Below are 144,179 nucleotides of genomic sequence, written 5' to 3'. Positions count from 1 at the left end.
CCCAGTACGAACTCGTCGATGCGAGAATTTTTGTATGTTGATAATCATGGAATGGCCAGTACTGAGACAATGCTCGGCCACTGCAGACTTTTCTGGTTGCTCCAGGCGAATGTAGCGTCGGTGTTCAGTGCATCTATCTTCTACAGTGCGACAAGTTTGTCCGATGTCCGACATGCCGCAGCTACAAGGAATCTCGTAAACACCGGGTGTTCTTAGGCCAAGGCTGTCCTTAGATGAGCCCAAGAGAGCTCTGAGTTTTGCCGGCGGACGAAAGACACATTTATTTTTATGCCTCTTCAAATAATCTTCCTATTTTTGAAGAGACACCGCCGATGTATGACAAGATGACCATTCCCCTTTGTTCTTCGCCTTCTTCCACTTCCTCACGTTGGGTAATCCGCTTCGGTTGTAAGGCACGGCGAATCTCCCGGTCGGAGTATCCATTTTGTTGGAAAGTGGTACGCAGATAGAGTAGCTCATTGGACAAGCTGTCTGAGCCTGATATGGCTCGTGCTCTGTGGACCAAAGTCCTCAGTACCCCACTTCGTTGCGAAGGATGGTGACAGCTGGTGGCCTGTAAGTGTAAGTCCGTGTGCGTTGGTTTACGGTACACTGCGTGACCTAATGTGCCATCTTGTTTTCTCCGTACCAACACGTCCAGGAATGGAAGTTCGCCGTTTTTCTCCATCTCCATCGTGAACTTGATGTTGGCATGAAGCGAGTTAAGATGCTCAAGAAAAACATTCAGTGATGCAATGCCGTGAGGTCAGATAACAAAGGTGTCGTCCACATATCGCCAAAAACACGTAGGTTTCAAATCCTACGTCTGGAGTGCTCTCTCCTCGAAGTCTTCCATGAAAAGATTAGCCACAATGGGTGACAGGGGACTACCCATTGCGACGCCGTCGGTCTGTTCAAAGTATTGTCCATTAAATAAAAAGTATGTCGAGGTGAGCACATGTTGGAATAAGTCTAAAAGTTCCCCATCCAGCTTCTCGCTAATGAGCAACAACGATTCCTGCAATGGTACTCGAGTAAAAAGTAAGACTACGTCAAAACACACGAGTATATCTGATGGTGCGAGTCGTAAGTTCTTGAGCCGACGAATACAGTCTTGTGAGTTACGGATATGATGCTCACACTTTCCTACTAAAGGGCTCAGGTACGCTGTTAGATGTTTCGCTAGATTACACGCTGGTGCCCCGATCTTACTGACAATAGGCCGCAGTGGTACATTATCCTTGTGAATTTTGGGCAATCCGTATAGCCTGGGAGGTATGGGCGCCTGTGTACGTAGTCTCATCAGCAACCACATCGGAGATAGTGCTGTTTTTGAGAAGCTCCAAAGTTTTTCGCGGAATTTTTGCTGTGGGGTTCTTATTTACTGTGCGATATGCAGAGTCGTCCAGAAGCTGCTGCATCTTGCTCACATAAATTGACGTGGAGAGGCCAACAGTCGCATTTCCCTTATCCGCCGGTAAAATCACAATATCAGGATCTTTCCAACAAAATGGATACTCCGACCGGGAGATTCTCCGTGCCTTACAACCGAAGCGGGTTACCCAACGTGAGGAAGTGGAAGAAGGCGAAGAACAAAGGGGAATGGTCATCTTGTCATACATCGGCGGTGTCTCTTCCAACATAGGAAGATTACTGAAGAGGCATAAAGTTAAATGTGTCTTTAGTCCGCCGGCAAAACTCAGAGCTCTCTTGGGCTCATCTAAGGACAGCCTTGGCCTAAGAACACCCGGTGTTTACGAGATTCCTTGTAGCTGCGGCATGTTGTACATCGGACAAACTTGTCGCACTGTAGAAGAGAGATGCACTGAACACCGACGCTACACTCGTTTGGAGCAACCAGAAAAGTCTGCATTGGCCGAGCATTGTCTCAGTACTGGCCATTCTATGATTATCAACATACAAAAATTATCGCATCGACGAGTTCGTACTGGGGCAGTGTTATTAAGGAAGCAGTGGAAATACGTAGCTCGACGAATCTTGTAAACAGAGACACGGGCTTTCAGCTTAGTACAGCTTGGGATCCACCACTGGCCATATTGAGGTCGCTTCGAGCAGAGAGGAGTACTATTGGTCATAAGACGGACGACGATTCGCCACCAACATAAATATTCTGTTGACAACGGGAGGATAATCAAGGCGCCTATGTGGACGCGCATTTTTGTTTGCGGCTTCCGACAGAGGTCGCTGGGGCGGCCGATGACAGCGCAGAGCAGCGGCGGCAGCCTCCGCCCGTGCGCCGATGTCTTTGGTTCTTCATCCTGTAGGTGGCGTTACTGTCCTTCCAACTATCGGTTGATATCGTCGCTATTGGCCATCGAATTTGGCGTCTCCACACATGCGCACTTCCTGCCTAAAACAGGTCCTGCCGTAGCAGTGTGTTCGTCGCACCTGAAAATGTCGGCCAGTTGCGCTGACGAAATATTGTGGCTGGTTGGTTGGTTTGGGGAAGTAGACCAGACAGCGATGTCATCGGTCTCGTCGGATTAGGGAAGGAATGGGGAAGGAAGACTGCCGTGCCCTTTGAATGGAACCATCCCGGCATTTGCCTGGAGCGATTTAGGGAAATCACGGAAAACCTAAATCAGGATGGCCGTACGCGGGATTGAACCGTCGTCCTCCCGAATGCGAGTCCAGTGTCTAACCAAATATTGTGTTTTCACTATAACATCCGACGTCTCGCCCGAGAACCATATATACAGCACCGATATATTGTGCCCAAAATATGCGGCAGTCAGTCGATACACGTTATATACAGCTTGTCGCACGCCCACAGTGCGATCACGTTCAAATGGATGAAGCTCTTCGGCAGAAGTGTGTACTCGTCCGTGGGACATGGTTTATACTAGAACGCAAACACTGTCCACTTCGAAACTCAGCACAGTCACTGCCTGCAGAGTCAAAACAGATGGAACTCAGACAGGCCTCATTCGCGCCGTCTGATTGCCAATCACCGTGACAAATGAATAACTAACAATACAGCCACTGACTATGCATATATTGTACCCCGGTGACACTGAACGCAGTCCTTCTCTAGTGTCGCATTTTTTCCCGACAATGATGTTGAGAACGTGTTCTTTCGATACGAATTTTCGTCATGCAACCAATGTGAGGTACAGTTTCATTAATTTCGCCACATGGGTGATTCATCAGCGAACTGTATGAACGGAGTTAACTGGTGATTAGCAATTACCCACTGACAACATTCCAGTCGAGCTTCATCCTCTTCGTGAATATGCCACACCAGCCGATGAAAACTACATGTGCCATGATGGCGTAATCATCAGCATTCTTTTGCTTTTGGAATACTTACAAGCGTTAGAATTTTTCGTGAACTTCTCATAAGACTGCATTCTTCCTCCACGAGAATGGATTTTACTCAGCTCAATGTTCTGCTGGAAATTCGTTAGAATAGTATATACTGGAACCTGTGTTTCTTTTAAGTGCGAATAAACATTCTTAAATACTGTCAAAACGTATAAAACAATTTTTACCACAAATTTACTGAATTAAAGAACGAATTACCGATATGACGAGCGGTATCGTGTTAAATGAGTTCAGTGAAAAACAGATTACACTTTAAGACAGAAAAAACGACGCACCACGAATATTTGAATGGGACGGAAATCGGTACATGTGATGTACATGTACAGACAGATGACAGCAATTTCAGAAAATTTGGATAAAGTATTCAAGAGAAATAGCTTCATAAACTGAGCCAGTCAGTAACGCGTTGGTCCGCTTCTGACCTTTATGCAAGCTATACTTCGGATTAGCAATGATTGACGGAGTCGTCGTATGTCCTCCTGCGGGATATTGTGCCAAATTCCGCCCAACTGGCGCGACAGATTGTCAGAATCCTGAGGTGGTTGGAAGGACCTGCTCATAACGTTCCAAACGCTCTCAACTGGGTGACCTTTCTGGCTAAGGTCGCGTTTGGCAAGCACGAAGACGAGCAGTAGAAACTGAGGACATTACTTTGCCGAAATGTAGGGCCAGGAAGGTTTGCCATGAAGAACAACAAGATGGGGCGTAAAATAAAAAAAAAAGGTTCAGTTGGCTCTAAGCACTATGGGACTTAACATCTGAGGTCATCAGTCCCCTACACTTAGAACTACTTAAACCTAACTAACCTAAGGACATCAAACACATCCGTGCCCGAGGCAGGATTCGAACCTGCGACCATAGCAACAGCGCGGTTCCGGACTGAAGCGCCTAGAACCGCTCGGCCAACGCGGCAGGCGGGGCGTAGAAAATCTTCGACGCAGCGCTGTGCAGTAAAGGTGTAGTAGCTGAAAATGGTATGGGTCTTACTACGAAAAGAAATGCACCCCAGACCGTCACTTCTGATTGTTGGGCCGTACGGGTGGCGACAATCAGGTTGGTTTCCACCGCGGCACGGAGCTTTTTCAGACACGTGTTCTCTGACCATCGCGACTCATTTCGACGTGGGACTCATCACCAAAGACAAATCTACTCCAGTTTATTAGATTCCAGGTCGAAGACGTGACTGGAGATGTTACGGAGAGCGGTGAGATATCAACCTGACTGCCACCTGTCATACGGCCTGACAACCGGAAGTGGTTGTCTGTGTGCCATTTCATTTAATTGACTGACCACTTTGGTTGTCATCTGCGGCACCTACACCAGGATTTGTGTACAACTGAGAACGTTTAGAGCACTGTGGGCAGGGCCCTCCAACCAGCTCGGTATTTAGACATTCTGACGCGCCAGTTGGACAGAATTTGACACTATATACCTCAGGGAGACAGCTAACAACTGTGTTAATCAGTGCCGAGACGAATAACTGCTAGCATAAGGGCCGGGCCATGGGACTCATAGTCTTCCAGGCTGTGGTTGTATCAGGTCTTAGCAAAGTCCCTTCTTCCAGGAGTTCTAGTCCCGCATGTTATGCAGGAGAACTTCTGTGAAGTTTGGAAGGTAGGAAACGAGGTACTGGCGGAAGTAAAATTGTGAGTAGGAGTCGCTACTCGTGCTTGGGTCACTCACTTGGTAGGGCACTTCCCCACAGAAGCGATAGGTCTTGGGTTTGAGTCCCAGTCCGGCACACAGTTTTAATCTGTCTGGAAGCTTCAAATTAGCGCGCACTCCGCTGCAGAGTGAAAAATCACTGCCGATGGATGACGTTGTCTGATTTGTTGATGTCAAACATGATGTTTCACTTTGTGAAGTTTTAAACTGCCATCTTACCTGATTAGACTGTTAGATTCGCGGGGCGTATCTTTTTACGTACGAGCATCGGAACAGTACCCGCCGTTAGCATACATACATTAACTAACCAATTTATAATTTAGAGGCACATATCTCATAGCGAAGAGCACTGTTTTTCGCCTCGACGACGGCACCAACGCGGCAGGGAATGTACTTCAGTTAACACCGAAACGTTTAGGAACAAACCTGATCCACAATCGCTCAACCGACACCATCAATTCTGCGAATTGGTCGGGGCAGCATCTCCATCGACGGAATGTCAGTTTTTTTATGTCATCAGTCTTCTGACTAGTTTGAAGCGGCCCGCCACGAATACGACTTCTGTGTCAAACTCTTCACCTCATACTATCATTTCCACCCAACTTCTTCAGTTGTTTGTTAGTATTCCTGCCTCTATCTTGTCACACTAGTTACGCTCTGCAGCTCCCTCTATTATCACGGATGACATTTGGACACATGTTATGTCATTCTCTATCTTCTTTCAGTCATTGTTTCCACGCATTCCTTTCCTCGCCGATTTCGCGGACAACCTCCGCATTTATTGCCGTATCAGTCCTCCTTACAGTATCAGTCCACCTAACATTCAAACTAACTCTCAAAAGCTGCGATTAACTTCTTATCCGGTTGTGCCGCAGTCCACGATGGTCTTCCGTACAATGCTGTACTCCATACGAACATTCTGGGACTTTTTCTACTCAAATTGTAATCTATGTTTGATACTAGTAAATATCTTTTTGCGAGGAATGCCCACTTAGACAGTAACTATCTGTTTCTTCCGTCATCCGTAATTTTGCTTCCAGGATATCAGAATTCTTTCACTTTTTATACTTCGTGGTCCCCAATGTTGTTGTTAAATTTATTACTAGTCTCATTCCTGCTCCTTAATTAATCAAGTCTTTCTTTTGTTTAGTCTTATCTTCATTCTGTATTCCATTCAACTGACCTTGTAATTCTTTTTCTCTTTTACTGAGGATAGCAAATCAGTCAGTGAATATTTTCATTGATATCAGTTTTTATCCCACTCCTTTACCTTCCTTTTACTTCAATCATTGTTTGTCGGATATAATGGTCCAGCAGTAGGGGAGGAAGACTGCATCCCTGTGCTAGACTCTTCTTTAAACGGAGGACTTTTCTCTTGGTCTTACATTGTTATAACTGACTCTCTGGAGGCCGGCGAAGTGGCCGAGCGGTTCTAGGCGCTCCAGTCTGGAACCGGGCGACCGCCACAGTCGCAGGTTCGAATCCTGCCTCGGGCATGGATGTGTGTTAGGTTCGTTAGGTTTAAGTAGTCCTAAGTTCTAGGGGACTGATGACCTCCGCTGTTAAGTCCCATAGTGCTCAGAGCCATTTGAACCATTTGACTCTCTGGTGCATTTACCTTTCCTAAAGCCAAACTAATCGTTATCTAAAAATCCCCAGTTTTCTTTTCTACTATTCTACTATTCTGTATATTTTTCTTGTCAGCAGTTCGAATGCATGAGCCGTTACGCTGATCGTACGAGATAGTTCTCGCATCCATCCACTCTTACTACCTGCGTGGTTTTGAGGCTGATATTGACCGCAAATCGCATGGTCGCATGGTTTGTCTTCTGTGTCATAGATTCTACACACCAACATCTCAGACACAACTCTCAATTCCAGAGGGTATTTCTCAAATCACTTTGAAAGCGATGAGATTGTGGATCGCTTTGCTGCAAGTACAGTTTGATTGTCGTTTGCCATAAGTTGCAAAAAATTGTCGCATATAATAAATGAAAAGCACCAGTTTGCTTTTGTTCCGTAGCATTACTTTCATTGTGTTAACCGGTTTTCGGCCTACAAGGCCATCTTTAGACTTTTACTGAGTATTGTCACCAAATAAGTTACAATGTTAGCAAATAACTTTGGAGGAGAAGTAACACGTCTAGACTGAAGCATAAACATACAGTAAGTAACATCTTTGACAGTGTGGTGGTAATTCAATGAGAAAGTAAAAAAAATTAAACAGTAAATAAATAAAAATGGATAGACAGGAAAAACGTTAACTCAAAATAGGAACAGCTTTAACTCAAAATAGGAGCAGCATGGCTACATACCATTTCTATTAATAAACATAACTAATTAAACAAAATAAACTCACGAGTTTGAGGGAACGTACAGTAAATGCAATCTTTGAGAGTGTGGGGGTACTGCATTTTAACATTAACATTATATTCAAAACTGCGGCTATGTAACAGTTTGCATTAAATAAATGAAACAAGTAAAATATATCTGATGAGACAAAAGGTGTTAAACATGGACAGTAATACAAATACCAGTTAAAAGAAAGCCTTAACTATTAAAACAACGGTCCATATGGAATATATAGACAACTTCAATAAAACAAAAGACCTTAATGAATACAGGAAAATGGGAATATGTAGGAAGAGACAGCGTGGAAAGTTAAGAACAACACAGATGATTATATGAAGTTTAGGAGAGCGAAAGTGTTGAGCTGTGCCTGGTCATTTAGGATGAGATCTGAACTGTGAGTTAGATGTTTGTTAATTTCCAGACTTCCAGCAGGTTGAGTTTATGGTCTTTCTTCGCTAAGTGAAGTACACAAGAAGAGCCCCTAATGTCGATTTCTTTTGCACCAGTTGTAAGGTATCAGGCAAATCCAACACCTTCCATGAAAACCCTGACATGATAAGCAAATCCAGTAGTATGTCACATAGCTCCGAATAAATCGTGACGTTAAATTAATCAAAGTAATACAAGTAACAAGTGAGCAAATGGAATACCACAGACGAACACAAGAATGCCTAAATGCATGTCCTACCTTCCCAAGAATGCCTAAATGCATGTCCTACCTTCCCACTGTGATACCGACGCAGTTCCGAGGGGAGAAACGAGAACAGAAGCCGAGAGCAGAACCGTGTTAAGCTAGAGGGCCCTACGATAAGGGACAGACTGGACACCCACGTCGCCAGCTAACCACTTGGGCCACACAACCCGCACGTTTTAGCGAGAGACTTTTTTGCGTCTCTGTTACATCAAGGACCACCCCCCAGCCCATGTTAAAAGCTAGAGCCCTCCAGAAAACAGTGTAGACCTTACGATAACACAAAAAGGGCCACTACCACCCGCAAGTTTTAGCGTGAGACTTTTTCGCGTCTCTGTTACGTCAAGGACCACCCCCCAGCCCCTGTTAAAAGCTAGAGCCCTCCAGAAGAACAGTATAGATCTTACGATAACGATAAAAGGACCACACCAGCTGCAGGTTTTAGCGTGAGACATTTTCGGGTCTCTGTTACGTTCCAAACTTTAAAAACATCGCCATAGTACGAAAAGTATAACGTTTCTCATTGGATAGACAGAATTTTTGTAGGCGGAGCTTAAGGTTAACATCGAGACCCTGATTGGTCAGATGAAAACACAGCCAGATAGTTTTTTTTTTTAAACCAACTTCGGTAAATTGTAGTAAGGAGAAGTGGGAGCTACTGCCGAGGTGGCGAGGTGAGCGGAGCTGTGCTGCCCGCTGTCGCCCTGACGCTGCCTAAACATCGACAAGGTAATAAACGCACGCGATGCCACATTTTTGAGCGCATAAGGCTTCACTCAGAACTGCAGAAGACTCATCTGTTACACCTCCTTTTTTGCGTAATACTAGTGTCGATCGTAAATTAAAGCTAATGGTGTTCACATTTGCCACTTAAGTAAAAATCTGAAACGCGATGATTTCTCTGTTATATAATTATTGAGAAGCCACATCAGCCACTGTAATTTTACAACAAGTTAGATAAGTAATTAAAGATAATTGAGGGTCACTGTAGACCATTTTGATAGTTTTCTCTTTTGTGAAACTTAAATTAAACCTAGATTATAGATGTGATATGGCATAGGTCATCCTTCGATCCATTGTAGAACTTGTAAACCCATTCAGAGAATATTCGTTCACATTTTTGTTGAACGCAGTTGGTTTTTACCATCCTGTATTAAAACACTTCCTTTTATCAATAGCGCAATTTATAAACAATGTTTTGTGAGTAGAATAAAATTTACAATGGTAAACTTAACTGCTTTTTCGACGTTATTTTACCAACTAACTAAAAATAGGAAAGCCTTGAACCCCTTCCACTAAATTTAGATTTAAGATTCTTTTAGAATTCTTTAGAAATTAAGATTCTTTTACAGGGAGTGCAGTGGAGCTGACGCTGAGATCATTTAGTATTTGGTTATATCATCGCTAGTCTCACTAAACTCTTCTGAATTCTACATGTCATGTCTGGTCTGGGGTCTCCTTACCAGCAACAGGTCCCAGGTTCAAACTGGTCAATTCCCTAAAAAACACTCTCAGAGCGTCGTTGCGCGAAAGTGGTAGGGAGATACGATATAGAACAGACAGACACCACCATGAATGTTTAGACAGTAACTAGCTGCACAATGTACCAACTTGAAATGGGCGAAAGTTATAAGTGAATGTTAATCGAAACAGGGAGTAGTCGTTAATGTTGAAGACGTATGAAAACACGTGAAAAATAAAAATTATTTCCCGACAGTAGTTAGGTGAGTGCATGTTAGATTTTGAAATTGCACGATGTAAATTTTTGTGCCGGCCCAGAATTCGAACCCAGACACACTTCTTCTTTGTGGAGCTTTAGACGTGTTTGAATCTTGATAAATAAGGAAAGACGGGACTGTATCATCCCCAAAGAGCGCGATCCCTCGAAAGGGGAGGTCCGATGTCAGATTCCAATACAGAACCAAATTATAAACACCTCAAGTTCAAATAAAATAAGAAATGTGTTCCCTGTGACTTCACATGACAATTGATTTACTGAATAAATAAAAAGCTGTGGTGTAAGATACATTACTAACGAGAGAGTTTCTTCTTGACATGACTTCTGCAGCTGCCATGGCCCTACCTAAACGTACTCTGTTCCAGTCGTAGTGCGTGTAAATAATGAGCCGAGGTATCGAGCCCACTCAGTCCTCCAGTCATTTTTAAACCGCATTTCGTGTCTCTGCCTAAATTATCAGTCTAATATAAGCTTTGAGATAATTTACTTTCTTTTCTAACCAATCAGTAATACAAAATCTTAAAATTTACGTATTTCCATGAAAGAGTTTGATCCTGTCGGTCTTGATCAGAAAATGTATTCACGACACGAGTGCACGTATGTAAGATGTTGTTCTCGTAGGATTTAATATAGGAATGAAGGGAGGGGAGGTAGCTCGTAACTTTTGTGTCGTGTATGGGGTGAACGCCGCCGAAGAAATCACATCAGAAACCACTCAGTTCAGTTACATGAATGTTCCACGGCAACGGTGCACTTGTAACGTGGAAGCGGAGCGGTTATCTGACGTCCAAACGGGCTTGATCATTGACTTTCGGACCAAGAGTGGAAGCACATCCGAAACGACTACGTTTGCGTGCCGCCGTGGTTAAAGTATGCCGCAAATCGCAAAATGGCGCTATCCACGCCTGGCGCCGAGACAATTGTGTCGCACCACGGGCCATGCATGATAGGGGTGCAAGACGGCTGCGGAGATGTCCACGGACGAACATACTTGCAACTGTTGAGCAACTGACCGTTCAGATGAACCAACAGGCTACGAACAGTGTCTGCTCAACGATCATTCCGCGAACGTTGCTGCGTATGGATCTCCGAAGCAGGTGCCTGATCGATGCCGCCATTTTGACTGCGGTTCATCGGCGTTGGAGGCTGGAATTTCCACCCGAATACCGCTTCTGGACGTACACTGAGCGGCGACAGGTGGCCTTTTCAGATGGATCATATTTGATGCTCCATCAGACACAAAGCCGTTGGCGTGTACGGCGTAAAATGACGGAAAGCAAACATCCTGCAACAATTGTCGGAACTTCATGTTCTGGCGAATGTTTTTGTGGGCATTTCGTGGGTGATCTCGTCGTTCTGGACGACACAATGTATCAACACAATAGCGCATTTATCGTTGGGGATCACATCCACTCCCATATGTACGCTGATAACGTGCACTTCTGTTTAAGTCCGTGGTCGTGCGGTAGCGTTCTCGCTTCCCACGCCCGGGTTTCCGGGCTCGATTCCCGGCGGGGTCAGGGATTTTCTCTGCCTCGTGATGGCTGGGTGTTGTGTGATGTCCTTAGGTTTGTTAGGTTTAAGTAGTTCTAAGTTCTAGGGGACTGATGACCATACATGTTAAGTCCCATAGTGCTCAGAGCCATTTGAACCATTTTTTTGTGTGTAAGTCCAAAAGCAATAATCGTGACGCCAGCTGTCAAGAATCTCAGTACCGAGCTATATGCACTACCAAAATAGGCGCAGGATATAGGTTTAAATCTGAACCCATCGAAAACCCAAGCTGTACTAGTTGATTATTCTAGACTCATTAGCTCGAATTATCGGGAATCCCTACCACCTCTAATCCTAAATGGGGCAAATGTGACGTTTTCTCCTTCAGCAAAGAGTCTAGGAGTAATACTAGATCAAAATCTAAATTGGATTGTGCACATAACTGCAATGTGCAGGAAGACATCAACATCTCTCCGTACCCTACAAAAATATAAAAAGCTTCCCTCACGACCTGAAAAATAAACTTGTACAAATACTTATACTTCAGATTAGTGATTACATCGATGTTATCCTGCAAGGCCTTTTTCAGCAAAGCTCACGGGGCCTGGAACTGTTTATGAATACCTATTTGCGTTATATCTGTGATGTTCGACTCTCTGATCATATTTCACCCTCATATGCACAGCTGTCCTCACTGCAGACAGGCGCAGAGACTTCTATACCCTCTTTTCTACTGCCTTATCAGCGTATACGGTCCGCCATAGCTCTCCTTGACCTTACAGCTCTTGTCTGAATTAATGGTAAAAGCACCTGTTCCCATCATACTAAATTATTTCTGTCACACTTCGTTCTAAAAAGTCCTTCTCGTTGCAAGAATACGATCCTGGAATAATCTCCCGCATTATATTACAGAAGTGAATGGCATCTTCACCTTCAGAAGACAGTTAATGATTTAACTACTAAAGCAACAAGGATTACCGTTGTTGCTGTGTGCAAATGTTACCCTTGTAGGACTTTCTCTCCAACCAAATATCGTAGTATTCCTAACTGATGCATACTCCATAAATTAGCTTTCCCCAGAACTCGTAATATCATAAAACATCTACAGTACATTCTGGCACACACACTGGCCTTTGCATGAGACGTTTCTTTTGTTACGGTTCAACCATTATTTTCTTTTTATGGAATTGACTCTTAGTGGTTCAAACGTCCGTCTGGCAATCTTGGTTAAGGTTTTCCTTCATTTTCTCAAATCGCTTAAAGCAATCGGAGGTATCTTTCGTACGAAAGGGTCCAGCCGATTTCCTGCCCCATCCATCCCAGTCCGAGATTCTGATTCGTCCCTAGTGACATTGTCGCCCACAGGACGTTCATCTCCATCTATACCTACATCATACTCCACAAGCCACCTAACGGTGCGTGGCAGAGGGTACTTTTGATCCCCCTCCCCCCCTCCCTGTTCCACTCGCGAATGGTTCGTGGTCATTTCGTGAGATGAGTATGGGAGGGGGGCAGTAATATTGTCAGTGCAGTCTTCAAATTTCAGTGGTAAACCTCTCCATGATGCACAACGCCTCTCTCGTAGCGTCTACCCCTGGAGTTTGTTGAACATCTCTGTAACGCTCTCGCGCAGACTAAACGAACCCGTGACGAAACTTGCCGTTCTTCGTTTTATCTTCTCTTGTTTCAGTCGTACCTGATAAGGGCCCGAGACTGTTGAACAGTAAGAGAATCGGTCCAAAAAGCGCCTTGTAAACCACAAGCCGCCTCTATTTCATTCCTTTTGGGGAATTCTGCCTATTGAAGGCAAGTGTCGCGGTCCATCATATGTGCCAAGCATCGGGTATACTGACGTGGACGATACTGACGAACTGTGAAAATGTTCTTCATCGAAGCTCGTTGTTTATCTTGAATGTGGAGAATAATTCACATAAAAACGATTCTCGTTGACGTGATAACTATTTTGTGGAGTGTTTCCGATGCCATTCATACCCGATACACGTCAAAAAGTTACGGGTTGTTACCACTGCCTTCAACTTTAGATCAAATCCGAAGGGAACAAAGTGCCCCAAATATTGTACATCTTTCCGTTTTAAGCTCCATTTCTAACATATAAAGAACACTCCTCGAAACCTTCAAGATATGGAACATTCAATCAGTCACCTCAAGAATAATACCACAGCTTCGAATAGAAAATCACAATTGATAAATATAGTTACAATCGAGTCGCCACAGACTTATCCAGCAACCTACTAGGTGATTTTTGTCGAAGTGGTACTTTACGTACTTCAGTATAAATATAGTTACAATCGAGTCGCCACAGACTTATCCAGCAACCTACTAGGTAATTTTTGTCGAAGTGGTACTTTACGTACTTCAATATACCTTACGTCGTACTCTACAGAAGCGATGGTCACAACGCTGAAATTACCGCATGGTGTTCATTTGGTCTATCGAAGATATTTCGCTCTGGAAACCAAACGGCAGTACTAAATAATATAAGATATAAAATAATTTAAGTGTTCTGATTTTGACAGACAGGAACAAGCTCTTTCACTGAAATGATATGTAAGATTTCGTATCACTGGTGTAATAGAAAATGAAGCAAATCAACTCTAAGCTTACATTTTGCTTATACTTAAGAGCACAAATGAAATGCGAGTACCTCGGCTGGTCGCTTTTACCACTAGAACACGAAAACATACGGCACCAGAAATGCTCAAGTAGAAGCTAGTACTTCCTGTAGAAACTTCCGCATCCTTCTATGTGCTAATTAGTGCAGAAGACCGCCAAGTAATATTATGTCAGTTATTACAAAACCACGTCAACAGTGTGCAACGGTTAGCGGAGAAAGTGAATGGCGATACGACCGAAGAATGAAGTCAATGCACTGAAGAAGCTGTAGTCCACTTACACGATGGCTGCACGAGTAAAAAATGTCATCCAGTATGGTACAACTTTTGCTATGATATAAACATGATCCAACAAAATACGAAGTTCGGTACTCCATTGTATTGATACACACGAAGTCTGGGTGCAATTCCCCACTTCATTTTACCATTTTAAGAGGCAAGAACAGACCTTCTGCCATCTTCACCTTTGATAACGCCAAGTGAAGAATATAGATTTGCATCCTCCCTCAACATGCACAGTAAACATGACGTCCCTTTGCCACGTAATGGAGCACAGTCATTTTAGGTTGGGCCATTACAGATAAAGAAATTATGTTAAGTGGAAACTCTATTACCAGTAAACTTTCTTACACTAGAAATAGTAGTTCATTGAATGAAAGAATCGTCATGTAAAGTCACAGAGCACTTACGTCTTATTTTACTCGTAACTGAGATGACGAAAATGTTGGGTATCGACTGTGATTCGAATGCGGACCTTCCCTTTCGCGGAATATCGCCCTTTGACTATGATACAGTTGCATCAATTCATAGTTTCCCAAGATCCCAAACGCATCAAGGTCTCTACATAAGGCGTATGTCTTGGTTATAATCCTGGCAGGGCACAATAACTTTCATAATGTCATTTCAATCTCTAGGACCGTAAACCTAGCTACTGGTGGAAAATAATGTTGATTTTTAACGTGTGTAGCCAATACTAACGATAGATAACGGGTTTGACTTACATTACATCAGTTCAAGTTCAAATATGCTGTCCCTAACCACTGGGGTAAAAGTTTTTTCGTTATGTTAGTTTCAGTTCAAACACGGACATATCTCGATACTGGTAAAGTAAACCGATATTTAACGTCTATTCGTAATTGGAAACCGACAGCGAAAGGTTCGATGTTCGAAACCTAGTAACACAAAAATTTTTCTTCACGTCATTACAGGTTCAGGTATCTCACTTCTCGTGGAAAATGCAATATTTAACATTTGATTATGATCAGTTAAAAATGCGATTAAGTGCTGGACTAGAATCCCTGACCAGGAGAGAATCTTATGTCACCTTATTTCAAGTCTGAACATGCACTTCGTTACTCGTTAATGAAATCATATTCAATATCTTTCGAGATTAATTAACATGGATAATAGTTGATGGGAGGTGTCAAAGTTCACTGCTTCGAACTTCACATACAGTACAACGTATGACTATTAGTATAGTGAATTTGATAGTGACACGCTGCTGATTTTGATATTTCCAAACAGCCCTCGACGCTGTCAACTGCGCTGTTAATTTTTAGCTGATTAGTTCATTAAGCATCTTATGAAAAACTATTCACCAAACGAACAATGGTTAATAGATGGTTGGAAAACGTTTTAGTGGACAATAACACTTTGAATTGTCGTAGAACTTTAAGTGTCCAGATATTCTTGGATAATCTTTTATTCACTAATGTGTGTGAAACACAGTTTAAGAACATGTATTAGAAGCCAGTTTGATGGCCTATTTATGGATTCACTTCTTCTTAATAAGCAATCTGAAATTTTCATGGACAATTTCGAACAAATTTTCTTACAGAAAGAACTACTGAATTACAAAATTAAGCAGTGGTTCAGATATGTGCTGCGTTTATGGACCGGTACCACTGGACAACCAGACCCATAACAGCAACAACATTTCAATTGGCAAGACAAGAAAATTTACAGTGGATCTGGGAAGCTCTTATATAGATATGAGAGCATGGCGAAACTTATTGAACATTTACAGAAAAATTATAGCTACAGATACGATAAATTCTGTAAGCTCCCAACATGCACACATTCTCAAACGTGCAGAGTTCCATTCGATGGTGCTTCACTTCATATTTGTTCAATTATCTGAATTAGCTATTCAGATAAACACATGTCGTCAGACGTATCGCTTCCAGCGATGCTACAGCTGTGGCTTGATTGATAATATACTGCGAAAAAGGAAAATGAGTAAATTTACACCACATCTACACGGTGGCCAGCAGCAGTCAGTCAGTATTTACAAAGCCAGGAGCAGAATCCCATGTATTGACAGCATTTCAGACAACCTTACAAAGATGTGGACTACAGACCAGCATATCATAATGCCAATAGTGCATCGAAATTTATATTCGATAGTAAGGACAAACTGTAACCCTCGGCCCAATGCATTGCGCATTAAACCACATGCAAGCTGAGTGAAACAGTACACATTGGTCAGTCATGCTGAGCTGTGGCAACTAGACTATCTGAACATGAGAGAAGCTGAAGACAGAGGAATAACCAGGCGATCTTTGCCGATAATCTTAACAGAAAACAGTTCATATGATATTGCATATGAAGTTCTACATAGTGTTAGGAAGGCAGAAAGATGTTCAAATGTGTGTGAATTCCTAACGGACCAAACTGCTGAGGTCATCGGTCCCTAGACTTACACACTACTTAAACTAACCTATGCTAAGAACGACACACACACACACATACACACACACACACACACACACACACACACACACACACACACACACACACACACACACACACACACACACATCAAACCGCGCGGCCACTCGGCGCTGCAGAAAGTCAGAAAGATGACCCTAATGGAAATATTGGAAATCAACAAACATATAACAGTGTGCCAGCTTAGTATTGAATGACTCAATTTCCTTTTTCCCCTTCGTTAAATTAAGTACTCGTTGCAAAGGCTAGATCCAAATTGCAAATACAGTGTTGCCCATGGGTTGTTAAATGTATATCTACGTGAAAAACCTTGTTCCCTCTTTTTCAGTTGATGTATTTATTCTCATCATCATCATCATCATCATCATCATCATCATCATCATCATCACTTAAGACTGATTATGCCTTTCAGCGTTCAGTCTGGAGCATGGCCCCCCTTATAAAATTCCTCCATGATCCCCTATTCAGTGCTTACATTGGTGCCTCTTCTGATGTTAAACCTAATACTTCAAAATCTTTCTTAACCGAGTCCAGGTATCTTCTCCTTGGTCTGCCCCGACTCCTCCTACCCTCTACTGCTGAATCCATGAGTCTCTTGGGTAACCTTGCTTCTCCCATGCGTGTAACATGACCCCACCATCTATGCCTGTTCGCCCTAACTGCTGCATCTGTAGAGTTCATTCCCAGTTTTTCTTTGATTTCCCCATTGTGGACACCCTCCTGCCATTGTTCCCATCTACTAGTACCTGCAATCATCCTAGCTACTTTCATATCCGTAACCTCAACCTTGTTGATAAGGTATCCTGAATACACCCAGCTTTCGCTCCCATACAACAAAGTTGGTCGAAAGATTGAACGGTGCACAGATAGTTTAGTCATGGTACTGACTTCCTTCTTGCAGAAGAGAGTAGATCGTAGCTGAGCGTTCACTGGATTAGCTTTGCTACACCTCGCTTCTCGTTCTTTCACTATATTGTCATCCTGTGAGAATAGGCATCCCAAGTACTTGAAACCGTCCACTGTTCTAACTTTGTTCCCCCTATTTGGCTCTCAATCCGTTTATATTTCTTTCCCACTGACATTGCTTTCGTTTTGGAGATGCTAATCTTCATACCATAGTCCTTACATTTCTGATCTAGCTCTGAAATATTACTCTGGAAACTTTCAATCGAGTCTGCTATCACAACTAAGTCATCCGCATATGCAAGACTGCTTATTTTGTGTTCACATATCTTAATCTCACCCAGCCAGTCATTGTTTTCAACATATGATCCATAAATAATATGAACGACAGTGGAGACAGGTTGCAGCCTTGTCTTACCCCTGAAACTACTCTGAACCATGAACTCAACTATTTATTCTAAGTGACAAAAATGTAATGTTTTCCTACCTTCTGTACAAATAACATTTGTGTATGAAACTTCCTGGCAGATTAAAACTGTGTGGCGGACCGAGACTCGAACTCGGGACCTTTGCCTTTCGCGGGCAAGTGATCTAACTGAGCTACCCAAGCACGACTCACGTCCCGTCCTCACACCTTTAACTCCGCCAGTACCTCGTCTCGTACCTTCCAAACTTTACAGAAGCTCTCCTGGTACAGCACTTTCTCGCGAAAGGCAAAGGTCCGAAGTTCGGGTCTCGGTCCAGCACACAGTTTTAATCTGCCAGGAAGTTACATATCAGCGCACACTCCACTGTAGAGCGAATATTTCATCCTAGAAACATCTGTGTAAGTCGCAGATCATTTGATCTGTGTCTGCGGCATTGTGTCGTCACCTGAAGATGACATTAGAAGCCGAAAATCGGTTCGTGATGAAATAAATACGACTTTTGCAAAACATTAGGAAGTGTTTCTTATTTAACATTATTCAAAATTTTAATGTACAAACGTTAAGAAATGTCTAATCTCTAGCAAAGTGCCGTGGTATTAAATTACACGTGGACTGGCTGCCATTCCGAGCAGTGTTCTCCAGTGGTCTCTTGTGACAATTATATATAATCAAACGTCTGTGTCGATTAGAGGACCTAAAAAAAGTTATCTTATGTAGGCTGCTTGCAAATCAGGCATAAGACGATGCAGGTCACACGGATACTTTTGGAAATGATAGTACATCAGGGTAGTAGATAGTTGCTCTGTAAATACCGTTTACGATAAAATGTAACGGTGGTAAGTAAATTCGTCATTGCTATGGTGGCCTAGTGCGTTTTCCAGGAAAAATGATAGTATGTGTGCATGGAAACATGTTAACAATAGCATTTTTTCTTTTGCGGTGACATATTAAAACAATACCAGAATCAGAAAGCTCCAGCAAAAGAGCAAATACCGTTGCTCTGTGGTTCAGACAAAGTAAGGACTATTGTGCAAGACTCCTTCCCCAGGTTTCAAAGTGAATTACATAGGAGCTATAGGCTTATGTGAGAGCACCAGTGGCGTGCCAGACCAGTTTACCCGAAAAGTCGGCAACAATTATACACTGTGTATCAGCAAGAATGGCAACACTGTTATGACAATAATTATGAGAACTTAGCGGAAATAGTGGAAACCCTCTACCGAATTTTAAACACTGAAAAAAGACACTCGGGACGAAAACTTAATCGCCCCCGGAAGAAATCACTGTAATACAGTGTGCCACGGCCTGTAACCCTCATAGTGGCTTCAGTTCGATGAAAAAAGGAGTTCTTCGCATATGACATATGACTGGAGTTACCCATTGATAAACATGCCGTGGATATACCAGAATTTCGAGGATGTTGACTGCTGCGTTTCACACGCTGTTCCAAACATTTCCAATCGTTTTCAAGGCACGGTCATTTAGAAGACCAGTCGGGTGCGATGAGGTGCTTGAGTGTTAGCCAACCTGTGAACGTTTACTCGCATCCCTGTGAACACCATTTTGGAGGCGGAGTTTGCTACAGAAATTTCATCATAAAAGTATCTAAGAAAGGGGTACACGTAATCATCAAAAATGTCGAAATAAATAGGGAATACACCAAAGTCCGATTATACCCGCCAGCTTCCATACAAGACGTCATATTTCGACTAAAGATGATAGTTTACAAGAGTTACTAAGACAAACACATATAACATGCAGTAACATTTCGATAGCATTCTTCAAGATGGCGATCACAAGACAGACCATTACACACCATTACACATGCGAAGTATTTCAGTCAACTAAGAAAATGAAATACATGGGACAACGGCGGGTATGGGGTAATGCGGAGGAATGGGTATCCCCATAGACGATGAGATCTTGTTCACTTTATTTTTTGCTGACGACCAAGTGTTAGTAGCTGAAGATGAGGAAGATGCAAATCACATGTTCTACAAATTAAAACAGAATATCTGAAAGTGAAAGAAAATGTTGTTAACTACTTACAACTCGGTGCTGATAATGTTAAAGGGTGTCATAATTTTAAGTACCTGGGAGTGACACTGTCGTCCAATGGTAGAAGTATGCATGATACAAACAATAAAACTGGCCAGGGCAAGCGAGCCATAAAACAACTAAACGGTATTCTCTGGAACATAAACATAACGCGCAGAACAAAACATACCATCTATCACACAATTAGTGAAAGTACCGCAGCATATGGTGCAGAGTTGTGGGAACTATGTCAGAGGCAGAAAGATCGCCTACTGGCTGCCGAGATGGATTTCTGGAGACGGAGTTGTGGATATTCCAGGCTTGATCATATTATAAATGACAGAATCAGAGAGGTTATGAATGTCGAAAGCACTATCCTAGACTAAGTAGACAGGAAGCGCGTACTCTGCTATGGTCACTTACAGCGTACGCCAGACACAAGAAGGCCACATCAAAGAAGTAAGAGCTGTAGACCTGCGAGATGCTAGAAAGACGACGTCAGCGAAGCAATGGCGGCGAGAGGTCTTAATGAATGAGAGTGCAATGACCGTCGACGATGGAGATTGGATTGCGAGAGGCGGCGGCAGCCGTAGAAGCCTCGCATATACATATTGTTGTTGTGGTCTTCAGTCCTGAGACTAGTTTGATGCAGCTCTCCATGCTACTCTATCTTGTACAAGCTTCTTCATCTACCAGTACCTACTGCAGCCTACATCCCTCTAAATCTACTTAGTGTATTCATTTCTTGGTCTACCTCTACGATTTTTACCCTTCACGCTGCCGTCCAGTACTAAATTGGTGATCCCTTGATGCCTCAGAACATGTCCTACCAACCAATCCCTTCTTCTGGTCAAGTTGTGCCACAAACTCCTCTTCTCCCCAATTCTATTCAATACCTCCTCATTAGATATGTGATTTACCCATCTAATCTTCAGCATTCTTCTGTAGCACCACATTTCGAAAGCTTCTATTTTCTTCTTGTCTAAACTATTTGTCGTCCACGTTTCACTTCCATACATGGCTACACTCCAAACAAATACTTTCCAAAAACGACTTCTTGACACTTAAATCTATACTCGATGTTAACAAATTTCTCTTCTTCAAAAACATTTTCCTTGCCATTGCCAGTCTACATTTTATATCCTCTCTACTTCGAACATCATCAGTTATTTTGCTCCCCAAATAGCAAAACTCCTTTACTACTTTAAGTGTCTCATTTCCTAATCTAATTCCCTCAGCATCACCCGACTTAATTCGACTACATTCCATTATCCTTGTTTTACTTTTGTTGATGTGCATCTTATCAAGACACTGCCCATTCCGTTCAACTGCTCTTCCAAGTCCTTTCCTGTCTCTGACAGAATTACAGATTGAATAGCATTGGGGAGAGGCTACAACGCTGTCTCACTCCTTTCCCAACCACTCCTTCCGTCTCATGTCCCTTAACTCTTATAACTGCCATCTGGTTTCTGTACAAATTGTAAACAGCCTTTCGTTGCCTGTATTTTACCCCTGCCACCTTTAGAATTTGAAAGAGAGTATTCCAATAAACATTGTCAAAAGCTTCTCTAAGTCTACAAATGCTAGAAACGTAGGTTTGCCTTTCCTTAATCTTTCTTCTAAGATAAGTCGTAAGGTCAGTATTGCCTCACGTGTTCCAACATTTCTATGCAATCCAAAATTATCTTCCCCGAGGGCGGCTTCTACTACTTTTTCCTTTCGTCTGTAAAGAATTCGCGTTAGTATTTTCCAGCTGTGACTTGCTAAACTGATAGTTCGGTAATTTTCACATCTGTCAACACCTGCTTTCTTTGACATTGGAATTATGATATTCTTCTTGCAGAGTGAGGGAATTTCGCCGAGTGAGGGAATTTCGCCTGCCTCGTACATCTTGCTCACCAGATGGTAGATTTTTGTCAGGACTGGCTCTCCCAAGGCCGTCAGTAGTTCTAATGGAATGTTGTCTACTCCTGGGGCCTTGTTTCGACTTACGTCTTTCAATGTTCTGTCAAAATATTCACGCAGTATCATGTCTCCCATTTCATCTTCATCTACCTCCTCTTCCATTTCCATAACATTGTCCTCAAGAACATCGCCCTTTTATAGACACTCTATATACTCCTTCCTCTTTTGTGCTTGCCCTTCTTTGCTTAGATCTGGGTTTCCATTTGAGCTCTTGATATTCATGCAAGTGGTTCTCTTTTCTCCGAAGGTGTCTCTAATTTTCCTGTAGGCAGTATCTATCTTACCCCTCGTGAGATAAGCCTCTAATCCTTACATTTGTCGTCTATCCATCCCTGCTTAGCCATTTTGCGCTTCCTGTCGATCTCATTTTTGAGACGTTTGTATTCCTTTTTACCTGCTTCACCCACTACATCTTTGTACTTTCTCCTTTATCAATTAAATTCAGTATCTCTTCTGTTACCTAAAGATTTCTACTAGCCCTCGTCTTTTTACCTATTTGAAACCTTGCTGCCTTCACTATTTCATCCCTCAGAGCTACCCGTTCTTCTTCTACTGTATTTCTTTCCCCCATTCCTGTCAATTGTTGCCTTATGCTCTCCCTGAAACTCTGTACAACCTGTGGTTCTTTCGGTTTATCTACGTTCCATCTCCTTAAATTGCCACCATTTTGCAGTTTCTTTAGTTTTAATCTACAGTTCATAACCAATAGATTGTGGTCAGAGTCCACATCTGCCCGTGGAGATGTCTTACAATTTAAAACTTGGTTCCTAAATCTCTGTCTTACCATTATATACTCTATCTGAAACCTGTCAGTATCTCCAGGCTTCTTCCATGTATACTACCTTCTTTTATGATTCTTGAACCAAGTGTTAGCTATGATTGAGTTGTGCTCTGTGCAAAATTCTATCAGGCGGCTTCCTCTTTCATTTCTTAGCGCCAATCCATATTCACCTACTGCGTTTCCTTCTCTCCCCTTTCCTATTACCGAATTCCAGTCACCCATGACTATTAAATTTTCGTATCCCTTCACTATCCGAATAATTTCTTTTATTTCATCATACATTTCTTCAATTTCTTCATCATCTGCAGAGCCAGTTGGCGTATAAACTTGTACTACTGTAGTGGGCGTGGGCTTACTTTCTATCTTGGCCACACTAATGGTTTCACTATGCTGTTTGTAGTAGCTTACCCGCACACCTATTTTTTATTCATTATTAAACCGACTCCTGCATTACTCCTATTTGATTTTGTATTTATAGCCCCGTATCCGCCTGACCAAAAGTCTTGTTCCTCCTACCACCGAACTTCACTATATCCTACTATATCTAACTTTACCCTATCCATTTCCATTTTTAAATTTTCTGACCTACCTGCTCGATTAAGGGATCTGACATTCCACGCTCCGATCTGTAGAACGCCAGGTTTCTTTCTCCTGATAACGACGTCCTCCTGAGTAGTTCCCGCCCGGAGATCCGAATGGGGGACTATTTTACCTCCGTAATATTTTACCCAAGAGGACGCCATTATCATACAGTAAAGCTGCATGTCCTCGGGAAAAATTACGGCTGTAGTTTCCCCTTGCTTTCATTCGTTCGCAGTACCAGCACAGCAAGGCCGTTTAGGTTAGTGTTACAAGACCAGGTCAGTCAATCATCCAGACTGCTGCTCCTGCAACTACTGAAAAGGTTGCTGCCCATCTTCAGGAACCACACATTTGTCTGGCCTCTCAACAGATACCCCTCCGTTGTGGTTGCATCTACGGTATGGCTGTCTGTATCATTGAGGCACGCAAGCCTCGCCACCAACGGCAAGGTCCATGGTTCATGGGATATATATATATATATTTTCTTGTTACTGATGACTCACTCGTATGGTGGGTGTTTTTGTGATTTGGTTGTCAGTAATGGTTTAATTTAATGATACTGAGTCTTTGGTATTTATTGATTACTTTTTTGTTATATATGCATAGGCCCGAATCATTGTACCAAAAGCTCCCCAGAGACATCACAGGAATACGTCCGGCGTCAACTGCACCCTAAACACATTGCGGATTAAATATTTTAGTGGATCGTCGGTGGTGTCGACGGAATGCTTCGTTTGACACAAGTCAAAATCGCGACACGCTGTACCACACTGCACGCCTTCAGTCAGCTGCTGTCCAGTTTCTTTGTTGCTTGGTCCACTGACGGCGAGCAGCTTTGTAGGCTGCTGTGAGCAATGAATCTTTTGGGTGGTACCCGTTCGAATTGTCCGACCAGAAACTTATTGTATGCATTGACAGCGGCTATTGCTTATGGGTTTGAGATATACTGTTATTGGCGATGAGCGACACGTTCCTGAAGTTCCTGTTCGTCAGAACCTTTTTCGAGCAGTGTTCTTCAGCGTGTTACGTGGCTGCGAGTGGTACACTGTTTCTAGCAAAAAAGTGTTGGACAGTCCGCGGTGATACACCAGCATCATAGGGAGCCTCACTTATGGTGATATCTCCTGACAGCGTTTCTGGCATGCCTGCAAGTCGTCCCGTCGTAACACGTTCATTTTTTGCACCCGATAGTGCCCACACACCACTGTTTCACAGTCATGGCACACACCACACGTGGAGGACCATGAGACCTGGTTCCGGTTCTACAGCCATGTGCTCTTATCCTGATGACTCGTGTTTTGCCGGGTGAACTTACACGTGGTTGTTTCCAGGAAATACATTTAATACAATGAAAAGCCAAAGAAACTGGTACACCTGCCCAATACCGTGTAGGGCCCCCACGAGTACCCAAAAGTGCCGCAACACGACGTGGCATGGAATCGACTAATGTCTGGAGTAGTGCTGGAGGGAACTGACAGCATGAATCTTGAAGGACTGTTCATAAATCCGTAAGACTACGAATGGCGAGACATCTTCTGAACAGCACGTTGCAAGGCATCCCAGAAATGCTCAATAATGTTCATGTCTGGGGAATGTTTAAACTCAGAAGAGTGTTCCTGGAGCTACGCTGTAGCAATCCTTCACGTGTGGCGTATCGCACTGTTCTGCTGGAATTACCCAAGTCCTTCGGAATGCACAATAGACATGAATGGATGCAGGTGATCAAACAGGATGCCTACGTACGTGTCACCTGTCAAGAGTCGTATCTAGTCGTATCAGGGGTCTCATATCACTCCAACTGCACACGCCCCGCACCATAATAGAGCCTCCACCAGCTTGAACAGTTCCCTGCTGACATGCAGGGTCCATGAATTCATGAGGTTGTCTCCGTACACGTAGATGACCATCCGCTGGTTACAAATTGAAGAAACGATACTCGTCCGACCAGGCAACTTGTTTCCAGTCGTCAACAGTCCAATGTCGATGTTGACGGGCCCAGGCGAGGCGTAAAGCTTCCGGTCGTGCAGTCATCAAGGGTACGCGAGTGGCCCTCCGGCTCCGAAGGCCCATATCGATAACGTGTAGTTGAATGGTTTGCACGCTGACACTTTTTTGATGGCAAAGCATTTAAACCTGCAGCAATTTGCGGAAGGGTTGCGCTACCCTTCATTCTTTTCAGTCGTCGTTGGTCCCGTTCTTGCAGGATCTTCTTCCGACCGCAAGATTTGATGTTTTCCAGATTCCTGATATTCACGGTACACTGGTGAAATCGTCGTAAGGGAAAATCCTCATTTCATCGCTATCTCGGAGATGCTGTTACCCATCGCTCGTGCGCCGACTGTAGCATCACGTTGAAACTGACTTAAATCTTGATAACCTGTCATTGTAGCAGCAGTAACCGGTCTAGAAACGGTGTCAGACACTTGACTTGAATAGGCCTTTCCCACCTCAGGGCCGTATTTTGGCGGTTTACATATCTCAGTATTTTAAGACACATTCCTACACCAGTTCCGTTTGCGCTTCAGTTTAGAACGATCAGCAATAGGTGTGCGAAAACCTTTGACAATATAGAACGGGTATTTAAGATCTAAACGTACAGAGATGTTGTCATGACAAACAATGAGATGACAAAAGTGGTTAGATACCTCCTACTATCGGATCGAACCTCATTTTCCCAGGCGTAGTACACCAAATAGATGTGGCATGGACTCGACATGTCGTCTGAAGTCCTCTGAAGAAATGTAGAGCCATCTTGCCTCTATAGCCGTCCTTAATTGCGAAAATGTTGCCGATGCAGTATTTTGTGCGCGAACTGAACTCCCATAAACATTGGATAGAGTTCTTGTCGGTCAGTCTGGATGGGCAAATCATTCACTCAAACTGTCCAGAATGCTCTTCAAACCAGTCACGAACAATAGTGACCCGGTGACATGGCACATTGTCATCTATAAAAATGCCATCACTCAACTGCTGCAAATGGTCTCCAGGCAGCCGATCATAACTGTTTCCAGTCGATGACCGGTCCAGTTCGACGAGGGGACTCAGTACGTTCCATGTAAATATAGCCCACACCATTATGGAGCCACCACCAGCTTGCACAGTGCCTTGCTGACAACCTGGGTCCATGGCTTCGTGGGGTCTGCACAACACTCGAAATCTTCCACCAACGTTACCAACTGAAATCGGGACTCATCTAACAAGCCCAGTCGTCTAGAATAGAACTGACATGGTAACGAGCCAGGAGAGGCGCTGTAGCTATGTCGCGCTGTTACCAAAGGCGCGTCGGTCATCTGCTGCCAAAGCCCATTAACGCCACATTCCGCTGCACTGTCAACAACGGATACTTTCACCGTGCTTCTGCGGCTATTTTGCGCAGTGTCGCTTGTCTGTTAGCACTGGCAGCTCTACGCCATCGCGCTGCCTTAGCTCGAAAAGTGAGCTCCGTCGACCACTACCTTGTCCGTGGTGAGAAGTAATGTCTGAAATTTGGTATCTTCGGTACACTCATGACATTGTGGAGCTCGAAATATTGAATTTACTAAAGATTTCTGAAAAGAAATATCCTATGCGCCTAACTCCAACTACCATACCTCGTTCAAAGTCTGTTAATACCCGGCATGCGGTCATAATCACGTCGGAATCGTTTTTACATGAATAACCTGAGTACAAGCTACGGCTCCGACAATTCACTGCCGTTTTATACCTTTTGTAGGCGACATTGTCGCCATCTGTATATGTGCATATCGCTATCCCATGACTTCAGTCTCCTAAGTGTAATGTACTTGAACGCGTCCTCAAAGTACCAGGTGATCAAAAAGTCAGTATAAATTTGAAAACTGAATAAATCACGGAATAATGTAGATAGAGAGGTACAAATTAACACACATACTTGGAATGACAAGGGGTTTTATTAGAACCAAAAAAATACAAAAGTTCAAAAAATGTCCGACAGATCTGATCAGAATAGCAATAATTAGCATAAAAAAGGAAGACAAAGCAAAGATGATGTTCTTTACAGAAAATGCTCAATATGCCCATCATCATTCCTCAACAATAGCTGTAGTCGAGGAATAATGTTATGAACAGCACTGTAAAACGTCCGGATTTATGGTGAGGCATTGGCGTCGGATGTTGTCTTTCAACATCCCTAGAGATGTCGGTCGATCACGATACACTTGCGACTTCAGGTAACCCCAAAGCCAATATTCGCACGGACTGCGGTCTGATGACTTGGGAGGCCACGCATGACAGAAGTGACGGCTGAGCACACGATCATCCCCAAACGACGCGGGCAAGAGTTCTTTAACGCGTCTAGCAATATGGGGTGGTTCTAATAAAACCCCATGTCATTCCAAGCATGTGTGTCAATTTTCACCTCTCTATCTACATTATTCCTTGGTTTATTAACTTTTCAAATTTATACTGACTTTTTGATCACCCAGTTTATAGCCTACTAAGTTACGCTAATCTTCTCTGTTTACATTGGACCTGACTACTCCAATTGCGCTCATACTCGTATTATTCCGACGACTGACGTAGTTTCCTACATGTTTCACCACGAGTACTGGTGTTAACCATGTCGTGAGAAACAGACACAAGAGAACGAGCATTCACGGAAGAGTTCGGCAGAATTCACTAACGTTTAAAAATTGAAACTGGGCACTTGTCACTGAACTGTACTTCCATTCTTCGTTAACTTTATTTCTACATCGATGGATGGTTTTCGCTGGTTGCTCCGTTCATTTTAGGGGAACACTGCAAAGCAGGACACTTACGTACGCACGAACAATATCGGCTGAATCTACTCTCGGATGCCTATAGAAGGAGGCAATGATACTAGCCTTTTAAGTTATTTTTTAGCATTTGACCCACTCTCTACCTTCTGACTCACTTACTCCGTCCCGTTTGTTCGAGAATTAAATACAAATTAGATAACGCAACGAAAACGTCATACGATTTTTGGTCGAAAAAGCGCAAGAAAAAACATGTGCTTATTGATGAGAAAATTGCTATAGGCTACCATTTTAAATGAAGTAACTGTTAATGGGGCCATCACTGTTTATGCTGCCCTCATTACTGCAGACACTGAATGAAGTTCGCACAGACTAGAAAATTTTAGTTAGCGGCAGTAATTATAAGCGCTAATTTTAAACCTTTTCCTCTCCAGGAGCTTCATAACATCTACAAAACATTTGAAAAATTAATTTACTTTTGTGGGTGTGATTCCTTTTTTTAGAATAAAACGACGAAAATGTTTTACAGATTTGAATTCAAAGAGGTGCATTTCTGATTATAAAATCGCATTTCCACAACCCCAGCAGCTTAAAATTATTGTGCATCAGAAATGAATCATCTACCTACTTGAGAATCTTTGAATTTCACGCGCATCCTTCGCGACACTTTCAGAAACAAGGTAAAATCACTTCGAACTTTTTAAAAAAACTAATGCCATTTTATACTCTTAATTCTTTTTGAAGTGGAAATATTACCACAAGTTACATTTTCAGTCATTCATTGAGGTAAGTTTGTTTAACTATCTTGTGTGTGTTGTGGGCTTCAGTTCAGAGACTGGTTTGATGCAGCTCTCCATGCTACTGTATCCTGTGCAAGCTACTTCATCTCCCAGTACCTACCGCAACCTACATCCTTCTGAATCTGCTTAGTGTATTCATGTCTTGGTCTCCCTCTACGATTTTTACCATCCACGCTGCCCTTCAATACTAAATTGGTGATCCCTTGATGTCTCAGAACATGTCCTACCAACTGATCCCTTCTTCTAGTCAAGTTGTGCCACAAATTTCTCTTCTCCCCAATTCTGTTCAATACCTCCTCATTACGTACGTGATCTACCCATCTAATCTTCAGCGTTCTTCTGCAGCACCACATTTCGAAAGCTTCGTCCATGTTTCACTTCCATACATGGCTACACTCCATACAAATACTTCCAGAAAAGGCTTCCTGACACTTGAATCTGTACTCTCGTTCAGAAACGCTTTCCTTGCCTTAACCAGTCTACATTTTACATCCTCTCTACTTCGACTATCATCAGTTGTTTTGCTCCCCAAATACCAAAACATCATCAGTTGTTTTGCTCCCCAAATACCAAAACTCATGTACTACTTTAAGTGTCTCACTTCCTAATCTAATTCCCTCAGCATCAGCTGATTTAATTAGACTACATTCCATTAACCTCATTTTGAATTTGTTGATGTTCATCTTATATCCTCATTTCAAGAGACTGTCCATTCCGTTCAACTGCCTTTCCAGGTCCTTTGATGTCTCCTACAGAATTACAGTGGCATCGGTAAACATCAAAGTTTTTATTTCTTCTCCATGGATTTTAATTCCTACTCCAAATTTTTCTTTTGTTTCGTTTACTGTTTGCTCAATATAGAGATTGAATAACATCAGGGATAGAATACAAAACTGTCTCACTCCCTTCCCAACCACTGCTTCCCTTTCATGCCCCTCATCTCTTACAAACTACCTTAATGCAGCGTAAATGATCCACAAAATCTCACATGACAGCAGTGGTGCGTGGTAATGCATTTTTACAAGTTTTAAGCAGTTCTAATACTAATGTTTCACTTGAGGACCCCTGTGAATACTGCTTCTAGACAGTTCGAAAGCATTCCACAGAAGACAAGAGGAGTCGCAGATCGTAGTACAAAACCAATTACTGTATAATTATGTAGAATTAATAAGTGGAAGAGGATGCGCCTGAATGAGATATTTCTGCATCTGTTTGGGTTGAAGAAGAATGGATTGAATATATCAATCGGAATCAATTAAGTCATTGGATATACAAGTAATTTTGCCTACATTTAAATTGCACCGTTTTGGTGCCTCTTCACAAGAGTGTCTTTTGATATACCAGTTTAACATGTTCATAGCAGTACTACCTAAGTTTTATTTGTCGCAATAGTATAGTAAAACAAACTGGACACGTACCTTTTGTAGTTGGTGGAAATTTAGGCTCTAACATGTGGCGTAGGGTGGCTACGTCTACGCGCCTGAGATTTTCGTTCCTCACATGTTTTTCATTCATCTTACATTAACCCACTGGGTGACGTGTTTTGGACACCGGGTGAAAGCAACATTTCCTCTTGGTATATTTTTTTTGCTCTTTTGTTCGGACATTTAACAAACTGTAAAACCAGAATGCATGTAAAAATCTCGTATACATTAAATCGTTAGCGAAAAATGAGCTACTATTTTCATATTAAATCAACTTACTCTATATATATTAATTTACAGCACTTCATATTCCTCCCTTTTTTCACAGGTGAACGTTACGAAAATGGAAATTGATTGTAAAATTCCATTGTGTTACATTCTGGCCAGAGGAAACAAATGGGTAATGTAAAATTAGACCACGGATAGACGGTGTTTTGCTAAGCAACGTACGAAGCGAGACGAGCACATTGTTGTCAAAAAGCAGTCTTGTACAGGATCCGACAGAGTAATAAATATAGACTTAGCAGGAATGTAGCCATGATTGCTGGCAGCGGTGTTGAAAAGAATGTACGGTCGCAAGAAGACCGTTCTCCGGGCTGCAAGATGGCGCTAGCGAGACAGAAGACCATCGTGCGATTGCAGCAGCAATTGGAGCAGCATTTTGCACTCACTGACACAATGAAGTGTTACAAATCGGTTACTCCAAAGAAACTCGGAGCTACACACCCTGTATCGTGCATTCCATTGATCACAAACCACTGCAATTTGCGAATTTAGTATTGTCAAGTGAGAAGTCATTGGAGGGCAGGGCGGAGGTCTGTTGCGTTTTGTGATGAAATCTGGTTCTGCGTCGGCGCCAGTGATGGGCATGTGTTGGTTAGGAGGAGGCGAGTTGAGGCTTAGAACCAACCCGTGTGCGTTCTAGCCGCACTGGACCTGACGTTATAATCTGGGTATGATTTCATACGACAGCAGGAGCAGCCGGCCGCTGTGGCCGAGCGGTTCTAGGCGCTACAGTGTGGGACCGCGCGACCGCTAAGGTCGCTTCGAATCATGCCTCGGGCTTGGATGTGTGTGATGTCCTTAGGTTAGTTAGGTTTAAGTAGTTCTAAGTTCTAGGGGACTGATGACCTCAGCCAAGTCCCATAGTGCTCAGAGCCATTCGAACCTTTTTTTTGGGGGGGGGGGGGGGGGGCACTCTCGTGATTATCCCACGCACCCTGACTGTCCGTCAGTCTGCTGATACGACCTGTTGTGCTGCCGCCGTTCATGAACAGCATTCCATGGGTGTTTTCCAACAGGGAACGCTCGCACACATACCGCTGTTGTAACCCAACATGCTCTATAGAACGTCGACTGTTGTCTTGGCCTATTCAGTCACCAGATCCGCCTCCAGTCGAGCACATACTGGACGTCATCGGACGACAACACCAGCGTCATACAGCCATCCACAAACAGCATTAATCGTCCCTGTATTAACCGATCAATTGCAACAGGCATCGAACTCCATCCCACAATCCGACATACGGCTCCTGTACAACACAATGCACGCAGGTTTGCATGCTTGCATTTAACATTCTGGCGGTTGCACCATTTACTAATATAGCAGATTTTTCACATTTGCAATGGCTTATCTCCCGCGTTCCTTAACCTATGATCTTGCGATGTTAATCACTTACAAATGCTACCTAGACAAATGTGTTCCCGCAATTTCATTATTCTGTTAATTATTTTTTGATGTTGTGATTTTGTTTCCGTTATTGTAGTAATATTTGAGTCACCTAGTTCGGCGTGCTGTTGCGCCTGCGCGATATAAAAATGCGCATTAAGGAATGACGGCCATTTATAATTATGCCCTTGTGGAGTTCAGAGCGTCGAGCATTGGCCGTCAAGGCTTTCTGCGCCATTTCGAGTTGAAACGACATTGTAAATTCCCGGATCATTGGACGATTGTATGCTGGGTGAAATGATTTCAGACTACCGCATCTTTTGCGAAGAAAAGAAGTCAACAGTGACGAAGGGCGCAGCGGACGGCGAAGCAAGTAGAGGAAGCGCCTCCAGCGCTCATCCCACGTCCTCACCGTTCTGCCGCCAGAGGTGAGCCTTGCCGCTGTGTCAGGTAGTGCCGCACAGCGCATCATCCGTGATAAGCCGTACTTATAACCATTCAAACTGCATGTCGCACAGAAACTAAACGAAGAAGATAAAATGTCCCGACGAATCGTTGCCTTGCGATTCCTGGAACTTGTAGCAACCGAACGGCAGATGCGAAACAGCATGCCGATGTCGGATGAGGATAATTTTCATCTACATGGTGCTTTAAATAAACAGATTTACACATAGTGGGCGCCACGTGAAATAGATAGTTCTCATCGGTCGACTGAGAAACGCTGCAGTGTGAACGTGTGACTATCGTGCGGCGTGCCTTAATTTTGCGTCATGGGCTTACATTTGTTTGAAGAGCTTTATGACCGTGTAGCGACGGTTACTAGCGGTCGCTATGTCCAAATATTAAATGACCTCCTCCTTGCAAGGCTGAACAACGGCATGTTGTTCCTACAGGATGCGGCAACAAACAGCTCATAAGGCCCGCCAGTCAGTGACTGTCTTAAAAAGTCATTACCCTGGTCGGGTGGTTTCCAGATCTGGAAACTTCCATTAGCCAGCACGGTCGCCCGATCTGGCTGCCCTTGACTTCTTGTTATGAGGATACTTAAGGAGTTAAGTGTACGCTGAACGTTCTCATAGTGTGGCTGAAACTGAGGAAAGAATACGTGCAGCTGTGTAGGACATCTCATTGGACATGATTCGTCGGATTATGGAAGCTTTCGTTTATCATATAGAGGAATGCATGGACAGTGATGGCAACCATGTGTATGGTGTTACTTACAAAACCAAGGAAAGGGGGGTATGTAATACGAAATGGCATACATTTTTCTTTGTTTTCAATGCGTGTAAATGTCAATTGGTTTCAAAGTTCTGGCATTTCTACATCCTGCAATTCATTCTTCTTGGCACTGTATTTTTAGCCATAGGGTCTTATAACACAGCAGAGAACCCTAGATTTAAATAATTCGCTTTCTTTTATAGGAAATCGTGGTGCCTGTTCCATCGGACATGTCCAAATAACGAACGCTACACGTTCATGTAACTCATTACCCTCGCTGGGCAATGAATCCACCACCAGTGGGGGACAATTCCGTCGGACGTCCTGTGATAATCTCTAAGTATCGAACATGAAGGACATTGACGGGGACTCGGCGCTGTCTCGGAGTATGAGTCAGTAGTGGCACAAGGGGGCCATCGCCCAAAGTGGGCCGCCCCTTACAAGGACGTCGCCCCAAATCTAAGATGGCAGCCGTGACGCAAGTACATGACGTCACGTGACGTCAGCTGATGATGCGATTGACGTCAGCTGATGATGCGAGTACCGTTATTCAAAAATGGTGGGAAGATAGGTCAACTGGACTACCTCCATTAACCTAAGAAACCCCATCCTACGAACTCGCGAGAATTTTGAATTTTGGCGGGGAGATAGGTTAGTATAGGTAGCTCAATTGACCTAAGAAAATGGTTGGAAAGATAGGGCAGTTGGACTACCCCCACTAACGTAAATCACATCGTCCTAGGAACTGATCGGAAGTTTGAATTTTGGTGGGGGGATAGGTCAACTGGGCTACCCCTACTAACCTAAGAAAATGGCGGCAAAGAAACGGTACTCAGGCTACTTCCACTAACCACAGCGACCTCTTCCTAGGAATTGCTTTTAGCCACTGATACTACAGAATACGACGAAGAGGAATATGAGCTGAACACATATAATTCATTAATTTATTTTGATAGATGCGCCGCCACTGACTGCTGCTCAACCAGAAGTAAATGCTTAACACAAATTAATCTTTGGCAATCTGTTGTAAAGTTCTTAATCTGCGTGATCGTCAAGTAGTACTGAGAGACTATTAAACAAACACATATATTCAATGTCACCATGGTGTTTAGATACCTTTGTACCTTTCTGAGAATGAAAAGTAGTAGTAAAGCCACTTTCGATCGAACGCGGTAGTATGTTTCCGATTATCCAATCAGTTGCACCCTTTTCTCGATGGCTGTAAGAACAAGAGCGATCCTATCTGCTCGTTCCAAGCGAGGCATTTTGCAGCTTCTGCGACCAAGAGTCATTGCAATTAATCTGTAATTTTCTTTATGACGACAGCAGGAACTTGAGAGAAAGGATACAGCCAATTGAATGTCAAGTTTTTTTTCCGTTGCCTCATATGCTGAGGCTTTTTCTTGTGTATTTTATGGGTGACTGATCCGGTGTTTCAAGAATGTTTCGCCAACCCGGCAGCCTTCAGACTATGTCCTTTACTGTTAGCATATAAAATTTCCTCTGTGGTTATGTCTGAATTAAAACTCAGGTTAACAAAGATATGACTCGGAGTAAAGACCGAGAGAGTTTTGTACTTCGAATACACGTCTCTTTGCTATTTGTTTTCCAGTTATTGAAATTAGTTAATCTACTGAATTTATAGTTACATCATTCGAATGTCAGCTTGTGGCTTCCTTATCCAGTGTCGTGGTGGTGGGTAGCCCTGGTCAGCGACGAGAAGTACCCGCTGTACATGAAAAGCTTGACGTAGTTTGGTGAGACGCTACTAACTGTTTGACTCTTCGACTCCATCCTTTAAGTTCATGTATGCAATATTACATTTTTCTTCTCTAAATCCCCACGAATCACCGTTTACGACGAACATGTCATCTGCAAATGATACCAATCGGCTTACGTTGCCGCTGCCGTGTTACTTACATTATGTGGCCGTCATTGTTACATCTCAAAGCTGTGGACCACACATTGATTCTGCAGACAGCCTTTCGATATAGAGTCTTCATTCAATTTCCTAGGCATATTAAACATGCCTGGCTTCCGTGGCGATAGTCACTCAGGCAGTCGCACTGCCCCCTTGACACACCAACTTCCTAAGGCGACCAAGGAAAGAAGGCAGCTACAGTTAATCGAAAGCGCCAGTAATACTGATCATAGCCCGCCCGGCAAGCAGTGCGTTAGACCGCAGATGAAGGCCTGCCGGTCCCCGGCACGAATCCGCCCGGCGGATTAGTGTCGAGGTCTGGTGTGCAGTCCAGCCTGTGGATGGCTTTTAAGGCGGTTTTCCTTCTCCCTCGGTGAGTGCGGGCTGGTTCCCTTTATTCCGCCTCAGTTACACTGTGTAGGCGATTGCTGCGCACTCACTGTCTCCACATACGAGTACATCATAATTACTCTACCACGCAAACATCGGGGTTACACTCGTCTAGAATGAGGCCGTTTCCGGGGGAGGGGGGGTCCAATGGGGCCGAGCCGCAGAATAACCCTGGGTTAGGTGTAGAGCGGCGGTGGGGTGAATGGACTGTTGTGAGTTTGTGTACCACTCTCCGTCGTTTCTAGGTCCCCAGTTCAACACATACATACAATACTGATCATCATTACTGTAGCGTTCGTAGAATGTGTCTATCGCTTGCGGGGTCGCCTCAAATATGTATTGGTGAGGGCTCATTCCGTGTATTCCTCTATGATGTAATCTTTTGCGTAATATTTTTTGAAATATCTTAACGAGATCGATGGTGAGTGTTCATCGGTGGTGAGGGTTTCTTCTGGAGTGCCCCAGCGAAGTGTGGTAGGTCCGCTGTTGTTTTCTATCTACATAAATGATCTTTTGGATAGGGTGGATAGCATCGTGCGGCTGTTTGCTGATGCTGTGGTGTATGGGAAGCGGTCGTCGTTGAGTGACTGTAGGAGGATACAAGATGACTTGGACAGGATTTGTGATTGGTGTACAGAATGGCAGCTAACTCTAAATATAGATAAATATTAATTAATAGAGATGAATAGGAAAAAGAATCCCGTAATGTTTGAATACTCCATTAGTAGTGTAGCGCTTGACACAGTCACTTCGATTAAATATTTGGTCGTAATATTGCAGAGACATATGAAGTGGGACAAGCATGTAATGGCAGTTGTGGGGAAGGCGGATAGTCGTCTTCGGTTCATTGGTAGAATTTTGGGAAAATGTGGTTGATCTGTAAAGGAGACCGCTTATAAAATACTAATACGACCTATTCTTAAGTACTGCTCAAGCGTTTAGGATTCCTATCAGGCCGGATTGAGGGAGGACATAGCAGCAATTCAGAGCCGGGCTGCTAGATTTGTAACTGGTAGGTTTGATCATCACGCGAGTGTTACGGAAATGCTTCAGGAACTTGGGTGGGAGTCTCTGGAGGAAAGGAGGCGTTCTTTTCGTGAATCGCTACTGAGGAAAGTTAGAGAACCAGCATTTGAGGCTAACTGCAGTACAGTTTTACAGCCGCCAACTTATATTTCGCGGAAAGACCACAAAGATAAGAGATTAGGGCTCGTACAGAGGCATATAGGCAGTCATTTTTCCCTAGTTCTGTTTGGGAGTGGAACAGGGAGATAATATGCTAGTTGTGGTACGAGGTACCCTCCGCCACTCACCGTATGGTGGATTGCGGAGTATTTATGTAGATCTTTCAGAAGACGAAGTGGTCTGTAGGATTTGCTTATAATTAGATTGTCCTCTCCTTTACTAGTGATCACCACTCAGTATTCTTCCATGGTTAGGGGACCGTTCCCTGCATGTGACGATCGTTGTACAATTCACACACGTAGATATCAAATTGGACATAAGGCTTGTCATTACTTCAGTGGGGACTCCATCCATTGCTGTAGATTTTTTTCTATCTTAAAATTATTTGCCTCATTTCTTCTTGTGCGAAGGGATACACACGGTTATTATGTCTGTACTCTTCCCATAAATAGGTCGGTGTGCGCAAGGAGATACGCTGCTAGCATGTCGTCCTCGGACCAACAAATACGGCAAGCAGAATATTGAAAGAGAGGGATCAATCAGGCGGACGATGCAATCATGGTTCCCTTTAATTTGGCACGATGTCAACACTATTATTAGCGTCTCGCCCTATAAAAAAAGAGAACAAATGCATGAGCAAATATTGACTGCATTTGATCAGCTGTGACAAATGATATGTATGTCAAAGTCAGGCACTCGTTAATAAGCTAGTGCAATATACGCAATTAGACACGGTGTAACTATCTGCTCCATAACTAGATTAATAAATTCAAATCTTGTTGGCCTTTACGGTGCGGCAATCCTAAACAATCAAAGAGAAGACGTGGTCAGTGCATTCTAAAACTTACATCTTCTCAGACTCACGTGCTGAGCTACGTATACTCTATCTGTATATTCATACATTTATATTACGTTGGTATTCTTGTCCAGGTGCGACACGTAACTGTTGTGTCCTCGTGAAGACACGTTATTTAGCTGGTAATAACAGATATTCGAGAAAGCCCAAAAGCGCGTGAAACCAGGTTGTAGTCGTATGCTGTTTTTGCTTTAACACGGTAAACAGAGACAGTTTTGTTTTTATTTTTATTTTCATGATAGCTAAGCAGAATTTGTCTGTTTACCATTTAGTAAATTCTTCCGAAAGACAGTGTATCTTAATTTACCTGGTTAAATGAAATTGTGCAAGTAATTTGTCGCGTTTAGGTGTGAGTTTTGTAAACTGTTCTGTCCTTTTCTCGGTAAACTGTTTCACGTATTCTTACTAGACAGTTATTTAGCACGAATGAGAAATACCTGACTTGCCGTAGATTTGTTACACCCGGGTGCTGTAACATTGTCACACCTGGGTTATGCTGTGACGTAAGCGGTAGTTATTTTGTGACATTAATAGCGTCAGAATTTGGAAAGTACTTGAGACTTTTCAGAGTTCTGATACTTTTACAACAGAGATACGACGACAGATAAGGGGAAGGGGGCTGCTAAGAAAGACACGTTCAGGCTAAGGAGGGAGAAAGGTACAAAGAGGTGGGAACTGCCAACAACAGAGAGTTGGAACAGACGTAATAGGATTTAGTCCAACAGTTTTGTAGTAAACGTAGAAAATAAGTTTCACCTGCTGCTTCAGTTAGAAAAGGATAAGCCTCTGATAGATGAAGCTTTAGACATTGTTTAACAAACTTAAAGGATATAGGGGAGGACAATAAATAATGCTGTCATCGTGGATGTGCTACTGTAGAATTCGTGTCTATTCTGAGCCAGTATGAGTGACGTCGTCTGAACATTTCTGTCATGAGAGCCAATTTGGAGTTGGATCGACAGATACGGCTCAAATGGCTCTGAGCTCTATGGGACTTAACATCTTAGGTAATCAGTCCCCTAGAAATTAGAACTACTTGAACGTAACTAACCTAAAGACATCACACACAGCCATGCCCCGAGGCAGGATTCGAACCTGCAACCGTAGCGATCGCGCGGCTCCAGACTGAAGCGGCTAGAACCGCTCGGCCACAGCGGCCGGCATAGACAGATATCTCAGGTTACAGAGCTAAACGTTGATGTTGTTGATTATACTACGTGTAGACTGCACCTCAGCTGGAAAGAGAAGAGAAAACTAGCATAACGCCTAATGGAGGAGGAGAAATTGTTCCGAGTGGTAAAATAGCTGTGGTAAAATGCCTGTCTTCCGGACAAGGAGGGCAGAAAGGAACAAGGTTTTAACAGAGGTAAGGGTTACAATAAATATTCAGTTTGAGGAAGCATCTAAATACCACAACCCTAGAATATATAAAATTTGTGCAGACAAGTGTTTATTGAGCATTTTCGGCAACAACGAAAATTATTTGTCCACACAATTACACTTCTGTCTGTGTGAGATGTCAGTTATCGTTACTGGAGCAGTACATGATTTTCATCAAAGTGGGCGCTCCCAGTCCACGGTAGTTTGGCGCTCCATTATCCAGTCGCATTATTAAGGAGTGACGCTAACCACTGCTTCCCCGACTAGTACCTGTAAGCAGTCATCGACATCCCCGGCGTTCCTTGGCGGAAGGGCTGTGCTGCCGCTCATCTCCACACCGCGCAGAGCTACTGAGAGATTACCCGATGTCCATGAGAATGCTCCGGCAACACGCAGTCACTGTATGGACTACGCCGACCGCCAGCGAGATCTGCCCCCTGCCCGACCCAGTGTTTACGTGAACGGATGCCACTGGGCTGACATCCTCCAAAGACTGCTGAGACAGCGTGAGAACACTCCGAGGCAGTGCGCTGTGATACCCCTGGCCTGGACGCCGTCAAACACGAGTCGTAAATTCTTGTTCCGCTGATGTACCATTATCGGCCAAGGTGCCGACCTGCCTGCTCCCCTACACTGCACGCTCCGTCATTCCGACAACAGTAGGTAACTCAGCCTTGGCCCCACCAGAAGAAAGTACTCCAGACATCTAGGCAAATGCATTACACGATGAAGATTACCATTTAACACAATAGAAAAAGGAGTGGGGTTGTAGAAGCAGAGACGAGCTTCATTAAAGGGATTTATTCTAATGTCTTTTAGTATGCTCAATCCTAATACGGTAACAGAAAAGTTAGAGGGCCCACCATTTTTTTTTCAGCTAACACTAATGTAAGAATGTATTTTTATCGAGTTTCATTAAATACAGATTATTTGAAAGTCTTTGCGACAAATTAAGAGGAATGATAGATCATGTCATGTGGAACAACTTACGTTATACAAGGCCCGCTGAAACCTGCCACTTCCAGACCACTTCGCAAACGCCATAAAGTTGGCAGTATAGCTGACAAACAAACAAGGCCCTGCGTCTTCTGAACCAATTACGACACAGCAACATAAGTCGGTTCGGATGTCGCCGCTACCACGTTGACGAGTTCTAGGGTAACATTGTGTCTGCTACAGTATGCTTCTGTTGTGTTACCGCATCGACTACAGATTTGGTTTATTAAAAATGCCACAAAAGCGACGTCGTGAGCCAAGTGATAACCCGTCGCGTCGTGTGTGTCGTTAAATAGTCAGGCTTTATAACTGCAACGAAGGACGAGCAAGAAAAAGACTTTATTTCTGGTCATGGGCCCCATCCCTAAGCCCTCCGGTTGTACATACACATTCCCGTTTAAGATGAAGTAATTATTCTGGAGAATAACCTGTAATAAACTTATTAGTTCGGCAATTTCAGATAATTTATAGTTGATCGCATCATCAACAAGAAAACCTATAAAAATATTCCCCGTTACTGAGAAGTACAAACAGCGCCAACAACGCGGAAAATAATAAACGAAATTCCATTCCTTTCCTAGGAAACCTATCCTGCAGGATAAAACATTTTTTAGAGAATAAATACAAATGTAATGTAAACTTCTTCATTGAAATAGCTTAAAGAAAAAATTTTGTGAATACAATTAACAATGTCAGTAATTCGTTTTCTAATTCAGGTGTATACAAAATTATTTGTAATAATTACCCCTGTTACTATGTTGGTCAAGCTGCCTGCGCGATCGATGTAAGACAAAGTACATTTACCAAGAAACAGGGGTGGAAATGTGCACCAGTCCATATTGCAAGAACATTTAATCATTGCTAAATATTCCCGTAAATATCTGGCTGACCGTAATTTTGTGTAAGGGGGTTAAAGGGCGGAAAATGGACTTACGTGAAGAGCTGTAAATTTCAAGCACACACTCTGTAGGGATTGTAATCTGTTGAATGAACAGCTGCAACTTGCGAGTCGACTGTTTCTTGAAGGTTTTAAGCCAGCATATGATGGTTAATGTAGTTATAATTCGTTTGTGGCCTCCACTTGTCATTCATTCTCATCAGATTTCCATTTTTCTTGTAAAATATTTTATCTCTTTCTGTTTATCCTCCTTTTTAGTGCTGTAATTCATTTTTAAGGTTTCCCCACCTCCACCCTACCTCCCGTCTTCCGTCATTTTACTACCTAAAATTTTTCTCATTCCCTTTTCGATATAGTGTGACGATTGATAGCTTACACTTTATTTGGTTGCTATGTGTATATATTTTCGCGCAAGTACACCACCTACCGATGTTTCCTATTTAGTCTACTGCACAACTTGGTCAGTAGCCGCACGGCAACAGCCACATACGAGCCGTTTCATTGCGTTTCAGTTCCATTTAAAATCTAGCGTGAGGGCTTTTACGTTTAGCCCAGGTCCAATGCGTATATTTTTTGATGGATTTTATCTGGTTTTACTAATGGTCACACGTACCCTGTTACTTGAAGTGAGTTACTTGGCTCTGACATTTGTCGTCGCCAACATGTGATTTTACGTGTAAGTAATTATTGTTTATTATATTTTTATTCATTGGTGTTGTAGATCCTTTAAACCTTGACGGTCCGTTTTAAATATGATGTAAAAATGGCCTAAATAGGTCCATTAACTTCAGAAGAAGACAATTTTACAATTGTGGAAACCATGGTCAAGGGTTGTTAATAAACTTTTGTACTTGCAAGTGGTTTCTCAAATCATTCACCCTGTTTATTTCGTATACTGTTTCGGGTATACGTACGTGTAATATACGGGATAGTAAAGCAACGGATCTGTAGGTCAAGAATGCATTGGCAGGCAAGAAAATCTTTGTAGCCTGAAGAGGAGGCTGGATCAGAACAAAATTATATTCTTACTTCTACATCTTGACTGGGTCAAATAAAATAATTTGTGGATGCCTTACCCAGCGTTTGTGTGTGTTTCATGTATGTCGAAAAGACGGAAAGAAGGGGTGTTTGTTGGACTTGACAATCGAAAAATGATGTTTTGATTCCATCTGTGAATGAGAAAAGACTGTGAAAAGAAGGTCTTCGGCAAAAAGAAAGCCTCCCCATTACATCTCTATAGTAGCCATTATGCTGGTCAAGATCAAGGTCCTAAACCGTTTGAAGGCCCTCACGAATAGTCTCTTTCTGAAGAATCATCTAGAAATCACCCTTAAAATTTGAGTGATTGTTGTGAGGAACAATATCATGAAGACGTCAAATGGAAAGACAGTATCACGGTCGTTGGAGCACTAGTATGATGAGAAACTGCCTCTAATCACTTCACTGAGACTTTCAAAAGGCAATTTTTGGGAAAAAATCCTGTGTTAAATGCGTTAAGGAAAAGACAGACCCATACCAGAAAGTTACGGAGGCGCTGAAAAAGCTGAACTGTCAAATTCTTGAGACACAGGAGCAAACTATCCCGTGAAAGACTAGTTACAGTGTGTCGAGAAACGATAGAAAGTGATGAACCTAGGTTTATACCACAATCTCCTGCGTCTACCTCTCTTACGGATCACGAACACAAGTCAGACTAATTACAACATACACAGAGGCATCTAAGCAGTCGTTCTTCCCATGCTCCATACGTGAAAGTAATTGAAAAAAACCTAATAAATGGCACTTTTCCATTGTGAATTGCATTAGCGTACATTTCTCTACATTTATAGTGATCTGACGCTCATCGCAACAAGTATTTCTATTTCTACCCTCTGGATAAGTCATTCTGTATCTGCTTAAAGTCTCTCAACGACGAGACTTCCCATACACGAAAGCGTCATTAGCAAACAACTGCAGATTTATGGTCACTCTATCCTCAGATCATTTATGTACCCAAAGAACAGAAGTGGTATATCACACTTCCCTGGAGCATGCTTGACGATACCCTTGTCACTGATGAACTTAAAGCCCAGGGCAAATTCTTCGTGGCGTCGAAATATACTTATTAAGTATGCTTAGACTTTCATAAAACAGTCTGCAGTGGCTCACTGTGTCAAACGCTTTCTGGAATTTAGGAATACGGAATCTGCTTGATCCCCTTCAGCTATTGCTCGCAAGACATCGTGTGTGAGATGGAAAGCTGACATTCGTACAAGCGATGCTTTCTAAATCCGTGCTCATTTGTGGACAGAAGTTTTTCTGCCTCAAGGAAACTTATTATACTAGAGCTTAGAATACGTTCAAGAATTCAGCATCTTACGATTTCACCTTCACTCGCGCTCACAAGAGCACTCGAGTAAGTCAGCACTATACTTAGGTTGTAGTAGTATAGAAACCCTTGAATCACTTACATGGTGTTTATTCAGACCATTCTGACAACAGGGACAACTTAATATACTTTCGTAAGCGAGACATGTATCTCGGAACCAGAACGGGCTGCGAGCGGCTGAGGTGCACGACACTGCAGCGACTCGGCTGGGTGCCCTTTCACTGGTAGAAGGCGTGGCGGAGGAAGATGTGCTCGTAGAACTGCATGATGTTCTTGTAGTCACGGAAGATGATCCAGTCGCGCAGCTGCTGGTCGAAGCCGTGGAGGTCGCGAAGCGAATCAGGCATCACGCTCCTCGGCACGTCTCGCTTCGGAATGTTCATGTGGTATAGCCCGCACTCTGCGTCGCACAGCACCTGTGACAAGAAGAGTGGCACACGAGACACGCTGGCTTATACACTAGTGGTAAGGCTTCGCGGTTACCGCATTAATCTAAATCAGCTCCAAGTATTCCTGTTTCATCTTAACTATCTATTTACACTAGTCATGTTGATTTTTCGTTTCCGAAATGATCTACTCCGCTCTTGTCCGCGCATTATTTTTATGTAAAGTAACAAAATTTTGTAATTTCCTGTGTTGGCTTAGTTCCATTTTAACGGAATTGTGTTAGCAAACATGTCTGTAAAGTATTTGTGCTATACACTGAGGTGTGTCATGAGATGCACACATACAAATGGCGGTAGTATCAGTACATAAGGTCAGTTATGCGCAGGTTATTCATCCGAAAACAACTCCGACGTGATTATGTCCGCACGACGGGAATTAACAGACTTTGAATGGGGAATGATAGTTAGGGCTAGGTGGATGGGATATTCCATGTCGGATTCCACAGTATCAAGAGTATGCCGAGAATTCAATAGTTGAGGCATTACCTCTCACCAAAGGCCCTCTGTTAGCTACAGAGAGCAGTGGGATTTGCGTAGAGTCGTCAGTGCTAACAGACAAGCAACGAAATTTGGCGTTAATGGATTATGGAAACAGACGTCCGACGCGAGTGCCTTTGCTGAAAGCGCGAGACCGCCTGCAGCGCCTCTCCTGGGCTCAGGGCCACATGGGTTGGACCCTAGACCACTGGAAACAGCGGCCCAGTCAGGTGAGTCCCGATTTCAGTCTGAAGAGCTGATGGTAGAGTTCGTGTACGGCGTAGACCCCACGAAGCCATTAATCCACGTTGTCAATAAGGGCTGTGCAAGCTTATGGTGGCTCCATAATAGTGTCGGCTGTGTTTACATGGAATGGACTGGGTCCTCTAGTCCAACTGAACCGGTCCCTGACTGGAAATGCGCCATGCAATCGATCAACAGTTGTTCGCAATTGGTTTGGGGAACATTCTGGACAACTAGAGCCAATGATTTGGCCATCCATCGAACATTTATGGGCGTAATTGAGAGGTCAGTTCGTGCACAAAGTCCTGCACTGCCAACACATTCGCAATTGTGGACAGCTATAGAGGCAGCATCGTTAAATATTTCTGCAGGGGGCTTCCAACAACCTGTCGAGTTCATGCCACGCCGCCGGGGAAGAGGAGGTTCGACAGGACATTAGGAGATATCCCATTACTTTTGTCACCTCAGTGTACTTCGTTCATTATAAGAATAAACCCTTATGCAGACAAACACAAACGAGAAGATTGGTCAGCAGTCGTAGCACACGTACACTGGTGTTATGCTCTTGCCGGCCGTTGTGGCCGAGCGGTTCTAGGCGCTTCATTCCGGAACCGCGCTACTGCTGCGGTCGCAGGTTCGAATCCTGCCTCTGGCATGGATGTGTGTGGTGTCCTTACGTTACTTAGATTTAAGTAGTTCTAAGTCTAGGGTACTGATGACCTCAGATGTTAAGTCCCATAATGCTTAGAGCCATTTGAACCATTTTTGTTATGCTGTTGGTATTAGGTTCTACTTAAGTATTAGGATCTTATTACTGTAAATTCAACTTAAAGATATTGTAATGTGTTAACAGCCACCCATGTTTTTCTTGATCATACTTTAGATGTGTAGCTTTTATTTCAAAAATCATGTACCGTCGCAGTCTTTGTAAACGGTAACTATGGTCTCATTGTCCCATGTGTAATACGTGCGGTGAAAATGGCTGACGCTGCTTCCTGCTGAAACACGCGCGTGGAACACCGTTAAAAAGTGCCAAGAAACACGATGTTCTTTATATTTCTCACAAGTTTCCAGAGAAAACTGGCTTCAATTTTCCGAGGAACTCTATTTACAACGTTAAGATGTGTTTGTGATTATGATGTGCGGAACTGAGTCGGCAGCAATGGCGAATGGTAATTGTGTAATCTATGGATTGCTGGTCTAAATCTCGCTGTAGTCTTTTTCCACGTTCGATTCGAATACTTACATCAATTAAAAATAAAATTCATCAAATATTTCAATTTCCAGCGTAATGGCAGTGCGTAAGAAGTAGATAAGAATAGACTGCCGTTCAGCTCCTCATAAGCCACCCATTTCTGTAGTCAGTTAAGCCACTGGATAATGAGTGACTGGAAACGAGTAAAGACCCAAAAGAGTGATTTGGAATGATGAAAAAGCTGTAACTTGTTGCAGTCTGATGGAAATGTGTACGTTTGGGAAATTCCTTTATAATGTTACCTGCCATTAAGTTTAGTGCCAATAGTGAACTGCATAGGACGTTGTGTTACAGTATGGGGGTTATGGGGGTGTTTGTTATGGTTAGAGTGTGGTCCGTGTATTGCGCTTAACGGAGTGTACAAAAGGTGATCTGTGTAAAAAAAGTGTCGATATTTATTTTCTTATGGAAAATTATTGGTGAATCTTTTTCTGTAATTTTTTGTATGTTCCGTTGATTTTGGGAGATTATAAATGTTTGCAATTTATTTTTAAATAATGTAAGGCATAAGTAATTTTACAGGTTCCATGAGCACTTGTTCAGTTTCGGGAAGATATCTCGGGAACTGTTTGCTGTAGACGGTGGTGATTTGTGTTGTTTTATTGTACCGCATTACATCTTTCGTTGTGTATACTTGGGCTTGTTGCTATCTGAGTTGTATTTCTCTCTCTAATATGGCTCTACCAAAGAGAATACTGTAACGACATAAATTTTTGGCACTTTCACTAAAAACATCATATATTGATTGCAAACAAAGTTAAATACTTCATAGTAGATCAGTGAATGTATGAATATAAGCCCTGGAAATGTTTGTCTTATTACTTTGGTTAGTTCCAAAGAAAACGGGATATAAATACAAATTTAACATTAATAATCCCCTTAAGGAAACGCTAAATGTAGAAAAATATGAACACATTTTATGTCATTGTCTACTGTGTACAGCAGAGGATCAATTTGGGGGCAGTGGCTGGTGGTGTCAGAATGATATTGTACGCATGCAAGGCAGCATCTGTGAGACAACTGTCTGTGGTCAATAGCATCCAGACCTGAAACCTGTGAGATGCATTAGAATGTCGATTTCGCTCCGCACTCCAGCGTCAAACATTACTGTCGGTACCTCCTCTAGTTTCGGCTATTGAGGAAGAATGGGCTGACATTCCTTCAGAGACAGACACCTCATTGAACTGTTCCGAACAGAGCTCGAGCCGTCATAAAGGCGAAGGGTGGACATACCCAATGTGTCCAGGTGATTTTATCTGGTATCATATTTTGATACTGACACTTTCCTCCCCTCTTGCTAACAGAATCGCAGTATCAGAAAATATTCAGACTTTTCGTTCATTCAGCTTGTTCCTAGAAGTAAAAATTTCTTATGTGCTTTGATCCTACGCACTTTATGGGGTTCACTTATTATGGCCCAGTAGAAGAAATCGTATTCTCCAAGATGTGACATATACGCAACGCTTCGATCCCCTCCTTTTGACACTGTACGAGTCCCTCAGTTCTTTAAGTACTGCTCTCAGCCTGTATCTGAAATTAAAAGTGATATCAATAAACAATCTTCCTGTCGAGTACAGCGACCACGTTCTCTTAGCAGTTCAAAATAACGAAACAAATTTTTCGATAAGATTTGGTACCTAGGACATCTACAGCTAAGAGGCATGATTATTAATTTAGAGAGCTCCGCGTCAGCTGTACTAATATTTAATCAAATCACGACCTGTTTTGAGATTTTAAAATCCCATCTTCAGGTGTATGGAAACTGTCCGATAGGAATGCCAACCACTACTGTCAGAGGTTGGTATTCCTATCGTGCGGCTGCCAGGCGGCGGACAGTTACCATACAACTGAAGATAAGATTTTAATATTTCGAAACAGATCGTGGTTTGGACAAATATTAGTACAGTTGAAACGGATCTCTCTAAATTTTTCGAAACGAGGGTGCAAGAAAGAATCAGAAACAAAAATATTTATTGTCGTTATTGCCGTAATAGATCCAAGCTGATACTTGGTGGTGAGTTCCTTCTCCTAAATAAGAAATGTGTTTCAAATTTTCGACTAAATCAAAGGAAAGCTTTTTGTAAAAGTGTTACCAAAATACATTTTACATTTCAGCTTCCGTTTGAACCGTTTTTAAACCAACCTGTGGTGATACTTGGGAACTTTCACTCATAATTAAATCCTCTACCTTGATATTCAAACGAGGTAACTTGAATAACACAATGAGTGAAACAAATTCATCAGTTTTTTGTAAATTTAGAACGTCATTGTTCATAAACTACAGACAAGTGTTAAAATGAACTTAGGCATTCTAATTTCAAATGGTTCGTAGAGAGAATAAGAGAAACTTTAGGTAAATATGATAAAATTGCCTTGGGCACTTTGTTCATCGGACATTAAAATGACGCAATTTCCTAGCAAAATTAAACAGCTGCGTAGTAGCTTGAAATTATTCCAGCTGGAAATACCCTGGCTTATTCCGGAACTTCGGTAGAATGTCCTCCTACTTCGTCACAGCACTGTGTCAAAAAGCACTCAGTTATTAACGAGTCTTATAAGGAAAATCTACCGCTAAATCAAGACGAATTTCGTGAAATAGGAAGAGGATTATCATCTAACCAGGAACGAAAACCAACTATTTCACAGTTTTAAAGAAAAAAAGCGTCCCACAGCACAAATGACCACCAAGAAAGTCTTGCCAAAAGCGCATCAAGAACAGTCGCATACGGGCGAGACTGAAGTCTGAGATGAATACCTCTAATCTGTATAGTGACAGCCATATCGAATGTTTAGTCTGTTGTTTGCAGTGAGAAAGGTTGCAGGTGGTTTTGTAGTAAAGACCTCCTCCTTTTGTATGAAAATGAATCAGAGAATTTGCATTAACAGTTTGTTATAAGAACGGAAGAAAATGCAGCAACGTTTTAGAAATATTAAATAACGCTATTGGTGAGTGTGCTATAAATAAAGCAAGAGCTAACGAAGTTTGTGACTCGATTGAAGTTTTCTTTATAAGGAGGACACAGCGTGTAGTCTTGGATGGAATGTCATCGACAGATGAAAAATTAATTTCTGCTGTACCCCATGGAAGTGTGTTGGGTCCCCTGCTGTTCATGATGTACAGTAATGACCTCGCGGACAGTATTAATACTAACCTAAGACTTTTCCGGAAATGATGTGGTTATCTACAATGAAGTACAGTCTAAACCATTCTGCACAAATAGCCATCAGACTCTGATAAAATTTCAAAATTGTGCAAAGACTGGCAACTTGCTTTAAATGTTCGGAAATGTAAAACTGTGCCTTCTGAAACGAAAAAACGTTGTATCCCGTGAATAAAATATCAGCTAGTCACAGTTGAAATTGGCTGGAATCGGAACACCTGAGTGTAGCAATTTTTAGGGATGTGAAATGAATGTGTACATAGTAAAACTGTGCACTTAAAGAAACGAAAAAACATTGTATCCTACGGATACAATATTAGTGAGTCACGGTTGGAATCGGTTAACTCACTTAAATATCTGCAAGTAACACTTTGTAGGGATACGAAATGGAATGAGTATATAGGCTCAGTCGTGGAAAAAGCATATGGTAGACTTCGATTTATTGTTAGAATACTAGACAAAGGCAATCAGTCTACTAAGAAGACTGCTTACAAGTCACTCGTGCGATCCATCCTGTGATATTGCTATAGTGTGTGGGAGGCGTACCAAAGAGAACTAGCAGGGGATATTGAATTTATACAGAGAAGGGTAGCACGACTGATCACCGGTATGTTTGATCCGTGGAGAGTGTCACTGATATAAAGAAAGAACTGAACTGGCAGACTCTTGAAGATGTATGGAAACTATCCCGAGAAAGTCTACTCGCAGAATTCCCAGAACCAGCTTTAAATGACGACCCTAGGAGTACACTACACCTTCCTACATGTTAATCCCATAGGAATCTTGAAGACAAGATCGGATTAATTACAACATCCACAGGGGCACTTAAACAACCGTTCTTCCCGCGCTCCATACGTGAATGGAATTGGAAAAAGCCCTATTAACTGGTACAGCGCGACGTGCCCTCTCCTATGCTCTTCACAGTTTTTTGCGGAGTATAGATGTAGATGCAGATGTAAGTGACAAACGTTCCGAAGAAGCCGTGCAGACGTTGAAGACGACGAGAACGTTTGATGTCCCAGCACTCTGTAGCCAATGAAAACGTGGAAAAAAATTATGAACGATAGCCGAATCACAATAGGCAAAGTTGTTGTTGATGTTGGTACATCTACTGTCTTATGCCATTTATTCGTTTCGGATGGTTTGCGTACTAAATGTCTAATAGCTGAATTTAATCCAAAATCTTGTATTTTTAAATGGAAAACAAGTGACGAACGCAATTTCTTAGGAATCTCCAGGTGAAGTCAACAACGGTGCTGACCTAACGAAACGTGTCAACACAGATGATGAAACATGGATTTAAGAATATGACGTCAAAAGTAAGACTCAATCGTCCCAGTAGAAGCACTCTAGATCGCCACCAAATGTTTACCGAGTCTTCGATTTGAACGGCATGGTGCACCAGGAGTCGCTGCCACAAATTTGAACGGTCAATAAGTAATACTACTTACTAGTTAAATGTGGTTCAATGTCGTCTGCGTGAAACAATCAGAAAAACAAACGCTCTGATTTATGGCGGAACTATTATGGCTATTGCACCATGCACCTAGTCACACTTCGTTGCTTGTTCATGAGCTATTGGCCATAAACTGTACTGTAATGATGTCTCATGAGTCATATTCGCCAGATAAGGCCCCGTGTCTCCTGTTATCAAAAATACAAAACCTTAAAGAGCCGTCGTTTTAGGAGCATAGATGAGATTAGAAAGGCGTTGTTGGGAGAGCAAAACGCTTTCCTCAAAGATAAAATTCCAGAAGTATTTCGAGGATTGGAAAAATTACTGAATTGTGTAATATATGGTGGGAACTGTTTTGTCAGGAGGTACCACTCACGTAGACGAATAACTATGATTCTTCCAAAGAGAAAACGAAAATTCTGGTTATTATATGACCACACCTCGTACTCAAAAGTACCGGTCCACTTGTTGCCATGAATTAGAAGAGTAGAGGTACGTGCTATCCGGCGCACTTTAGTCGCAAAGTTTTAATTTATTTAAATCACGTGACCCAGGCGAGGCAGCCCGAGGCGCATACGTCACGAAGGCAGGCCTGAGCTCGCCTCGCTCGCTCAACTCAGCAGACGAAATGCGTTTCTACACCTGTTAACTCGCAACTGGGTGTCTACGTACTAACGAGAAGTGCATCTTCTACTGGAATCTGCTATTATGAAGTCTACTGATTACTAGTCGTACAACTAAATTTAAGACCACTAGACATAAATGGTAGAACGGCTTCTTTATAGCATTTAGTCTCTTCTGTTAAACAGTCCTTGTGCCATACAAAATGTGGTGCCTTGTGCAACAGATAATTTTGGCAATTTTTTAAATTTTATTTTACCCCAGTACAGCCGTAAGAAATTATTAGTAGGCATTGCGGAGATAATAACGGTAAGAGTGCATACATAGTGGCTTCCAGTACAGGGTGCAATTCTCGTTTGCACATAGACATCGAATTACGAGTTAACAGGTGTAGAAACGCCGTTCCTCTGCTGTGTTAAGCGAGCTTGGCCTACCTTCGTGACGTTCGCGGCGCGGCCTGGTGGCAGCCACTCCCCCTCTTATCTGTCATGTGGCAAGCCACTACTCCTCTTACCTATTATGTAACAAGCTACGCCCGTTTCCACTTACCCTATCTTCAGTCAGTCGCAGTGTAGTATTAAAATTAAAAAGCGAATCAGTATCCAAGAAAGCACAAGTAACCAAGTAACATTTAATAGCGTATCATGTACAAAAACCGAAATAAATCTGTCTAGAACTTGTCGAGACTTCGGATAACAACCTTGAACTATGACTTCATATAGAAGCATAGATTTTATACATTTATTTATATACCGTATATATGAAAAATATGTATCCTATGTGTGCCTGAACGTTTATTAGAGTCTTGTGTAAAAATTTGAGGCAAACGCAGTGTGCAGTCTTCGCAAATACTTCCGACTGTGCTGTCTGTATGTGTGTGGAAGCTTACGTCGTTAGCAGTAGCGCTTTCCAGCACGGTTATCTCACGTTTAGGTTATACTTTCCTCGACCACGTGTGTACGTCTTGAGCCAGACAAGAGAAATAAAATGCCCTTCGTGGATGAAGTAAATCAGTCAAGAATTGAAATACTATCTGAAAACCATTCCCCTTTACATATACTAAAAATGTGTAGGCTAATTCTTTCCGAACGTTTATTAGAGTACCCTGCAAAAACTGGGAGTAAATCGGTCAAGAATTTCCCGAGGTCTTTGGTGACAAACTTAAACTATGACTTGTCTTTAGAAGAGATTAACGAATTGGTAATAGATAAATGTCAAACATGAGTTTCATCTACAAAGCTTAGCAAACGCGAAATAAGATCAACTGTTGATTTATACCCCTATTGCCTATATTCACCAAGAGATGGCTGTACTACAATTATTTTAATCACAAACACACACTCACTCTCACACACACACACACACACACACACACACACACACACACACACACACACACACACACACACAAATTGGTGCCAAAAACATAACTGAAAACTCCGAAGTATGCTGTTTTCATACCAAACACACGTGGTTTAAGAAACATAACAGCCACTTGATACTTAAAGTAACACATAAAAGAACGAATCGAACCTGACCATGCTAAAGTACTAGGAAAACACGTAGACAAATAGGGATTCTGAATGTAATTGTCTAGGCTTACTCATGGTGTAAGTAATATAACGATATCGCCGGCCGGGGTGGCCGAGCGGTTCTAGGCGCTACAGTATGGAACACCGCGACCGCTACGGTCGCAGGTTCGAATCCTGCCTCGAGCATGGATGTGTGTGATGTCCTTAGGTTAGTTAGGTTTAAGTAGTTCTAAGTTCTAGGGGACTCATGACCTTAGAAGTTAAGTCCCATAGTGCTCAGAGCCGTTTCAACCAATACAACGATATCTGAATATAGTACTTCAGGACTGTGCAATCCAATGCCGTATGCTGTCATAGCCTAACGTTTCTCAGTGTCAGTTTATGAGCAGTGAAGATAATGTACCACTATAGAAATATAATCTATAATACTGATCGGTAGTTACTACAAATGATTAGGCACTGTCAAGGTTAAGTACAAATCGAACTTCTGCAATCGGAACTATGATACCAAGGCTGTTTATAACGTTTGCCAGTCAAAACTAAATCTGTCTAAAAAGGACTGTATGGCCTACAATCAACTACTAAATAACACCAACATGGAATAAAGGCGTGTGATGAAAAAATCGCACTCACACAATATTGTCAAACAGAATTTTAGGCAGGGAGGAAAAACGTTTTTTAATCATTTAAACTGCAACACGATTTCAGGAAGGAAGTAGGTGTCTTATTACGTTATATCACTAAAAGTGAAAGACGACTGCTTGGTACGCGCACACACACACACACACACACACACACACACACACACAAAAACCAAAGATGATGACAGTTGTAACATCTCAAAAGAAGATAACAAGTTGGCATCTCGAAAGTAAATTCTATGATAAAATTATTCATTTTTTTCCGAGTAAATATCACACGCGCGTGTAGCCTGAGTGCCATAACAAGCAAGTATATTTATTTATCTGTTCAAAAATTTGACCACACACAGTTGTACATTCCTCAAAATACGTAAGATTTCGCAAACGTTGCGAAAACAATGGACTTACAAATTAAATAGTTCCATATCTAAATGTCTGTATTACGCCTGTATTACGTATTAAAATACCCCCAGCTTACTAACTGACATTACTTAAATAAATTATACGTTACTTCAGTCTTAGGCAGCATGAATTAAACACACAAAAACTGGCTACAAAACACACACATGACCACTACTGCAAATATAATTTACAGCTAAAAATGCAGTGAGAATTAGCAAAATACACTATGTTAATCTCATCTAAAAAACTAATCTGATTTTATAAATACCTCATGCTAGATTATTATTTTCATCTTACAATTTAAAATGTTCATCAACTTACGCTTTTAGACAGTTCAAACGTCATGACATATGAATCGAATAACGTGCTGAACAGGAGTAAAACACGTTCGTATACTCCCTCTGTTTACTTTTTGGGTGGGGAAATGTTGGTCAGTTGACAAGTTGACTACCATACCATCTCTGGATAATTTTGGGTGTCGCAATGTCGGTAAATTGACAAGGCGACCGTTATTATCCCACACATGCATTTGTCTGTACTGGGCAATATATGAGATGATTGGAGATTTCTTGACTGCACATGACGTTGACTGAGAAAGTTGAGACTGGTTCCAGCTATTTGCGACAAACAAAAGTGAGTTGAAACTTATCAAGTCAGGATTTGTTCCCACAGTGTAGTGGGAGTCAGCTACTAATGCGACCTTTCCTTTATGTTGTGTGACCACAGATGAAAGATGACATTTAATGAAAGGGCAGAGATGGAAAGATTGTGGTGTATAAATCAGAGGCGACATTTAATGACGACGCAGAGAGAGAAGAAAAATATGTTAATTTAAGTGACGACACAGAACAGTACTTACCTTCCACATATAGGTACAGGGTGTATGTCATTGCCACAACCAATAGACTGCAGATTAACGGTGGCAACTGTGTTAACTGATAATCTTAGTCGACTGACCACCATTCGCCACTAACCATCATGGTTATCATTCTACATTCTACATTGACCACCACTGTACATCGACCATCATTCTGTCCTCTCTCCACTGACCATTAAACTCAACCATGCGAACTGACCTATCATTCAATTTTTTTATACATTGTATTTAAAGTAATACCTAAGCCATACTTGCATATTTGCAATGACGTCTTTTTCTAATAACAACTCATGTTCTTTCAAAGTGAACATCTTAATTTATACCACTGTTCACGTGGATAAACCATAAATGGTAAATGGGAAAAACTGATAAACAGTAAATGCGAAATGGTAAACAGGAATCAGTCAACATTAAATGGTAAATTATGAACGGCACAGAATTTTCATAATGGAGTGGTGGGAATGGGCCCTCTTATATGTGACATAAGAGATGGATAACATTCAAAACTAGTCGAAAGCACAGCAACGGTTATTTCTTACCAATATTAAACATATGAAATTAGTGGTACATTTCATAATTCGTACTGATAAATAAATGACAACGATTTTACTGTTTGACCATTACTGTTCACCGTTCACCAATTACCATTTATCAGGAGCCAATTGTCATTCACCACTTACCGTTCACCATTTACTGTTCACTGTTTACCGTTCGTTGTTTACTGGTCGATATTGACCATACACCTTTCACAGTTCACTGTTGGCCATTTGCTATTTGCTGTGATACCCATTTTAACTGTTTTACCCATTTACCTTTCACCCATGTGAACAGGGGTGCAAATTGAGATATGCACTTTGGATGAATATAAACTGCTGTTGGGAAAAAGAAGAAATCATTGCAGATGTGCAAGCAGCGCTTACACAATGTGTGGAATAAAGCTGACTATTGGTCCGTTTACATGGTTTGAAACTCATAGTCAATGGAGAGAGGAGGGAATGACGGCCGAGGTAGAATGATGTTCAGTGGAGAATGGTGGTCAGTGGATACTAATGGTCAGTTTGCAGAGTTAGCACCATTACCCAGCATACTATTGGGTGGTGCCCTAACACACACACTGCTTATACCTACACATGATAAATATTATACTGTCCACTCATTTAAATTAAACTATTTTTCATATTTCCCTGCCTTGTCATTAAATTCCATCTCTCTATACGCCACAACAAATTTCATATCTTTCCACCTCTGCCCCTTCATTAAATATAATGTATTATCTGTGGTCACACACTAAAAATTAAAATCCCTCCAGTAGCTGACACTTACTACACCATTTGAGCAAATCTTGACTTAATAAGTCTCAGCTCACTTTTGTATACTGCACCTTGTCAGAACAAGTCTCAACTTGGTTAGTCATTATATGTGGTGATGTATGCGCATGTGCAGTCAATAAATCTGCAAGCATGTCATATTTTGCCGAGTAGAGATAAATTCATGTGTGGGATAATGATTATCATCTTAAAATTTTCCAAAAATGACTATTTTCTCAATTGTCCAACATTGCCTCACCAAAAAGTATCCAGACAGGGTATGGGAGTCGTCTTTTTAGTTCATCAACATTGCTCCTCACGCAGCACTATCGGGTGGGCTAATGATAGTCACCCACAATTTTGTTGTAACATGACGAAGTGACTTGTTAGAAGCAGTGAAAACCTCACCAAACTATTTGGAACTCGCTGAGTGATGTTTTCGTATCCTTATCTGTTGTAATTGTAGTTACTGTGTAGAATACTCTTTTAGTTTGAAAAACCTATATTTTGTGTAAACTGTATCACAGCCTTCCTGCTTACATTATCACCATAACATCACAAACGTTTTGTACTGCAAGGTAAAATTAATAACCTAGCATGCAATTACTATAATAATTGGGTGACTGAAAGTATAGTAAGACTCGTTTCTTACTCAATGTAATTAAATGTGTATTACCTCTACTCAGCATGCCATTCGATCGATTTGTCATGTCGTTTCAATTGTGTGACAGAACAAGTTGATAAAATTTTAAATTGCAAGATGAAGTTAATTATGTAGGATGAGGTTCCAATAATGTTTGACCGACTTCATATCAGATGAGTTTTTTTGGATGAAGCAGCATAATTTATTTTGACAACTTAGGGTCCACTTTATTCTGTTAGAGGTGCAGTAGTGCTCATGTTTTGCAACCAATTTTTCTACGTTTAATGGATGGTACTTACAACAGGTGTAAAGGCCGTCTACTAACCTATTACTTATAGTCGGTGTTAGTAAGTTGTATATATTTTAGTAAGTAGTACAGACACATTAGATCTGGAATTGTTTAACTTGAAGTTCCATCTTGTTCACAGTGTTTGGAAAAGCTTACATATTTTGGTATAATTTTCCTAGACGTCAACAATTATACTTGCATAATACAATACGCCATATATATATATATATATATATATATATATATATATATATGTATGTATGTGTGTGTGTGTGTGTGTGTGTGTGTGTGTGTGTGTGTGTGTGTGTGTGTGTAGACAAAGCAGTCGTTCTCCCGTTTCAATGATAAATCATAATAAAACACTTTCTTCCTTCCTTCCATCCAAAAAGTTGAGTTACTTCTTTCTTCATTTCTAAAACTGTATTTGGCCACGCTGCGTGAGTGTGGTCTTTTTCATTATACATCTTTGTTACATGTTGGTGTTACTTAGTAGTTGACTGTAGGAAACAAAGTTGGTAAACATTTTTGGGAGTCTTAGTTCCAATTTGTATACCTTTTAAAGAGCCTTGGCTCCATAGTTCCGATTGCAGTAGTTCGTTTCGGGGTAAATCTCGACTAGTCACAATCATTTGTGATAATTACCAATAGTATCGTCGATTATATTTTTCTAGTGATACATTATCTTCACCGCTCATAAATTGACAATAAAAAACGTTAGGTGACGACAGTACACAGCATGAGATTAAAGGCTTTTTACGTTATGTATTTAGATACAGTTGTGACACTGAAATATTTAATTTGAGGGTTTTATTCCAAGAGGATACCTAAAGATTGTGTGTTTTCCTCCTGTTTCAGCCTGATCAGGTTAGTTTCGTTCTTTTAAGCGTCACTAAATATCAACTGGTTGTTGTATTTCTTAAGTTACATGTGTTTGGTATGAAAATAGCATACTTTAGAGTTTGCAATCCAGTTTTGGACGCCCATTTGACAAAAGTGTGTGTGTGTGTGTGTGTGTGTGTGTGTGTGTGTGTGTGTGTGTGTGTGTGTGTGTGTGTGTGTGTGTGTGTGTGTGTGTGTGTACTCGACGTAAACATTGCACTTTTTTCGCTACGAATGCATTTTTCTAGACTTTTAGACTTGGAAAAAATATTGTGACACTTGACTAGCATCACAGATATACAAAATGAATTTGAGCCTCTGTTGTGTCTTACATTATGATACATCAAACAGGCTTTGGATGTTTTCTAGTGCATCTACCTGTTGAAGAACGTAGACAACAGGGGCATAAGTCAACAGAGAGACAGAGGCAGAGAATTGTCATTAGTAATTAGGATAATGGGCAAGGGCACTATATTACTAGTGTGGGTAAGTTAAGGTGGAACTGAGTAGTCCATGCAGTTGAAATGATCACTGTGTCTGGATGGCTTAGCAGTCAGAGAATCTGCCTAGTAAGCAGGAGACCTGGGTTCGAATCTCGGTCTGGCACAAATTTTCAACTTGTAATTCCATTGTGTCTTGATTCATAATGTGCTGAATCAAAATGCTGTCTTTTCTTTCGGGTAGAGCTCCTAGAAACTCTAATACGGCCGCAACTTCAAAATTACCTGCGCATTAGCTATAGTGAAATCCTATCCCGGTACATATAACTGCTTCTGGTAACACTGTTCAAATTACCGACTTCAGTGAGTGTCTCTACCACTCCTCATTATTGGTACTCATTCACTGGAGAATGAAAGTCTTTGGCCTGTTCTTCCGTTGTCTAACTATGGACCTTGTTTTTTCTGATGACTTGAGTTTCTTTATTTTTGACAGTAGACTACTGTTTCTAATTTACTTAAAACACTACAACTCTTTTAAAAGGCGAACACGTACTGATATCTACACTTTCTAATCAATACCTGTCAGTAGAATGATTAGTTACAGCATTGCGGATTCTCTTGACCACCCACATTATAATTTAAACACATATTTCTGAATTTAAAGAAATCTATTATGATAATTTGCACGTGTGAAGTATGAGACTCGTTTCCAAGCACTACAATCTATATCCTTATTTACAATAGTGTCGATGTTTTATAGGAGCTATACTAATGTAACGCAAGATATGGCGGAAAAAGACAAGTTTGCTTAACGGATATGCTTACCTGACGCAGATGAGTTTTCACCGAGAACCATATCGGTAGAAAGTCACCGTTGCTCCTCTGTTGATCGCGGATAATCTGATCAACTGGAACGCTAACGATTTGTAAATTATTATGACATCCGATCATCTCCCTGTCGAACTGAAACAAACAGGCATCACAGGTAATAAGCATATGATTGGGAAACAGCAAATACCCGAGCGAGGACGGGTAAACTTCTGTAATCCTGTAAAACGAAGAGTGTATTTAGAAGTCAGAGATAATTTTAAAACAATAGACTGCACAAGGCACATTGTTTCCTTCTTCGTTCGATCCATTCTCAAGCGAAACACGATATAAACACTTTAAAAACTGGAACATTCTATACTGTGGGTTTATTTTTGACACAACAAATAAACTCTTAATTTTGTCGGGACAAAATCCCCCTAACGACAATACCTTAGACTAGTACTGTCAAATAAATGATTGAAAAGTTTGTATTAACAGAGCCTGAAGAACACAACCACTAATGAGTAATGGAGCTAATGTGTCCAAGTGCGGCAGCCAGACAGACTGAAACGACTGCAGATATCAGCATGCAAACCTTCTGGGATAGCCAAGACCGTATAAAAAATCAGCTACAACAGAGTTGTGTTTATATTGAAAGATACTTTTGACGCAAGTTTTAAAAATCAAATTAATATTTCCCATGAGAATTTAAATGTGTTGGTGTTGTCGTTGTTACGGTCTTCAGTCAAAAACATTTGATGCAGTTCTTTGCCCTAATCTATCCTGAACGAAACATCTGTTTGAACATGCTTACTGTATTCAAGCCCATGTATCCTACCACTTTTACCTCATGCACTCCCCTCCATCATCAAACTGACGAATCCTTGATGCCTCAGGATGTTTCGTATCAAGCAACACCCTCTTCTGCCAGCTTGTGCTATACATTTCCTTTCTCCCCATTTCGATTTATAGTACCACCTCATTAGTTACTCAATCTGACTAACCTTCAGCACTCTTCTCCGGTACCACATTTCAAAAGCTTATGTTTCCTACTGGTCTTTATCTGCCAAGATTTGTTACCGTACAAATAAATGCTCCGTACAAATAACTACAGAGAAGACTTCCTAAAATTTAAATTTATATAAGATTTTAAAGAAATCTTTATTATACATTATTTTCTTGCTAATGCCAGTCTGCGTTTTTATATCATATCTACTTCGGCTGTCATCTGTTATTTTGCTGCCCAAATAGCAAAACTGGTCTGCTCCTTTAAGCCTCATCTCCTTTTGTTGACGTTCATCGTATAACGACCTTACAAGATTCTATCCATTCTATTCATAATCTCTTTCAAGTCGTTTGCCGTCTCTCACAGAATTGCTATGTCATCAGCAAACCTCAAACGTTTGGATTTCTTCTCCCTGAACTTTGAAATCCTTAACCAACTTTGATTCCATAAGGAACTGTTGTGCGCAGAGAACGTAGACTACAAGGAAGGAGAGGCACACAGCAGTCAGTTGCAATCCCGTAAGTTTTATTAACTTGCATATCTACATTTCGGCAATAAATAGCCATCTTCAGTGCATTTGAGTTACAATCCAAAAAACTCGTGGCAGTACATGTTACCATACGATCTTACTGGTGTACAAGCAAAAGGAAACAGGGTTTCCTTCTGCCTATTTAATTTAACTAAGTGTCTTTCTACCACGTTGTTCTTCCATTGTAACTCAAATGCCCTAAAGGTGGCTACTTATAGACGAAATCTAGAGATGCGAGAGTAATAAAAACTAATGTGATTGCGACTGGTTGCTGTGTGCCTCTCCTTTCTTTGAAATCCTTTCCAAATTTCTTCTTTCTTTCCTTCACATTGTGCCCTTTATACAGATTACTGGGATAGGCTTCTACCTTGTCTCACCCTGTTCGCAACTACTGCTTCTCTATCGCTTCATGTGGCTTGTAACAGCAGTACGGCTTCTGTACAAGTTGTGAGGAACCTTATGCGCCCCGTTTTTTACCCTGGTAGCTTCACTATCGACAGATTACTCTAAATCTACGTATGCTATAAACTGGGTTGACCTTTCCTTGCTCTGTCTTCTAAGATAAGACTTAGGATCAGTACTGCCTCGCAATATCTCACATTTCTCCAGAACTCAAACGCGAGGTCAACCTCCATTCTTTTTTAAATAATTCGTATCAGTATTTTGCAATTAAGATATATTAAGCTTTTCAGAAATCAAAAGCGTCTTATCATATGTTTTCCCTTTATTTTTATGACCAGTATTGAGCTATGTGACTGTCATCAGATACGTCTATCTTCTTAAACTAATAAACAAGGAAAGAGCTGGTAGAGAAGATATGTACCTACAAGAGACGTAAAAACTAATAAACTATGAAAAACACTCATGTAGGGTCACACACGTATCTGACGATCATTTAGATGCAAACTGTTCATAAAATATAGACAAAAATTATGCGATAAAAGACTGTTTTTAATTTTTAGTTCGATAATAGTCATACCTGTCACATCGTGCCTTTTTTGGAATTGGATTTATTACATTCAACTTGAAGTCAAACGATATTTTGCTTGTCTCATATACTTTGCATACCAAGTGGAACAGTTTTATCATAGCTGTCTTTACCAAAGATCTCGGTAATTCTGAGGTAATCTCGTCTGCTCCTGGGACCTTAATTTGAGTTAGGTCTTTAGTGCACAGTCAAGCTGTTATCGAAGTATCAAAGCTACCGTTTTATCTTATTTCCTCTTCCCATTCTATTGTCTGCCAATTCATTTCCTCTTGTACAGCACGTGGGTATGTTCATTCCATCTTTCATACTGGACTTCTTTGCTTAGTACTGGCTTGCCATCTGTTCTCTTGATATTTACACAACTGCTTCTATTTCCACTCAGTTTCCCTATAAACGGCATATATTGTTCCTCTCATCTACATGTCTAGTCATTCCTACTTAAACATTTTCCACTTACTATCGGTATCATTTTTAAGCTGTCTGTATTCCTTTTTGTCTCCCTCAGTTACTGCATTTTTTAACTTTCTGCTTTGTTCAGTTAAATTCAATATCTATCTCATTAGCCAAGGATATCTTTTCTTCACTGTTAACACGTAATTCATAACTCAAAAATTATGTTCGCTATTCACAACTACCCTAGGAAATTGCTTGTAGTTTAAAATCTGGTACCTAAAGCTCTACCTTTCCATTATATCGTCTATTTGAAACCTTCCGCAATGACTAAATTATGCTGCGTGCAGAATTCTACCACGCTGATTCATCGATCATTTATCTGCCGTAGGCAATGTTCTATTTTTTTTCCTTGTCTTCCTTCTCCCACTGTCGGATTTCAGTCTCCCACGTCAGTAAAATTTACGTCAGTAAAATTTACGTCTGACTTTCCTTTGGAACAATTTCTTTCAGTCTCATTATTATCTGCGCAGCTAATAAGAATGTAAACTTGTAGTATTGTTTTATGTTATGGCTTCGTGTCCATTTTCATAACGATACTGCTTTCACTATACTGTTCATATCATCTTACTCGCACACCTCTTTTTTCATTCATTATTATATCTACTCCTGCAACACAAATACTTTTATTTTACCTTAATAATTCTCTATTCACCTACGCAGACGAACTTTTCTTCCCGCCACCGCACTTCACTAATTCTCAAATTTCTAAATTCAACCAATCCATTTTTTTCGAAATTTTGTAATTTATCCTCTAGATTAAGGTCTAACATCGCATGGTCCGACGTGTAGAAGGCCATTTTTTTCGTTGAAGACAACAGTCTGCTAAGTACGTAGGGCGACGGAAAAGTAATACCTCCGAATTTTTACGCTGAAACTCTGAAAACTTTCCAAATGAAACAAACGTTTATTATTTTATTCATAGCTACTACCTTTTTAACATCTGTAGTAAATATTTCAGAATTAAATCTAGTCAGATCCACACATATTTTTATCTCACTTTACCGGTTTCAACAAATTAATTTGCCATCTTTAGAAGGCTATGAAAATAGGGATATTATAAATCAGTAGAGCTCGGCCATAAATTATGTAAAGTATAAGAAGTCTATTACAGAAACGTACTTAGTACTGTCTTAGCGGATGTCGACATCATCTTTATAGAAGCAAATGCGATGACTTGTCCGAAACTATACATACTGTATGTGATTGTTGGAAACACAAACAGCCAGATTGATAATTTACGATAAATCAGTCATATCTATGAACATTTAAGCTGTTGTGTCAGCACTGAAAGTTCACACTATTCTGATTGTAGAGCACATCTTATGAAATATGAAAATTAACTATTTTTACATATTGTAAATATCAGCCATGTTCTTCGAATCTGTTGTGCACAACTTCCTTGTAAATCTTAGTTACATTTTTGTATGCTTTTATATACGTTCGTTGCTGCTGGCACAACAGCTTGACATGTACATAGATGTGATTCATTTAACGTAAATTATCAATACGTCAATCAGTGTTTACAATAATCACATACAATATGTACAATTTAGGGTATATCACAGTATTATGATTCTGTGAAGAACATACTCACATCTGCTAAACTAATACTAAGTACATTTCTGTAATACGCTTCTCGTACTTCACATAAATGTAAGGCCAAGGTCTAATGATTTATTATATCCCTAATTTTGTACGCTTCTGATGACAAATTAATTTGTTGGAACAGGTAAAGCGAACTATAAATATCTGTGCAACTGACGACTAAACTTTATTCCGAAAATCCAACGTTATTAACATTTTATACATTTATTATTCATGTGTGCGTATTGTAGGCCTCTGCCGCTGGTGGGCTCCGAATTTTAGAGTGTAACATGGCAGTGAACAACGTAACTATGTTGGTGAGTGAGAAGCAGCGTGCTGAATCGAGTTACAAATTAGAAGAGTACGTCCAGACGCAGAGCATCCTCTCCTTTAGCATGACAATGCCAAACCACAAACGAGCGCTGCGTCATCTGCAACAATCCGACGCCTTGGGTTCACTGTTGTCGATCATCCTCCAGATAGTCCCGTCTTGGCCCCATCCGATTTTCATCTGTTTCCAAAACTTAGAAAACACTTTCAAAGATTACACTTTGATAGTGATGAAGCGGTGGCCCCTTCAATAACGTTGAAGTACATGCCCTCGGAAAAAACAGCGGCTGTAATTTCCTCTTGCTATCAGCTGTTCGCAGTACCAACATAGCATGACCGCGTTGGCTAATGTTATAAGGCCAGATCAGTCAATCATCCAGAATGTTGCCCCTGTAACCATTGAAAAGGCTGTTGTCTTCTTCATAAGTCACAGCTTTGTTTGGCCTCTCCACATACAGTCTGTCGTTGAGGTAGCAACTACTGTACGGCTGTCTGTGTCGTTGAGGAACGCAAGCCACACCCCCAAGGCATAGTCCGTGGTTGAAACATCAAAACGAAATAAAAGCTGACGTGTTCTCCATATTTTGAAGCATCTTGACACTGACTGGCGTGGTAATAGTTGACATCCTTCTTTCTGTCTGTGAACGCGAATGTACCCAGCTTAGATCGAGATGGCGAATGAAAACTAGGCACTGCGTGGGGTTTAGCACAGCGAGGTACTAGCGTACGCACTGTAATGAACTGTGTCATAGTGCATATCGTGGGAAATGCCTTGTTCATTGTGTGCATGTGCAGAATACTATGCTTGAAGTAAAAACGGTCGCTGTGCGAGGTGGCTTTCTTTGAGTCGCTTAAACCAAATGTCTAGAAGGTCCTTTGAAAGGGAGACACGATAAGTTTGTGGTCGTTCTCTAATGTTCTCGTCGTTGGCGAGATGATAAGTCCTCCAGACGTTAACAAGTGCCTACGAAAGCCTCAACAATTTTTATATCGTATGCAGTTTAGGTGTTGACTGCTGATTATCGCGGGACGTTGTGCCAGGTATGACCCCGGATGTACCATTATTTTCCTTATCTGCTATATGAGGTCCAAAAAGACGCCCATATAGCTCTGTGCTTTCCAGAAGAAGGAAGGCACAGTCAGCATCACATACAAGGACTGACGGATATACTACACTTTCCCAAACAGATATCTCCATTTGTGCTCGAGTAGTTTTCGCTCCTCACCCAGTACTTACAATATTCCGTTGATTATAAAAATGATCAGCGGCAGTTTAACTCACCGTGGAATTGATGTAGTGGTTGTTATCGACTGGTTTCTCTGGCCTCTTGGCAATCTTCGGCATCCAGTCATAATCGACATCCTCGAACATTTCTCGCAGGTTCGTCAAGCTTGTGTCCCATGCTTTCGCCTGTATCAAAAATTTAACATAAGCGAAACATCAAGGGAGGCGTCTAGTGACAATGCGAGCTGTACACTAAAGCGTCAGTAATTGAATAAATGTTATTTTCTTGAATTTCACCTCTGCCAAAACCGTGCTGCAATGCAGTAGCACCGAGGCTGTCATTGCAATACGTAGACAAATTAATGCCTACCACTATTTGATCACACACACACACACACACACACACACACACACACACACACACATTCACGCAGAGAAGATCTATCCATTTACTTCTGCGTAGTAACTTCTTGTATATAAAGGTCAGTCAAATGAAAGCGGTACAAATGAAAAAAAAAATACATTGTCTATTATTTCAAAAGTAATAGCCATAACTTAATACAATTATCCCACTGTGAGACAAGACAGTCAATGCCTTCATGGAAAAATGTTTGCATTTGCCTACGGATCAATGATTTTACTGAGGTGTGCAGTTCTTCGGCCGCACGAAATCGACAGTCGGGGGTCCTAAAATATGTAAATTGCTTGTGGAAAGATCGCGGCTGTATGGAAGCCCACATGACGCCAAGGCTTCTTCGACTACACTGCAGAAGTTTCGATTGGAACTGTTGTGGTTGGCAGGAGAGCCAACGGTGTTTTTCTAAAGGAGGCCGAAATGCACGCGTCTCAGCTCACGCAGGCTGGCGTGAGGTCTGGAACATGACAAGGGAATTAGAATTGAGAAAAACGGACGTATCTGGTGGAATACTTAACTTTAATCCATTCATGGAGAACGTCGCTTTTTATGGTACATGATTCACAATATCAATAGTACGGATACTGGCGCCTTGCTAGGTCGTAGCAAATAACGTAGCTGAAGGCTATGCTAACTATCGTCTCGGGAAATGAGAGCGTAGAAGTCAGTGAACCATCGCTAGCAAAGTCGACCGTACATCTGGGGCGAGTGCTAGGAAGTCTCTCTAGACCTGCCGTGTGGCGGCGCTCGGTCTGCAATCATTGATAGTGGCGACACGCGGGTCCGACGTATACTAACGGACCGCGGCCGATTTAAAGGCTACCACCTAGCAAGTGTGGTGTCTGGCGGTGACACCACATTCCTCCCCCGCAAATCGGCGTACGGTTGTGGAGTAAGGCTTCCGCCCGCCGTGGGGAGGACCGCATGTTGACGTATGCGACGAGGTGGGGAGCCTAACAACAGGCGAGGCTGTGCCACCCGCACCCTGCCATATGGTCCGGAGCGGGCAAGAGTTCCATGTCGGAGGACAACTGGTCACGGGAAGCGATCGGCGGCGCGTGACCCAGGGAGGCGCCCAGCGGTTGCAGCGACGCTTCCACTGCAGGCGTCGCTGGCGGGAGAAGAGGCGGCAGTGGCGGCGGCGGCGCGCGTCGCCATGGGGCAAAATGGAAGGCAGCGTCGGTGACACCTGGGGCTGAGGCGAGCCAGTAGATGGATTCCCGGGGCGCTGACCGGACGGCACCGTCGCTGAAAGCAGACGGCGAGCGGCAGATCCCGTGCGACGACAGAGGCGCAGCTGATTGAGATGCCGACGCACCTCACCAGAGGCCCCCAAAACCAGATACATAGCGCGTCCGAGGCAGCGAAGAATGCGCCCTTCTAGCCAACGCCGTGAACCTTGATAGTGGCGATAGTAGACAACGTCGCCTGGAGCAAAAGCAGGTGTCTGCCGCTGCACAGGAACCTGATGTGCGGCGGATGTAGCAAAGACGTCAAGGTTTGATGAGGGCGACCGTGGAGCAACTCAGCCGGCGAGCGACCATCTCGGGGCTGAGAGCGATACGAGGACAATAACGCGTCCTCCCGAGAATGCGACTCTTTCAACTTCAACATCTGTGACTTGAAAGTCCTGACCAATCGTTCAGCGGCACCTTTTGACTGCGACGAAAACGGCGGACGTCAGATGTTGAATACCATTGGCCTTGCAGAATGACTGAAATTCTGCAGACATGAATTGTGGGCCATTGTCGGAAACAATAGTCTGTGGAAGACCTTCAATGCAAAAGATAGCGGATAACCCTTGGAAGGTGGCAGATGACGTCGTGGTAGACATCCGTACAACAAAAGGAAAATTACTGAATGAATCTACCACAACCAACCATCGAGCATTCCAGAATGGACCAACAAAATCTATGTGTAAGCGTTGCCAAGGGGAAGTGGCTTTTGGTCATGCAAAGAATTTCCGCGGTGGTGCTGATTGTTGTTCAGCACACACCATGCAAGAAGAGCACATTTTCGTAATCGCGGCATCTATTCCGAACCAAGTACAGTGCTGACGAGCAAGTTGTTTCGTTCTCACTATACCCCAATGTCCTCGGTGGAGAAGCTGTAAGACATAGGACTGTAACGAACGTGGTACCACGACCCTGGACTGATCATTATCAGAACGCAACAGCAAAACAACACGTCGCACAAAATGTCTCTCCTTGTAAGCAAAAAATCGGCGAACCAACGGGTCCCCGATACGTGACTTTGACAAGGGCCATTGCGTAGCAACAAAACGCAGAACGGGAACAAGGACAGGGTCGGCAGCTGTGGCTATAGCTACACGACGAAAATCAATCGGAAACGATTCGACCACGTCATCGGTTTCTGAATCAATGAAGATGCAAGCAAGTTCGGAGCAATCGAATGCCCTATCCTCAGCAACAGTCAAGCGGGACAACGCATCGGCGTTTCCGTGCTTAGTTAGCAGTGGACCGAAACAATATATCGTAGCGGTACTGCGAGAGGAAAATAGACCAGCGAATGAATTTATGCGCTGTACGTGGAGGTACAGGCTTGGTCGGATGAAAAAGCGATGTCAATGGTTTGTGGTCTGTGATTATGGTAAAGTGACACGATCATACAAGAAATCATGAAACTTTGTAACACCAAATACGAGAACCAATGCTTTCTCGATCTGTGAATAATTCCTTTGAGCAGACGAGAGCAATTTGGACGCAAAGGCAATAAGGCGATCGTGCGATCCATTTCTGTGCGCAAACACAGCACCGATCCCAAAATCCGATGCATCCATCATCAACCAAAGGGGCTTATGGGGATCGAATGGCGTAAGGCAAGTTTTGGAAAGCAACGCCGATTTCAACTGGCGAAAGGCGCGTTCGCATTCCGTCGTCCAGACGAACGGAACACCTTTACGGCGTAAGCGATGAAGCGGAGCTGAAATGGAAGAGGCATGCGGAATATATTTATGATAATAGTTGATTGTTTCAAGCACACTCTGTAGCTGCTGCAAATTCTTCGGCGATGGCAATTCTTGTATGGCACGAAGGTGCATGGGACTGGGATGTATGCCTTGGGCATTGATTACGTGTCCCAGGTATGGCAAGTCCCGAGCAAAAAACACATGTGTCCTTCCGCAAGCGAAGACCATTTTGTCGCAAGACCTGAAATAATGTTCTGAGATTGGCCAAATGTTCTTCTTCCGTCTTTCCGGAGATGATAATATCGTCCAGACGCACAAACAGTTTGTAGATATTGCTGAAACATTGCAGGAGCGGATGCACATCCGAATGTCAGTCGTTTGAATCGATACAAACCAAGGTGCGTGTTAACCACCAAAACGCGCTGGGATTCTGCGTCCACCGGTATTTGCAAGTACGCATCTGCTAGGTCCAACTTCGAAAAATATTTACCCGGACACAGTTTGTCAAAAAGATCTTCCGGGCGGGGTAAAGGAAAAGCTGGAATCACTAGCTGTGGATTCACTGTTGCCTTGAAGTCCACACAAAGACTCAATTTGCCGGAAGGTTTTGGCATAATTACTAAGAGTGATGCCCAGAGAGAAGCCTGCACACGTTCAATCACACCTTGTGATTCCAAATGGTGTATTGTTTTTGTGACCTCATCAAGCAATAAGTGGGGAACATTTCGCGCTCTGAAAAATTTCGGTTGCGCGTTTACTTTCAGTTCCAAATGTGCTTTATAGTTCTTAGCGCAACCGAGGCCCGGTGCAAAAATGTCTGCAAATTCTTCACGTAGACGAGAAACACTGTCTGAAGGCACCGTCTGGTTCACTGGTAGGACCTTATTGACTATGGACAAGTTAAACAACTGAAATAAATCGAAACCAAAGAAGTTCACTGCAGAAGAAGAACGAAGGACGTAAAGTGACACAAGTTTTGTTTGTCCTTTGTATGTTGCAAGAAGGCTGCACTGTCCTAACACAGGGATCTTTTGTCCTGAATAGGTGGTTAACCGAACATTTGCGGCACGCAACGAAGGTGTGCCCAGCAGTTTGTAAGTGTCTTGATTGATCAGGGAAACTGCAGCTCCGGTATCGAGCTGGAATGGTATCACTTTGCCGTTAATGTCCAAGTCTACAAAAAGTTTAGTGTCCTGCTGACGACAAGAGCGACTGTCTCGTGCAACGTGAACTGACACTGGTACATAATAACTTGCTACTCGACGGGAGTTCCGGCGATGTCGACGCACACTATTTTTGGGACGAACACAGTCACTGTTAGAGATAGTGGCACTGGGCGGAGTGGAATGAACTACATGAATTTCCATGGGCGAAGTTTCGCGAGCCTGAGTATCCTTGGTTCGATACCGATTCCAGCGGGAAGTAAAGGGCCTGGAACGGTTTTGAGCTTCCGATCTGAGCTTTTTCTGGCAAACACTCAGAACATGTCCTTTTTTTATTACAATAAAAGCAAATAGCTTGGCGTGACGGGTAATTTTCACGCGAATGTTTAGCAGCACTCCGCGGGCATGATTTGTTCACTGCATTTGCTTACCTGCGCGGTACAAGTGGCTGAGAGCCTGGCGGCAGCGGCGCGGCCGGGCGCGAGGACTGTTTACCGTTCCGTGCAGCTCGCCCGGCGGGCCGGTTAACCTGACACACTGCTGGCGAAGTTTCAAATGAGTCCTGATCAAAGTCAAGTGTGTCCTGCCGATCCAATATGTCCATCACTTGAAGGGAGGGATTGACTAGTTTCAAAATCTGTTCCCTTATACGAACATCAGAAACGTTCTGTGCAATTGCAACACGTACCATAGTATCTGAATAAGGGAGTCCACATTGACACACAAAAGCACAATCCCTAGTAAGGCCTTGCAAGGTTGCAACCCACTCCCGATTAGTGTGACCTGCCGTACGTTTTGTACGAAAGAAGGTATACCTTTTCGCAACTACATTGACTGATTCCTTGAAATATGAATCTAACGCAGACAAAATTTCTTCGTAGGACAGAGTTGCTACGTCGCGTCGGGGAAATAATTTGACAATCACACGGTACGTATTCACGCCGACGGAAGACAACAGAAATGGCTGCCGCTCGTTACCTTGAATTCTGTAGGCGCCGCTCGTTACCTTGAATTATATAGGCGGCGAGATGGAATCCAAATTGGCGTGACCACTCCGTCCAGCTTTCCAGTGCAGCATCAAAAGGTCGAAAAGTGGGTGCAACAGCGTGTTGTGGCTGCGTTAGCGGTGAAGCGGCTGCTGCCGCATCGTTTTGCATCGCACGTTGACCCTGGACGAGCTGTCCAAGGGCATCCACTAAGGCCTGCGGCTGCTGATTCTGTAAGCGATAAAATTCGGACAATACATCTGGAGATCGTGGCGAAGCCATTACACAAGTAAATCAGAGCAATATCGATAAGAACACTTCTACTCTCGTCGCCAATGTTGTGGTTGGCAGGAGAGCCAACGGTGTATTTCTAAAGGAGGCCGAAATGCACGCGTCTCAGCTCACGCAGGCTGGCGTGAGGTCTGGAACATGACAAGGGAATTAGAATTGAGAAAAACGGACGTATCTGGTGGAATACTTAACTTTAATCCATTCATGGAGAACGTCGCTCTTTACGGTACATGATTCACAATATCAATAGTACAGATACTGGCGCCTTGCTAGGTCGTAGCAAATAACGTAGCTGAAGGCTATGCTAACTATCGTCTCGGGAAATGAGAGCGTAGAAGTCAGTGAACCATCGCTAGCAAAGTCGACCGTACATCTGGGGCGAGTGCTAGGAAGTCTCTCTAGACCTGCCGTGTGGCGGCGCTCGGTCTGCAATCATTGATAGTGGCGACACGCGGGTCCGACGTATACTAACGGACCGCGGCCGATTTAAAGGCTACCACGTAGCAAGTGTGGTGTCTGATGGTGACACCACAGGAACTTTTACACATCTTCCATACAGTTGTGATCTCTCCCCATATGATTTCCATATTTTAGGACCCTTGAAGAAAGACATTCATGCCTGTCGATTTGATTCGGATGAAGAGGTGCACATTTGGGAACAATCATGATTCCGTAGACAACCGCAAACATGTTTTTCATGAATGCACCGACCATCCGGTCTCATGTTTGTTAAATGTGTTTACAGTTAGGGCAATTACTTTTGAAATAATAAACGGTTTGCTAATTTTTTCCTGTGTGTCTCGTTTTCACTTGACTGCCCCTTATACTACACGCAGCGATCACCACGCAGACAAACCTACGTGCTCATGAATACCGCACTTCTCAGTGTCGTTAGGCCAAACAAAGTCTGTAGTTGAGACCGTTCCATGTAGTTACTAAGCTGTATTTCCGATGGAAGAACAAAGAAAGTACCAGTATTGTTAATGCAGGGTTTTACACAATGCGAAATGTTTAATAATACAATGTTTTTCACAGTTACAAATATTGCTCTCAGTCTCAGAAACTTAATAGCTGTCAGTCACACTTAAGTGAGGGGAAGCATGTATGTGAGTAACTGATGCTAATTCAATGGCATCACTGTGTGAGAGAGAGAGAGTGTGTAACATAACCATGGTCAGAAAATGGTACTGGGTAGTATAATGAAACTGTGTTCCGAATGCTGCAATGCGGGCTGTATACATTGCAGGAGACTGAAACATCGTAGCTATGTTCATTAATCGGTGCGCTCGAGGAGTATGCTAAAACAATAATACTTGAACTTTCTGACATTACGTGAAAACATGACACTACAAGCAGTCAGGCAGTAGTCTGGGTACAGGATAGGGGGAACGATAAAACACATGATAACGGTGATTCTGGCACTTTAATTAGGATATGGGAACAAGTTACAACACGTGTTCAGTAAGGCCTCCCGACTGAGTAGCTTGCTACATCTGTGACATGGCATGGTCGACAGTTGTGATCAGAGCGATATGTTGTCGTATGCTATCCTTCATATCAAGAAGAGTCCGAATACATTCCTGAGGGACATCTCCACAACCGGAAGTTCCTATCAAATACTCAGAAAAATCCCTGAACTAAGTCTGAAATTTTTTCGGCAGAGTTTGATCTCACCTCATACAACAGAATTATGGAACAGACCTCACCACAAGTATTACTCCATAAATGTCATAGAGGAAATAGGCTACGCGCCAATTCCTTCTTACGTGCGGTCTTATTGGTACGATGTCGCCACCGCTCATACACAGGAAAAACCATCAGAATTTGAATGGCGTCGTCTCCTTATGTGGAAATTGCCACGTTGTGACATCCGTTTCACCTGCGTAGATCATAAAAACATTTTGAACTGGGCTCGGAGAAGACGATCTTTTATTGCTAGATCCGCAAGAGCAAATGAAATGTTTAAATGATATTCTCATTCCGAATTGACTGTTGTACCCAGTGTTAAAACCTAACGCTTGCACATGATTGATAGGTCATTCCACTTTTAAACATTTCAATGGTGTCTTATCCAGATGTGGAGAGTTACAGGTACTAACCGGAAGATACAAGCTTGACCAGCAAACAAATACCTCATGACATTTCAGAACTTTTTGAAACATTGCCTGCAAGTTAGTGCAGGAGGGCAGTTATAGAAGCTCAAGCAATGTAAGTCATTCTCCTGGCACGCGGGGTAGCCGCGCGGTCTGGGCGTATTGTTACGGTCCGCGCGGCTCCCCCCGGCGGAGATTCGAGTCCTCCCTCGGGCATAGGTGTGTGTATTGTCCGTAACGTAAGTTCGTTTAAGTTAGATTAAGTAGTGTGTAAGCTTAGGAACCGATGACCTCAGCTGTTTGGTCCCATAAGATCTTACCACAAATTTCCAGATTTCATTCTCCTGCACGTCAACGTCCGCCCCTGTACTTCAGCTCACATTCGGCAGACTCTGGAAGGAATGAGATAAACACCACTCGAATATCTTCCCGTAACTTCCAGACTTAGTGCACTGCGATCTACATCTGTCTTTGAACCATCAAGGAGGTACTAACAGGCAAACAATCTGTTGGTACCACTAACGTAGAAGCCTTCATGCGCAATTAGCTAGTGACACTACACCGCTCGTTCTACGGTATAGCATCAACAAAATGCCAACATGCGGGGCCAGGTGCATATCACATTCGAAAGCTTCCGTAGGAGCCCGCATCTCGTGGTCGTGCGGTAGCGTTCTCGCTTCCCGCGCCCGAGTTCCCGGGTTCGATTCACGGCGGGGTCAGGGATTTTCTCTGCCTCGTGATGGCTGGGTGTTGTGTGTTGTCCTTAGGTTAGTTAGGTTTAAGTAGTTCTGAGTTCTAGGGGACTGGTGACCATAGATGTTAAGTCCCATAGTGCTCAGAGCCATTTTTGCTTCCGTAGGAACGAGGTACATAATTGGTTATGTTTGTAACAGCAAATAAAATAGGTAAAACAGAAATTGGTCTATACACGGCGGGGAAAATAAAAGTGGCCCGGAGAACAGAGTTCCGGGGTATAAACACAGCACAGGAAGGGGAATACAGTACTAACCTAACTATGACATATGCTGAAAGTGTCCACCACTCATATGTTGGCACTTTTCGGTCCTCGTCAGCAAGCTGCTGAAGGAAGATCGAAGCTGGACGGGTGGAAATGGTGCAGATTCATCCTAAATTATTTGCTGCATTTGTTGAAGGCTATGAGGGTTGTCGCGATACACCTTTGACTTGAGGGCTCCCCGTACAAAGTAATAGTGCAATGATAGTTCGGGTAACCTGGGTGGTCGACTACGGCCGCGAACAGACTGAACTCTGCTGCTAACAGCTCTGTCAGGCGTCAAGTTTGTATAAATGTGTTCCAAGATCGGTCGGCTGTACGGGCAGTTGCTCGATCCTGTTGGAAGTAACTGTAGGTCTTTTCCTCCGCTGTTAATGCTGCCACAAATTCACGTCCAACCGTATCCATTCATTCGGGCCACTTTTATTTGCCCCCTCCTGTATCTCATCCACGACTGTAGTTTTAATAAAAGAGCCAGAAAATGATTTTGTCTCTTTTGCAGAGTCGATATCCTGTTCTGATAAACTTCTTTAGCGAAAAATCTGGTGTCTAATGCAGGTACCGTTTTAACAGGAATACTTACGAACAGCTCCTCTTGATTGCTAATGGCGTCAGTGACAGCCATCTTGCACGCGATGTAGATGTGATCAGCACATAACACCGGATCCCAAAAACTATCACCACCGAATTTCACTTTCGGGTCATACCTGTAAATAGTGTGTACGTGCATTATTATTTAGAAAGCAGAATCCAGAGGATTTATATAATTATATTACTTTTATTCGTTATCAGGAGAAAGAAAACTGGCGTTCTACGGATCGGAGCGTGGAATGTCAGATCCCTTAATCGGGCAGGTAGGTTAGAAAATTTAAAAAGGGAAATGGATAGGTTAAAGTTAGATATAGTGGGAATTAGTGAAGTTCGGTGGCAGGAGGAACAAGACTTCTGGTCAGGTGACTACAGGGTTGTAAACACAAAATCAAATAGGGGTAATGCAGGAGTAGGTTTAATAATGAATAGGAAAATAGGAATGCGGGTAAGCTACTACAAACAGCATAGTGAACGCATTATTGTGGCCAAGATAGATACGAAGCCCACACCTACTACAGTAGTACAAGTTTATATGCCAACTAGCTCTGCAGATGATGAAGAAATTGAAGAAATGTACGATGAAATAAAAGAAATTATTCAGATAGTGAAGGGAGACGAAAATTTAATAGTAATGGGTGACTGGAATTCGAGTGTAGGAAAAGGGAGAGAAGGAAACATAGTAGGTGAATATGGATTGGGGCTAAGAAATGAAAGAGGAAGCCGCCTAGTAGAATTTTGCACAGAGCACAACTTAATCATAGCTAACACTTGGTTTAAGAATCATGAAAGAAGGTTGTATACGTGGAAGAACCCTGGAGATACTAAAAGGTATCAGATAGATTATATAATAGTAAGACAGAGATTTAGGAACCAGGTTTTAAGTTGTAAGACATTTCCAGGGGCAGATGTGGACTCTGACCACAATCTATTGGTTATGACCTGTAGATTAAAACTGAAAAAACTGCAAAAATGTGGGAAATTAAGGAGATGGGACCTGGATAAACTGAAAGAACCAGAGGTTGTACAGAGTTTCAGGGAGAGCATAAGGGAACAATTGACAGGAATAGGGGAAAGAAATACAGTAGAAGAAGAATGGGTAGCTCTGAGGGATGTAGTAGTGAAGGCAGCAGAGGATAAAGTAGGTACAAAGACGAGGGCTGCTAGAAATCCTTGGGTAACCGAAGAAATATTGAATTTAATTGATGAAAGGAGAAAATATAAAAATGCAGTAAATGAAGCAGGCAAAAAGGAATACAAACGTCTCAAAAATGAGATCGACAGGAAGTGCAAAATGGCTAAACAGGGATGGCTAGAGGACAAATGTAAGGATGTAGAAGCTTATCTCACTAGGGGTAAGATAGATACTGCCTACAGGAAAATTAAAGAGACCTTTGGAGAGAAGAGAACCACGTGTATGAATATCAAGAGCTCAGATGGCAGCCCAGTTCTAAGCAAAGAAGGGAAGGCAGAAAGGTGGAAGGAGTATATAGAAGATTTATACAAGGGCGATGTACTTGAGGACAATATTATGGAAATGGAAGAGGATGTAGATGAAGACGAAATGGGAGATACGATACTGCGTGAAGAGTTTGACAGAGCACTGAAAGACCTGAGTCGAAACAAGGCCCCCGGAGTAGACAACATTCCATTAGAACTACTGACGGCCTTGGAACAACCAGTCCTGACAAAACTCTATCAGCTGGTGGGCAAGATGTATGAGACAGGCGAAATACCCTCAGACTTCAAGAAGAATATAATAATTCCAATCCCAAAGAAAGCAGGTGCTGACAGATGTGAAAATTACCGAACTATCAGTTTAATAAGCCACGGCTGCAAAATACTAACGCGAATTCTTTACAGACGAATGGAAAAACTGGGAGATGCAGACCTCGGGGAGGATCAGTTTGGATTCCGTCGAAATGTTGGAACACGTGAGGCAATACTGACCTTACGACTTATCTTAGATGAAAGATTAAGAAAAGGCAAACCTACGTTTCTAGCATTTGTAGACTTAGAGAAAGCTTTTGACAATGTTGACTGGAATACTCTTTTTCAAATTCTAAAGGTGGCAGGGGTAAAATACAGGGAGCGAAAGGCTATTTATAATTTGTACAGAAACCAGATGGCAGTCATAAGAGTCGAGGGGCATGAAAGGGAAGCAGTGGTTGGGAAAGGAGTGAGACAGGGTTGTAGCCTCTCCCCGATGTTATTCAATCTGTATATTGAGCAAGCAGTAAAGGAAACAAAAGAAAAATTTGGAGTAGGTATTAAAATTCATGGAGACGAAGTAAAAACTTTGAGGTTCGCCGATGACATTATAATTCTGTCAGAGACGGCAAAGGACTTGGAAGAGCAGTTGAATGGAATGGACAGTGTCTTGAAAGGAGGATATAAGATGAACATTAACAAAAGCAAAACGAGAATAATGGAATGTAGTCAAATTAAATCGGGTGATGCTGAGGGAATTAGATTAGGAAATGAGACACTTAAAGTAGTAAAGGAGTTTTGCTATTTAGGAAGTAAAATAACTGATGATGTTCGAAATAGAGAGGATATAAAATGTAGACTGGCAATGGCAAGGAAAGCGTTTCTGAAGAAGAGAAATTTGTTAACATCGAATATCGATTTATGTATCAGGAAGTCGTTTCTGAAAGTATTTGTTTGGAGTGTAGCCATGTATGGAAGTGAAACATGGACGATAACTAGTTTGGACAAGAAGAGAATAGAAGCTTTCGAAATGTGGTGCTACAGAAGAATACTGAAGATAAGGTGGATAGAGCACGTAACTAATGAGGAGGTATTGAATAGGATTGGGGAGAAGAGAAGTTTGTGGCACAACTTGACTAGAAGAAGGGATCGGTTGGTAGGACATGTTTTGAGGCATCAAGGGATCACAAATTTAGCATTGGAGGGCAGCGTGGAGGGTAAAAATCGTAGAGGGAGACCGAGAGATGAGTACACTAAGCAGATTGAGAAGGATGTAGGTTGCAGTAGGTACTGGGAGATGAAGCAGCTTGCACAGGATAGAGTAGCATGGAGAGCTGCATCAAACCAGTCTCAGGACTGAAGACAACAACAACATTACTTTTAAGAATATGAGTTCACTACATTACACAGAGTAGAAATTTTAGTAACCACGCAGATGTTCACAATCTTTTGTGAAATTTATCAATGTCATTCAATTGGTACTATGCGCCTGGAAAGAGACGGCACAACATTACCCATGATGATTATCGACAGTAATTCGTAGCTGCGACAGTAACTCATCATTCGTGCAAGTGGAAATGGTCGCGGTATTAGGGATGAGTCGTAATTCAGCAAGTACAGTGACAACTTGTGTCTTTCGATTTAGTGAGAAACTAGAATTCATTATTATCTCTGTCATCTTGAAAGAGGAACATACCTTTCCAAGGCGCAGCGTTTGTCTGGATGTAGTATATTGACGGAGAAATTTCTGAGAATGTACGTTTGGAGCCCAGCACTGTATGCAGTGAATAATGAACTGTGGGAAACCTGTAAGAAGAGATCCAAAATGTTTCAGATGTGTTGTAGAAGGATACTGAAAAGTAAGTGGAGTGTGAAGATGAAGGATGCAGAGGTCCTCCAGAGAAACAGCGAAGAACACTGACGAGAGGGAAGGACACGATGGTAGGGTATGTGTTAAGACGTCAGGGAAGAACTTCCGTAATAGTAGTGGGACCTGTAGGAGATAAAACATTAGAGGAAGACAGAGGATGGAACCCATTCAACAAATAACTGAAGGCGTAGAGTGCAGGTGTTACTCTGAGATTAAAAAGTTGGCACAGGAAAGGATTTCACGGTGAGCCGCATCAGGAGAATGATGATTGAAAAAACTGTATACTTTCACACAAATGTACAATTGCCCAATATTTTTACTTGGATTAGTGAGTGTGCTGGTCTGTAAAAATGACTTCACTGATAATTAGGCACATCATAATCAAGGAGGAATTGGTAAAAATTTGTGGTATAAGTCGCTAACGCTTCCGACCACATGGAACGTCTGTCATTGTCGAGTATCTTCAACAAGGGAACAGTTAAGTTTATGGAGTGCCCGGTAAGATCTCCCTACTTTAATTATGTTAAGCACGTTACGATTCGTTCCAAGAAGTGTTTTCGCATCACAGTGTTTCTGAGAAATTTGACGCTTTGGGAGCGGCTTCTTAAGAAGACTTCTAACTTCGTATGTAACTCAAAGGTACACTCATTAACATCTCAATGTTATTCAGGTTATTATTTGGAGTTACCGAAATTTGTGTACGCTTTGCAACATTCACAAATTAAAAATATACCAAACTAAAAATTTAGACAGTAAACAGCATTCATCGTCGGCGACCTTTATATCTGGTGACTACTTGCTTGTTGAAAGTCAGTCTCCTCAAAGTCCAAAATTCTTCTTCTGTCTTGTACATTGGCCATAGATAAGCGAAGGCGTACGTGAGAAAAGACCGATACGTCGGAAACGGTGTTAACTACGCTACGTGACCAAAGGTGGCCACCTGGACCTACGGAAAGGGGACCATATCGCCCAAAGAGCAAGCAGAAGGCAGTTTTTCTTATGCCATCCACCTTGAAGAGCTCATTCGCAGCTAAATTTCGCCACAGTATTCTGCAGCTGGACTCGTTTCGCTCCGCTGAACTGTGCCGAATACATCGTCATGCCCTAATGTACTGCCAAGGGACATTTGAGACTGTCAGTAAGGCTCTATGTTTAGCGCATCTGAGCTTACATAGGCAATGGATGGTTACTAGCATTCCGAGGAAGACAGTAATTCAACAGACGCCTGTTCTCACTTCACCGGTTACGGTGGGTGCGCCAAAGAGTACTCCTGTTATTGGCTGCCGCGGAAGTCGACCATATGAGAAGCCTTAACGTAAGAAGTGTTATCAGTGCTCCATATAGAGTATTTGTGCGAATCCGCCGGTGTGTGTACTGACATGGCATAAACAAGACATCAGTGAGATAGGCGGTTGTGTTTCCAGGTTTGCGCCATCTCCCAGCCGGCACCACACCAGCAAGTCCAACGTAAGGTCCCTGGGGTCGCCTTCACGTAGACTCCGCGGGGCCATTTATAACGTGTAAGTGGATGCTAGTAAAGAATGCTCTCAGCCTCAGCGGTAGCTTGTGTACTCTGCAGGACGAAAAAAGAAAGGGCAACACACCACGAACGAATTGTCCGAATTGGACGGAAATCGGTAGATGTGATTTACATGTACAGACAAACAAACACATGATTTCAGTTTCTTAAAAAATGGTTGGTTTATTAAAAAGGAAGAGCTTCACAAATTGAGCAAATCAGTAACGTATTGGTCCACCTCTGGTCCTCAAATAAGCAGTTATTGTGCTTGGCATTGATTGACACAATTGTTAGATGTCCAGATTGACATCGTGCCAAATTATTCCAATTGGCGAGTTAGGTCGTCAAATTCCCCAGCTGGCTGGCCTGTAATTTCCCTAATGTTCTAAAATGCCGAAAGATCCGGCGATCTTTCCGGTCAAGGCAGTGTTTGGCAAGCACAAAGACAAGCAGTAGAAACGCCCACCGTGTGCGGGTGGGCATTATCTTACTGAAATATAAGCTCAGGATGGTTTGCCACGGAGGGCAACAAATGAGGCGTAGGATATCGTCGACTTACCGCTACTCCGCGGATGACAACCAAAGGGGTCCTGCTACGAAATGAAATGGCAGGTCAGACCATGTGGCGGGCGACAGTCAGGTTGGTATACCATCGCTGTCTGGGGCGTCTCCAGACACGTCTTTGCTGGTCATCGGGGCCCACTTCGAAGCGGGAGCCATCAGTAAAGACAATTCTACTCCCTTCAGTGAGATTCCAGACCAAAGGCCCCCTTGGTTGTCATCCACGGTACCCTTACAGCACAGCAGTAAGTCGACGATATTCCAACCCCCATGTTACTACCCTTCATGGCAATCCATGTTGGCCCCCAGTCCACGTTGGCCCCCAGATGTCAGATGGATAATAACCACCCGCAGAGGGAGAGAGTGTCTCCTTCTTGTGTTAGTGCTTCCCATAACCTACCTTGGCCAACAAGGTCGCTGGATTCTTCCCAAATGAGAACATTTGGACCATTAAGGGGAGGGCCCTCCAACGTTCTAGGGTTTTGACGATCTAACGCACAAACATGACAAAATATTGCCCTATATCCCTCAGTATGACATACAACAACTCTATGAATCAATGTCAAGCCGAATAAGAGCTTGCATAATAGCCAGAGGAGGGCCAACGCATTACTGATTCGATCAGTTTGTGAAACTTTTTCTCTTGAGTAGTTTTCTGAAACTGTAATCATTTGTTTCTCCGTATAGGTGCGTCGCTTTTTTGATTTAGACTATATCTGCAATAGAAAACCTGCCTCCCGTCATCTTCTTGGACATGGACCTCATTTCCGGGTCTTTGGTTCTGACGTCCAAGGCACATATGTCCTATATCACAAAAGAGAAGAATTTCGGGACAGCACTGATTGCCTTTGTAAGTAACCACCTTAATACACCGACCAACGCATAAAGGCCAAAAGAAACCGTTTCACAGAAGACAATCAAGGATAACATTTCCCATCCCACTGTCGAACAAACAACAGTCATGACGACTAGCCCAGCATATCTCAGAGAACAAGATCCAGTTCTACTTAGTAGCCAGGATGGTCAACATCACTGGCTCCCAAACAACGTAATCAAGCTTCAAGATACAGAAATCTCCGTTGTACAAACCCTGTAGGAAAGCCCAACCCGCTTTCGGGACCTATGACCTGTCTTCAGGTGCATTTGCAAAGCTATAAATAAATAATAACGCCTATCCAAATTCTTAGTATTAAAAAGGGCTAAACATAATTTACATTGCAATTCTTAAGAAAAATCCCCTTGTACAAACATCAAGTGTGAGTCCATAAAAGTGGAATAACAGCGATTAAACAGAGGTTAAATTAGGTTAAAATATTGCATTCCTGGTACATCGCATAAAATAGGAGTCCCTCTTAATTCCAGGCCTGCCGAACAGCCTTTTGTAGAGCAGAAAGTACGTAAAGTTGTAAGTTTGGAATGGGGATTATGGGATATTGGGTCCTATAATAGTTTATATTTCCATTTTATCTGCGGTGGTTCCGCTCTTTTAATGTGGAAACCTATCTCTTTTTTTGTACGCTCTGTTCTGCGAGATACTTTACCGTAGGCGTGGAATTGAGAGGGCCTCCTGTTTTATGCCATGTACCAGGCATGTACTATTTTAACCTCAGTTATTCGACTTTTGCGGACTTACATTTTATATGAAAACTCGAGGGTTTTTCTTAAGTGCTTCATTAATGCTAACAATTCAAATGGCTCGGAGCACTATGGGACGTAACACCTGTCATCAGTCTCCTAGAACTTAGAACTACTTAAACCGAACTAACCTAAGGACATCACACACATCCATGCCCGAGGCAGGATTCTAACCTGCGACCGTAGCGGTCGCGCGGTTCCCGTCAAGAGAAACATGATAACATCTGAATTCCGTGTGTGCCGGCAAAGTATTTGGAAGAGCATTTGAACGGAATGTATAGCGGCCTGGAAAGATATTATAACAAGAAAATAACAAAACACGAAGTTACTAGAATCATTCGGTGCTGGAGGAATTAGATTAGTAAACGAGACATAAAAACTACTGGAAGAGTTTTGTTATTTGTCAGTAAAGTAAATGAGAATGACAGAAGTGAAAGCAATATGTTGTGGGAGGCTGGTAATGGAAAGAAATTCTAAAAAAGAGAAATTAATTACCATCGAATACAAATTCACATATTAGGAAATAATTTCCGAAAGTAGTTGTGTGGAGTGCAGCCTCGACAGAAGAGATGCGTGGGTGATAAACAGTTCAGACAAGAATTGAATGGAAGTTGAAGTGTGCTGCCGTAGTGTGATGAAGAGTAGATGAGTAGACATGATAACTAATGAGGAGGCACTGAATGGAAATATAGAGGAAAGAAATTTATGGCACATCCTGAAGTATCTCAGAATCATCAGTGTGATAGTAGAGGCATCTCTGAGGACAAAAGTAGTTCAGGGATACCTAAGCTTGACGCAGTACGCAGATTTACATGGAGCAGATTCTGGAGATGAAGAGGCTTTCACAGAATAGATTAGACAAGTACATCAAACCACTCTTTGGACTGAAGAGCAAAGCAGTACCCAGACTTCTGCAGCACATATGTCGCTACGTGAATCAGATACATTATTTAAAAGCGTTAAAATGTTCTGAAATCGCAATAGGGTTTTTATTTCGCATGTAGCTTCATTGAGGAGCAGTTAAGCTCTCTCGACAATTGGGAACCATGGCGTAGGTGAGCTCTGGAAAGGAGTATGGTACCGTGATGAACACTGCAGCATCCTTTCAAGTGCAAGATCTACAACAATCGTAAAACCCTGTACTGACCATACTGGGCGCAATCTGTAAATGTAGGACTTGTCATTATACTCGGACTGTACTTCTCGTCTTATCACCTACGACCTCACAGATATATATTGTAGGCCACTCACCAGGGGGTCTCCGGATCAGAGTGGTAACAGGGGTACCACCACCACGGCGGCGATTCTTCTACGACCGGGCTTGCCGCCATCAGTAGCTGCTGGCGTTGGCGAGTTGCAGACCAGAATTGGGCAGGCATCGGCGGACCCTCCTCATCGGTCCAGTAACTGCGGCTCTCCTCGTCAGACGAGTAGGCCGCGTTCCGCTCGTCAGGGGAAGCGACTGGTGTGCGGCCCAGCCTGCGCGTCGCGGACGGCATGCGCGCCCGTTGCGGCGAGGGAGGTGGCTTTCCCCACTCTCTAGCTGCCTCCGTGCCCTCTGTGTAAAGTTTTTAGCTTGTCAGCTGACACTCACCACGGCAGAATGCTGCCATGCTTCCAGTATAAAATACTCTTACGGCCATTCGCCACAGCGGATCTTACTTTTTTTCCCCTGGCGATGCTGAACTGAAGACTGTACAGGGTGCTCAAAAATTCAATTTGTTAAGCAACTAAATATCAGTAACGAGTTGAACAAAAGTACCTTTTTCAGACATTGCTGAAACGAATTTAACTTGATATAAGAAGTGCTGTGAGGTCCTGATGATGTTCGCTTTCAGCCGTTAAAAAACATATGGCGTAGTGCTTGCTTGACGATCGCAGTAAATAATATGGAGCGAGCTGCTATTATGTCATGCACTTTGTTTGCTGTGCAAAAGAAACGCAATGGTCGAAGAAATCAGTGAATGTACTGCGAACGTTTCCCTACGGGAAAGTGGCGGCGCTATCGCACTTTCACAGCACTCCACAATAGACTACGTAGTACCAGCGCATAGCCTCAATAGAGGCAAATCACAGACGTTTGTGGAAGACGTGCTGTTGCGGTTTGAAAACAGGCCCGTAGGAAGTAAACAGGCTATGACTATTGAGTTCGGTGTTCTCCGTAGTTTAATATGGAACGCGTTGCGAGAGCAGATGCTTCATGCCTTTCGTTCTACCAGAGTACAGACCCTGCGATCAGATGATTATGCGCATCGGCTTAAATTTGTACGGCGGTTTCTGCAAATAGCTATCGAAGACCTTCAGTTTCCTGAAGTGTTCTGTGTACAGATTAAGCTCGATTTACTCGAGAAGGCACTTAATATTACCATAACTAGCATGTTTAGGTGTACAGCAGTTTTGTGAGATCCTCAAAGACAATTTGCAGTAAATATATGGGTCGGTATTGTAGATGTCTGCTTGCTTGAGACCTACACGTTCCTTTCTTGACTCTAGTGGCCAACGCGCTGACAGTTCCTCCAAGAGCACTTGTCAACGTTGTTAGAGAAGGGGGGGGGGGGGGGGAGATTCCAGTACGATGGGATCCCGGCGCACATGGTAGAATCAGTACGTGCGTCATTAAACCATTTCCGCACAGCTGACCTCTATGATCAAAGGAAGTAACGAATTACGAGAAGAAGTAGGGAAAACAATCATTTGTTCCTAAGAGGAGGTATGTCTTTGGAACCACTAGGACGCACAGTTTTCAACCAATCATCATTTCATGACATATATTTGAAAGCATTTTCGCACTTTTCATAGATACAATCCCTCACCACCAAACTTCCATGTATTCGTAATGCGTACAAGAAATTGTATTCCTAAATAACAAGCAAAAATCAGCCTACAATTTCACAAATTTACGCGAAAGTTAATACTGCTCCACTGGTTTCATTTCGAAACCACTCATAAAATCGATAGTACGATCTCAAATTTACCTACAATAACTTTAGATGCAAGTACTTTCACTGTCAATGATCTTATCAATATGGTCACTATAAAGAAAGCCACATGTCACGATCTCGTACAATTATGCATGATAATCTACGTGCCGACTATTGTTTTGTACGCTGTAGGTGACTGCTATAATGCATTACATTCGTACAAGTACCTGAGTATAACATCAGAAGTCTCTGTCTTTCAATAGCATCGGCAACATCATGTAAATGGCATTAAAAATATAGTAATAAAATGGTGGTTTCAGGCGGAAATCACTGGTACTCAAATGGTTAATCCATTGCTTCAGCAATCGGTGGATCCGCTCGAGAGGAAATGTACATTGCCTTGCAAGATCTCCGAACATCATCCCATTAGATTGCTTTCTCAGGGGCTAAATAAAAATGGAAGCGTATTTTACACCTGTTGACTCAGAGGGCGAATTAGTTGCAAGGATTCTTGCAGCGCTCATACAAATACACAGCACACAACGTGTTTTCCATCGAACACTTATTTTGAACATTTGTCGTAAAATTGATCACAGCAATGAAGAACTCAATGGCGTGGATATTATGTGAACACTGAATGTGCATTCCCGACACCTCCTTGCATAACGAAATATGCTAGGGGCTTTCAATGAGTAAGGCACACAATTTCTTTCTGAAATCAGGCTGATTTTCTTCAGGATATGTATATACCATATTATTCTCCACTCTTTCGGCTACAAAAGCATATTTTTGAACATAATCTCCGGTCAGAGAGACGGCATTACGCCACGTTACTGGTAGGGCCAGTACGGCCGCGCGGTGCCACTCTACTGGCCGACGAAGGAGCCAACGTCTTGCTGCGTCAATAGCCCCCCACCCCACCATCATCCACGTACTCTTTGCCGTAGAGCGCATCCTTCATTGGGCCAAAAGGTGGAAGTCGAAAGGCGAGAGATCCGGGCTGGAGGGTGGGTGAGGAAAAACAGTCCCATGAAGTTTTGTGAGCGCCTCCCGGGTGCGCAGGCTTCTGTGAGGCTTGCAGGCTTCTGTGAGGCTTTCCGTTGTCAACCAGGAGTCTTTCGTTCGCGTTCTTGGGGAGACGAACACGGTGACATCGTTTCTTAAATTCCTTGAAGATGTGTGAGCCAGGCCGGCAAGCGGACGGGTTTGCGCGACCTTGTTGCGATGATGGCAGATGCCACGCCCAACGACTCATCATGCATTTGCTCCCTGCCAGGTCTCCGCAGGCATTCTGCAAGCACCTGTCAATACCTGCGATGCCCTGATTTTCCGCCGAACGAAGGTCAATGACAGATGTCTGCTTAGAACACGTGCCTTCGTTAAAGACCTCATTTTGAAGGCTACATACAGCCCCGCCACCTATCGGAACGTAATGAAACTACAGAGGCTGAAGCAGGTTTATCCCACGATGTCTCACAATAAATTTCGCAATTTTTCAATGGAAATTGGCTACAAAAACGTGTTGCATTACTTATTGAGCGCTCTCGTATTTGTTATCATTGTTTGATACTTCCAGATACAAGTTCTTAACATGAATTTGTTGCTAAAGACATCCTCTACAGTCCTTCAAAGATTGGCTGTACAGTTTTGTTACATCATGTATACATGGTGAACCATAATTAATAGTAAAAAATTACACAGGTGAGATTATACAATAACAGAAGCAAAAACGTAGAATAAACATGGGTACGCAAATGAGCCTTTTGCGAGGTAGTTGCGGATGTGTTGTTACGAGCCGTCACTGTCTTCAGTATGAAATGGTGACCTGGTTAGTACTAATGTATTCGAAATGTAAACTTTTGGATTAAGCCACCGCCTAATTGGGCTCAAATTTCACCAATGAGCTGCCTTAACAAGAAATACCGTACAGTACTGCTTCAGCACGTTTATAGTACGCCCCTGTTACAGCTACACCCACATACATACTTCGCAAGCCACTGTACGATGCATGGCGGAGGGTACCATGTACAAGCAGTAGTTGTTTCCTTTCGTGCCCCACTCGCAAGCAAAGAGAGGGAGAAACGACTGTCTCTACGAGCCCTACTTTCTCTCATCTTATCTTCGTGGTCCTGACAATATGTGCGTTGGCAGCAGTAGAACCGTTCTGCAGTCTGCCTCTCAAGTGCTCGTTCTCTAAATTTCCTCAATAAAGCCTCGCAAACAGAACGCCGTCGTCAAATGAGGTGGTGTACGTATAACTCATCGCACAGTGAGTTAAGAATTCTTTCGAACACCCCTGTATGATTCCAGAATGAGATTTTCACTCTGCAGCGGAGTGTGCGCTGATATTAAACTTCCTGGCAGATTAAAACTGTGTGCCCGACCGAGACTCGAACTCGGGACCTTTGCCTTTCGCGGGCAAGTGCTCTACCGGGCGTGAGTCGTGCTTCGGTAGCTCAGATGGTAGAGCACTTGCCCGCGAAAGGCATAGGTCCCGAGATCGAGTCTCGGTCGGGCACACAGTTTTAATCTGCCAGGAAGTTTCATATCAGCGCACACTCCGCTGCATAGTGAAAATCTCATTCTGGAAACATCCCCCAGGCTGTGGCTAAGCCATGTCTCCGCAATATCCTTTCTTTCAGGAGTGCTAGTTCTGCAAGTTTCGCAGAAGAGCTTCTGTGAAGTTTGGAAGGTAGGAGACGAGGTACTGGCAGAAGTAAAGCTGTGAGTACCGCGCGTGAGTCGTGCTTCGGTAGCTCAGATGGTAGAGCACTTGCCCGCGAAAGGCAAAGGTCCCGAGTTCGAGTCTCGGTCGGGCACACAGTTTTTATCTGCCAGGAAGTTTCATATCAGCGCACACTCCGCTGCATAGTGAAAATCTCATTCTGGAAACATCCCCCAGGCTGTGGCTAAGCCATGTCTCCGCAATATCCTTTCTTTCAGGAGTGCTAGTTCTGCAAGTTTCGCAGAAGAGCTTCTGTGAAGTTTGGAAGGTAGGAGACGAGGTACTGGCAGAAGTAAAGCTGTGAGTACCGCGCGTGAGTCGTGCTTCGGTAGCTCAGATGGTAGAGCACTTGCCCGCGAAAGGCAAAGGTCCCGAGTTCGAGTCTCGGTCGGGCACACAGTTTTTATCTGCCAGGAAGTTTCATATCAACGCACACTCCGCTGCAGAGTGAAAATCTCATTCTGGAATCATCCCCCAGGCTGTGGCTAAGCCATGTCTCCGCAATATCCTTTCTTTCATGAGTGCTAGTTCTGCAAGTTTCGCAGAAGAGCTTCTGTAAAGTTTGGAAGGTAGGAGACGAGGTACTGGCAGAAGTAAAGCTGTGAGTACCGGGCGTGAGTCGTGCTTCGGTAGCTCAGATGGTAGAGCACTTGCCCGCGAAAGGCAAAGGTCCCGAGTTCGAGTCTCGGTCGGGCACACAGTTTTTATCTGCCAGGAAGTTTCATATCAGCGCAACTCTGCTGCAGAGTGAAAATCTCATTCTGGAAACATCCCCCAGGCTGTGGCTAAGCCATGTCTCCGCAATATCTTTTCTTTCAGGAGTGCTAGGTCTGCAAGTTTTGCAGAAGAGCTTCTGTAAAGTTTGGAAGGTAGGAGACGAGGTACTGGCAGAAGTAAAGCTGTGAGTACCGGGCGTGAGTCGTGCTTCGGTAGCTCAGATGGTAGAGCACTTACCCGCGAAAGGCAAAGGTCCCGAGTTCAAGTCTCGGGCGGGCACACAGTTTTTATCTGCCAGGAAGTTTCATATCAGCGCACACTCCGCTGTATAGTGAAAATCTCATTCTGGAAACATCCCCCAGGCTGTGGCTAAGCCATGTCTCCGCAATATCCTTTCTTTCAGGAGTGTGCTAGTTCTGCAAGTTTCGCAGAAGTGCTTCTGTAAAGTTTGGAACGTAGGAGACGAGGTACTAGCAGAAGTAAAGCTGTGAGTAGCGGGCGTGAGTCGTGCTTCGGTAGCTCAGATGGTAGAGCACTTGCCTGCGAAAGGCAAAGGTCCCGAGTTCGAGTCTCGGTCGGGCACACAGTTTTAATCCGCCAGGAAGTTTCACCCCTGTATGATCTTGTAAATCTTGATAAGACTGAACAGTTCGATGCTGCTGTCCTTGAACATATCAACGGGACGGCTTTACGCTAAACTTCCGAGATGATGCCACATAGAAAAATCTAGAGGGTCTTGGTCAGGTGTGCTAGGAGGCCAAAGTTCCAGCCGTGTTCGAGCTATCTATTTTAGACCATATTAGCGTATTAGATGTACTACAGTTGAAGCAAAATGTACCGCTGCCGCAACATATATCTACCACATTCCCAAAACATAGGCAAGGGATGAAATATGACTCTGGCTACATCGTGGTCCTAATCGAGAAACTTACATTTCAAATACGTTTGTACTAACTAGGACAGGACTTAATACGGAACTCAGTGGAGTCTCGTAAGCACAGGTTCGCAATTATTTCGCAAACGGATCCTCCGCGGACGCCTGCTTAAAGGAATGCTCTTGCTTGTATCATCGTACATTTTCTTCTGTGTCAGTTTTCGATAAGAACTGCGATATAACGTGTACGTTCTGCAACAAGTTACTATTTACATTCATACAAAATTATAATGTGTTACTGTTTGTATTCATTAACATGCATGAGATACGAATACGGCAGAAAACTCATAGTTACTATTTGTATCAACCCAAATGTTGTTAACTGACTTCCATAGACAGTATTTCAAATGGATCAAATGGCTCTGAGCACGATGGGACTTAACATCTATGGTCATTAGTCCCCTAGAACTTAGAACTACTTAAACCTAACTAACCTAAGGACATCACACAACACCCAGCCATCACGAGGCAGTGAAAATCCCTGACCCCGCCGCAAATCGAACCCGGGCGTGGGAAGCGAGAACGCTACCGCACGACCACGAGATGCGGGCGACAGTATTTCAGTACAGTAATTCTGCCGCTGCAAAATAGTTTAATATTGTTTCTAGTATCAATTTTATGCTCTCATTCAGGACACAGTAGCCCCTTTGTCGAGCAGACCCATGTTGCTGTTGTCTGTTTTGAAGGAATGTGGAATAGCGACATCTCGCTGTGTCCCACAGACACTCCCGTCCACACCCTACATATTTCCGTATAGAATATTTACCCATGATAATGAGGAATCAAGTTGCAAATTATTCGCTGAAGAGCAGAACTTTCGACCAAATAACGAAAATCCGAAGGAAACGTGAGGGAAACAAACTTGAAATCCCAAAGTCAGTTTTTAAAATTGGGCAGCAACAGTGGATACGATGTACACTAGTCACAGAGCACAATGAAACATATCAAGCGCAGCCGAGGCCTTACGTACTTCGATACAGGATGTAACTCATAATTGTACTTCCTACGCAGTAGCGGTGGATGGGGTTTGAGCAATATGAATATATGGCACAACATAGTTCAGGCTACGTACTGTGGGATTTTTCTACGGACGAAGCTGCAGCGGCGTTAACTGGCAGGAGATTTTACTGCATAATTAGTCGGCAATATGTAAGGCATATATTTAAATAATTGGCAGATGCAATTTCCAATGAAGCATCAGAGGAGTATCCTTTCCCTAGGATACATACAGCTTTAATCCCTTCAGTAGGGGGAGGACTGTGCCAAGTGATTGTGCGAAAAAGGAGCGAGTTTATCGCAGTATTTTCAATATCTTTTTTATCGCTACTCTCTTCTACTGGAGTTGTGAAGTAACTACAGAATATTTTGGCGGAACGAATTGTTTTTCTTATTGCGTTACACTACTGTTCTCGTCTCCTCAAGATGAACCGAATTCTATTAAAATGCAGATTCAGAAAACTACAATGTTTTCCTTTTCTCGTCATGAAAAAAGTTAGTAATACTATGCAGATTTCAAAATAGTCGACCCCTGCATGAACAGTCAACTGCAGGAAACCTTTTTTGCATATCTTCCGCTAACTTTGTAACATAGACGTCTGATGACGGTATCCTAGTGTTATTTCTGTTAACAATAGTCTTAAGTAATTTTGCACGGTCGTATCTGAGGTAGATTACTCTTCAGGTCAGCAGAGCTCGAGCAGAAATTTGAAGCAGAAAACGATGATAGTATTCGTTGACAATGATTTACAGGAGCAGCTGAAAACGTATTTCTGGCATGCTGTATTGTAGGGAATAAAAAAAAGTCTGGATCGCTTATCTTTTATTAATGATGACCAGTTCCGATCTGACAAGCTGCGTGGTGCTGTTTGTCAGTACCGGTGAGACTCTTACCACCGTAAAATAAAGTGTGATCTAGACTGAGTTTCTCTCATTTTAACAACTGATATCACTGTTCCTTTGATATAGTGCCCTTTGAGCTGTCCTTCTGATATACGAATCACAAACCAAAGTATAGCATGTATAATATACGAATCTGATAATAATGGGAAGTGATATGGTCAAAGACAGGAAACCAAAAAAGATGGTCTGACCTAGATTTGAACCCGGAATATCAATACGTAGTCGCAATCTCTAGCGTCGCTCTGACTGCTAGAATGTGTCCCAGATGTCCATGCTGAAGGGTTGTGTGGAGGTTTGACTGACTGCTTCGTTTAATTTTGTCCTTACATCGATGCCTTAAATTAGGGCAGTAGTAGTGAAATGTGCAACAGCCCCATTCTGAGCTCTCTTTCGCTCCTCCAGCTTCATTAGCTCACTAATTCGTGTGTTAATCGTCAGCAATTATGGCGGCGACCTGGAGAGAGGTCCCATTCTTAGAATGTTTCGGAGACGCACAACGGTGTTACTCCTGGCGTTAGGGTGTGGATTGTGGAGACCCATCACATATGACTACAGATCAAGGGCAGTAGATACCTGAGGAAACTCTGACGGGATAACAGTACGTCACAAATATCTTGTTGCCTCATGTGTTCCTGTCATGCGATAGTATGATGCCATTTTTCGACGGGGCGGTACTCGACTACACATGGCATGCGTCTATGTCAAATGTGTAAGTGATGCTGAGGTGCTCCCGTGGCCAATACGATATCCAGATCGGTCCCCGATAGAATATGTGTGGGACCAGCAGGGAAAATTCTGGCCCACTGGCAGTATCCTGGCCATCAAGGACCAGCTGCAACTGTTTGTGGGCCAACTTGCGTCAGGAGGAGATGCAACGATTTTACGACACCCTTCCAAACCGAGTACGCATGCATGTAAGACACACGGCGTTTAACGTCATACTGATAAGTCTGCTCGTGCGGCCAGCTCCTTTACGAAATTGATTCGAATTTGTAATCACATAACGTCACATATATTCTCGATCTGTGAAGTTCCGTTTCATTTCCTCTTTTCCTTGTAGGTGCTTCACTTTTTTTGACAGGCATTGTAAGGAGGGCCAAGAGGAAATACGTTTTATCTCAGCCGCGTAGACCCAGCTTCTTGTCGCATATAATGATGGAGCCGGGCGTTTTAGACGCCCTTGTGAATTTCTACCCTGCATTAAGCGCTTGCGGCTGCCTCGCTTGTCAATTTGAGCATGTTTACCGGATGCTTTCGGTAAAAGTTTGAACACGAAGATTAACAAACGTTATATCACTGTACTCGTCTTTTCAAGAGCTTTCAAATGCCGCAGAGCTTGTTTCGATATCTAAGAATGGTCCACGAAATTAAAGGGTTGCAAGGCTTAGGTGATTAAACAAGTATCCACTGGTCTGACAAGAAGAAGCGATAAAATGACCGGAGTTAAGATATCATGGAATACGTCATATGGTTCAAAGATTGCCATGCCAAACCGAAGTCGGCAACGCGCTTGAATACAACAGACATTAGCTATGTCTCGCTGCAATCCGCAGTGCCGAATGACAGATACTGCTGAAGACGTGCCCTCTCCCTCAGCACACCAGTGCTATTTAAGACCCAGATGGAACTGTACTTTCGTAAATGTTGAACTTGTAAGTCAAGAGAAGAGTTTGTAACTGTGTGCATCAAATGATGTTTCACTGTTCAAAGACTATTGTAAACATTAGAGACGCTCCTGTAGCAATGAACTGTATAACGTTAAGTGCATATTTTTATCACGCTTGTAATGAAGTGAACAAATAGTTCGTATCTTGTAGTTCTGATCAGCTATCTCCCAGAGGAATCAAAGAACCCACTGTCACAACCGGTGGATTGTACACTACTGGCCACTGAAATTGCTACAGCACGATGATGACGTGCTACAGACGCGAAATCTAACCGACAGGAAGAAGATGCGGTGATATGCAAATGATTAGCTTTTCAAAGCATTCACACAAGGTTGGCGCCGGAGGCGACACCTACAACGTGCTGACATGAGGAAAGTTTCCAACCGATTTCTCATACACAAACACCAGTTGACGGGCGTTGCCTGGTGAAACGTTGTTGTAATGCCTCATTTAAGGAGGAGAAATGAGTACCATCACGTTTCTGACTTTGATAAAGGTCGGATTGTAGCCTATCGCGATTGCGGTTTATCGTATCGCGACATTGCTGCTCGCGTTGGTCGAGATCAAATAACTGTTAGCAGAATATGGAATCTGTGGGTTCAGGAGGTTAATACGGAACGCCCTGCTGGATCCCAACGGCCTCGTATCACTAGCAGTCTATATGACAGGCATCTTATATGCATGACTGTAACGGATCGTACAGCCACGTCTCGATCCCTGAGTCAACAGATGGGGACGTTTGCAAGACAACAACCATCTGTACGAACAGTTCGACGACGTTTGCAGCAGCATGGCCTATCAGCACGCAGACCATGGCTGCGGTTACCCTTGACGCTGCATCACAGACAGGAGCGCCTGCGATGGTGTACTCACGACGAACCTGGGTGCACGAATGGCAAAACGTCATTTTTTCGGATGAATCCAGGTTCTGCTTACAGCATCATGATTTGGCGACATCGTGGTGAACGCACGTTGGAAGCGTGTATTCGTCATCGCCATACTGGCGTATCACCCGGCGTGATTGTATATGGTGCCATTGGTTACACGTTTCGGTCACCTCTTGTTCGCATTGACGGCACTTTCAACACTGGACGTTACATTTCAGATGTGTTACGACCCGTGGCTCTACCCTTCATTCGATCCCTGCGAAACCCTGAATTTCAGCAGGATAATGCACGACCGGATGTTGCAGGTCCTGTACAGGCCTTTCTGGATACAGAAAATGTTCGACTGCTGCCCTGGCCAGCACATTCTCCAGATTTCTCACCAAGTGAAAATGTCTGGTCAATGGTGGCCGAGCACTACTCTTGATGAACTGTGGTATCGTGTTGAAGCTGCATGGGCAGCTGTACCTGTACACGCCATCCAAGTTCTGTTTGACTCAATGACCTGTTGCAACAAGGCCGTTATTACGGCCAGAGGTGGTTGTTCTGGGTACTGATTTCTCAGGATCTATGCACCCAAATTGCGTGAAAATGGCACATGTCAGTTCTAGTATAATATATTTGTCCATTGAATACCCGTTTATCATCTGAATTCTTCTTGATGTAGAAATTTTAATGGCCAGTAGTGTAGTTTCATTAGGTCAAAACAGAGTGACTTCCATGGTATTCGTGGGTGCCATAGAGACAAAACTTTCATGGGAAGACAGAGATTGCAAGATATCAGAAAATAATGGTGTAAGGGCTATTATGTGATGAAGAGGACGGCACTGGAGGTGAGATCGTAGTGGGCCATGTCAAACAAGTCAAAATACTGTCGGATACTGTAACGGCATCGACACGTGTGAATACCCTTGATGTCATCGTCGACGCCGCTGGACTCTGAAGACCCGGATGTGCCAGACTGGTCCCAGGCGGTGTTGTCGGCGAGCCCGATGTCCGACGGGAAGGTGTTGCGGGGGCCGCAGCTGAGGCGGCGGACGGCGCTGGGTAGCCTGCTGAGGTCTCCGGGCGCCGGCGGCTGGTAGTCGGCCTGCCGGTACGAGGTGTCCACCCAGTCGTCCCGCTGCATGGCCGGGCCGCACGCCGAGCCTGCGCACCCGACACTGCACGTCAGAGACCATACTTCCCTCCCCGTGGCTATCAGCTATCGTACCTGTCTCCGTTACGGCCACTGACATTGCGATCCATTGGACCAGTTCCACCACCCAAACCCACCTCCCCACCCCTCCCAAGTGTTTTTTGCTATCTGTCAGAGTGGAGAGTCAAGGAATTTCGATGTGTTTCTTTGATCACTGAGAATACCTTCTAACAGTAGTTACTGCTTTAACACAAGTTGTATTTGACGCTGCAGAAGCCGGCCGAGTGGCCGTGCCGTTCTAGGCGCTACAGTCTGGAACCACGAGACCGCTACGGTCGCAGGTTCGAATTCTGCCTCGGGCATGGATGTGTGTGTTGTCCTTAGGTTAGTTAGGTTTAAGTAGTTCTAAGTTCTAGGGGACTGATGACCTCAGAAGTTGAGTCCCATAGTGCTCAGAGCCATTTGGCCCATTTGAACGCTGCAAAAAGAATTTTCTCCCTCTTTAAAAGGGGTAATTTTGAGGTGTACGATTCCTCTACACAGTCCCAATGCCTCCTAAACGTTTTTCTCTATAAAAAAGGACAAATTAAAACTTGTAAACAAGTTGTCAAATGGTTCAAATGACTCTGAGCACTATGGGACTTAACTTCTAAGGTCATCAGTCCCCTAGAACTTAGAACTACTTAATCCTAACTAACCTAAGGACATCACACACATCCATGCCCGAGGCAGGATTCGAACCTGCGACCGTTGCGGTGGCGCGGTTCCAGACTGTAGCGCCTAGAACCGCTCGGCCACCCAGGCCGGCAAACAAGTTGTCAAAATAGAAGTAATATTTATTAATCTCTTCTCATTAGCGCTTAGTCTTCCCCTGGTGGCTGAATGGTCAGCGTGACGGATTGTCAGTCCTCTAGGCCCGGTTTCGATTCCCGTCTGGGCCGGGGAATTTTCTCCGCCCAGGTACTGGGTGTTGTGCTATCCTCATCATCATCCTATCATCCTCATCGACTGCAGGCCGCCGAAGTGGCGTCAAATTGAAAGACCGGCACCCGGCGAACGGTCTGCCAGACGGGGGGGCCCTGACCATACGATTAAAAATAAATTAGCGCTTAGCGTTTCATTTATGTAACCCTAAAAGTATTGTACGTGTTCCTGCGATGCAGATAAATGACATGTGGTTCTTTGTTTATTGTAGACAGATGTAGGGCAAAATTCTGAAAAAATAGTATTTTTATTGTTTAATTTATTAGACTAATGCTTTAATCTTGATCTCTCCAAGTTTCATTATCGAAATCCACCTAGATATATCTTATAAAAATTTTATTTGGTTGTCTGCGCTTGCCACGCCCTATTTTTCCTTGTTGTGATCCACGCATTCTCTACGTTGGCCCTGTTGTGTGTTCATTTTTCCGTTGAAATTTCGAAATAAAGTATCTATAAGGCTGTGACAAAGACAATATTTGGCTGTTCCTTCATGTACAAATGTTGCTTAACTTCAAGTAGTTTACTTGCTACAAACTGAGTTCATATTTAGTTTCGCTCTTATTTGCATGTTTTTTTTTCGTAAAATGGGTCGCAGCAGTGTTCTGTATTCAAAAAAGTGACAGCTTTGAATTTCACATGTAAAGGACACACACAGTTTAAATAAGAGTGGTATAAACGTTTTTCCTGAGTGTGAAGAACAACTTCCGATGAAATCACCGAGTTCATCGAAGCATAAAATCAGTCAATGAATTGATAATACTGTGCACAGTCTCAAAGTCGAAGTCTGAAGTGAATTTAGGTTAAATGACTTAGAAATACTTGTCCTCATGATTAATGTTTCATGTGCATGTGGTAATTGTGGATTGAAGGGCCTTAGAGTCCAATAATGACAATAGCAGAATTGGCATTGTAAGTAATTTACATCTTTTTTTTGAAGTTTGTAAGTATGGTGCTTTTGCTCTCCATGAGAAAATGTATGAGGCAAATATAAGATTGTGTTATGCCGTGAGATGCTTAGGTATAGGTAGAGAAGGCACCAGTTCGTTTTGTAGCTTGATGAACATGCGTCCACCAGTGACTAGATTCACTGTTTACAACAGGAAACTCCTCAGTGTTCTTGAGGTTGAATGCAAGGAAAACATGAAAGTAGCTGTTGAAAAAGCTATAGGTGTCAACAGCAATAAGGAAGACGTTCACTGAGTTGTGAATACAATCTATGTGACTAATGTGACGGAACTGACGAAGAGAGGCCATACATCACTTCGTGGTGTATCATCTGACATCCGTGTGGACACAGGGAAAATCTTATACTTCCAAGTAATGAGCAAATATTGTTCTCATTGTGACGCCATAAGAACAATGACAGCTGTGAAAAAGAAAGGTGGCAACACAAACACAAGTTAGTATGCAGTAAGAATTACAAGGGGCCGAGTGGTGGGAAAGCAGCTGGAGCGAATCTACACTCCTGGAAATTGAAATAAGAACACCGTTAATTCATTGTCCCAGGAAGGGGAAAGTTTATTGACACATTCCTGGGGTCAGATACATCACATGGTCACACTGACAGAACTACAGGCACATAGACACAGGCAACAGAGCATGCACAATGTCGGCACTAGTACAGTGTATATCCACCTTTCGCAGCAACGCAGGCTGCTAATCTCCCATGGAGACGATCGTAGAGATGCTGGATGTAGTCCTGTGGAACGGCTTGCCATGCCATTTCCACCTGGCGCCTCAGTTGGACCAGCGTTCGTGCTGGACGTGCACACCGCGTGAGACGACGCTTCATCCAGTCCCAAACATGCTCAATGGGGGACAGATCCGGAGATCTTGCTGGCCAGGGTAGTTGACTTACACCTTCTAGAGCACGTTGGGTGGCACAGGATACATGCGGACGTGCATTGTCCTGTTGGAACAGCAAGTTCCCTTGCCGGTCTAGGAATGGTAGAACTATGGGTTCGATGACGGTTTGGATGTACCGTGCACTATTCAGTGTCCCCTCGACGATCACCAGAGGTATACGGCCAGTGTAGGAGATCGCTCCCCACACCATGATGCCGGGTGTTGGCCCTGTGTGCCTCGGTCGTATGCAGTCCTGATTGTGGTGCTCACCTGCACGGCGCCAAACACGCATACGACCATCATTGGCACCAAGGCAGAAGCGACTCTCATCGCTGAAGACGACACGTCTCCATTCGTCCCTCCATTCACGCCTGTCGCGACACCACTGGAGGCGGGCTGCACGATGTTGGGGCGTGAGAGGAAGACGGCCTAACGGTGTGCGGGACCGTAGCCCAGCTTCATGGAGACGGTTGCGAATGGTCCTCGCCGATACCCCAGGAGCAACAGTGTCCCTAATTTGCTGGGAAGTGGCGGTGCGGTCCCCTACGGCACTGCGTAGGATCCTACGGTCTTGGCGTGCATCCGTGCGTCGCTGCGGTCCGGTCCAAGGTCGACGGGCACGTGCACCTTCCGCCGACCACTGGCGACAACATCGATGTACTGTGGAGACCTCACGCCCCACGTGTTGAGCAATTCGGCGGTACGTCCACCCCACTATACGCCCTCGCTCAAAGTCCGTCAACTGCACATACGGTTCACGTCCACGCTGTCGCGGCATGCTACCAGTGTTAAAGACTGCGATGGAGCTCCGTATGCCACGGCAAACTGGCTGACACTGACGGCGGCGGTGCACAAATGCTGCGCAGCTAGCGCCATTCGACGGCCAACACCGCGGTTCCTGGTGTGTCCGCTGTGCCGTGCGTGTGATCATTGCTTGTACAGCCCTCTCGCAGTGTCCGGAGCAAGTATGGTGGGTCTGACACACCGGTGTCAATGTGTTCTTTTTTCCATTTCCAGGAGTGTAATATTTCAAAGATCAGTTGAATAATATAGTGTTAGGTATGTGGAGTATCTAAGTGATGAAGATTCCAGTGCTTTTAAGACTGTTTTATAGAGCAAAGCTTATGGTTCACAAATTACAGTTGAAAAACTGGGAAGTGTGGTGGTTGTTCAGAAGCGAATGGTAGGAAGACTTTTTAGACTGAAAAAAGAAATGAAGGGCAAAAGTTAAAAGATGGAAAGCCACTGGGAGGTGCTAATACACTGACAGACAAAGGAATTCTTATATTACAAATATTATCGAAAAGCCATCGTGCCCAATAGTGTACACTCCTGGAAATGGAAAAAAGAACACATTGACACTGGTGTGTCAGACCCACCATACTTGCTCCGGACACTGCGAGAGGGCTGTACAAGCAATGATCACACGCACGGCACAGCGGACACACCAGGAACCGCGGTGTTGGCCGTTGAATGGCGCTAGCTGCACAGCAGTTGTGCATCGCCGCCGTCAGTGTCAGCCAGTTTGCCGTGGCATACGGAGCTCCATCGCAGTCTTTAACACTGGTAGCATGCCGCAACAGCGTGAACGTGAACCGTATGTGCAGTTGACGGACTTTGAGCGAGGGCATATAGTGGGCATGCGGGAGGCCGGGTGGACGTACCGCCGAATTGCTCAACACTTGGGGCGTGAGGTCTCCACAGTACATCGATGTTGTCGCCAGTGGTCGGCGGAAGGTGCACGTGCCTGTCGACCTGGGACCGGACCGCAGCAACGCACGGATGCACGCCAAGACTGTAGGATCCTACGCAGTGACGTAGGGGACCGCACCGCCACTTCCCAGCAAATTAGGGACACTGTTGCTCCTGGGGTATCGGCGAGGACCATTCGCAACCGTCTCCATGAAGCTCGGCTACGGTCCCGCACACCGTTAGGCCGTCTTCCGCTCACGCCCCAACATCGTGCATCCCGCCTCCAGTGGTGTCACGACAGGCGTGAATGGGGGACGAATGGAGACGTGTCGTCTTCAGCGATGAGAGTTGCTTCTGCCTTGGTGCCAATGATGGTCGTATGCGTGTTTGGCGCCGTGCAGGTGAGCGCCAAAATCAGGACTGCATACAACCGAGGCACACAGGGCCAACACCTAGCATCATGGTGTGGGGATCAATCTCCTACACTGGCCGTACACCTCAAGTGATCGTCGAGGGGACACTGAATAGTGCACGGTACATCCAAACCGTCATCGAACCCATCGATCTACCATTCCTAGACCGGCAAGGGAACTTGCTGTTCCAACAGGACAATGCACATCCACATGTATCCCGTGCCACCCAACGTGCTCTAGAAGGTGTAAGTCAACTACCCTGGCCAGCAAGATCTTCGGATCTGTCCCCCAATGAGCATGTTTGGGACTGGATGAAGCGTCGTCTCACGCGGTCTGCACGTCCGGCACGAACGCTGGTCCAACTGAGGCGCCAGGTGGAAATGGCATGGCAAGCCGTTCCACAGGACAACATCCAGCATCTCTACGATCGTCTGCATGGGAGAATAGCAGCCTGCATTGCTGCGAAAGGTGGATATACACTGTACTAGTGCCGACATTGTACATGCTCTGTTGCCTGTGTCTATGTGCCTGTGGTTCTGTCAGTGTGATCATATGATGTATCTGACAACAAGAATGTGTCAATAAAGTTTCCCCTTCCTGGGACAATGAATTCACGGTGTTCTTATTTCAATTTCCAGGAGTGTATATTATGCCGGTTTGCGTTACCTCTGTTTGTGAATGACGCTTCGTCACTAAATACAAGTCCTGAAAAAAATCTGTTATCGTCTTGTAATTTATTTTGTGCCCAGTGGCAAAAACGTACACTACGTTCACAATCATCGCCATGCTACTCCTGCTGCACAGATATATGGTAAGGGTGAAATGTATGATGATTTAGAATTCTGAAACCGACGTTTTTGAAATTCCTGATTCCCGCTCAATTGGTCTGCTCCTGATGTACGGGTTAGCCTCAGCTGAAGTTAAAACACTAATTTGGGCATCTCCATTTGTTGCAGTTCTTGGTTGCGTCTTCTTCTATGGCTGAACACTTCCGGTTTCTTAAAATACATTAACTATCCGACGAAAGGGCTCGGACACTTGGCTGCTGTCTGTTAGGATAACGAGCAACATACATAGCACAAGGTTCTTGGGCATTTTCATCACAATACCTATGAATAAACACCATACCTACCTTTTCTGCAACGGTTAAACATTCAATTTTAACAAGGTTATGTCTTCCACGTGATTATTATTACTGGACAAGCGTATAATCATACCTAATTTAAGTAATGAATTGCACACAGTGCTATCTGATGCGTTGCTACATTTGTGAGAATATTACAGCGCCACTGTGTTGTAATAAATAAAAAAGATATAATAATACATATGTGAATGGAAAGAAAAATTAATCTAAAAGTATATTACAAATGAATTATTAGAAATGTTGTGCTTCTACGATTTTTTGGCTAGTCGGACGTTCTCTCTTACATTTCAATTGTAGATGCAGGCAGCGGACTTAAAGCACACCAGTGCATGTCAAAAATAAGAAAATCCTCCTTACTTGGTTCCACTTCACTTCAATAAAAACTATTTTTAACACTGATATCAAATCTCTTATTTCTTAACAATCATGATACAAAACATAGTAGCCCGTCATACTTCGAGCCGCGCTTCTTAACTGAAACTTCTACATACCAGAGAGTGAGAAACAAAATTATGTACACAGAAAAATGAACGATTTTTTTTTATTTGTCTGCTCCTATACCCCGCATTCATAATTAACGTCTTTGTCGACGCTTATGGGCGATCGGTGTTTTTTTTTAATAAATTTTAACTTTACGCTATTTGGGGTCTTTCACCATGTACCGTTGCCCCCACGATGTCCGTTGACATGTTATGGGGGACATACAGTGTTTTATGCTTGTACATGTTTACATTTGCTGATAGGTGTCGGTGCTCTTTATTTGTCGGCTTCTCTTTTATTTAATGGTATGAACTTGTCAGCTTATCCTAAGTATGTTAGAGTTCTACAAGAAAATAAAAGATTGTATACATAATATGATAGCACATCACATATTTGAATTTATCGCTTGCGCACTAACAGGTTTGGCGGCTAAGAACTAGTCGCTAACGGTCAACGTGTTAGCTGCTAACGTCGCACGTGCGTGCACTCGTTTACTTAGTGTTGATTTCACATTGAGTGTCACACTTTCACCGAGTATCATATATTGAAGAATTGCCGCGGCGTTTGTCCTTATTCTGGGTGCAGTGGTTATGTGCTTATTGTTCAAAATCCGACGCTCTGGCAGATCTCCATTTTTAGGGCCCGGTCGTCATTATTACCCGTCGTACTCGCATTTTCAGTGGAGAGAATCCTGCCAACAGCATCCGTCGACGAGGGAAGTACTGGCTCGAACAACTGTAGTTCACTTATTAATGTATCAAGCTTTGTGAGCCGTGATACTCAGAAATTATTTCGTTGCACATGTATATTATTGTCACCACACTTGTTGAAAGACACATACAGCCGTCCAAAACATTGTATAAATTGCTGGTCTTTGCCCATTCCTTCACATAGAGTTTGGTTTCCAACGCAAAATTCATACAAGTTTGAGTTACAGCAAAATACATAATATGATAGCTTATACCTATGGCTAACATTCCATCCATTGCTTATACTACGAACATAAATTTCTTAACTTTTAAAAGGTCATAAAATTTTCATTAAGTGGCTTCTGTTACTACACTTTTTTTGTTAGTTTTAACTTCTCTTCGTTCACATCAAATTAATTATATACACAAATTAATTATATACACACTATTACGCTACAATACACGCGTATGTTATATTTATGCTTCATTTTGTAACAACGCTTTTCTCACTTATGGGAGCTCATTTCTGCCTTAGGTAAACTTGGTTCTATTACCACAGTTTGTTTGTTAGTTTTAACTTCTCTTCGTTCACATCACATGCTTAAATTAATTATACACACATTATTACGATACAGTACACGCGTATGTTATATTTATGCTTCATTTTATAGATAGGCTTTTATCACTTATGGGAGCTTATTTCTTCCTCAGGTAGAGAAGGGAGAAAAACATTCGAAATAGGATTAAAACATTACACATTGCTGGCCTAACTACGCTTGGCGCCGCCACCTTTGTCTGGGAGAGAAGAAAGGAAGTACTCATCTACTGGTTCAAGGATTTATGTTACTCGTACAATCATTGACTAGTTGCCAAGGAACTTTTATATCATGGAAATAACCTGTGCTGACTAATCATTCACGTAGTTATGTTGTTTCTTCATGCGTTGGTGCTGTTTTCTTCAATTCACGATGTAGCTTAGTGTGAAATATGAAGCTTTAACCATCGTAGACTTATCTTTCTGGAATACCTGGAAATGTAATTATTTATGCTTTCATTTGACACTATAAAAATTAATTAGTTTTTGTAAAATCACGTTTTGTACTTTGCAGCGTGTAGGTACTGATAAATGTCACGGAGATACCCTGCGACAATACTTATTTTTATTTTTCATTTGCCTTGTGACCTTTGTAAATATACTCTTATAATTAAATTGTTTAATTGCGGTGCGGCCCGTTTCTTCACGTGGTACCTGCTACTCTCGACGTAATTCTCTTATGCTACGTAACGATGCACTTGTCGCTGACAGAAAAACACTTAAAACTAATTGCATTACTTAGCTCGGTGGCCACTGACACATTTGGTCATTAAATCCGTCTGCAGATATTTCCATGCTTTGTTTAAATTCATAGACATCCGTTTATTCTGTTACCGTTTAGGATCATTTACTGTGCAAAGAAATTTATTTGACATTTTTTTCGGTATTTTTTTCGTTTCTTCTTAGCTTACATGTCTCGTGAGTTCTTCATAATGCTTCGTTTTGCTTGTAAATATGTTGTATATAGCTTAGTGTTTAATTAAATCTCTGTGTACATATATCAATAGGTTCCTTAGTTATTAGGCAGTAGATGCAATTGCTCAGTAGTTCCGCTTATTACGTATTTAAGTCACGTACGTGTACATATCGCATTCCTATTTGGTAGGGTCTTCTGCCAGACTGTCGCCCATGCGCAGAGGTCAGTGACTCTTCCCCTACTACTGACATCAGCTCGTATTGTTGAGTGCGGACAGCTGAGCCATAAGCTAATTCTGTTTATGCTTTCGCTTCACATAAAGCGGTGTATTACTTCTCGTTGCTGTTAAGTTTGTCTTAAAATATACTCCAGAAGAAAAATTACACTTAGAGTTATGTACAATTATCTTGTGACAGAAAGAAGAAATGCTACCTAGCTTCATCATTCTATAAAAGCTTTTATATCCTTATGAAGGTGGAGACCCTTGTTTTCCCTGTTTTCTAAGAGACTAATCTGTACGTCCCAGGGTATGGTATTTTGAAAATTATATATGGTCTTTAATAGAGTAATTGCCACTTCTTATTCAGTTTACCAAAGTTTGTCGCTTTACGGAACGTCCGTAAGAGGACTCGTTGCGCTTCAAACAACTGTGTAACACGTTTCAGTTTCTTATTATAAATCTTCTTTCTATACTGGGCCCTGTTTTCTAGCGTAACCATGGCTTGTTCGTCTTGTATTGTCATTTCTATAGTGGGTACCTTTGGTATGGGGACTCCCACGTATCCGTTTCTCTTGTCCGGAACATCAGTTCGATAGGATGAAACCTGTTTGAAGAATGTGGAAGGTTATTGACAACTTACATGGAAGGAGTTACGTATTCTACCCATCGGGTGTGTTTATGTGGGATGTATGTCCAAATAAACCAGTTGAATTATTTAAAGACTTATTCTACTGGGTTTGCTTCTAGGTAAAAAATCGTACTACTATATGCTTTATGCCTTTGGTTTACCTATTATTTTCAAATAGTCTCCGTCAATTTTTTCTGTTATTTGTTGGTGTTGCATTTTTAATGGCATACGTTTTGATACGTTTCGAGAAAATATCGTATAGTGCTACTACTTATCTTACTCCTCCTTTACTCCTTGGATATGGTCCAGCTATGTCCAGGGATACTATATCTAGAGGTTTTTTTTCTGAGTATTGGATATAGCTCAGTATATTTTGACACAGTGGACTGTCTTGACTTTTGACGTATTGCGCACTTTCTTAAGACCTGTCAGATCCGCCTTCTCAAATTTGGAAAATAACAAAGTGTCGCAATTTTTTCAGTACACTTGCCTATTACACAATGTTCCGATACTTCATGTGTGTGTGTTATAAATTCGTCGATATAATCTTAAGGAATACACACACACACCACTGATCAGGTTTTTCATGCTACCTATGAAACAAAACGCCCTAGTACTCCTGTTACTATTTACGTACCTTTCCAACTTCATCCTGCTTAAAGTTTTGCATGACTTTACTCCATCTGCGATCTTGCTGTTGTATAATTTCATATCTTACAAAACTTATGGTAATGAGACTGTTGCGTTGTACCTTGCCTAATAGCGTTTTGATTTCTGCATCCTACGCTGTTAATTCACCAAATTCTTCTAAACCTTGAGGTAACCTAGACAAGGCATCTGCAATAACATTCTGACTTCGATCTCGAAATTGAATTCTTGTAAATACAGACACTGCCTAGTTAATCTACCGTGCAACAGTTTACGTGTTAAAAGAAATGATAGTGACTGATGGTCACAGAAACTTTGGTATGCCCGCATCTCGTGGTCGTGCAGTAGCGTTCTCGCTTCCCACGTCCGGGTTCCCGGGTTCGATTCCCGGCGGGTTCAGGGATTTTCTCTGCCTCGTGATGGCTGGGTGTTGTGTGATGTCCTTAGGTTAGTTAAGTTTAAGTAGTTCTAAGTTCTAGGGGACTGATGACCATAGGTGTTAAGTCCCATAGTGCTCAGAGCCATTTGAACCATTTTTTGAAACTTTGGTATTCTTGCCCCACAAAAAATATTAAAACTTCTTAAATGCCCATATTACAACTAAACTTTCCGATTCTAACACAGAGCAAGATCTTTCTGCTTCTGGTAATGTACGACTAGCAAAACTGATGACCTTGAGTACTTCTTTACCGTCTTCTTCCCGCATCTGGAACAAGCATGCCCCCAGTCCTTTCGATGAGGCATCTGTGCATAGACAAAAATCCTTGGACATGTAAGGGAGGCTAAGAATGTTCGCCTTAAGTAATGCCTACTTAATGTTATTGAAGTGTTCCTGACACTTATCATCCCATAACCAAGGCCTGTTCCTTTGTAACAAGTTGAGCAATGAACCACTGTTCATCAGTTGCTGTGGAACGAATTTTACGAAAAAAGGATGCTAGTCCAAAAAAGGCTTTTAGTTGTTTTTTACTCCTTGGAGCTGGCAGTTGGGTATGGCATCACGTTTTTTTGGATCATGTAATATATATTGTTCTCACACATGCCCTAAAAATTTGACTCTCTCCTTACCCAAACTAGACATTTTTTTAAGAAATTGGGTGTTACTCTGTAATCTGCAAATCGTTCAAGCACCTGTTCAGTGAGCCTGATATGTTCTAGCCAAGTGGGTGTGGCTATTAGCATATCGTCTACATAAACAGTGACTTTGCTAAGTAATCCTGTTCCTAAAACCTTGTACAATGCACATATAAACACGTCTGCGCTAATGTTCAGTCCAAAAGGTAGAACACGAAGTTCCTAACTTCTACCACCACAAACAAATGCTGTATGTTTTCGACTTTCTTCGTGGAGCTTTGTTTGCCAGTAGGACATCTTGAGATCGAGTATACTGAAATATTTTGTATTGTAAAACTTTAGAAGCTGTTCGTCAAAGTTGTCTGGTCTTATGCGTACTGGTACTACAATCTTATAAGTATGTATTTTTATTTATTTATGTTTAGTATAAAAAATGTGGGAAAAGCAAAATCACGCCACAAAAACATTATTTGTGAAAAAACGGCGGGAAAAGCAAAATCACGCCACAAGAACATTATTTGTGAAAAAACGGCGGCAGATGCAAGTAAATGGACTTTAAGTTGTTATTGCCCGGAAAATTTCGTTATTTTTCAATGTATCATATGTGTTTTTGTGTTTAGTTTTAGAATATTCGTAATTTTTGTCAACATTGTTTTGAGTTAGGCAGTCGCTTCGAGGGGTGGACAGGGCAACCATCTTTGAGGATAGCTGGTTCTAAGAGACGAAAAGAGCCAGACGTGCTGCGCATCTGGGGGGCAGTAGTAGATTGGTAGCCATGTTAGGGGTCAAGTATGTATGTAGTGATGTTCGAAAGCGATCAAGTGCAGAGCCATATAGTGATTTTGGACAGCAGACAAAAGTGTATTTTGTGAACTGTGAACAGACTGTCGAGTGCCGTGATCGCGACATACGAATTTTATAGTGAAGTGTTGTAGCATCAGTTACTAACGGCCGCCCTTGAGTAAGAGCCCCTCAGGCTGCATTTTAAGTGTTTAGTGAATATATTGAAGACAAAAAAACTACTTGTTCAAATTATAAATCAATGTAAGTGACTCACTATTTTAAATTTTACCACAATACCCACCTGCATTATTTATTTTATTTCAGCTTAAAAATTGAGTTTACTACAGGTGTGAGCTGGCATGACGAAAAATGTACGCAAACATTTTAATCTTCAGTGTGTAGTGCCCAGTACCGCCGTAGAATACTGTACTATTATATTTAACCCTGGTTTGTTTTTGCTACTTTTATCAGGTGTTTTGACTAAATAATAGGAAATATCTGATCCTTTACATAAAACGGGCATTTACCATTACCTATGTCAGTCTGTGTTTTATAAGTTCTTAACTATATGACAATTAACTATAAGTTTGTCAATTATAAGAAAATTGCACCGCACTGTAAAATGTTCAATTTGTAATGGAATAGATACCTGATGTTCAATCACGTTAGTCTTACCTCCGCCGACCGTTGTGACCGAGAGGTTCTAGGCGCTTCAGTCTGGAAGCGCGCGAGCGATACGGTCGCAGATTCGAATCCTGCCTCGGGCATGGAAGTGTGTGATGTCCTTAGGTCAGTTAGGTTTAAGTAGTTCTAAGTTCTAGGGGACTGATGACCTGTGAAGTTAAGTCCCATAGTGCTCAGAGCCATTTGAACCATTTAGTCTTACTGCCTGTAGTAGTTTGCACATTACAGTTTTTGTCAGGAAATGTTGGTAATTTGCCTTTCTTCTTCAGTTCTCAGAAAAATGCATTTGACATTAGGTTGATAGCTGAACCTGTATCTAATATTAACTATGTGTCAGTATTAAATATTTTACCCTTAATGATTGCTTGTACTTGTTCTTCCTGGATATTAGTTGTTGTATCTTACTCATGCTCATACAGATCATCGTTGATGTTACCTTTTTAGAAACATATTTGTAGTTTTGGTTTGCCCCCACTCCCAGAGTGGTCAGTAACCATAACTACGACTAGTTGGTGTTTCTCGACGTAGTGTTATTAAATTCATTACCTGGAGTAATTTCAGATAGTTGCCCTATGTGGGTACTTGGCCAATGTGTGTCGTTAGCTTTTGTGGCGTGGTCTTGTTGCCTAAATGTCAGCTGCGGTGCCACGTAAGGCATGGCATTGTTGCCGCACGTCGGCCACTGATGCGGCTGACTGTTGCTGTTTATTTTCGGCATAATCCTTGTGGTTTTAGATTACAATTCGCTCATGCGTTGAAATTACACCTGCTGTTTTGAAAATTTCTTTTAAATAGTTTTTTCCGTTCTCGTTACTGCCTCATTTCCTCTAGGTATGTAACTCTGCTGTTGTGTGTACCACTCTTGTTGTGTGTTTAAATCACGTTTTAATGACTGATTTACATAAGTATGTTGAATGGAAAGAAAAATTAATCTAAAAGTATATTACAATTGCTTCATTAGAAATGTTGTGCTTGTACGATTTTGGGTTAATCGGACTTCCTCTCTTACATTTCAATTGTAGATGCAGGCAGCGGCCTTAAGGACACCAGTGCATGTCAAAAATAAGAAAATCCTCCTTACTTGGTTCCACTTCACTTCAATTAAAAAATACTTAATACTGTTATCAAATCTTCTCTTATTTCGTAACATACGAGATACGAAACACTCGCAGCCCGTCATACTCCGAGCCGCACTTCTTAAAAGAAACTTCTAACACCAGAGAGTGAGAAACCAAATCATAGGAAAATGAACGATAGTTTTCTTTCATTTGTCTGCACCTATACCGAGCATTCATTATTAATGTCTTTGCCGACGCTTATGGTCGATCAGTGTTTAATTTTTTGTTTTTAATAAATTTTAACTTTAGAATATCCTGGGGGTCTTTCACCAACTATCTACACACCATCCAACACAAAGCGAAACAAAAGTTCCAAATCAAACATTCATATATATATTTACGTACAATACGAACATGTAATAAAAATATTAAAAAATGCAGTTGCTATCAATTTGACCTATGGCAGCGCCATCTAGTGGGTCATCCATAGTGTCACCTAGTGTCCCGAGTCACGCTCTAACAGATTTGTTCTTCTTATTTTTTCGTTTGATGCTAATTTCGTGAAATATGTTATAAAATGAACTGTAAAGAATTGTTCTTAAATAAATGCTTTAAAGTAACAAAAATTCTATGTGCGATGAATTAGTATGGTTTTTACTATCACAAAATTGTTGAGTCAGAGGATCCTTAGCAATGAAATAACATATATAGTAATCTTCTTCAACCATGAAGTAAACAAAACGAAACAAAATTTTATACACAGTTCCTACAAAACTTTTTTCAAGTCACAGCATTTTCTCGTGCTGCACCTAAAACATCAAACTTTTACTTTCGTGTCTTTTGAGTTAGTTACTTCTAACTCCTTGTCATTTTTCACCTCATTTTCATTTTCGTCTTCCTCGTCGCCTAACACTAAATCAGTGTCATTTTTGCTTCTATAATTTTGATTAAGATTTGAGTCTCCATTGAAGCTGAACTCAATCTCTACTTCATCAAACGCCATTGAATCTGAGATAGAAGAAAATATTTTGTTACAAAAATCTCATACTCGGTGTGGTATGGTCAGTTTTGCCCCAGCTGAAAGATAAATTAGTATACGGTCACAAAAGATACAAGAATTAGGATAACTTTACAACATGAATTGTTATAAGCTGATGTATGTGTAATAAATATTTCATCAACAAATTAAAGTCTTGATCTATGGAAGTCGTCTGTAATGTAACATCAAACATCGCCTTCATTTTCTTCTGTTAGTCACCTTTGTAAAAAAACATCTGCAGCAATTTTCCTGGCAATATGAACTGCCTGTTATTCAAAACATTACTGCTACGTGGCCTTTTTTGTGTGGTTTAGGTGCTAAAAGTACGCTTGTATCAGCCTGTAGCTTTGCGCTGCGCGGCGCTACGCTCTCTTCTCACGGCCGATTCGTGCGCTTGGCAGAAGGGCTGTGTGTACTAAACTCTGCTACAAGCGACTTCTCGAGAGGCAAAAATGAGCAACTTAAACAATTTGTTAAATACCTGTAGCGCGTCTTCGCGATAAAAATTTTACAGTGCATTTCTTTCGTTGCATTCTTTCTGCATAAAAAATTTCAGGGTGCGTTTCGACATGTCGGATTGGACCATTCCCTTTTGAGACCTCCAGCGCTACAATGTTCTAAACATTAAAACTGTACAAAAACTTCTAGTCCACATGACCCCACAATACCAGTTACGGGTTAATATAACAAATAGCAACGTCGAGAGAAAGTTTCATTATTTTCACTCACTAATCTAGCTTCCTCTTCCTCACCACAGTCAGGCGTAGAAATTCCGTGCTAATAGGAAAGTCTTAACAGGGTTTAGTCTTGTATTGCTTTTGGGATGTAAAAATCCTATTATCATTCCAGTGGTCAGTCTGTTTCCCACTTCTGACCTCATTCTGTTTATTGCCGAAAATATTTTTTACATACTAGCCGACGAATGAGGTAAGCACGAAAGCAACATCATCGTGTCTGGTAAATAGGGGAACATAGGTGTTCCATCCTCAATTCAGCTTACTGACAGCATTCCAGAATCCAGCGGGATCTGTATGTACCAACAGCCCCGATTCAGTATCAATTTCGTAATGCCATTTTTAATTAACCGTGTAAACCTTAATGCAAGATTGGCAACAGTCGAAATTCTCTTGTCTCCAGAGCAAATTGGGTCAAAAGCCACCAAACCTTTTAGAACATTGTCACTGAAAGAAAGCAGTTTCAATTCTCAGTCGAAAAGCCTAAGCATCGAAGTTTAAAGTTCTTCAATTGATCACAAGTCAGATCTGTATTTTTATCACTGTTCAACTAAATTTTTGCTCCTAAATACAGTTCATCAAGAGATTTAAAATGAGTGGGATTTCGATTACGGACTTTTTTGAAGGGATTCGATTCCAGACAATTTTCCTTCATCTAACTTCATTTTCAATATTGACTGAACGTCACACGATACATGATGTGGATTTGAGGAGACTCTTATAGCTGCTTAAATGTTTTGAAGATGGACAACACAAAATCCCAAATTTATGAAAGAGACTTGTAGTGTTTATCATTTAGTTTCTGCAGCGATAAAAAACAGTTTGAGAGAATCATGTTGCTCAAGAACTCTGAATACAACCGTACGTAAGGAGAGCCAGCGTGTCTGGCTGGGGTGAAATAATTCGTGCGATTTCACTTTTACAAACTTTTGCCTTTCAGTTTACCAATACGTTTAGCGCTACACTGAAAATAATTATAACATTCCTCCCTAGATCCTCTACACATCTAGGAAGGGTTAAGCAAGCTAAGGAAGAGCGTTGCGCAAATGAATGGCAAATGGATTTAATTACGAACAGCTCTGGAATATCTTACGTAAAAAAAAGTGGATAAAGAATGACGGGCCCATAAGATAGCACACGCTCCATCCGCTGCGAAAGCTATAATATTCTCTTTGTAAGGAATATTAATGTCACAGAAGAACTTGACAATCTCCTGGCATAATCTATCACTGGTGGGGTCAGCAAGAGGTCCCAGTCCTAGAAGGGCAACAGTTATTTCGTTTTCCTCACTGAGAACACTGCCAAACACAATGTTTTATTTATTCCTTATCTGTTGATTCATCAACAACGAGGGTAAATTTATTTGTCTTAAGAGTGCCAATTAATTTCGCAAAAGTTTCCTTGCCTGTAACGTTATAAATGAGTCCAGCTACTTTTGTTGTGCCATAACGAATATGCTTTGTAACTTGTGAATCAACAAAGATGCAGAAGTGCAACAAAGCGTTTACAAGGAACTGGGCAATTCGTGACTGTTAACAATTGACATCACGAGCTTGTGCAAAGATGAATTTCTCTAACTCTTCAATAACCCGAAGTGGTAAATTATCCTGTGCAACGAAACTAACAAGGCGAATTTCACTGACCTTAACAGTGTCACGAAATCTTCAGTTGCCACTGGGTAAGTTTAGGTTAACATTTCTGGGCCCTACAATTACTTACGTACTTCTTACCACTCATGTCCTTTACTTTACCACTTTTACCAGGCTTTTTAGATCACAACCACTGGCACAGCAATAGGCACTATAGGGATCTTTCTTGCTGCTTCTGCTCTAACCAGCGAACACCGTTTCTTTTCCCCGTTGAAGATTATGTTTCGTAGTATATTTTACCTTTTTGGGGGCTCTCACCACAGATTCAGAATCCGACTTCGAACTCATAACTGAACAAGCACAGCACTCCACTACTTTGCACAATCTTATGGTGTCACCTGGTAACGGTCACGAACTGCCTAATCCCTTGTACATGCTTCGTTGCATCGCTACAACTTCGACTTTGTTGCCCTTATGCTCCTTTGTTGAATCGCCAGAACTCTGAATACATCAGCTGGGCAGCGTCAGTTTTTCATGTCCTTGCGTTCAAACAATAGTGTGCAAAGGTAGTAATTGTTAACGCTGTGTTACGTTGTGGTCGAATTGACAGGTATGTGTTATATATCAGCGTATACTTTGAGCGATGAAAGATCGACAAATTTCGGAAGATTCAATCAAAATTTCAGAAAGCTCAGAAAAATGCGAAAGATTTACACAAAATTTGATGTTTTCTGGAGTAAACGGAAGATCTTCCGAAAATTTGGAGGACCTGGCAACACTGCTGCCTGCTCACAGCTGACTGATCCAGCGCTCGTCTGTCGTTCACTGTTGTTAGTTCAAGCTGCTGCCGTAGTTACTCCGCTGATGTCGCTTGTGCGCCGGAATGAAATTCAGTCCCGAAACTTTTTGGAAAAACTATCTACATTAACTAACTCTGGTTTCACAATCAAAATTAGGGCTGAGGTATCCAACGAATTTGGACAGTTGATTGGACAGCTGAGTAAATTTAGAGAACCTGTATTCGATTAAGACTGCGCACCGATTAAGATAAAAGCGGGACATATGACGAGATGGGACTTACGCCGCACTTCCAAGAAATTCCTTAAATAGACGTTGTGCGCCCAACGCTCAGTGTTGTTGTAACGGCTGGTGAAATCAGTTTACTCGGTAGTTTTTGTACTTCAGGAGAAGAAATTTAAGAAATTAGAAGTTCGCGACCAACTAGGTACAGAAAATTCCTTTCTAATGTGAGGCACTAATAAAGGCGAACCTGTCCCTATGAAACGGGCAGATAAGGCAACCTTACTGTTGAACAGATGCCGCGATGTTTGCAACGTTAACAGGAGTCCATACTATTTCGTTTTGCAGAAAAATAGCGAGAAGACGCATTCGAACAACAAACAGGGGCAAATGAATTGCAGAAGATCTAATAGAGGTCGTAGACTAGTCAAGGAGGAAGGTAACGCTGAAAGGAAAGCAGCTTGAATAAAAATATACCAGAACAAAGATTAAGAAGGCTTGCTACGCGCAGTTTCAAGAAAAAAGGGTGTGAAGCATCATCATACTTGGTGAAGATACAGAAAGGAAATTAGTTGCTCATGTAAAGAAGCGTCCTGGCTTTGCTCACAAACCGTTAGACCTCAGGAGAATAGCTTTTCATTTAGCTTATCAGATGAGATTGAAAAGTAAATTCAATCAAGAAAAAAAAAACCTGCAGAGAAAGATTGGCTTCTATCATTTTTATAACGCAATGCAGACTTAGGCATCGGAAAAGCGCGAGGGCTTTCTGTTGCCAGTGCGATTGGAATAACCAGACACGAAGTCAACTTTTATTTATAGACAAAAACGTTGTCAGAAAACGGGCTTTTGGATAAACCAGATAGTATCTACAACTTAGACGAAACTGACCTAGAATTCAACAATGAGCATGGGACATGGGAAGTTTGTGACAGCAAAAGGAAGCAGAGATGTCTCTGTTACTACTCCTGCCAAAAAAAGACAGAAAATAACAGTTATTGCCCGCTGTAATGGTGATGGATATTTCTCACCGCCTTACTGCATTTACAAAGGGATAATTAAAAACTAAGACGGTGAGACAACATGCATCCAGGATCAGTAGTTGTTATGTGAAGAGAATCCGCTTTTGTCAACAATGAAATATTCGTGGATAGGTTCAAAAAACATTTCCTTCCAAGAAAGGCATCTGGCCCCGTTCTGGTTCTGCTAGATGAATATGTCTCTCATGTGAATTCTGTACCATTTTTGATCTATCTGCTGAAAATGAGCTGTCGATAGTTTGTTTGCCTGGTCATACGGCACACTTGTCAAGCCTCTAAAATCTTACTTTAAAGAGGCTTGTCATTCATGGATTGTAGTTAATGCAAGCAAAGACAGAAGAATTACGGGGCAACAGTCAGGAGTGTTGCTCCGCAAAGCATGGACTCTTCTTGCAACTATCCATATTGGAGTATCCGAACTTAGACCTACTGGAATTATTCAGCTTGATAGAGTAGTAATTTCTATCTATGCCTTTGTTTCAGACTTTCAGATTACTGAGACTGAAGTCCCAAATATTGAAGATGTCTCAAGTGATTGACTCCAGATCAGACATCAACATCAATGCCTAAAACAAATTTGTCAACAGGACATCCTTCTACTGGCAAACATTTCACAAAGTTGGCTATTGTTCGATCAACTCACGGTAATTTCAGTGTAAATGACAGCTCAGTGACGCCTCATAAAGAAACTCCATCAAAATTGCTGGAACTGATTTCACCTGTTCCTGCACTACCACAGAGCAGTTAATCCGAAAGAAAACAGTCAAGAATGAACCCAACGTGTGACGAGTTTATAGTAACGAAAAGAAAAAAAGTAACTGAAGGAAAGAAGAAAGGGAACGCCTGTGCACAGTAAAAAAATTTAGCAGCTAAAACGAATCAAATCTCCATAACCAGAGTAAAAAACCACCAAAGAATCGTATTTGACGACCCAGTTTCAGAAGAAGAATAAGTTGTTATTTCCTTACACAATCGTTCCTCTGATGAATTAAATTTTGCAGAAAACGAATGTGTAGAGTGCCTTGAACGTTAACAACAAGCGTGGTCTGCCGGCCGATGTGACAGAGCGGTTGTAGGCGCTACAGTCTGGAACTGCGCGACCGCTACGGCCGCAGGTTCGAATCCTGCCTCGGGCATGGATGTGTGTGATGTCCTTAGGTTAGTTAGGTTTAAGTAGTTCTAAGTTCTAGGGGACTAATGACCAGTGCTCAGAGCCATTTGAACCATTTTTGAACAAACGTGGTCTACCTCTATTTGGATTCATTGTTTAGGAAGTTCTAAATGGCACTGTCTATGAGAACATGTGGTATGTGGACGATTTAAAAATAAACTTGAAAATACAAAAGTGAACGTCATTTTCTGTATCTCTTGCAACTGGCCATCTATCCCTCCCTTCTGCGGCATCTTGCCCACCACTTAATACTGTCTTGACATTGACAAGCCAGTGTACATCATACTAATATTCATTTTCATAAAGTTATTTGTAATGCGACATTTTTTTAACTATATGCAATGTTCAAACCACCAATCTTGCGTAAATGTATTGTACTTTAAGTGTTTATATATCGCTGAAAGTTAATTTGAAAAAAGTGCGGCCTCTGTCCCGTCTTTACTCACGCTGCCACGATCGTAGATCACTCATACGGATAATTGGAACAAGGTGAAAGAGATTAGGTCATGTGCACAAAGATCTAGATCAGGAGTTCCCAGATGGTGGGACGCGTATCGCTGGCTGTAGGCAATGACGTTAACAGGTGGTACGTGTACAAGTAAACAAATTATGTATTTACAAAAGTGAAATTATCCTCTTACATTACTATGTTTTTAAAGTAAGATAATAGTAAGAAAACGGATTTATAAAAAAGTAGCATCTGTATAATGTTAAAGGAAATGGCTTTATCGCTGAATGTTTGTTTCTGCCTTTACGCAGGACCAGAAAGATCGAATTTCATGATCCCCACCACTCTCTTCGTTAGTCGTCACTGCCTTGCCAGGAACGATTCATCTTGTTTTGACGCTAGTGATATTTTGATCCCGTCTTGTAGATGGTTATTCGAAAGGTTTCGTACCGCTTTGCAAGTGCTTCCCATTTACTCGGAGTACCAACGTGTGGCACTGCAGCGGTCATTATGCAGTGAACGGCTCTGCTTCTTTTTCGCTTTGTTGGCCATTACGGCATCGTGAAACGAGGAAACCATGAGTCTGGAACAGGAGTCTATTAAAAATAAATACAGAAATAGGCTTAACGCATGCTCCCTGCCGCCGTTGGATAAGCAGCTGCAGCAGCAAGTCGTATACCCCTAGCTTACTTATTTGTTACATAGTTTAATTCTTAATTTCTTTGCGTGTTCTTGGGTATTTGCATTGTTTAATTCATAAATTTCGGGCGTACTATAGCATTTGAGAGTTGTAGCATCGCGCTTTAGTGTTTACTTCGTAGATTCTTACTTAAATTGCGTGTGAGTTTCGTATAGGAGGTGTAATTTAGAGTTTTAGTTACTGTAATCGTAAATTCAGGCAGATATTAGCGCAATCGCTAGGCATTTGTACAGGTTAGTTCATACATTCTTTGCGTGTTTCCCTTGCGTTATCTAGGCACGGACTCGTCTTTCAGTAACTGTTGTTCAACATCGATTAGAATGGACAGGGACTGCGATTGCTGTGTTCGGATGAGGGCTGAGTTGGCATCCCTTCGCTCACAGCTGCAAGCGGCGCTTACTTTGATCGCGCAGCCTGAGGCTGTTGCCAATGGGCACCACTGTGGGGAACCGGACTTGGGTATCACGGGGATGTCAACCTCGTCCCGTCTGTCCCCAGATCGGTCTGCCGCTGTGGTTGCCCCTGTTGCTGCCCGCAGTGGGGGTGAGCCCTCGCCTGTGGTTGATTAGGAGGTCGTTCCAAGGCGTGGCAGGCAGCGATAGACGTCCCTGGAGGCTGATCAGAAAGCCTCCCCGGTGCGTCTGACAAAGGGGTTTCAGGCACTGTCTCTGGCTGAGCCAGATGCAGCTGCCAGCCCTGTTTCAAAGGATGATTCTCAGCCTTCAAGGTCCGGGCAATTGCAGAGGGTGGGCTTATTGGTAGTTGGGCGCTCCAATGTTAGGCGCGTCATAGGGTCCCTTAGGGATATGGCGGCTAAGGAGAGGAAGAAATCCAGTGTGCACTCCCTGTGCATTCCGGGTTGTGTCATTCCTGATGTGGAAAGGGTCCTTCCGGATGCCATGAAGAGCACAGGGTGCAGCCAGCTGCAGGTGGTGGCACATGTCGGCACTAATGACGTGTGTCGCTTTGGATCTGAGGAAATTCTCTCTGGATTCCAGCTGCTATCTGATTTGGTGAAGGCTGTCGGTCTTGCTTACGAGATGAAGGCAGAGCTCACCATCTGCAGCATCGTTGGCAGAACCGACTGCGGACCTTTGGTGCAGAGCCGGGTGGAGGGTCTGAATCAGAGGCTCTGATGGTTTTGCGACCGTGTTGGCTGCAGATTCCTTGACTTGCGCCATAGGGTGGTGGGGTTTCGGGTTCCGCTGAATAGGTCAGGACTTCACTACACTCAGCTGGCGGCTACACGGGTAGCGGAGGCTGTGTGAAGTGGACTGGGCGGTTTTTTAGGTTAGAAGGCCTCGGGAAAGTACGGGGTGAGCTGCAATCTCAAAGGGTGCATGGCAAATACAGGACGTGCTTGGATAAAGGAACAGTCGGAATTGTAGTTGTAAATTGATGTAGTTGTGCTAGGAAAGTCCCTGAGCTTCAAGCGCTAATAGAAAGCACAGAAGCTGAAATCGTTATAGGTACAGAAAGCTGGCTAAAGCCTGAAATAAGTTCTGCAGAAATTTTTACGAAGTCTCAGACGGTGTTCAGGAAAGATAGATTAGGCAGAATTGGTGGTGGAGCGTTTGTGTCTGTCAGTAGTGGTTTATCTTGTAGTGAAGTCGAAGTAGATACTCCGTGCGAATTGGTATGGCTGGAGGTTGTACTTAACAGCCGAGCTAAGTTAATAATTGGCCCCTTCTACCGACCCCCAGCCTCCGATTATATAGTTGCTGGACAGTTGGGAGAAAATTTGAGTCTCGTAACAAATAAATACCCCACTCATACGGTTATAGTTGGTGGGGACTTCAACTTTCCCTCTATATGTTGGCAAAAATGCTTGTTCAGAACCGGTAGTAGGCAGAAAACATCTTCCGAGATTGTCCTAAATGCTTTCTCCGAAAATTATTTCGAGCAATTAGTCCATGAGCCCACGCGAATTGTAAATGGTTGCGAAAACACACTTGACCTCTTAGCCAGAGCTAATAGAGAGCTGACTCAGGGATTAGTGATTACAGGGTCTTTGTAGCTAGGCTCAATACCGTTTCTTCCAAATCCACCAAAAACAAACGCAAAATAATTTTATTTAAAAAAGCAGATAAAGTGTCACTAGAAGCCTTCCTAAGAGACAATCTCCATTCCTTCCGAACTGACTATGCAAATGTAGACGAGATGTGGCTCAAATTCAAAGATATAGTAGCAACAGCAAATGAGAGATTCATACCTCATAAATTGGTAAGAAATGGAACTGACTCCCCATGGTTGACAAATCAGGTCCGAACGCTGTTGCAGAGGCAACGGAAAAAGCATGCGAAGTTCAGAAGAACGCGAAATCCCGAAGATTGGCTAAAATTTACAGACGCGCGAAATTTGGCACGGACTTCAATGCGAGACGCCTTTAATAGGTTCCACAACGAAACATTGTCTCGAAATTTGGTAGAAAATCCGAAGAAATTCTGGTCGTATGTAAAGTACACAAGCGGCAAGACGCAGTCAATACCTTCGCTGCGCAGTGCCGATGGTACTGTTACCGACGACTGTGCCGCTAAAGCGGAGTTATTGAACGCACTTTTCCGAAATTCTTTCACCAGGGAAGACGAATGGAATATTCCAGAATTTGAAACACGAACAGTTGCTAGCATTGAGTTTCTTAGACGTAGATACTTTAGGGGTTGCGAAGCAACTCAAATCGCTTGATACGGGCAAGTCTTCAGGTCCAGATTGTATACCGATTAGGTTCCTTTCAGATTACTCTGATACAATATCTCCCTATTTAGCAATTATATACAACCATCTCGCTCACCGATAGATCTGTACCTACAGATTGGAAAATTGCGAAGGTCGCACCAGTGTTTAAGAAGGGTGGTAGGAGTAATCCATCGAACTACAGACCTATATCATTGACATCGGTTTGCAGTAGGGTTTTGGAGCATATACTGTATTCAAACATTATGAATCAGCATGCTTTCAGGAAACATCGTTCTTGTGCAACGCAGCTAGCCCTTTATTCGCACGTAGTAATGGCCGCTATCGACAGGGGATCTCAAGTTGATTCCATATTTCTAGATTTCCGGAAAGCTTTTGACACCGTTCCTCACAAGCGACTTCTAATCAAGCTGCGGACCCATGGGGTATCGTCTCAGTTGTGCGACTGGGTTCATGATTCCCTATCAGGAAGGTCGCAGTTCGTAGTAATAGACGGCAAATCATCGAGTAAAACTGAAGTGATATCAGGTGTTCCCCAGGGAAGCGTTCTGGGACCTCTGCTGTTCCTGATCTATATAAATGCTGTGGGTGACAATCTGAGCAGTTCTCTTAGGTTGTTCGCAGATGATACTGTAATTTACCGTCTAGTAAGGTCAACCAAAGACCAGTATCAGTTGCAAAGCGTTAGAAAAGATTGTTGTATGGTGTGGCAGGTGGCAGTTGACGCTAAATAATGAAAAGTGTGAGGTGATCCACATGAGTTGCAAAAGAAATCCGTTGGAATTCGATTACTTGATAAATAGTACGATTCTCAAGGCTGTCAATTCAACTAAATACCTGGGTGTTAAAATTACGAACAACTTCAGTTGGAAAGACCACATAAATAATATTGTGGGGAAGGCGAGCCAAAGGTTGCGTTTCATTGGCAGGACACTTAGAAGATGCAACAAGTCCACTAAAGAGACAGGTTACACTACACTCGTTCGTCCTCTGTTAGAATAATGCTGTGCGGTGTGGGATCTTTACCAGGTGGGATTGACGGAGGACATCGAAAGGGTGCAGAAAAGGGCAGCTCGTTTTGTATTATCACGTAATAGGGGAGAGAGTGTGGCAGATATGATACGCGAGTTGGGCAAGCAAAGACGTTTTTCGTCGCGGCGAGATCTATTTGCGAAATTTCAGTCACCAACTTTCTCTTCCTAATGCGAAAATATTTTGTTGAGCCCAACCTACATAGGTAGGAATGATCACCAAAATGAAATAAGAGAAATCAAAGCTCGAACAGAAAGGTTTAGGTGTTCGTTTTTCCCGCGCGTTGTTCGGGAGTGGAATGGTAGAGAGATAGTATGATTGTGGTTCGATGAACCCTCTGCCAAGCACTTAAATGTGAATTACAGAGTAGTCATGTAGATGTAGATGTAGATGAACACTAGAGTTAAGCCGAACTCAATCGAGCCAGACTTTGAACCCCTGATTAAAGATAAACAGCAGCATGTTCCCAACTGACGCATGCAGATGTTCATTCAGCAGAAACAAATTTTGCTAACTGACGACTTACTGATTTTGATGTCTCATTTTGCTGTTAAAGTGTGACTTGATTGTTTTTCTTTACTTTAATGTACTATACTCCATGTTCAGTTTATTACTCCCTTGGACAACTGGTTTACATTATTTGTATCTTAAAAGTTAAATAATAATTTTAAATGTCATTCCTCTATTACTCATAGAACATTTGTGTACGAACCGGCTTAATTTCATTTCATATTTTGTTACAAATAAATACCACTCGTGAACACGAACCACTTGGTAGAAAAGTGCTTCCACGAAAACTTATTACTTGCGTGTATGTCACATTTCTACGATAAATAGTTGATCGGCAAGAACATAGTTGTTGATCGACAAGACGCAAAAACAGTATATGTGCTGTCAACATTGAGCAAGATGGAGAAAATTATTCGCCCTTACCGTTCCTCACCACTGCAGCAGTCGTCGCTTAACATGCCACACCTCCCTGCCTAACCCACCCCTTCGTCAATGTTCGTTTAAAAGTGAAAACTATAGTAGTCCACCCAAATTCCTAAAAATCTCAAGTGGCACGCAGAGACAAAAAGTCTGGGGACTCCTGATCTAGATGGACAGTTTTCCGTCCCTCGGTGCGCGAAAGAAAGTTGCCTATATTCTGCATTGTTCTAACGATAATAGCTGGTGGAGGTATGTGTGAAGTAATTGTATTGTTTTCTTGGAAGCTGATTTGCTTAATTTCTAGTGTGAATTTCCGACTTTCATGTCTTTCAACTCTCATACTGATTCCTTTTATTTGCTAATTTTGCCGAGGGTGTTCTAAAAAACTAGTTGGATATGAAACGGACGTTGTTGGAGCTGTATGTTTCCGGAACAGTTATCGTATTTTCAGTTTTAGCATATTGGAAAATAATTTCTGAGGGACAGTCATCAGTTGTGCGAGAGATTGAACCTTTTTTGGCTTTTTTACTGGATCTTCTTTGATACAATTCATTACCTAGAAAGAGAGAGCCAGTAGCTATTGCCACCAAGGATAACTCCCAGCATATTATAGGAGCTGAAAAGTTTGTAGGACAAAAGTTGCATGGGACGACGGGGGCCATTATACGACTTGGTTTCCTCTTGCTAGGTGGGGTCGCGTCATAAGTATGAAGGTGAACTGCAAAGACCTTAATGTTACACATCGTTGGATTCGTCTCGATAGCCGCTATCAGAAAATAAGTACCAAGCTATAGCATCCCATTTAAAAAACAAAGTTCACCTTTTTATTTCTGACGTGACCCCACCTAGCAACAAAAGGCGATGTTATATTATGGACCCCGTTGTCCCATGCAACATTTGTCCCACAAACCTTTCAGCTGCTATCATACTTTCGGAGTTATTCTTGGTGGCAATAGTTAGTGACTCTCCCTGTATAGTAACATAATAGATCTGGAGGAATTACTTTAAATAGGTATACGGATTTTCCCAGGAGGAACAGTCAATCGGTCAATATTCAGGGATATGACAGGAACGATCATTCGAAGCAAAAAGTCAAATAATCATGGGCTCTGAAGACCATACCCCAAGAGCTTAAGAGCTGCTTTTCACAGTAGTGGAGATGAACAAGTGCTTATAGTTTTTCAGGTATGCACTTTACAGACCATATTTACTGGGTATTTTTTTCTTGTATTGGTCCATACTACCACCTGTCAAAATATGGAAAGCAGAGAGCGTGCAGTAGAAGAGATTTGTTTCACAGTATCGAAGGTAAAGGACAGCTGATAATTTAACGATTCGCATTTTAGAGCCAATTTTTGCTAGAGTTTCTCGCTTCGAATGGTCGTTCTTGCCATCTCCCTCAATACTGATATTACTCCAGGCAAAACCTGTATAACAGGTAGATAAATAGTTACAGTAGCTTAGAAATATTGCAGATGTAGTCAAAATCAGATTACAACGTTAAAACCATATCTTTATATTTAATAGACTTTTTGCATACTAATTTCGCTTCGTCTAGGAAGTTGTATTGTGTTCTCTGAATGAAACTATCTGTCATGTTAACAATGTAGGGACAGAGATCGAAAATTGATGTTTTAGGCAATTGATGTTCCTTAGTAACTCCGTTTCCGTGTTCTGCCAGTATTGCAGACAAAGAAATGTGATTTATGTCTTCCACTTGTCTGCAGTCGTTCAAAAGTGGTAGTATAATACTGATCCCATGGCATCGTATTGAATCGACCGTGATTAAAAGTCATGTTGAATACGACAAGAAGGAATTCCTGACCTACGTTGAGTCCACGGAAAGAGTGTCTTATTGGTATCGTCGACGTTAGAATGGCACTGCATCTTCCCGTTGTCGCCGGCGAGGCTCTTCACTTTCTCCTAAGAGTGTACGTTATCTCGCCAACGGTAATTAAAGTTGTTCCCTGCCGTCGTAAACTCCCCTCCTCGGAAGAGCGTCCGATTCTTCATTGCTTGGTGTATTGATATATGACTTCATCCAACAAACTGCATGTGATGTCACATGCCAGCCGGCTAGCACGTGCCGGTTACGATCAAATAGGCTATTGGGTGGTTTTAGTGTCCCTTGCTCGGAATTTTAAGCAAAGTCATGGCACTTTTTTAGAGTCTGACAGTAATGAGATGCATATCTGTTAATAAGAGGGCATACTTTGATGACAGTAGGGCCAGAAGCGTGATTATTCAGTCTGTATTTGGCTTCATACCGTCGCATTAGGTCCCTGAATCCAAATCCAGTGCCATCGGCGTTCTTTGACCCGTCCTCATTGTTGTGTTGGCTTGAAGGTGGTCTTAACTTAATCTCTTGGGTTAGAGGGAGAATAGCGCCCATTATCTAAAAGTATAACAAATCACTACCAAAACACATTTATTCTCCTGGCAATGAAACTCGTTAAATATCCTACACTACTTTTCAACATAATAGTTGAAGATGGCTTTGACGTACCAGACACCATTATTTTCTTCATTACGCAAAGTTTTCTGGGGCACATATGTACCATTACATTCAAAATGTGTACAAACCATCAGAATTGCTGAGGTGTGTAGTAATGTTTCAAAAAAATGTCTCTGATGTATAAGAAAACACAATTATTTACTTCAGATATTCTTCGAACGGAGAAGATGGGGACCTGATCTGATTTTCGTGAAAAGCACACTCTAAAAACATACGCCGCCAAATTTTATCGCTCACAGCTTTCTATATATCTACCCCATGGATATATTTTTCACCAAATTCCGAAAGATTTCTCTACACGCTAGCGCTAGACAGATAAGAGATAACAGATGTCCCAACCCTCAGAACTGCATATTACTTTGGCACGACATATGTACCCCATCAACCACGAAAGAGTTAATAAAGCACTGCAGACAGTTGTTCCTAATTCACTAGTTAAAAATTCCTTTGGTGAAAGTGTAGCTGTATCTAGTGCGTCGCAAGGACCACGTTACTGATGACCAAAGAAGAGGATTATTACAAATAAGATTTTTTGTTTTGTTCATGGAGAAGCCTATCAGTTTCAGAGAAGAAAATAAACAGACACTATGAAAAACATTGTATGTAAGGATAAGTTCAATTATGAATTTATCGAACGGGTCTTCCATGTGCCTGACTCGTACCAGAGAATATCACAAAAACTTTAGTCCATATTACGATAACCCAGCCACCAATGATCTTCGAACAATTGTTAAACAACATTAAACGTTGTTCTCGTCCTGCACTGTTTCTCAGATTACACAGTAACATTAAGGACAAAACAAAGTTCAACAGGGAAGAGAATTCGCAAGCCACCAACCACTTATTAGGGACCACGTGGTTTTGAGCGTTGGCATCAACAACCCACAGTCTCCCATACAGAAAAATTAAGAACACATACTTGCTTCAAAAGCTGTCATAATACGGCCAATGTTGCCAAATCAGCTTCTTTAGAGCTAACTCTGGCTTCTTTTTAGTACCACTGCCTTCTTTTCAAGCTTTTTGTACTCTAGGAAAGCATTTAAATCCATGTTGACTAAAGGAAAATTATTTGAATTGAAATAAGAGTTCTAAACACGATTCATTATCTCATGAAAATGTCCTGGTAGAATAGGGTCACCAAATTATTTTCGGTGAAAACCGGGACACATTCACTCGGGTGCCAATGGACACTTCATTCCACATATACACAGGTTTCTTAATTTTAAATATTAATGTTTTGTTCATACATTTTGTTAACCCGATTATTATAACTAATAAGAGGATACAAAAGATTGATGTAATCTAGATTATCTGTATAATTAATGACATTTGATAAACGTATACAGTAATAAAGAAATGTCTTACAATTTTACAAAATTTTACAGCCATTCAATTTTTAATCAATTAATATTAACATGAGCTTTAATATTAGTGAGCACTTGTAGATGGAATTGACTGTCTTCGGAGGAAAGAGTATTTTTCACTGCCTCCAGCCTTCTTGATCATGTCTTTGTTCTTTGAGACACAGTGATAAAACTCGTCACAATCCATTTTGTAGTTGTACAGGAGCTGCAGGATTGCTTCAAGAGAGTGCACCTCCATTCTGTTTCTTCCATCAGTCCACTGGATATTCATGAACGAAAATATTCTTTCCACATTGGCATTATGGGCTGGGATTGCAAATAAATACCTTGCAATTATTACCAACTCAGAGTAATGCTGAAGACAGTCACAGCTTTTAAAACAACTCACCCACTTCTCATGACATTCCAATTTTTTTGTCATTCCACTTGTCAAGACTTTCTTCAACACAATTTGTTAGTATACCGAACTGCTCAATGAGAATGGAATCATCGATTTCAATCTCTTTACTCTTCAAATAAGAACCTGTCTGTTCAAGACTTTCCCATTTTGGCACTCTCTTCAGTAACATCCATCAAACACCGACGATGAGGGTAAATATGAGGCGCTCCACTTGCTGAGATATTCTACACAAGTGTCATAAAACTTGTTAACTTCTTCTCTAAAACTTCTTTCCGCTGCTTCTGATACTTCTGCAGATTTAACATTAAAAGAAATGAACTGCTGTTCTCTCCACATAGTAACAGTTTCCAGAGTATTTTTCAAAACATCATTTACCTCTATTACACTTTTCGTGCTTCCCTCAATTTCCTTTATCCCATGCTGCAAAGTGATAAGCTGACTGTGAATGAACCATACGTAGACTTCATTTAAAGGGTTACTGAAAAATTGAACCAATATTTTGGGGGCTTTGTCTTCATTTAGAAAAAAATCTTTTAACGGTTCAAACAGGCGGATTGCTCTTTCAGCACGGTATTGTGTGAAACATGTGTAGAGCACCTTATGCCTTCAATGTTTTCATGCAAAGTTGTCTTTAATTTGGTAAATACGTTGCATTTGCCATGTCTTTTTAAACCAACAAAGTTTGTGTTGGTGTTGTCTCCACAAAATGCCACACATTTATTTTTCTCAAGATCAAACATTTCGATAGTATTCATACAAAATTTTGAAATTTCGTCAGATGTTTCATTAGGTAGGAAACTCACCTTCAAACGTTTGGTCTGAATTCCCTGATTAATATCGAAAAACAGAACAACAAATGGAAATATTTTAGTGGCCTTATGATTGCAGGCATCAGTGGATATCCCGTAGAAAGAAGACCTTTTGATGTATCTCTAGGGAGCAATAACTCCTTTCACTAAGGCTGACACTTTAGTTCTTGCTGAACTAAACTTTTTTGCAATGGAAGAATCATCAAACATAATGCTGTTAAGCATATTAGTACAATCACTAGATCTATAAGTTTGGTGATGTTTTACCGTGTGGTAGGCTAGTGTAAGCTCGGCTGCTCGAACTTTCGTCTCTTCACGTGACTGATGTTTCACAAAATAATTTTGTAGAGTTTTACTGCAGCTCGGTGCACTATATCTGTTAATGTGTTTCTTTGACTTGATGTGATCAACTATGTCGGAACGTCCACCATGACTTATACAAATCAAGTAGTTACATACGGAACACTCTTGTTTCGTAATCAAAACGACCTTTCTTAATGAAATTCCATTCCTTGGAATAACAGTCAAGGAACTTGTAGTCACGTTTCGGCATTGCGTTTCTCAGTGCTGCAGCAATAATACCCCTAATATGAGAAAAAAACTATTGTAGTTTGTCTGACAAAATATCAACTACTACACTGTTCTGACAATGAGTGTGTAAGTAAGTGACGCGACAATCGGACGGTTTCATAACTCTGTTACAATAATACAACTTACTACTTGTTGGCCAAGTACCGCTCAAAGTAAATTATTGCCTGAGTGTATCAATACTGATCTGTGATTACTAGTTTGGGACAATGGAGGCTTTAGACAAATAAGCTAAAACTATTAATTTCTTGTGTTGTGTTTCCTTTAATATAGCGAAATCCCAAAAATTTGAGAAAGTTTCACGAAATGTATTTAAAAACTGAATCCCGGGACTTTTGAGCGTCCCGAAACAAATTTTCGGGACACCGGAACACAGCGATAAAAACCGGGACAATCCCGGTTTTCCGGGACGTTTGGTCACCCTATGTTAGAATGAATTTTAAAACACAACAAAGCAAGCTAGACCTGTGTTGGCGTGTGTTTCAGGCACGTTAGCGAGACGAAAAACATAACTGCGACGAAATACACTCCTGGAAATGGAAAAAAGAACACATTGACACCGGTGTGTCAGACCCACCATACTTGCTCCGGACACTGCAAGAGGGCTGTACAAGCAATGATCACACGCACGGCACAGCGGACACACCAGGAACCGCGGTGTTGGCCGTCGAATGGCGCTAGCTGCGCAGCATTTGTGCACCGCCGCCGTCAGTGTCAGGCAGTTTGCCGTGGCATATGGAGCTCCATCGCAGTCTTTAACACTGGTAGCATGCCGCGACAGCGTGGACGTGAACCGTATGTGCAGTTGACGGACTTTGAGCGAGGGCGTATAGTGGGCATGCGGGAGGCCGGGTGGACGTACCGCCGAATTGCTTAACACGTGGGGCGTGAGGTCTCCACAGTACATCGATGTTGTCGCCAGTGGTCGGCGGAAGGTGCACGTGCCCGTCGACCTGGGACCGGACCGCAGCAACGCACGGATGCACGCCAAGACCGTAGGATCCTACGCAGTGCCGTAGGGGACCGCACCGCCACTTCCCAGCAAATTAGGGACACTGTTGCTCCTGGGGTATCGGCGAGGACCATTCGCAGCCGTCTCCATGAAGCTGGGCTACGGTCCCGCACACCGTTAGGCCGTCTTCCGCTCACGCCCCAACATCGTGCAGCCCGCCTCCAGTGGTGCCGCGACAGGCGTGAATGGAGGGACGAATGGAGACGTGTCGTCTTCAGCGATGAGAGTCGCTTCTGCCTTGGTGCCAATGATGGTCGTATGCGTGTTTGGTGCCGTGCAGGTGAGCGCCACAATCAGGACTGCATACGACCGAGGCACACAGGGCCAACACCCGGCATCATGGTGTGGGGAGCGATCTCCTACACTGGCCGTACACCTCTGGTGATCGTCGAGGGGACACTGAATAGTGCACGGTACATCCAAACCGTCATCGAACCCATCGTTCTACCATTCCTAGACCGGCAAGGGAACTTGCTGTTCCAACAGGACAATGCACGTCCGCATGTATCCTGTGCCACCCAACGTGCTCTAGAAGGTGTAAGTCAACTACCCTGGCCAGCAAGATCTCCGGATCTGTCCCCCATTGAACATGTTTGGGACTGGATGAAGCGTCGTCTCATGCGGTCTGCACGTCCAGCACGAGCGCTGGTCCAACTGAGGCGCCAGGTGGAAATGGCATGGCAAGCCGTTCCACAGGACTACATCCAGCATCTCTACGATCGTCTCCATGGGAGAATAGCAGCCTGCATTGCTGCGAAAGGTGGATATACAGTGTACTAGTGCCGACATTGTGCATGCTCTGTTGCCTGTGTCTATGTGCCTGTGGTTCTGTCAGTGTGATCATGTGATGTATCTGACCCCAGGAATGTGTCAATAAAGTTTTCCCTTCCTGGAACAATGAATTCACGGTGTTCTTATTTCAATTTCCAGGAGTGTATCAACAGTTAAGACTCTTACTGGAAACGCTGTTGTAGCATAGGCACGAAAGTATCGCAACATCACAATAATGAGCGTAGCTGATCTAAGCAAAGAAAATTTAGATTTATGCGAAATGAATCACAAGTCATAAGCTTCACAGTGCAATAAGCTATGTGAACATATTGTGATGTTTGTCCTATGTGTAGCAAGCACAACCATTATTTATATTTCTCTTGTGAGAAAAAGAAAGTTATGTGTTAGAAACTGCCATAAAGACGTTTATTTAAATACATTTTTGCTTCAAAATATCAAGGTTTTCAAAATGAACTGTTGTTGTATTTGCGTATCATAGAAATAAAATCTCAAATTGTTATAAATGGCGTCAGAGTAGAAGTTCACCCAGAAAACATTTCTCTAAAGAGATGCACAAGGCATGCCTCAAAATTTTTATTTTTTTGTGTTTCCGGAAGCTTTACGTTTCTGAATATCTCTACATTCTCTCTACAGCCATTAAAGTCATTAAAATGAAATTTAGTATACGCATTTGATATGTGTTTCAAAATCTTGTGGAACAGTTATTTCCTGGTGTTGTTTTAAACTGAATTACGTACCTGATTTGAGTAAATCTGAGTCAATTGTTTTTCAAGAACTTGTTTGCAAAGTAAAATTTTCCATGAAAACCACAGCTTTGATTACGTTTTGGCTTGTCGCTGTGTAAAATTTGAATTAAATTTGTTCTTCATATAGTTGGATTTACCTAACGATATATATCCGTATGCGTAAGTGAGTGGTAAGCCGGCATGGTAGCTCAGCGATTTTGGTCAAAGGGTTAGCCGCCCTCTGTAATAAAAAAAAACTGAGGTAGTGGAAGGATGATGAACTCGAACAAGCGCCATGGGACGTCCACCCCGAACAAATAGAACGAAGAATCAGGAACAAAATGAGATTAGAAAAAAATGGTAACGTGCTGCCTCTCATGCAGCGGTCCAGAGTTCGATTCCCGTCCGGGTTGTAGATTTTTTCCGCTCATGGAATGGGTGTTGTGTTGTCCTCATCATCATTTCATCCTCATCACCAGCGCGCAGATTGCCCAATGTGACGTCGACTGAAATAAGACTTGCACTCGGCGACCGAACTTCCCCGGATGGGGGCTCCCGGCCAACAATGCCACACGATCATTTCATTTTTACCTCAAAATACGTGCCTTACTGCATTTTTGTATACGGCCTTCCCTCCTTAAATACCTAATCAGTACAATTATTGAAAAACAAAACTGAACAAAAATATAACACGATTTCTTTAAGCTCTTTTCTGGCACTTTTTTTTTACGGCACATTTACCTTATTTCGTTTTCGAGAGTTGGCAACACTGAGTATGGCAGTGTACACAGTGTGAGTACAGCCAACATATCCTTCAGTCCTACACCTATAAACAATACAAGTGATAACGACAGTAAAGGGTAAGTATTTAAACACTAGAGCTGGGCTATAATTTTTCAGTACCAGTTATTACAGATATTTTCGATATCGGTTATTTTTGGTAGTTATTAATTCCCCTGTATTGTAATTTGGGTGCAACAAAGATAGTCTTTATACCCGCTGACGTAATAATGACCAGTAAAAAAGTTTTTTTAACCTTTTGATGAAATAATGGCGAAAAGTATCACGTCGACATACACAAATGTTCCCTCAATGGTGTGGTCCAGGATAATGGATCGTAAGTAAATTTTACTACATAGTATCCCTCGGAGTTAAATATATTTATTACTGCCGTTATTAATAACTGGCACGAGTCATTTGCTTAAATAGCTATCGCTTCTCTATTGCCAGTCTAGTCGTTTATTTTACGAAAGCGGCGAATCAAGTACTGAGGGACAACGATGGTTCAAATGGCTCTGAGCACTATGCGACTTAACATCTGTGGTCAGCAGTCGCCTAGAACTTAGAAGTAAGTAAACCTAACTAACCTAAGGATATCACACACATCCATGCCCGAGGCAGGATTCGAACCTGCGACCGTAGCAGTCTCGCGGTTCCGAACTGAGCGCCTAGAACCGCGAGACCACCGCGGCCGGCGGGGGACAATGATATATCACAGATTTGATGATTGAATACTAAACACGTTTAGGAAATCATATTAAATCCCTCTGCACACGGGCTCCTTAAGAACATATGGGGTAAAAAAAATCCTGAATTGTTGCACAATACTGTGAACGGAATTACAGAAACATTGAATGGCGTCCTGTATTCTGGTACGGAAAGCATCAATGCTTTACAACTAGACACAACACACAACTGCCAGTACACGCTTATTAAGAACTTAACCCTTAAGCCGCGAGATGATTGTTCTGTAACATATGCCACAGTGTGAGGTCCCTGGGACCCCTATGTTTAAACTGAGATTTAAGGCAAAAATAATTTGAATTTTTTAATTTATACTATATAACATTTATTTTTTTTATTTTTACAATTATTTAAGTGTTGTTTAAATTTTTCTAGTTTATTTTATTGCACTAAACAAAGCCTGCAGCATTTTACTGTTTATCACACAAAAACACATAATTTTGTGTGGTTCTTTTAAATAGTACACATAAATCGACTGTTGGAGTACTGAATTTTACTTTCTGTAAAATTATACAATCTCTGTAGCAAATAAAGCTCCAAATAAAACTAAATTCCAGGGTTTAAATTTGCGCTTACAAATTCCACCAGACAGATACAACAAGAAAGTCTGTCAAATTGTCTACGTTTTTCTTGTCACCACGCAGAGCACATTCGATTTTAACATACACTGTAAGTGTCGGTTGTGAGCTCTGCAGGACCCATGTACTAATTTATATTTACGTGACAAATCCTGATTCTAGGGCTATATTTCATTTTGACAAATGGATCTATGCCGATATTTGTAAAAACGGCGATGGTGCATTAGTCCTTACTAATGTAAAATTGCCACCTTGTGAAGAAGACAAATTTATATTTGTCGAAACCTAGGTAAAGAATTCTTTATCTATTGCAACTGGTCGGCTGTTTATAATTTTATTACGTGGAACCATTGCTGTTGTGCAGCTATGTTTAAAATACTGACACTGTAAGTATTTCACTGAAGAAACAGACAGATCCCCATCACAACTTTCCTGAAGTTCATCCTATGAATGATACTCTTGTTAGACAGCAGAACTGTGATAACTAATGAATGTAAAATCGTCGTCATTTTCGTTCATTTGTTGATCTATCACTGACGCCTTCCTCCATAGACCGACTAACAATTTGATCAAACTCGGGAAAGTTAAAACTAAAACATTAGTGTGAACACATTTTCAGCTATACGACACCGTACTGAACAAAAAAAGGTACGTAGTTCACGAGGCGCGGTCTAGTGTACTCCAACAGCCATCACTGACACGTTTCAACAATAAACACAGAAGGCGATAACGCAACCGACAACTAAACATCGTAGGTTTGGCAATTTATAGAGGGTAGGGGGGAGTATAGAAGCATTCCACCACAAATGGCCTTGGAGAGCGAGTTCGAAAATTTTCGCGCAGTCTGAGAGACCACACCTCGTGAGTTAAGGGTTAAATAACTGTTTCCAGGAAATAAGATTTGATGAACATTGGTTTGTCCATGTTGCATGAAAATGGTCGAGGTCTGTAACTTCATTAGGTTTGAGTTTGTAAGTGCGGTGATCTGAGAATCTTTACGTTAATCAGTCTAAATCCAAATCAGATGCTGCTACTTTTAACCCGAAATCTTTGTGTCGATGTGCCAGTAAGCGTAGTGGTAATGAACACCACTATGGAGCCCGAACAGCTGCAGTTTCCCCCTCCTGCTAGATTATGCCATGAATCTGGAAACATGATTCATTTTGAAAATGTACTGACGCATCATGGCGTACGACAGTAATGACTGATGCGTGAGTTACAAGTTCACAACACGTAATGAAGTTCAGCAAAAATTCAGTACCAGGTACAGTAATTTATCATTACAATTGGAACCAACTGTCTATATTCTCCTACTCTATAATACCTATTACTTCTGACACCGCGAAAAAGGTCAGTAGCATCGAGCTAAAACTATATCCGTGAATAACATAAAAGACACTCAACACTCTGTAAGAATTTAAATTAACATAAAAAAGTTATTTCCTCTTGCAGAAACTACCTAAGTACGCTTTTCCAGGATGTTGGGAAATTAAAAAAAGCTGTTTAGCATTCTAACTTGAAGTCTGATAACCTTCTTACATTTTTGAATGAAACTTTAAGACGCTAGAAATGTGTACGAAACACGAAATGGTTTTAAAGAAATTTACTTGGTTTAAACAATTTTTAAAAATACTGCACTTAGGTTGTTTCAGAAATAACGTCTGTAGCACTAATATAGAAACAGACCGGTAAATTGATTAACCTTTGCATGTTTTAAGATGAAAGATTAAGTAACACCATTCTATTTATAAAAATGTAACAGGCATACATTAGTGAACCACAAAATACGAGTACAAAGTTTTACAGTAAATGCCATTCTGGCTTTATTCAGCCTCTGGGATGCCCTCGACAGTTTCTTTCTCGGTTCCTAGCCATTGAATGACGCTTTCATAAAATTCTTCATAACCAACGGAGTAGTCCATTAATTTTATCGGTTCATCAAGGTTCGTTTTGTTGATTAGAACCTAAAACCAAGAATTACGTTGTGCAAAACCCGGTATGTCTTTGTAATGCTACAAAATATTGTTTTTACTTGCTCACTAATTTGATATCAGCCTAATAACATTACTGTAATCAACGTACCTTTCCCAAAGGATAAGCCTTCTCAGAAGGTAGTTCAGGTGGGCTGTCAGTTTTCAGTAGAGTGAAAGTAGATGAAAATTCTCCAATAAACGCCTTCGCCGCAACTTTTCCTCGAGTATCGTTAGAGTACAGGAACTGTTTGTAACAAGATACCTTGAATGACTCCTTACGTTTTCTTGGTACATCCATGCCTGATGTTTCATCAGAGTTTGTAGTTTACTTGTAAGACATAGTCCACCAACGTTTAAAACTTCAAACATTGTCCGAGGTAAGATTACCGGAAAAATCTGTACGCACTTGCCTTAAACATGAGCTCAGAATACCGATGTGACGAGTAAATTCTGTCCACTTTCCTAAAGATCCGTTTAACACTTCCAAAACCCCTGTCACATGGCGAAAAAGTGTGTCCACGGACTGGAAAGTTATGCGTAATCGTCTCAAACCGACCTCTGCCACAGAGATTAAATAAGAATCGCACAATTGTGTGGTTCTTATTTTGGCCCGTTGACCCATCACAAAACAATATGAGGTGCTTGACATTAGATGAAATTTCAGTGTCAATGTAGCAGCATAGAACAGGCTTCATCTGGACCTTTGTGCCGTTTCCCTCATGGCACCCATACTGTTTCGAACTATTAGTTTTTAATTCATGTACTGAAAAAACATTTAACCAGAGCTGTCTCATGTAGAATACCTCCAGTACAGGTAAAAGAGGTAATGGCAGGTTTTGCATGACGTCAAATCCCAATGTCATAGTGTCATTGCCTTTGTTCTGAGACGCTTCTTTCAGAGCTGAATAATGTTTTTTGGATCTTCTGTTATGCAAAATCATTTCAGCTGCTACGTTTTCACTGAGAGCATTGTCTTTCAGTTTGACAGGTAATCTTTCACACGTTCAGCAAACGTCAACTTGTGGCCGACCAAACGAATATGAGAAGTTCTCTTTAAAGTATTTCTAGTAGAAACGTAACTGTGTCTTGTATATCAGGGTTATCTAGAATGAACATATTGTACATGTTTACTACATCAAGTCGTGCATCAGTGTATTTTTTTTGGGTTTGCCTCCATAATGGGTTACTTTCACATCAAACTTCTCAATTTGTTTATGAATGGGTGCACAAATTTTACCTGGAACACCACATCTTCATTTCCCCCTCCTGCCCACTGGGCTTTTATTAAGGGCAGAACATTTATTGATTCTCTCAATTCTGTTGTTTGAAATGCCAGTAACTTGCAAGAAAACATTTTTACATACTGGAATTAGAACACCATTCAGTTTTTAATTGTATTTATAACAGTATTATTTTTGTTGTTACATAATTCATCAATAGGTATGCTAGCGTTTCTTGAATCTTATCTTGACTTTGTTCCTCTACGTTAGGGTTTTTAGCCAACGTTTTAATGGCATAACCTCAACCAGTGTTTGCAAGTAGTTGACTTGCGTGAGTTTACTCTCCAAAGAATAAAACTTCTTCCAGAGTACCTGTATAGATTCTTCAGTACGTTTTGAATGACATTTATAGCTGCACTTACGGTTTATAATGTTCGGTGGGGATTTATCAGCGACCTCTTTTCCTATGTGGGCCACGTACCTCAGTCTATGCACTCTAGCATTCCGGACAACGTTCCGCTTGTATTTTTCTTCATGTCTCCACGTCTATTAGGATTAGGCTCATCGTCTGAACTGTCAGACATGGTGTAAGAACTGCACACTACTTAATAATTACTAAATACACCTATATTTCCACAACACAAACACACTCGATCACTACGTGTTTATTACCATAACAACAACAGACACAGTAAAAACAAAAGGAGGGTCACGAAACACGTAGTTCTAACAGCGCCACCACCCGCCCGTGAGTGGAGGAATGAATTTACCGCAGAAAGAAGCTAAGCGACGGTCCTTGGGTTCTTTCTGAAATAAACACATTATTTACACAGCTGCGTAATAGCAATCCTTACATGGAACATAGGCTCTTTCTGCAAAAAAACGATGTACGTATCTCCAAATAGTAACATCCCATCAAAACCTCCATTTTGTTAAAAGTGTCACTTAGGTGGGTTCTGAAATAAACGAATGAATTATTTCAAACCAATACAATGTGCAGTACCGAACTGCATGAGCCGCCCGCTTCCCTTGTGCCACACACACAAACCAATAACCAGAGAATAAAAATAGATATCACTTTACTGTAGACTCTGAATAAAACTTCGATGTGCTAGCTACATCTCAAAGCCAATAATGTATGACCTGAAGAAAGCCAAAAGTAAACTTGTAGCAACATGAAAAATTCGCTGTAAACACATGCAATGGCTCACTTTATTTCAAAGCTGAACAATAAACGCAACGAATTACGAAAACATGGTCAGTTCATTATCAAGCTAATATATTTGACTGTGAGATGGTTAAAGTTTCAGTTTTTTATATTGACTAGTTTCCTTAATATCGGATGTGAAGTATTTTTGAGATTCCAACACTTTTGCGCCAGCTAAGTTCCTACTGTAAAAATACCACACCATGAAAACTTTTTACTGTAACGCTTCTTTAAAGATATTTGAATGAAAGCGCACTTTTTGATTTAATATGTACCGTAATTGTTGGTCAGTGACCTCATTGTTTCCACAAAGAGGTCCGCGCAATTCTCTGTGGCCCACTGCCGCCCAGGCATCGAAGGGCGCGCGATGCCGCCCTGTGGCTGCTTTATGGAGTGGGAAGGGTTAACTTTTCAGTTGCTTCCTATGTTGCGCTCCTTGCATTAAAAATAATAGTAATGTGTAATTTGCATTTACAAGTAGGTAATAAAATGACAAATCTTTCTAACCGAACGTGATACTAGGTACTGATGAATTAACTGATCCACACTGAAGAGCCAAAGAAACTCGTACACTTACCTAATATTGTCTAGGACCCACGCGAGCACGCAGAAATGCCGCAACACGACGCGGCATAGACTTCACTAATGTCTGAAGTTGTGCTGGAGGGAATTGACACCATGAGTTGTGCAGGACTGTCCATAAATCCGTCTGGCGACTCTGGTGGCCAGCGGAAATGTTTAAACTCAGAATTGTCTTCCTAGAGCCATTCTGTACCAATTTTGGACGTGTGGGGTGTCGCATTGTCCTGCTGGAATTGCACAAGTCCGATGGAATGCACAATCGACATGCATAGTTGCAGGGGATCAGACAGGATGTTTACGTACATGTCATCTGCCGGAGTCCTATGTAGACGTGTCATGGGTCTCATATCACTTCAACTTCACGCGCCCCCACCATTGCACTGCCCGTAACAGCTTGAACAATACAATGTAATTCATAGGTAGCCAAGGCTGTTGAATTTTCTACGTACGATGCAAAATTTGCGATAAGGGTCTTCCCATATCTCACGGTGGATTGAGTGATGTTTACACATTTCGCAAATGGAAATGAACATATAAAGAAACAGCTTTCGAATAGCACGTCGAAGTTAATGACAACATGTTTCCAAAATGTAATTCAGCAGAAATTAATATGATAACCCTAGCTGAATTAACAAATGTCTGTGCAATCTTACGGGTCTTAACTGCTAAGTTAATCAGTCCCTAAGATTAACACACTGCTTAACCAATATTATCCTAAGGATAAACACACACACCCATGCCCGAGGGAGGACTGGAACCTCCTCCGGGACCAGGCTGAATTAACAGAAAAATATCATTGTGTTTAACATAATATTTACCAAATATTTTTAAAGCTGTATGCCTCGATCATGTTTTGAATAATACGTTCAAACACGCTATGAACCAATTGGAATTCGATGTGGAATCTATGGTTTTCAAAAAATTTACATTCAATTCCCATTTTCGCGAAGACATTGCTATCCACTAGAATACGCAATGAAAGCGACGTGGCTCAAATGGCTCCGAGCACTATAGGACTCCATGCTCGAGGCAGGATTCGAACCTGCGGACGTAGCGGTTGCGCGGTTCCAGACTGTAGCGCCTAGAACCGCTCGGGCACAACGGCCGGCAAAGCGACGTAGAAATGCATATGTTTAATAAGACTTTATGCTTACGTTTTTGTGCCAATGGATAATGTTTGAAAAAGCTAGCTAGATGTTGCAGGATACGACAACCGTTTCGACTCAGTTAAATAGGAATTTAGAAAATTTGGCAGAAAGTGTGTAGACAATAATTGATGAAATTTTTTTTACACGAAACCGAGCTGTTGAGAAAGCTTATGAAGCATATGTTTTAGATTTTCTATTATTTTATCAAAATGCACTTATTTATGTCCACAACCAAGTCGATTTTAATGAGTGGTTCAAATAGCTCTGAGCACTATTGAACTTAACATGGGAGGTCATCAGTACCCTAGATTTAGAATTACTTAGACCTAACTAACCTAAGGACATCACACACATCCATGCCCGAGGCAGGATTCGAACCTGCGACCGTAGCAGTAGCGCGGTTCCGGACTGAAGCGCGTAGAACCTCGACCACAACGGCCGGCTTTTAATGTATGAAATTCATTTAAGAAACTGTAATATTGTCACCCACTGGTGAGCTGATGTTTATAGAACTTTGTGATGCTGCTTCTGTTTTAGGATTCGATTCAAATGAAGGTTTTTCAAACGATGAACTATCAGAAGACTACAGTGTTTTAAATGAAATATTGACTCATATGTATCAAAATCATAGTGCAGATTAAAAATGGGTACAAATATTTAAAATCGCAAAAGATTATAAGTTAAATATGTTATTTGGTATTGCATCTCGCGCGTTGAGCATACCGCCTTCAAATGTATATGAGGATCGGCTTATCTTTAATGACCATGAAATGGACAAATATCCGTAACCGTTTCACTGTGGACTTAATAAAAGCAGAGTTGCAAATTTCACTTAATATGGACATACCATGCTCGGTATTTGTTAATACCTACAAAAGTGACGCGACATTTTTAAAGGCGACTCGTAGTAACAAAAAATATTCATGGAAAATAATAAACAAATATATTTATGTAATAATAGTAATAATAAAATAACACATAAGAGTAAACGCGTTTTTAGCTATTTTCCTATTGATGGTCCGTAAGGCCCTACACCTGCCGAGCCTTCGAGCAATCGCCTCGATTTTTGTACCCCGAAAGTTGGCAACCCTGATTTCATCTGGTAATATAGGCTGGATTATCTGAGTACAGATGCCACACATTCATGCCATATGTCGAAAAATAGGACTTTAGTATTACGTCTCTCCATAAAATTTCATTCACTGCAGATATCGATGCGCTTTTCACAATTACCTACAGTTTCTTTGTAGATACCGACTCAGATTTCATCGTAGTAGTTAGTGTTTTCTAACACATAAAATCAAACACAATATACTCATATCGTTTGGCGAAAGAAAGGGTAAACTTAAAGGCAGTTGACAAATGCATGTAGGTCATTTGTCACTTCTGTAACGATCAAACGGCAAGAATATAAAACGAACCTGACAGCTGCGATAATTTATTTTGTTACCACTAACTTCAATTCTACTAAAAATAACGGACATATCGGTAAGTACAATACTACATAGACACTACTCTTGATACTTGAAGACGAAAGCGATAACACAGACATGCGGCTGTACTGGCATAAGAATTTCACATGTTTTTTCCGCTACGTGCGCCATCCTAACATATGTAATCAATGAAGAAATGTGGAGTATTGTAAGACTTTTCTTCTAGGAAATATTAAACAAAGGTTTTCCATAGCAGTCGCGTCAGTAATTGTATAGCCAACTAACAGTCACTAACAGGTGAAAGAGTCGATGTCGAAACCCGTATGAAGTTTTCTTTTGTGCATAGCTTTTCTTCCTAGTTGTTAATCGTATCAGAAATTATTTAACAGACTGCACGTGATTCTTTCTATAAAGCAGTTCTTTATATTGAGGATCGCATTCGCCATTTGCCGTCAGACGGTTAAAAACCTTATAAAACATTCGATCGGAGCCAAAAAAAGTCAAACTAACGACAATAATACGACGAACAGGGGTTCTTACAGCACGTCTTACAGCACGTGTTGCCTAAAGCGCAGTAAACTGTGTGGAATTATATGTCGGCTACAGATGTAAACATAAAAATTTTACTCACTGTTGATCCACACAGGGAGTGTGGCGTGGATGGCCACAGATGCCTTCCGGGAAGTAACAACAATTGTGCAGAAATCATAGTTCCATAAACACACAGCTGTTCAAAGCATAAGTATATTTTAGTGACAAGTCAGAGAGGTTATTCACGATAACGCAAGTCTCTGGAACGCATTATCGTAAGTTTCAATGTGAACTGTGGCACGTTTTGCGATTCAACAGCTTCCTGATATACTGGGTAGTTCATTTACTCTCAGGTGGTAAACTGTAAGTCTATGCAGTAGAAACGGTTTTCTAACAATGAGTAGACTATAGTTTAATGCTAATTAAAATACTCTAACCTACCACGCTTTCGGTACATCATGTATCGATGTCAGTACGCCGAAAAGCTCATAAGCGAATACCTCGGACGTGTTAGTACATTATTAATAGATAATTCTCTCTCGCTCAGTCGGAAATCTAAATTTTTTAGTTTTTGTAATGGCAGGTTGAAGAAGATCCTCTGTACGTCTTCATTAGACGACACATCGGCTAAACTTTAGTATGGGCCGCCCTCGCGCTGCTTTGTTTGTGGTATAGTGCATATGTTGGCAACACCTGTGCTTGTGTCACTGGTGTCAGCCAGTTGGAAGCAAGATAATGTAGAGCTAATTAGTTAGTCGCAAAATGAGAGAATATGAATGAATCCCGTTATTTTTACACATACGTTTTTAGTCAGATATCAATGTTTAAGTTGAAAATAAAGATCAGAATAAGATGTTTCACTTACGGTGACGGACACACAAGAATTATTCGCCTTGTGTAAATGTCCCATTATTTAAGATTTCTTGTTACGTCAATGTCTGATCGCAAGTAATTTGTATGTAGTAGTGAATTTTCGTTAATATGATATAAAATACGTTGAGTAGTCGGCCGGTTCTTCTGTTTCTGTTACAGTATATCGCCGTTTCTATTATTCGTGTAAATAGCACTTTCTATGGTGAAATATTAATAATCCAATGTGGAATGTTGGTGATCGTGCGGACTGCTACAAATAATACACGCTCTTGAACGGCCATTGTTAATTTGCTGTTTCTGCTTCATTTTGGCGTTTCTGTTGTCGATGTTTATATGCAGTGTGGCGTTTTTTATGCTGAAGCAGTTATTGCGGGGTTTGTGTAAATTACGAAAATTTGTTACCTGTAGGTCTACTCGCAAGTAATTTGTATGAAGTGGTGAATTTTTGTTCCGATGAGAGACGAATTACATGCGTTGTGTAGATGCCCTGTTCTTCCGTTTCTGCTATTACAGTGTCTCGCCGTTTCTCTTATTCGCGTGTATAGTACTTTTATGCTGAAATATTACTAATAATTAATTGTGGAATATGGAATGTTTAGCTGGTGACAGACTGATACGAATCATTCACGTTTTATGGACGATGCACAATAGAGAATAATGGTTGCGATGAGAGATGAATTACATGCGTTCTGTCGGTGACCCTTTCTTTCATTTTTACTGTTACAGCATACTGATGTTTTTTTTATGACCTGTATCCCAGCGATAACTACATTAGGTGGATATATAACAGTCTGATTGAGAGTTAGCGCAGCCAACAAAGGAGAAACAAAAAATCTGTTTGTGGTGACTGTCTGATCTTTAGAGTTGCCCAAAGCATAGATTAGAGTGGAAGGCAACGATCTGGTTATAAGCTGGCGAAGCCAACGAATGTGAAAGCAGAAAACGTGATTGTGGTGACAGTCTGACCTGTAGCGTAGCCCGAGGCCAAAGTTAGGTTGGAAGGCAACAGTTTGTTTGTGAGTTTGCAAACGTAACGAACGAGAAAGCTGAAAAACTGTTTATGTTATCAGAGTAACATGTAGCGTAGCCCAAGGTGTATGTAAGACAGATGTCTGTCAACCTGTAACAGTACTGGCAATGATAATCAGATACTAATGTAAGTTCAATTAATATTTTGTTTTTATATTATACAGCTTCTTTTGGCTGGACCACATCAAAGAGGGGTGGTTTTGCATAATGGGCGTTACTTCGCCCCAGCCTAAAGAATAATTTACTAAAGCGTATTTATTTCCAGTGATATTACCTTTTAATTTTCTGACCTAAGCTTGTATTTCTCTAATCACCACAAGGCGGCCTCATACGAAACTTCATGCTTCACAAGCACGCTTGCACTAGCGTGCCTGCCTAAGTACGCTTGAGAGGTCGTAGGATAAATTTGCGCTAGCATCAGAACTTCACAAGCAGCTTGATAGTTGATCGAATTGTCCAAGTGTTTAAGCATGTCAATGGTTGATCGTGTGTACCAAGAACAGAAGGAGGGTTCTGCAAGCATTTGTCAGTGTTATGGTTTGATTTAATTTTTATTTGGATCTGTTAAATTACATTATGTACAAGGGTTGTAGTGTACTTTAGGTCAAGTGAAAGAACACAATATTACGAGAAAGAAAGAAGAAAAACGAACTGTGCATCTTGATTGAAAGCTACCTTAAAATAATTCAAATAAAACACTCAATAATGAAAGCAACGGGCGATGTTTCCATAGTGTCTGTCACTAATAGTTAATTCGGGAATAATGGTTTTTTGTTTATTTAACCGAATGAATTGCAAACAACCAATTACTTAAATCTATGCACACGAAAATAATTTTACGCACTATCTAGTCTTTTAAAACCAGGTTCTATTTTTTTAATGTACAATGATGGCGCTTATCCGCAGCACACAACCGATTTATTATCTGTGATTGGAAAGTAGAAAGTAAAGACATAAATATCTATGAGCAACCTGTTACGTCATTGGTCAAAGCCGACGAGTTGTATCCAGAGCTTCAGTAGACCCAAACGCACTAATGTTTGTACAAATATGCTTGAACAATCTGTAGGCGCAGGATTTTGTGCATGATTGCCCAAGCACGATTGCGCAAGTGTATTTGTCAAGCCTGCAGGTACGTGTGTGGCCGCCTTTATGAGACTACCATAGATATTAATGCTGCATTTGGTGTTCTTTTAAGTAACGAGCTGAAAATTCGATTTGACTCCATTGTGTTTTAAGCTACGGCCTCCGAACGAGTCCGCTACAAGGTCCTTGCCCTTATGAAAAACGAAGGGAAGTAATGTAATTGTGTCTATCGCACTGTCTTATAGCCAGTCACAGAAAATGTCGTAAGTGTGATCAGGATATGAGATTGATTTCCCGTACAAAAGGTGCAGATGGGCTGCAGTGGAGCTGCAAAAGACTGATCACGGAGTTAGTTGCAGCATTAGAAAAAATTCTTGGTTGAGTGTCACAAAAAATCTGCAATTAACTTTTCTGAGTGAAAAGGCGCAGAAACTTTTTTATTGCCGATGAACTACATGTATCTGAGAATACAGTAGTGGACTGGAAAAGCTTCTTCAGAGAAGTTTGATCTGAAATGTGCTTCAAGGAAAGTGAGAAACTTGGTCGGATAGAATAATTGTCGAGATCGACGTGGCTTTTTTCGGGAGAAGAAAATAAAACAGAGGGAACAAAAAAACAGGATGTTTGTGTTTCACGTCGTATAAATGCGTGAACGATGAAGGATTCAAGTATTTTACAGTAATCCATAAAGTGACATTTAAGGATCCCGAAACGGGTGCACACACTAATAGTGTCGAAGTCACCTAGCCGGCCATAAAGCATCAGACGGCGCAAAAAAACCATTTTGACAGTTATTTGAATACCTTTGGCGCAGATGATACTCTCAAAACCAGGATTAACAGGATTTACTTATGCATTTGATGAACAGTGCAGCAACTGTACAAACCGTAGTGTGATGTGTTGGAATAGAAAAGATCATGGTTTTATTGTTATTATTTCTCTGGAATTACTTCGTTGTTTCTACTTTTTTGTTTTCTGAAAGATGTGATCCGTCTTTGTAACTAAATAAAAGGCCGTTTGTTTTTGTCATAAACGTTTCGCTTCCTTTTATTTAAGAAGTGTCATTTGTGACTTGTGATACATGGCGTTTGTTAGTTACAAAGAAGCGATACCTGTGTTCGATAAAAATAAAATATTATTTTGTTCCATGGGCAGGTCACATCTCGAAGAATGTAATGATATCAGTTGTGTTAAATCATTTACTACGTGTTGTTGTGAATCCCTGTTTTTGTGCAAAACTTAAGCTTCTTCGCACTAATTATACATACAATGCTGATAGGTATTATGAAAAACGCAATATTTGTTTCTCCCGCATTTTAAACCAGAACAAATCAGCTCTTCCGCCATCTTACATTCTCGTCACCGCTTGCGGCAGTTGTTACCTACATACGATGTAAGGTAGAGCACTGCCTGTCCTTTGTAAATTTTTATCGACTCGTCATTATATCTACTAGATCAATTGGTTTCGCGCTGACAAGTTCTGAGAACACAAGTAAAGAAATCACCTTTCCAGGCAAAATATAAGTTTAGGACTGTAGCCTAAGGGGAAGTGTTCTGTTATGGTCGTATCAAATCCTAGACTGTATTGCTGTATATGTATGTTAATGAAAAGGTGCTTCTTTTTGGTTCGAAGGTTTAGAAAGTTTAATTTTTGATCCTGCGGTAGGTGTATTTATTCTACTAACTGAATTTTCGTAAACATTGTTTATTTCTTACGATGATACGCATATTATGTTGGCGATGCATTGTTGTGGGCTGTTTTCGGTGCATAATGTGAGGCGTATGTACACTTTCGGCCATGTACAGTGTGTAGGTAGCAAAACGCAAAATCATAGTTAAGTGGTTAGGACAGAGAGGATAGCTTAAGTTTACTACAGCTGATGTGAGCTACAATAACTAACTACCCAGGTTGCTGACCGCCTTTTTCGAATAAGTAGCTATACCCGTGAACGTGCTGTGAAATCATTCCTAGAAAAGTATGGTATGTCCGTTGTTTCTTCGACTACCCACCTCCCGCTGTCTAGATGCCATCGTGTAACACGGCTTGTTCTGCGCTGTGCTATCGTTCAACCTACATTTATTCAAAGGTTTGAAATACGGTTCCCCT

At 42.1% G+C, this 144,179-nt stretch overlaps 1 protein-coding gene across 1 annotated transcript; it reads right to left on the bottom strand.

Annotated features, from left to right (window-relative positions):
- Window positions 1-30,458: 30,458 nt before the first annotated feature.
- LOC126267079 (uncharacterized) lies at window positions 30,459-139,256 on the bottom strand. Its single transcript, XM_049971942.1, has 8 exons — window positions 139,185-139,256; window positions 94,208-94,447; window positions 82,803-83,109; window positions 74,252-74,375; window positions 64,834-64,962; window positions 58,677-58,814; window positions 43,265-43,598; window positions 30,459-30,492 (listed from the first exon to the last, which is right to left on the bottom strand). The coding sequence occupies exons 2-7, from the start codon at window positions 94,425-94,427 to the stop codon at window positions 43,401-43,403; spliced, it is 1,116 nt and encodes a 371-aa protein (XP_049827899.1). The 5' UTR covers window positions 94,428-94,447; window positions 139,185-139,256; the 3' UTR covers window positions 30,459-30,492; window positions 43,265-43,400.
- Between the last annotated feature and the right edge of the window lie 4,923 nt (window positions 139,257-144,179).

This window comes from Schistocerca gregaria, chromosome 4, assembly GCF_023897955.1.
Source record: "Schistocerca gregaria isolate iqSchGreg1 chromosome 4, iqSchGreg1.2, whole genome shotgun sequence".
Classification (NCBI taxonomy): Eukaryota; Metazoa; Arthropoda; class Insecta; order Orthoptera; family Acrididae; genus Schistocerca; species Schistocerca gregaria.
The sequence above is the reverse complement of the archived record's forward strand: the minus strand, read 5'-3'. Positions and strand labels throughout refer to the sequence as shown.

Bases quoted from the DNA above. Each gene is read 5' to 3' on its own strand.
- LOC126267079 (XM_049971942.1), bottom strand. From the start codon at position 94,427: ATGCAGCGGGACGACTGGGTGGACACCTCGTACCGGCAGGCCGACTAC. The intron at 83,110-94,207 runs GTATTCACACGT...AACTTTACACAG, and splicing joins CGTCGACGATGACATCAAGG to AGGGCACGGAGGCAGCTAGA. The intron at 58,815-64,833 runs GTGAGTTAAACT...TGTTTGTTTCAG, and splicing joins ACCACTACATCAATTCCACG to TTCGACAGGGAGATGATCGG.